The 142,658-nt window shown below is 37.4% G+C and overlaps 2 protein-coding genes and 1 long non-coding RNA gene across 4 annotated transcripts; all 3 read left to right on the top strand.

Annotated features, from left to right (window-relative positions):
- The first annotated feature begins 33,980 nt into the window (after positions 1 to 33,980).
- On the top strand, positions 33,981 to 118,779 carry LOC131078919 (peroxisomal membrane protein PMP22). 2 transcript variants are annotated; one of them, XM_058016761.2, is made up of 6 exons: positions 33,982 to 34,212; positions 48,537 to 48,638; positions 48,980 to 49,055; positions 64,636 to 64,706; positions 64,822 to 64,907; positions 118,509 to 118,779. In XM_058016761.2, exons 1-6 carry the CDS (start codon positions 34,042 to 34,044, stop codon positions 118,555 to 118,557), a joined length of 555 nt encoding a protein of 184 aa, XP_057872744.1. In that variant the 5' UTR covers positions 33,982 to 34,041; the 3' UTR covers positions 118,558 to 118,779. The 2 variants fall into 2 exon arrangements, with proteins under 2 accessions (XP_057872750.1, XP_057872744.1); XM_058016767.2 differs by lacking the exon at positions 118,509 to 118,779 and having other exon boundaries at positions 33,981 to 34,212; positions 64,822 to 64,911.
- On the top strand, positions 53,241 to 54,173 carry LOC131078913 (uncharacterized). The gene is made up of 2 exons (XM_058016748.2): positions 53,241 to 53,604; positions 53,708 to 54,173. Exons 1-2 carry the CDS (start codon positions 53,284 to 53,286, stop codon positions 54,089 to 54,091), a joined length of 705 nt encoding a protein of 234 aa, XP_057872731.2. The 5' UTR covers positions 53,241 to 53,283; the 3' UTR covers positions 54,092 to 54,173.
- LOC131078927 (uncharacterized) lies at positions 100,730 to 108,854 on the top strand. The gene is made up of 3 exons (XR_009113887.2): positions 100,730 to 107,950; positions 108,072 to 108,147; positions 108,250 to 108,854. It is a non-coding gene; the product is annotated as an uncharacterized LOC131078927 (long non-coding RNA).
- Positions 118,780 to 142,658: the final 23,879 nt, after the last annotated feature.

Below are 142,658 nucleotides of genomic sequence, written 5' to 3'. Positions count from 1 at the left end.
AATACAATTTAGACATAGAACTAATCTTGTCCATGTGTTGGGCTCTATACTCTGTTATTCAAAACAGGTCTTCAAGCTTTTGTGCTCGGTAATCACTATGTAGCATCCCTGTGCATACACTTGCTCGCATACATTTTTTATCAATAGTTCCGTATTTATAAATAATTCGCCAACTGCTTAATCTCCTTGATCACATTTCCCATGATCAATCATAGCCATCAGATCTTCAAACTTTGACGAGGTTCAATGTATCCTTCGATCTGAAAATGTTTTACCCTGCCTTGGAACTTGCATACATTTCTTAGAACTTGTGCTAGGGTATTGCGGTTCAATCTACGCTGTAGATCTTCATGCCAATTTTCCTTTGCCATAGATTCTTTAACAAACTTCATTCACGGCATACCAATCATTTAATCATAGCCAGCTCATCAGCTTCCTTCATTAAATAATGCATGTAATCATTTAATGCATTCTGTTATAGCTTGGTTACAACTCAGTAAATACTAAACTTCACTCGGTAGACATTTTGCCTTCATTAACCAACAATGATAACCTTAGGGTTTACCGACTAGGTTCCTTAGGGTTTACCGACTAGGTTCTTTGCTCAGTAACATAGTATAGTATTAACCTTTCAATCAATAACATATGTATGATATCAAAACAATCTAAACATCATGATCTCATCATTGTCTAACTCAATAATAGTTGCCCATTGAATCTTATTCATCCCCTTATTCATCATATTCTTTCTGTGTCTTTTACCGACATCTTTATACTCATCAAATCATACTTCTCAAGATATGGCAACATCATACTGATTTAGAAAATCAATATCTTGACATCAATGACAAAATAATAATATCAAGACAGTAAATCATCCTTAATCAGTTATATCCATAATCATCAACAACCTTCTCAATATCCTTATTGAAATGCCAACAATCTCCCATTGTTTGTTATAATGCCAACATACTTGGGACACACAGCGTCATCTCGCGATGTCACGGTCCTTAACTTACCTACATCTTCCTTCGCAGGACTATGAGGGTCGTCTGATCTGCCCATTCATTACGTGTAGCTTTACAAAGTTTGCCCAAAACTTGCCGCTATCCTTCGAGCATCTTCCCGCTTAATTTAAAACATCGCCGTCCATTTGATGCACGTGCAAAATCATGTAAACTTTAGTTTCTCTGTACTTAAACATAGAGATATAAGCCAAAACATTAAGGTCAAACTTAGGGAAAATAAAAAACCCACTACAATATTTAAAAGGGGCCCGACCATAGTGAAAAAGACGTAAGGTCTAGGAAAAATTAAAAGGTCGACAGAAGAAATAACGCCTAGGGAAAGGAACATGGTCCCTTAGACAATGGAAAAGACCCTCAAGTTTAAGTAAAAAGGTAATGAAGAAACATAACAGGCTTCAGGTTTTAAAATAAAAGGCTCACCCGGGAACATCTAAACCTAAGAACCTAAAAGTCTGAGGGTAACACAGAGAGCAATATTAATTCAAAATGACAAAACATTGTCAAGGACATCAAATTTTTCTCCCTCGACAATCTTCTCATATCTCCTCTTCAATATCAATAATTAAATTGACAACCCAGTTTGACAAGTCATCCACCTCCATATTGCTAATCCATCGTATATGAGATATTTTAAAACTCTTTAAAGGATAACAATAGCTCCCTAATGACTTTCACCAACTTGTTGATTTTCCAATTCTTAGAGCCACCCTTAATAATAATATGTGAATCCCCCTTTAAATGGACCAAGGAAGTCAATAATTTATTTGCTAACTACAAGAAGAGTCGCCTTTTCTTATACAACATTGTCTATTACTGGGCCAAGCCTCTATTTACTCCATGCTAATTTTTGTCCTTCCAATCTCTAGCAACACATCCAACTTCAAATGGGCCAAGATTCCCTTTTGAAGATCCATCAAATTTGAATTTGATCTAATGATATTTGAGTGCTGACTGTTCCACCATTTCATCAATAAAATCTAGATGATTAATTCGCCACGACCCATTAAAAAGCCTAAATTTAATGAGAGGCCAAAAAGCCCGAATCCTTCTATCTTCTGTATTGTATGAGAATCTTCTGCACTGTATGGATATTTATCCAAACTTGTGGAATTGGCTTCTGAAGTTACCGATTCAATATAGTTTTCAATTCTAATCAAATTTTGGACCAGAGTTTCCTCCTTATCCTAGAAAATACAATGGTTTCTTTCTTTCCACGCCTCCCAAATTAATGCAGATGGACTAATATGCCAAATACTTGAGCAAACAAATATCGTGTTTGCAAATTTCTAGCCCTGAAACATCTCCTTTAAAGAAGCTGGAAAGGGGATCTACCTTTTAATTTGTTGAGAAAAAAATACCAACATGAATGCGTAAACTTATAGTGAAGCAAAAGATGATCCACTAATTCAGGTCTATTTTTGTATAGCACACATTTGAACAGACCTACAAACCCAATCTTGTTCAAATGCTCACTAGTGAGAATTCTACCATGCAATGCCAACCATATGAAATAGCCCACTTTTGGAAGATAATGCCTTCCTTGACAAAGATTACGGGGCCAACCATGATCCTCTTCCTCTGCTTCCAACAATTTATAACCAATTTTCATTGTGCACGTCCCATTTTTGAACCACACCAAACTAAAGTATCCTTATCATGAGAGATGTTCCTAAGTTTCTCTAGCAAATTTGGATCCAAATTGAGATTTGAAGGGTCCCTCCAAGACCAAACTCTCAAACGATCCACTAATTTGCATTCCAAAAAGTGTATGACTTTGCTACCCCACCTGTCTATAGTAATGTTCTTCAAATCCTATAGAGAATCATTTGATCTCAACACTTCAATTCCCTCCCATGAGTCATCCCAAAAAAGAGCCAAACGGCCATCCCCAATTCTTCACGATAAGTGATATGTGATCACTAGTTGACAAGCTAACATAAAGTTACAAACTGTTAACCATTTGATAGGGTTTCTAATAGTAAGAATACACTCTCTATCAAGAGAATCAAAATATTTCGCTTGTAAAATTTTGATCCATCTCAGCTCTAGATTAGCATATATAATCCATACCAACTTCACTCCCAAATTGTTATTCAAAATATTTTGACATTATTTATATTGTTGACACCAATTTTATGCCACTAAAATGTTGTGCAGAAGTGCTTTATTTTTTAAATCCTACAAAGCTAGTTGAGAATCCTAATCCTACAACTTTTCTTAATGTATCTAGATAAAAATCTTCCATCATGGCTATCTCTACAAAAAATGCTAATGTTACACATGTTAGTCATAGGAGGGAATCCTATCAATAAATACTCTTACATACATGTCCTCCAGTTGTTTCCCAACCATTTCTTATACCCACACATCATAATGTTCTACCTTCCTACTCTTAAGCTTTGCCTACTTATCACAATGTTACACCTCCATCACAATTTAATATGCCCAATTCCAACTCATCCATTGAAGCCACTATAAAAAACTTAGCTCAAAAGTGTTTCATCTTTCCAACAACAATTGGCTTCTTTAACCTTATCCAAATTTAATGTTCCTATATGTGATTTTGATAGTTCACTTTTCGATGACATTGTCCATACTCTTGTCCCCCAATACATGGAAGTTACCCATTTGGAGTTATATAAGGAAAAGGTGACCCCAAAACTCAAATTAAAATATTTCAAACTTTGTGTAGTGACTTCTCACATGATCATAGAATCATGGCAAAAATATTCACTCGTACATTAAGAGATAAAGATTTGCATTGGTTTTGTTCCTTTCCTCCTCATTCAATTGATTATTTTCATAAATTGTGTAATGTGTTTATGCAACATTTTCAAAACAATATTGGTCCTCAAATTACTTTAACTGATTTGATCCATTGTAAGCAGAGAGTTAAAGAAAAAGTGACTAATTTCTTTGGTAGATACAAACATTTGCATTCACAAATTGTTTATCATGTGCCTGATGGTGATATTCAAAGAATTTTCATTCATAATTTACAAAAAGATACTAGAGATAAGCTTTTATTTTCTGATTTTACATCTTTCACATCTTTATGTGCAATGCTTCATAATTACTAGCTTCAAGTGAGTCAATTCGAATCATATTCATTAAGGGCTTCAATTGATAAGAATGGAAAATCTCATGATTCCTTTAAAAAGTTTCATAAACAAAACAAGAATTTCATCAAGATCAATAATAATTATTTCAATCGTATTGATACACAAGTGGCAGCTACAACATTAGGTTTGGCCCCTTTATCATCAATCTCTACATGTTGTAATTTACTCCTCTTTCTGAATCATTCTTAGATTAATTAATGCTAATTTGATGAAGCTTCCTATAACCAAGTCGATAGATCCCCCTAAGCCTTTGCTAGCTTCCTTCTATTTTAAAACATTTTTCCAATACCATTCTCAAGTTGTCCATGATACTAAGAAGTGATATGAATTGAAGCATGCAATCCAAGATCTTATTGATTCCAACATTATAATCGTGGAGGGTGTGAATGATAAAAGAAATAAATCCATCGCACCCCCTAATCAAACTTGCAGATATTTAGTAATCATTTTCCTTGTCATTCTACCATTGTTATTGAACCTAAGCAACTAAACTATACAATTGATGATATGTGTGTAGAAACTAATAACAATGTTGTGAACCTTATTGAGAAATCAAAGCCTAAACCCAACTCTCATGTCACATTTGACTCAAGAGAGATTATTGATGCACCTAATGGACCATTATGCATTACTGCAAAAATTAAAGGAAAGCTCTCATGAGGGGTGCTCATCAATCCAATATGTATGGTGAATTTTATTACTAAAGAACATATTAATACACAATAATTATATCAAGATACATATGATAAATTTGATGCTATGATTAAGGTTTGTGATGGTTTCACTTGTCCCACCAAAGGTCCATCACCCTTCCTACATCAATTGGTACAAACCATTATCCCTACCTCCAACCAATTTTGTGTTAAGTTGGGACACCCTTGGCTCAATTCCATGAAAGTTATCCCTTACACCATCCATAACTATTTGAAGTTCCCTCACAATGGGCATATTATCGCAATCAATCATAGTCTTTATAAGTACTTATAGAAACATGGAAACTTCACCCTTGATTACTTTTGTCGTGAAAAACCTAAATCTTTGCAACCCCGAGAACATGTCCTTTTCTTATCTTATAAAACTTCAAACATAAAAGGATAACAACCTCGAATAAACCTAAGGATTATTCACCTATGAATATTCCTCCTCCAAATCTTGGACTTGGACTTCGTCCTACCCTTCCTATACCTCCTCTATATGTTGTGGTTCCACCTCCTACATGTTATAAAGGAAAGAACCCAACATTTTGTATTTCTCAACCTAGTGAGGTTTCTTTAGTTCCTCCTTCTACAAAGGAAGAAATGAAGCCTATGTTGATTGATCCCCAACCTTCACAAGTTTCAAGTCATATGAAGAGAAATCATAGTGTGAGAGAGCGTCGATGAAAACTTCATGCTAAGGCTTGTGAACTTGCTTCCCAAATAATTTCCTCCCCTAAGCCATTAAGTAGTGACTTAGACCCATTTACCCAACCTTTTCCTTATCCTAGGGAAGAGATTTATCTTCCATGTCAAAAATTAAAGTTATCTATGTAAAATTATTGTTCATCTCCTTTGTGCATTAAAGATCCTATTGTGATTACTTTGGATGGTGATATTGATAATAATGATTTTAATGCTATGTATGAGACTATTGAGATTAATCATGAGCTATCTTCAAGATTTTCAAAAGTATTGATCCTAGTTCCTAGTGACAAACAAAGTGATTTGTCATTAGAGAATGGTCCTTTTTTGGAATCGGTTGTAGCTCCATATACAGTACTTCTCGTTGCCCCTCTTGCATCTTGTCCACCATCCCTAAAAGATGTTGAGAAAGATTTGGAGATGGATGATTTTCTAGATTAGCTTCACTTGTACTACATGGAGTCTTTTGTGTGTTTTCTTACAAGTAATGTATTTCCCTCATGATGTGATCTTTGATGTGTTTGTGTTATGTTAAGCTCTCTTTGGATGACCCTTGTTGCTCCATTGGTTTAAAGTAACGAAGGGACCAAACCTGTTGTGACATTCTTCTATTTGTATCTTAATTCTTCTATATGTCATAAATGTGCCTTTGTGTTGTCTACTTGGGGATGATGCAAAGCATTGAGATCTCTCTTTTTGGTCTCTTCCATGTTGACCCAAAAAGACACTTGTTTTTCATCTTTTGTGTTTTTCTTCCATTGTGTTCGTAGTTCCACTACCTTAGGGGATGAGGGCAATTCATTACAATCATAATGTATATACATGATTTATCTGATGTATATAATAACCCTAGTTAGTGGATCCTTTATGTGATCCTTCTTTGTGTCTTTTGAACCACCACCTTTGATTTTATCATGCTTGGGGCTATTTCATTGTTGCGACATGCTTTTCTTTTTTATGCATGCATTCTACCTTAAAGCAATTGTTCCTAGTGAGGCATTAATAATCAATTTAATGTGGGGACATGCATGTTTCTCTTTGTTACACTTTGTGCACACACCATGAGATTTGGTTTGTATACTTTGATTAAAAACCATTACATGTTTGGTGGAAATTGCAACACCCATTTTGCAGTCAATCTTTATTCTAGATTACTTTGCAAACCGAGGCATTATTTTTTGTAATCTTCGTGCATAAATTTTTATAGTTCAAATTTTTTCTTTCCCAACATGACTCATAGTAAGATTAACCTTACTAGAAAAACATAGTCATGCTCTTTCTTCTCTATTTTCTTCATATGTTGCTCCTTTTATCTTGATATTAGATTGATAGAATCCTAAGTCCCTAGGCACTTCATCTTTCATGCCTCTTTAATATCTTCATGAAAGTTTTTCAATGCTATTTTGTACTTTACTGAGAGTTGAGCATAGGTTCATACTCCCACTAAAGTGGGAGCTAAATGTAGCATCATAAATTGTATCCTTATACAATTTTATACTCACTTGGGCCTCACTTTGGATTTTCTACTTTCTATGCCCTAATTATGTTATATTTTGCTCACACCAACATTATATCTTCAATCCTCATTTTATGCTCTTGTCTCTAATCCTTGATTTAGCCTTGATGGGTTGGTCAAGAGTACCTAGTTCCCTTGACCTCCTGCCCTAGGATGCCTAGCACCCTTGTCTAGACCAAAAGGGCCCAATTTTGGACCCTCTAATGGTTGGAAAATTTTGGCGGGAATATATTTCTCATGTCATCCTTCTTTGCAATTTTAAACAAGTTGTGGGGTGAGGTATAAAAGCAAGTCATGTTGATTTTAGTTAGGGTGAAGAGCGGATTCCAATTGCCTAAGGCAACATTGGAATCCACCCTAAAGGGCTAGGCCCTTTAGCCTCTCCTCTAGCATGTGGGGTTGGGCCCTCTTTACTATGTGTTGTGTTCAAATAAAATAGGGCCAACCTCTTAAAAGGACACACTACACTAAATCAAAAGATAAAATATCTTTGGCGCCAAAATACCACATTCTAAAGCCGACCTAATTAAGGATAAGATGGATATAAATAAAGATGCAAAATGAAACATTACACACACTTGCAACACATACATCAATTGTGAAATTCGGTCTGCAACCAGCTAATGCAAAATACATCAGAAAGGTGCGAATTCATTTCAAGTCAAGTGTGAACCTTTTAGCTCCTCCTTCATTGTCATCTTTGTTGTTGAAAGTGCGATCTCCATCCAAGTAGAGGTGTTGGCCCTGCATATTATCTCAGAACTATAGCAAACCTGTGAATGTTGAAAGAACAGACCTGATTGTTGATTCATCCACTAAGGAGAAGTGAAGACCTAAACAATAGACTGCATACCTATTGTTGATTGATGAAGACAACCTAAGAAGCAGATTTTGTGCTGACCTAATTCCTGAGTGAACTCCTTCATCAAATCCCTAAGAGATAAGTTGTAATCAGAACATTATGCTTAATACATAATCAGATCTGAGGATCTTTCTTGTTGGGTTTTTCCTCCTAGGAGGTTTTCCCAGTGTACTTGTGTGTTGTGAGTTCATTTTGTTCATTTCTCTACTTATGCTTAATTATGGAAAATCCTAACACTAACAACAATCAACATTAATCTGGAAATTTAGATAGATTTCTATTTTCTGATTATTGTATTAATCTGAAAGTCTAAAAATTAACATGGTATCAGAGCTATAGGCTAGATCAACTTTCAGATCTTAGAATTTAGTACTCTTTTATTTCTAGATTATTGTCTCATTCTCAGGTCAGGTCAATGGGGCTAAAAGTTGAAGATAGGCTCGATGGAAATCTCAACTTTTCTGCATGGAAGGTTCGCATCATGGTTGCCCTAGAGGAAGAAGATATTCTTCACTTCATAGAAGAGAAAGAGCTAATTGAACCTACAAATGCAGCTGAGCTAAAGAAATTCAAAAGGAATGTTGTCAAGGCCAGAAAGCTCCTTATTGATTCAATTAAAGATCAGCTAGTCACCTCCATTTCCTCATTTACTACATCAAGAGAAATATTCAGTCATCTACAAGGTACTTATGAAATCAACAATCTTAGTAGGGAAATTACTTTGAGGCAGCAATTACTTAATATCAAGATGTCAAAAGAAGATTATGTTATGTTATTTCATGAGGATTTCAAAACTAAAGAATCAACTAGGTACAATTGGACATAACATGGAAGACAAGGATCTTGTTATGATTGCTCTAAATGGTCTACCATACTCATGGGATTCCTTTATTCAAACCATAAGTGGAAGAATTGAATTAACTACCCTTGATCTTCTTAAGAATGATTGAATTCAAGAAGAGTCGTGTCTTATCACAAGGGGACAACTCAAAAGTCCTCAAGTGAATGATCAGCATGTACTTGCAGTCTAATGCAAGAAAGGTGGCCATTGGAAGAATAATAATCCTAAGAGGAATAAAGACTTTAGATTATCAAATGCTCAGAATACTTGGAAGAAGCCAAGAGATCTCTCTCGTGTTCGATGCTTTAGATGTGACAAATTTGGTCACTATGCTAAAGAATGTCAAAATGAACCTCTGCAAAGAGAAGCCAACCTAAATGAAGTCTCAGATCAAAACGAGGACTTCCTATTCATTTCTGCCCTGTCAACCAGCATTCCCATAGACAATAACACATGGTTGATTGACAGTGGTGATTCTAGACACATCACAAGCTATTGTGAGAATCTTTCAGACTTAATAGAGAAATATAGCAGTCTACATGTAGTAATTGGTAATGATGCTAAATATTCGGTAAGAGGTTCTGGCACTACTTCTCTGAATTTAGATTCTGGTATTCCTCTTCACCTTAGTGATATCTTATTTGTTCTTGGAATTAAAAGAAATTTAATTTCTATTTCCGCTCTAGAAGATAAAGGTTATCAAGTTGCATTTTCTGAGGGTAAAGTCATTGCTTGGCCTAAGAAGGCTAGTTTTAAATCTGCTCGTATAATTAGAAATAGATATGGTAGTTTATATAATCTCTCTGCTAACCCTGTTCAAGCCCTCATTAATGAGGCTCCTAAATCTTGTGAGCTATGGCATAGAAGACTTGGACACTTACACTTTCGAGCACTTCCCTCCCTTGGAAAGATTGTCAAAGGTATGTCTAAACTCAGTCAAATTCATGATGATACATGCAAAGGTTGTGCTATGGGTAAAAATGTTAAAAGTCCTTTTCATAAAAGTGAAAGTAGAGCTAAAGAAAAACTAGAACTTGTTCACTCTGATTTATGTGGTCCTATGCCTGTAGCATCTCCTAGTGGATTTCTTTATTATGTAATCTTCATAGATGATTTCTCTAGGAAAACTTGGATCTACTTCTTGAAATCTAAAGAATCTGATGAAGTCTTAAGTAGATTTAAAGAGTTTAAGGCATTGGCTGAAAACATTTCTAGTAAAAGAATTAAATGTTTAAAGATCTAACAATGGAGGTGAGTATACCTCTGGTAGATTTCATGATTTTTGTGTTGAGATAGGAATTAAGAGGGAGTTCTATGTTCCCTACAATCCTCAACAAAATGGGGTCGCTGAAAGAAAGAATAGAACAATTATTGAGGTTGCAAAGGCTATGATTCATGATCAAGATTTGCAGACTTTTCTATGGGTTGAGGCTTCTAGAACAACAGTATATATTCAGAATAGATGTCCTCACCGTGTTCTAAAGAATATGACTCCTAAAGAAGCCTTCACTAGATCCATACCTGACATCAGCCACTTAAGAATTTTTGGAAGTCTTGTATATGCTCATGTACCCAAAGAAAAGTGAACCAAGTTGGAGCCTTCCGGGAAGAAAGGAATGCTAGTTGGATACAGTGAATCCTCCAAAGCCTTCAGGATCTACATTCCAGGTCAAAGGTATGTTGAGGTAAGTAGGGATGTTACTTTTGAAGAAGATATTGCATTTAAGAAATCAAAAGGTTCTCTTGTTATTGATGAGGCTAATGATAATCAAGATATGAATGTTGATACTAACCTTGAGATTCAGAGGGAGTTTATTGTGCCTCCACCTCAAGAAGCGCATAATGATCCACCTGAGCCTATTGATCCCATGGATGTACCTGGTGACATTGTTGGTAGCAAAAAGAGGCCACTTTGGGTGAGAAACACCATTCAAGAAGCTGAAAGATTTGAAGCCCCCAGTGGTACCTTTAGAGAAAGCAAGAGACCTCAAGTATTCTCCAACTATGTTGCAGCTAACTCTGATTTTGCAGATCCATCAGAGTACAGGTAGTTGATTGGATCATTGATGTATCTAGTTAACACTAGACCAAATATATGCTATGCAGTGAATGCTCTCAGCCAGTTCATGAGCATGCCTAAACATGTTCACCTTATTGCAGCAAAACACATCCTGGGATACTTGCAAGGCATAGTTGGCTTTGGGCTGAAGTATCCAATGAAAACTCCAATGACCTTAGAAGGTTACTCAGATGCAGATTGGGCAGGAAGTGTAAAAGACAGGAAAAGTACTTCAGGCATCTGCTTCAACTTAGGATCTACAGTGATTTCTTGGGCTCGCAGAAAATAGTCCTTAGTGGCACTAAGTACAGTTGAAGCTAAGTACATTGCAGCAAGTGTTGCTTCTAGGGAAGCAGTATGGCTTCGTAAGATTCTCGCTGGGTTGTTTGGACAACCTTGGAAACCCGCAGTCATTCATTGTGATAATCAGAGTTGCATAAAGATGTTTGTTAATCTAGTGTTTCATGACAGGTCAAAACATGTGGAAACTCATTATCACTTCATTCAAGATATGGTGCAAAGAGGCGCTATTAAGCTGAAGTATGTCAGTACTGATGATCAGATTGCAGATATCCTTACCAAGCCTCTATCCAAGGTGAAGTTTGTGTACTTCAGAGACAGGCTTGGCATTTCAGAAAATGAAACCTTGGTTGAGAGGGAGTCTCAACCTCAGTGATGCATTGTGTTGCATCAACCACCCTCTGTGGGCAATGTAAGGTGGTAGTCTTCTCAGGGAGAAGAGTAATTGTTATCATCCTCTCTGAGCAACGTAAGATGGTAGAAAAGATCCTCGCCACCCTCTGCGGGCAATGTAAGGTGGATCCAGTCTATGCTTGTGTGCAAGATGGAAGATTTTTGTTATGTAATTCCATTATATGCTTGTGTGCAAGATGGAAGTCTACTATGTTCTGATTATGTAATCCATTCTTTTCTTGTGTGCAAGATGGAAGATATTGATATTCAGATTATGTTTTCTTCTCCCTAATTAAGAGAGAGTGTTGGTTTTAATAAGGGTAAAGAGAGGATTCCAATTGCCTAAGGCAACATTAGAATCTGCCCTAAAGGGTTGGGCCCTTTAACCTCTCCTCTAGCGTGTGGGGCTGGGCCCTCTTTAGTATGTGGTGTGTTCAAATAAAATAGGGCCAACCTCTTAAAAGAACACGCAACACTAAATCAAAAGATAAAATATCTCTGGTGCCAAAATACCACATTCTAAAGCCGACCTAATTAAGGATAAGATGGATATAAATAAAGATGCAAAATGAAACATTACACACACTTGCAACACATACATCAATTGTGAAATTCAGTTTGCAACCAGCTAATGCGAAATACACCAGAAAGGTGTGAATTCATTTCTAGTCAAGTGCGAACCTTGTAGCTCCTCCTTCATTGTCATCTCTATTGTTGAAAGTGCGATCTCCATCCAAGTAGAGGTGTTGGCCCTGCATATTATCTCAGAATTGTAGCAGACCTATGAATGCTGAAAGAACAAATCTAATTGTTGATTCATCTACTAAGGAGAAGTGCAGACCTGAACAATAGACTACAGACCTATTGTTGATTGATGAAGACAACCTAAGAAGCAACTTGTGTGCTGACCTAATTGTTGAGTGAATTCCTTCATCAAAGCCCTAAGAGATAAGTTGTAATCAGAACATTATGCTTAATACATAATCAGATCCGAGGATCTTTCTTGTTGGGTTTTTCCTCCTAGGAGGTTTTCCTAAGGTACTTGTGTGTTGTGAGTTCATTTTGTTCATTTCTCTACTTATGCTTAATTCTGGAAAATTCTAACACTAACAACAATCAACATTAATCTGGAAATTTAGATAGATTTCTATTTTCTGAGTATTGTATTAATCTACAAGTCTAAAAATTAACAAGTCATACCCCCTCATTTGAAACAACTCTCCAAAAATTTACATTTACACTTTTTTAAATTGAATTGAGCAAGTAATCCAACATTATTAGAGAAATGAAGGAGAGGTCAAGTATTTAATTTCAAGCATCCAAGATGGCATCCATGATCAAATTCTTATGAAGACATTTATACATTCCTACATGACCAAATCAACCTTTCTATTAAAACTTCAAGACAAAGGAGATTCATGAAGGTATAATATTCCAATTTAGCATTTCAATTTCAAATCTAGCCTCTACCCCTTTCACGGGGGCTTCACCTACTAGGTAATATGATAACACATACATTCACATTGGGGGTTTAATATCCCCAAAATCCAAAGGAATATATTGTTGATATATTAAGGATGTAGGGGTTTTATAAATTGCTATCCCAAATACGAATATTCAAAGGTATTTTTTATTCGCCAAATGTTAGAAGTAGGGTTTGGACATAGGACTTCCACATGTGTCATCATCGGTGGATCGTGAGAGTAAAAAATTCAAAACCATTAGCTATAACAAGATTTTATCGATGGTCATCCCTTCTGATGTGTGCTTCCATGTATACATCGTCAAGTCCGCAAGATGATATTTGAACTTTTATAGAACTCAAGAATTTCACTGGCGAGTTTTGTTTTTTAGAGTATATTTCACTCAGACAAAATGGCTAACTAGCCGACAGAAATATACTGCAACTAGTGTTAAATATACTAGTCACAGTATATTTTTGTCGGCTTGTTAAACGCTACCAAAAAATGAGAACAATTTGAACATAGGCGAAGGACAAGTTGGATGCAGCAAATGCATTTTGAATTTAAATTATATTCATTTTGAGTCAAACAATGTTCATTTAGAAGGTGGGAAGTAAACCTCATGAAAACCTGCAACTTCAAGCCCCTTATCAACATTTACAGTCAAAGAGGACCGAGAAATAATACTTAATCAAGTATTTAGAAAAAATCTTGTCCCCTCCATTTAAATATTATTCTCATTCATCTGTTTTAACTTAGTAAAGTCGACCATGGAAAGCACTATTACATCTATGAAAAAAATAGTAAACTAGGGTGAAGAACACATGAAAAACCATCATTTGATTTGTAAGTAAGAGCTAGTGAATATTGATTACAGTTTACAATATCTAACAATACCAATAGAAAAACACTAGAAAAAATGCCCACGAGCGAGTATGGAGATATCAAATAGAGAAAAAGAAATTGTCACGACAAGATAATATATAAGAAAACTATAATGTGTTTTTACATAAGTACTGCCATAAGAGGGCAGCTCCCTATTCAAAAACTGAAAAACAAGAACATAGGTATTAAGAGGGGGGACACCATGGGGACACAGGGGGATCATTGATAAGAGAGGGGACACAGGGGTGATCAGTGATACAGACAACCAATCCCTTTTCCAATCACTTTCAACCTTTTTACGATCTTTGCACAGAATAGATCACCATTATCATTCATGAAGGCCTCAAACTCATCCAAGTTGTATTTCTAGCGTCAAGGGCATATCCCAAAATCTAGATGATGGGGGAGAACAAGTTCTCATAAATAATTCCATCATGTACATACCCGTTAGCCCAGAAATCCATCCCTAAGATGTTTATCACAGGCATATTCTCATCATCATTCCCTTTGTTGAATAGGTAGGCAGTATGCTCCTCCGAGGATTATTTGAGATTGTTCGTGCTCTCACACAAACACTTAACACTGAATGAATTCACCATTTTCTGTACACAGTCTTCATGAAGGAATCACTACTTTATAGCCTTCATAGCTTTCATATCCTAATGATAGAAACAAATCTCAAAACAAAATTTTTTGGGATTTGTTTCTGACATTATTGCCCAAATTTTTAGTTTTCTATAGATTGTTTGTCATTTTGTTGAAAAGGATAATACCCTTTCATCCATCTACCACTTGTTATGTTCAAACCTACATATTGCACCTTTGACTGCAAAAATAGATATGATTGGATGATTTGATCAAATTACTTTTCAGTTCTGGTGAAAAATCAACTCATCCAGTTCCAATTTAATCTTCGCTTTATCCTTTCTATGGCCTCACGGATGGCAGACTCTACCGCCAAAATGGAGATTTATAATCTTACGAAATGCAATTGTTGTTCCATGTGAAGCCATGTCATTTTGTCCAAGTAACAAATGTTGATTTACACTTATCTGAAACTAAAAGATCTCATAAATCATGCCTCCGTAAGCCCAATTGGAATAGCAAGGAAAAGAAACAGTTCCTCGGGGAAACTGCCAAGTAAAACAAGCAACTTCATTGACTCTTAATTTTTCCATTTCCAAATTAACCCCTTCATGTGTAAACTTGACTTTCTTTTTTCATTTAGTTATGGATGCACCAGGATGAAAATACACATCATTTCATAGTAATATTATAGCCAGACTTCTGAATTTTTTATTATAATTTTATTCATTTTTTAACCAATTGATAGCTAAATGAGGAAAATAATGCAGATGGATTCAATTGTAGATATGAAATATGTAATTGTTACCAGTGAAGAAAATTTTGTTTTTGGCACAATCATTTATTCAAAAGGTTGTACACTTGTTGACATCCATCATGAAGTTGTGGATGATGAACTCATTGAATATCCTTTTGATTTTATTTGTGGGCTTGGGAATCCTTTAAATATAAAGCAAGAACAAAAAAGAAAGCTACAACAATATTTATAGGCATTAAGAGGAAACATGACACAGTGTATGTTGGTATGGTTGAGTCAAATATAGTGGAAAGTACACCAAACCCTCAACACAATAGAGAGATTGTGGAGGTAGGTATACATAAACAACCAAGAGTTGGAGATGGGTCCAAGTCAGTGGAACAAACCATAGTTTTTGATCTTGATGTGTTGGCATAGATTGGAATTAGAAAGTGAATAGTTTAATGGAATAATTTTTCAATGAGAAACTCACTCTCAAAGTATATTTAGAAAAGGGAGAACCTAAACTAAAAATCCATTGTGAAAGTTATGGCATTGATTATGGAATAGGGGAAGTATCCATGGTAGCATGAATAGTTCGTAACTTCAAAAACAATCATATGAAAACAATGTCCCATAAACATCACATTTTAATGGAGGGGAATGGTGAAAATCATTCAAGTAGCATAGAAAATCAGACAACTGTAGTTAGAGATCGATTTGACATTGATCAAGCAATTAAACATCTAGATGATTTCAACAAGACACAATAGCCTAATTTTTTCAAGGTGGTGGAAGAAACACTTGCAAGCTATGAGGATAAGAAAAAAGTATGAGTAAAATATACACAATCCAATAAATGGTTTTATTTGGTGTCGGCAAGTGGTAATATTGTCAGTTTTCTAAATAAACACATGAATTCAAAGAAGCACACCACTGCTAAAGATGAGGATTCACATTATACAATTGTTTTGAGGAGTGGCATAGCCGGGAGACCCAAGAAGCCTACCAATGATAAGTCCCAACAAAGTTTGACTAGGTTATTGGTCCCATCATCACCATCTGTATTACACAAGGGTTCTACAAGTGCAGATCCTTGTACTTAAGGTGTGTTAACTACCCAAGTTCAAATTTATTTTGATTGTGATTTATTATAATTTATTCATTTTTTGTTTTATCATCTTATTAAAGGTCATTCATCCCCATTGATGCTGCAATGTTGGGGGTATTTGTATTCCTATATTAGTAGAAATGGAGAGAGATTAGACACAAACGTCCTAATGGATGATCAAAGGGGTGGAAAATTATGGTCCATAGAGAAGCATACCAAGATGATGCTATGTTCTGAGGGTAATGAATATTGATTTGATGGCACATATATGCATATTAATTGCAATAGGGCTTCTGAGATAGGGATCCCATTTGAATCATTGACATGTAGCTTTTGTGAGATGATTCCAGAATGTGAAGATTTTAGGATGCATTTATATCATGAATCAAAATGTGTCAATAAAAGACATGGGAGGGATACAGGGAGAGGGAGAAGACTAGACTAGTTGACTCAAAATAAACTCTGAATAGATGCTAGGGTTTCAAATGCTAGCCAAAGATCAACAATGCGAGCTCTTTGGTGGGAAAAGACAAAGGTTGCTATACTCTCTATTAGAATGAAACCATTAAAGGAGAAGCTATTTGAATTGACTGAAAGGAAGGATGTCTTTAGGTTTTGCAAGGATATATGTGAGACATATAAACAAGGAAAATTACAAGGTAAAGATGTAGTTTGGGATTTTGTCAAGGATATCTTTCACAACCTGATGCATCCAAAGGCAGGGAGAAGGTATAGTATATCCATGAAATCCCTTTATGAGATGATCAAGTTATGGGGACATCCTAGATTACATAGCTTTATTATCTTGAATCTGGATGGTCCTTCAATTTCTACAACTTTGAGGCAAGTTAGAAAGTCATTGGCATACATCCCGGGGGAGCACAACTACATTTTTGAGGTAGTAGGAAAAGTGTATGCTTCTTATAAAACCAAACATGGAATAGATGGTCCAATTCATGTCTACCTTGCTAAAGATGAAACTATTGTGAGAAGTATGTTAGGTGGGTAGCAAAAAGTGATACATTGGTTGGTTTTTATAGTAATAAAGAAGAACATCAATGTCAATCACATTTCTTGGTGATAGTTGGTGAGGGAGTTGTGAGCTTTGATATCATAACATACTCTTATAAGCACAATGTTATTGGTTGCCATGCACGTGTTATTATTGCAAGCCCTTTACATGAAAAGATTCCTCATTTGGTTGTGGTTTCTCATCCAACATGCAATAGGTTCAATGCAAATTTTGTTCGTCAACAATGGGAAAGAATATTTTTTTGTGGAAGAGACATGTGGAAAATAATTTGGGACCTATTGTTGGTCATTCCTTAGATGGGGATAGTAGAAGAAGACAACTTATGTTGATGGAATATTGTTCAACATAAGGTATTCGATATTAAATTCCTTGGAAGGGTGGAGACTAAGTGGGTTGTCCAATGGTTGAAATGTAACAAGATTGCATGACTAGGACTACATCCACAACGACAAAAAGCTAGTGAATCATTTATTTAGCGATTGACGAGATTTGATCTTAGGAGAAGAGATGATAAGTTTTAATCATGTTAGGATGGTTTATAACACTTTTAAAGTGGATGATAGCAAGCTTAAAAGTGAAGATATAGAGATGATAGATCGACAAAATTGGGGTTCAACACAACAAATTGCTTTGAGGCACGTTCAAAGCTATTTGAAAGAGATGATAAGCACATCCAATGGAAGGGTAGAGAGGACACTAGGTACAAAGACATATCTAATGATTGTTTCCAATTACATCGACATTTTTATGTCTCAGAGTTTGACTCTTTGGGAAAGAGTACGAAAAGCTTCACAAGTTCATCATTTCTTCACGTTATGGTTATCTTAGCTACGGAAAAAATCTAATAATAATGTCAACATAATTTTAATCAGCAGGGAGGCATATTAAGACGTGAAAATTTATTGCCACTTTGTAGTTTTGTTGTTGAGATTGTTTCAAGATCAATACTCTCACTTGCCATGTGTTTTGCACTTAATTGGGTGACGGGTCAGATGTATGTGAGAACTTCTTTAGCAAAGTTGGTGGGATGGTTGGAGTAGAAAGAGCCTATGATTTCACTAACTCACTTCACATTGTTGGAATCCTATATAGATTTTAAAATGAAGAATCAAATCCCCAAGGGATTCATTTTATTAAATCTCATAAGAAGCAAGAAAGTATCTAGAATAGATTGCACCAAGAAAGGATACTAAGTGTTAACATATCATCAGAGTATGATTCAATATCTACAGATGATAAAATTATAGAAGCCCTCAAGATAGGATTGAAGGATGCACATGATATTTTATCATCTCTTGGCATGCAAATGAAGAATCCCACAAAATCTTCTTAGTGGGATAAAGCATGGACAAAGGAACAAAATTATCCAACATTCCAAGTTTTGGATGAAGTACTTGATGACTCTTCACCAACTCATTTCAACTCTATATTCCAATCTATGCCTTTAGTGGTACACAATCATGGTGAATTGAAAATAATGGAAAGTGAGTAGAGGCATGAGTTAGATGAAATTTTAGATTCCATTGATGAAAATCTAAAAAAAACTATAAAACCAGTGGTAGAGCTTGATGGTAAGGATATGTTCAAAGTTATCTTGGTTAGTCAGTTGAATGGAAATCTGTTATCCAAAGATAGGTTGACTAAAGTAAGGAATGGGGTGTTAGGAATCCCACAGATACTGAGAGGGGGGGGTGGTGAATTAGTATTTGACCGGTGTATAGAATTTCTTAAATTAAAACATGCAGAACATATTATAACAATGTACCGGTATGCAAGAAATAATGCAATAAACAGAATTAAGAACATCCACATGAAAAGCACACCATAACACAAGGATTTAACGAGGAAACCCAGTGTGGGAAAAACCTCGGTGGGATTTGTGACCCACAATATTCACTCACTGGCCAATAAGAGAATATTACTTACAATAGGAGGTCTGCACATGCAGGAAGGCCAACTGCCTAGAGCTCACTGCTCAATGGGAAGTCTCACTGACTTACAATGAGGATTATACAAATCCAATATCTTGTACTTCTTTACAATAGCATCTATAATGCCTGATCCAGTACAGGTTGCTGCTCTGCTTCTTACATAAACCTTTAGCCTATATTTCGCATAATAGGTCTGCCTAATATTATTCCTCAATCCTTCCTCATTACCAAATGTCTATAATGATCTCTTTTATATATAAGAGTCATTTTACAATTTGCCAAGTTGGCTTACAAATTTTTACAATAATAAACAAAATATAATATAACCAAATCCTGTCAGCCTCTGTGCCGGTATACTTCTTTTCTTTGTGTCAGTGTCGGTGTCCTGAGTACCAGTGTAGAGTGTGATCTGCTGATGCCAGTATAATGCCTTTTCCGGTATCATAGGATTGCAAGGTTGCCATCAATGACAAAACCTTCAATCACATACAATGTCTCATTGGAGTGTGCATATGCCAACATGGGGTCTACTTTAGGCGAGATGAGAGGGCCTCACAAAAGGGTGTTTCAATTAGCTTTGGAATTGGATCAAATTGCAGGGTGTTGTTTGAGAGCAATTCAATACCTCCCACTGAACATGCTACAAGAAAACGTGTTTCTCGAAGTACAAGGCAAGGTGTTTCTTGTGGACCCTGGTACATTGGAAGGGTTCAAAGAATACAAAGGAATGATGGTAATAGGATGTTTTATTACCATAATGACATCGACCTTTTTGATAGGCCAGAAGGCTTCGAGCTTTAGTTATGTTAGTACAATAGAATAAAGGGGAAATGCATGTACAAGTATGATTTGACAGATCATGCTTTTGTGGAACTTGATTCTGTCATAGAAACAACTAACTTATCTTACAATTCTAGGAATGATACATACAAATTAGAAGAAAGAGATCACAATTTTTTTTCAGATTTTGTTAAAAATATGAACAAGGTGTATTTTCAAAACATTCTACTTTCTTCTTCACTATGTAATCCCATATGTTAGATTGTTTAATTTTTTATTTTATTTTTATCAAATCTAATATTGGTTTTATACTTTCTGGCTTCAGGTGCAATGAATATTCTCGATGGTGAATGTTTGGGATAACTCAACCAATTTGTTGCTACCTACTTCTCGGTGTGAGTTTCTTTCACCAACCATTCATATTTTGTAGTGAAATGAAATTGGAGAAAAGATAAAATATGTTCTAAATGAAATTTTAATACAAATTTGGGTCTCACATGGTGATCCAAATGTGAAAGTACATGGGTTGTCAAAAATTCATATGTCATTCATGATGTCAATGGGGTTATCAAATCAAATTTACAGGTGCTAGAAGGTCATCAATCAAACAACTTGGCACGATGCATGCTCTATGCAACTCTATAGACATTATATTTGTATTATTTAAAATCAGGGCAATGCCCCCTATGAACTTGAATGAGACCAATTAGGTTGTCCCATTACAAGTTGATTGTTGGTGTTAACTGTTGAAGGTAGACACGAATTTGTCTAGCCCTCTGTTGCACCATAAAATTGTATCATATTTCAACTTTGCATAATAGTAAAGAAATTGATAAATTGCATAAGCTTCCTCATGGAATTGTTGTCTTTACTTAAGAATCACTATAACTTGTGTCTACCTTGCTACAATATAATTATAGAATTAATTATTTTTTTCCTTAAAGTAAACCTGCAATTCAGACTACACATTCACAATTGATTGTGAAGACAAATTAATGTACCGTAGACACATCCATTCATATAAGTAAAAACATAAAATAGGAGACAATATGAATTTTCTTGTAGTCATTTCATTCAACTCAATTGTGTATACAGTTTCATAAAGCAGTAAAGAGTTTGCAACTATCTTCTATTATCAAAAAGCTCAAACATAATACATTCTACCCGCCCAAGAGAATTTTCAGAACAACTTGCAGATGGCCTTGAATTCCTTTTTATAATATCAAAGGATCCAAACAAGCTTCAAGCCATTTGCAAATGTTTCAAAATCTTATTAGCCTCAACTAGAATATGGTTTTCATGAGAAATCATTTCTCCTCTTTGCAAGAATTTGGTCCAAGTCTTTATATGCTTTTCATAAGCTTCAATAGCCATCGAAGCATTTTGTCTATTCAAGAACCTCACACTAAACTCCATTTGTGACATTCCTTCTAGCTTCTTATGAAGGTTTTCTTCTACTTTGTCAGCATCATCAAACACCTCATTCATTGTGTCATGGAGAAATACTTTCACAAGATCTTCTTTCCACTCAGCTTCATTTTTATCTTCTCCCGTGTCCTTGAAAAATGTTGGTGGTTGTGTTCCTTGCAATTTATTGAAATTTTTCAAAGCTTTCCTTAGCTTCCCATGATATTTTTGATGTTCATTCAATAATAGATCGATCTCTAACAATATAGCCCGTCTCATCTATTATAGGTACTAATTGCAATTAAACATCATTATAAAAATGACTTCCATTTTGCTCAAAATTTTGTAACAATTCTTACTTTCTCTTTATGTACCTCTTAGACAATTTCAATCCAAACTCGACCTTCCTCTGTCTTTTGACAAGACCAACAATATCCTAGTACCCATTCCACATTCTTTGGAAATGAGGTAGCATTCGTGCAAATTTAGCTTTGATCGACTTCTAAGCCATTTTGAACTTATAAATTCTGAGATCGTTACTAAGCCTTTGAGTTTCCTCTTGAACCTTGGCCAGTCATCTTTCTGCTTATATCCTCTTTTCATTCTCAATGGCTAGGTCAATCTTCAATTTGGTAGCATGATGCTCTGCAAATAATAGAAGACCTTGTTGTGTAGAGGTGCTTAATCTCTCATTTAGCTCATGATTCTTCTAATCTAGCTCCTCGTTCTTAGTTGTGAGCTTCTCTACTGCACCCCTAGTAAATAATGCAATATTTACATTCAAAACTGCAACCTATTTTGTAGTGACATCTTCCACCCTATAAACCATAATTTCCCTGACATATATGATGGATTTGCAATGGTGATAGGCCTCTTATCAAGTGGATACAAACACCATATAGCCAACAATTTGTCAATAGGCCTAAAATTTGAACCATAACACAACTTATCTATTCCTTCATCACTTAACTTCAGATCCAAACCTTGATATCTCCTGAGATTGTCAAAGGCAAGGGAAGAGGACATATATATCCCTAGAAGGAGCATACATCTTGATTATTTTAGCAATTGTCTTCCCTTCTCTAGGGTCATGTCCTTGGTTTCTTCACGGACCTCTGCCAAAAATTGTTTGACAACCTCATATATTTTCTCTGAGGGTGTATCATGGGTTCTTTCATTCAATTTCCTTCCCATGAATTTATTAATAATTGCTTTGAACTCACTTGTACTGATGAAATCATCATCAGATACAAACTTCTTGGAAGCCAGATCTCTGACTTCATCTGTTAAGAAATTGGCAATTTCAACAATGTCATCATCTTGATCATTTGGGGGTTGATAAGCTACCACATACACTTGCATTTGTTACATAACCTCTTCCTCTTCCTCATGGGGTGCTGCACTTTCTCCCACATATTGTGATACTTCCAATCCTTCTGGTGGAGAGGGAGACATTTGAGCTAAAGGAAAAACATGCCTATGTCCTTGCACCATGATGGATGAGATAGTGGATCAAGATGGGGAAATGATTGGCACATTTGATATCAACCTAGATTCATGTTGGAGTAACAACTCCATTCTTCTAACTTTATCGTTGATGTTTGCAAATGCACCCTTGTATGTAGGGTTAGCCAGCTTTCTTGCTTTCTCGGCTTGTCAGATTCTTATCCATGCTTTAACCCTTTCCATTGTGGCTTCATAAGTGGGGCATTCCTTGTTAATTCCTATTTGAGCACAAATGTGTGACTGTATGCTCCCAAACTTACACAACTTCTTGCAAATGTGATGTATCCTTCTGGATCAAATTTTTGACCCTCTGAATGTAGGGGTAACTTATAGCTATCCAAGAGATTGACGACTTTTGCAAATCCGGTTGATGAAGAAACCTAGAAAATATCCAATATGAAGATAAGAAGGGAGAAAAAAGGCCTTATGTGACATAAAAATGAGCATTTGTCCCACACATTTGTTTGATTATTTCTAGATATGCCAATCTGTCAGGAACTATCAAAGGCAACAAATGTGGTTGTCTCTCAAATCCATAGATTCTTATGTAAGTATGCTTCTCTATGATGTAACAATCACCCCAATTATGGTTTATTTTAACATTTATCTCATGTTCCCTTCCTTTAGGCCTCGAGAACTTCATGATCTTATCCGACAACCTTGGAGGGTTATGACCAAATAAACCTTACAGTTTTTGAAAAAAATGCTCCTCAAAACATAAATATTGGGCAGGCATAAAACCACAGTCCCAAATAGATGTCCACAACTGCACAAGATGCCTTATTCCATCAGCATCAAATTCCTTAATGCACAAATCATTACTCCATAATCTATTTCTTTGTGCAAAAAATAGCAGCAAATGCATCAATAAGGAATATCATTTGAATGTGATAGTTGAACTATCCCTTTGGATACAGATTAGGGCATTGTGAATCCCTTATGCTACAAAGTGAGGATGGTTAAAAGGTCTATTTTCAACACTTCTTTGGACACCACAAATCAACATTGCAAGTACCTCAGGCATATGTAAACGTATCTCAAAATCACGCACTTGACACACAACATAATAAGTCATCTGAAAATACTTGTGAAACAACTCAACACTATAAAGGTGGTAGGTCTGTTTTGTCAAACTTTTGGAATTTTTTACCCAACTTGGGCTTGTGAAGTGGTAGCCACTTTCTCCTATAAATCCCCTCGACACTCTGGTATTATACTTTCAAGCTACCTAGGTTGATAACCATGTCATTACCTACTACATCCTCCATGTCAAACACTTGACAAATAGTGGCTTTACTGATTTCAATCAGATTCCTGTAAATTAATTGAATGCACCTTGTATTGGGATTGCATTGCTTTGCAATTATTCTAATCGAGTCCACATTTACAAAGACATTTGGGACTACCAATCAAGCCAACTCTAGCCTCTAGGGATTACACTCAAACACTTCTCTATTTGATTTCATGTAAAAACTTTTGAAAATATTATGGCCTCTAAATGAAATATAAGCTTCTTTACAAATCCTCCATGAGTCATGAATCCATTTGCATGCCTTACAGTTCTTGGTCTTTGAGAAGACCCTGACAATTGAGCAATTAGGTCATCATAGAGGTTCATCTCCTTCTTTTATATTTTGGGTTTAGGGCTCTCTGCTCTAGAGGCTTTGGATGAGGTTGACATGTTTTCTAGTTTTTTAATTTTACGAAGGAACCCTAAAGATTGTTTTTTGGTTTTTTGCTTGCTATGGATATGGTTTCTAAATTTTTAGCCTCTAAACTTTCACAAATTACAGAGTAATACAAGAAAACGTGAAAGAAGGCAACTCACTATCTAAATTCCCTTGTCTACAATTATTCTTTAGCTTCTCTGAAACACAATCTCTAGAGATCGAGCTTGCATTTTCTTTCACCTTCAATCAAGTTTTTCCTCAAAATTGAAAAAATTCTCTCGAATTGGTGCTTTCATTCCTTACAATGAGCAGTTGAGCAACTTTAAAACTTCACCATCGATTTGATTTGATCGACGGTCATTGGCAAAATTTGAAAAAATTTCACAATTTTTTTAACCGACGATTGGTTTTACAACACGTTTGCAACACTTGACATCGTTGGGTATTTAAAACATTTTAAAACCATCACCGATGAGTTTTGATTATACCAAAAACCACTGACGAAATGTAACTCTGATTTTTTGTCTCAGTTGCACGCTAAAACTTTCCCATATGTGTCATCATCTCCCTCACAATATCATTCTATTGATTGCACTATCAGATGATGTGGATTCCACATATATATCATGGTTTAACAACCTCCTCCATTGCCGAGTCATTGGGATGTGTAATAAGATTTTATCATTGGTCATTTCTTCTGATGTGTACATCCATGTATGCATTGGCAAGTCGACAAGATGATGTTTAAATGTGACTAGGATGCAGAATCTCACCAACAAGATTTCTCTTTTTGCGTGTCCATCCACATGTGCATAGGCGAGTTGGCAAGATAGAATCAAAGCCTCTCTTAAGTGCATGATATCATCGATCTATCCATGTTGGTATCGTCAAGTCACTGGGATTGATGATCTCGTGGTGGGACCATAACTTAGAAGTGACTTAAAGCATGTGCAACCGGGTGGCTAGCAAGGCTGGTCACAAAAATGATGTGAAAGGCTTAAGTTATGACTTAAGAGACCAAAAACCAACTACATGAAGTCACCGCATGATTATAACAAAAAGAGACAAGGATTGCATGGGTAACTCTAGGGTTTATAGGGAGGTCTTTTGGCATAAAAAAAAGATAACGACTCTGGTCCTTTTAATCATTCTCCTCAAAATCCATTTTTTCTCATTTAATAGTGATTTAATATTTGGTTAAAATCCTTACATTCTTACCTTCCCCTCACACATGCCAATGGACAAATTATGTACGACGCAACTGGGAATATTTTGCGATGGATATGTTTTCGGATTTCCAAGACCTCTACTCATATCAAATTTATTCTGCATTTATGATCTCTCTCTCAATTATTTAATTTTCTAGATATATTTAGGTATTTGCATCTTCTCTTTTTGGTGTCTTTTTGCATTCCATTTCAATTCACTTTTCAATTCTTTCATTTTACCATGATTTGCCCACCATTTGCCTTGCTGCTTTTTTTTAGCTTTGCATCTTTGGATTCTCCTGTCTGATTAATTTCTACTAGGCAACAAATGGCTTTTCTTTGGGAAATTTTAGATAGGCATCTCTTAGGAGTTTTGAATTATTCTAGCCCCCTCATCATTCATGCAGTCAAAAAAATCATGGGGGAGGATTTAATCACGACTTCTCATAGATAAAGAGTGAATAAAAACATCCTTGTTCTATTCCTAGCTTTGATTATTAGGGCGGAAGAAACATAGGTGATAGCCATGTGCTTTTGTTAAAAGCTCTTTGATGACATTGTTTTGGGAGAAACTGAAATAGACATTGATAATATTGACAACAATTTCACCATTCCACTCCCACAGGACTATTATGCAACTTGTTGTGGGAATCGACAAGTTCGTAGGATGCCTATTCTTTTTGGGCTATTGGTGGATGTGTTTGTAGCAAGAATAGAAGAAATTATCAAGCATATGAGATTTGTGTAGAGAGTTTTAGGTCTAAAGTTCAACAAAGGTAGAAATTGGTTCAAGGAATACATCAATGAGGAAGGGTTTGGCACAAACTATGAACCAGAGCATCTTGGATTGGTTATTGAAGATAAAGTTTGGCCTTCTAGTTCTGATGATGAACCATAGCCGGGACTCCAAGTGTGGCAGGGGCAAACATTCCAAGATCAATCCATTCTAGGTCTAAGGATTGCTTTGCTTCTTCATTTCTTCATCTTGCATGTCTCTAATCCAACAATTTGTTTTTTCATTTTATAATATGAACAATGTATAAGCCTGCGAGCTATATTTTGTAAGAGACTTTTTTGGTTTCCCTTTTGTTTTATAATCTGAAGAATGTATATGGGTTTTACAGTGATTCTACTAAATCGTTGTTTTTGACATGATAGTTTGGATTCATGAGGTCTTTCTAGAATCCTTCCAAATTTTGTAATACTTTTAAATCATTAGTAATATATCTTTTTGATAAAAAACAACTGAAAAATTACAGAGATTGTGAATACTTTTTTTTTTTACTTCGACAATTCAGCGCTGCAATTATTGTTGGCGACATCAATTTTATTAAAATTATTTAAATTTTTAAAAAATTAGAAACTATAGGAATGCTAAAATGATGGAAAAATTGTCTACAATGATTGGTTGATTGGAAAAAAAATCCTGTTGATGGTTATTCATTCTGATGTGTCCATCCACATGTGCATTGATGAGTAAGCAAGATGAATTTTTAAAGTTTCTGGGACATAGAATTTTATCGACATGTGGACACCATCAGGTCTTTGAAGCTTCAAGAAGGGTATCAATGAAAAGTCGCTTCTGTTCCGAATTGCGTATGTAGCACCCAGACTGGACCATTGATCATGATTTTTAATTAATTAAAAATTCAAATATAACAAGTTTTGTTTTTCAATTAATTATTAAGAATGCTCAATGGTACAATTTGGGTACTAGATAAACTATATCTTGGACTTCCACATCAGCTTGGTGGATCGGTTGAATGCGATATAGACTTCAATGACAACCCAATGATTCCCAAGTGGGGCCATCACTTAAGAGTGACTTAAAGAATGTGCTTTAAATATGAAGTTACTAGGACATATGAGGGGACTTACAAGCACTAACACATGACCTAGGAAAATAAAACACATGCGTGTGAAGACTAAGGAAAAAATATACCAACTGGTAAAATAACAAAAGCCTAAGCATGGGGCCGATTAACACAATGAGATAAAACCCTTAGAGACAAATTAAGAGGAGAGAACTGGTTGAGCCGGTCAATTGAAATTTAAAACAAAAGCTTGCCTAAGGTTATTTGAAAATTTTAACCCAAAACATTTTATGCAACCCATCAATTAATATTACTACCTTCTACCAAATCTAGGATTATGCTTAAAAACCCAACCAACTCTTTATCATAACATAAGATAGAAATATAAAGGGGCATGGAAAATGTTAAAGACAAAATTGATACATACAATATTTGGTGAAAATAAGGGGGGTTTTTAATTTGAGGTATGTATTGGGAGGGATTGACAAGAAATGAGTTAAGGGCAACATATTTTTTGAAAATAGGGGGATTCTTTAGTATGCCACGAATGCATGTAATATAACCCAGGTTCATTAAGTGAAGCCCATGTGGCCCCTTTGAAGATACACTTTCAATTTCATTTCAATTCATCATAGGGTTAATTCTTAACTAAGGGTTTAACCTAGGTGAACCCCTATCAAAACAACTTGTTCCCCTCTTGTGTTTGCAAGTGACAAGATCTAGACAATATTTTATGATCTGAAAGAGAAGATAAAGACACATAGAAACCTATTTTGTAGAATTTAAAGCACTAGGACAAGGTTACCTAGCACCAGTGTCTGACATTTTTTTGATAAATGTTTAGGGAGATACTCATAGTGACATCTTAATTATGAAATTTTTTCTATTGTCTTGACAATATTGGGTCAAGGTTGCCTAGCATCCTTGACCCACATTTATGAGCTCAAATTTTAGACATAGGTTCATCTCTCCTTCCCATTTCCATATCTATACTTCATGTTTGCATATATTTTCTGATAGTTTCCGTGCATGGTGATCATTGTCAATTTTCCATCAGTAGCCCTAATTCATGCATTCAATTCACACCATTTCAATAAGCATCCTCAACTCAACCAAAGAGTACTAAATTCACCTTGTGCTCAACCCTTTACCAATACGTTTGGGGTTGAGCCTATTGAGTTCATTCTCCTTCTAATTATAATTATTAGAAGTAGGTTTAATTCCTAGTTTGCATGTATGAGCTTATAAATCCTATTTCCACCCATTACACTAGTTTTATTTCAAATCTTGTTTATGTTTTTTAACTAAGCTAGAAAATAGAAGAATTTAAAGTGTAAATATCTTAAGTTATCCTTAATATAATGTTTTGAAATAATATTGATACAATAAATTTAAAATTCTACTCTATCAACTAGAACAATTAAATTGAACTATTTTATAATAAATAAGAATTTACACACTACTTCTACAAAATTGTTTTTTTTTTAAATAAAAAAATAGCATATCAAATTTAAAACTTAAATTCAATCTATTTAATTAATTAAACATATCTAGAATGCTTAATGGAAGTAAATAGTAAGCCACTATATGTGATCAAATTGTATCACACAAGTACATATATTACAAAAAAATCAAGAAATAAGTTCATTGGTATCAAATTGACATAATTTATTTAAATTTATATTATTTCTTTATTTAAATTTATATTATGCAAGAAATAAGTACCATTCAAGAATGACATTCGTTTTGGGTCTATAAAGACTATTACAATTAATAAGGTTGACTTCACTTATTACTCTTCAAAGCTGAAGTAAAGTATTTTTCAACCAATCTCTAGTCTACTTAGTGTTCATTACATTTTAAAATCAAAGAACAATTGAATGATCTAATAACATTCTTAGAAAATAAAAAATAAAAATTGTTTTATTAACTTTGACATTACTAGTTTCCTCCATCATAGAGCTTTGTTAGACCTTTGTTTGCTTGCCTCCTCACAAAGTCCTAAGAAAAATCCAACAAACTTATCTATTTGATTAACTCTTATTTTATCATAAATGTAATTTTACTAAAAGACAAGTTCCATCCTAATTGCATTTAAATTCCTTGCTCAAAGCTTAATGACTCACATCTAGTTTAATATATGGATCATATAAATGTCGAAATTTGTATTATCCGAATAATAACTTAGTGGTTTTATCCACTTTTTTATTAATATATATATTACTTTTTTTTATTAATATATATAGTCAAGAAATAATTTTATTAATATAATTCAGTTATTTTATCCACTTTTTTTTAAAAATCTATATTGTATGATAATACTCCTTATTATGTTTGGAATAACAAAACTTAGGAAGAAATTAGGTCTAGTTCTATAATGGGTCTAATTTTAAGAGACATCATGATTGGATTAACCAGTCTAAATTGATTAGTAATTCCATTAAATGATTACGGATTTGCAAGTGCAATCCCTAAATTCATTAATAATGATGATTTCTTTTGTTGTAACAATCGATGTTTTTTTTATAGTTGCAAATTAAAAACAAATACTAAGATTTAGTTGAGTAAGTAATTGATTCGATTCTAAATTCAAGAGAGCACAATCAAAGCCAACACACAATTATGTTTATTTGACACATTGGATGAATTTAATTTGGTCTTTTTGCCTATTATGATGCTTTGTGTAGTGATTAGTAATAATATTGATGTTAGTGGTTGACAATTGATATGGTGGTTTGGTTTACATGTGAGATTTTATAGTGATTATGAATTTATCATAGTATGTCATAGGGAAGGCTATTGAAGGTGTAAATGCTGGTAGTCACCATAATCAACCAAATAGTTTTAATGAGTTATAATATGAAATAGGTTTGTTGAGTCATGAGCAACTAGAGAAATGGAGGTAGAGATAGAGGCTTAATCTCTATCAACATAATGTCTTATGGTTTGATATGTAAAAGAAAAGACACTAGCCCCTGTAAATGATTGGAATTAGATTCCAATTTCTTATGATGATTCTAATGTAGGTTCTCTCAACCATTGACATCTTAAGATTAAACATTGTGATAAATGTAGAGGTAAAATACACAACCTGAGTGCCAAAGATTTTTAGTGATAAATGATGATCTACTCACGATGCCCCATGAGATCATGAGTCTAAGCAATGCATTGATTAAGCCTCTATTTCCTTCTTGCTAAATTATAGTGGAGAGAAGTAATAACACTGATTAATTATGCAATTTTTTTTCTCCTAATAGTCTTGAATGATACCACTTAGGATTCATGGAGGTGCTATATTCAAATTGTGACACATTTTATGTGTTAAAGAACAAAAAATGGTCTATGATAGTTTATATCAATGAAAATAATTAGAAACAATGTCTAATTTGATATCTTGGGATGGACTAAAAGATTAAACAAATATTCAAAGGGTACGATTCTCCCCTTTTTTCCTACCAAATTACATGGTAGAACTCTATTATTTGTTTCTCATTCAACCTAAAATCTTCCTATTATTCAATGTACTATTAAGATGCATATACTCCACCATCAAATCAAATCTTTTACAATATTTGGAATAGCAACACATATTTGGAGTTGCCACTTAGTTGGGTATTTAATAATGGAGGCAAAAAAACAAGCTGCTAGTCAAGCCAAGGAGATAGTGAAAATGACTTGGCTAAGAGTTATGATCTTTTTGTAGGATTCTCTAAATTGCTACGCAATACCTTCTAATGATAATCATTAATCATAATCATAAATCATAAATATGAAACCATACACTAAGGATACCTATCTAAAACTCTAATCCTCCCCCTTTTCCTTGATAACTTTCCTTGTATATATGCTTATTGTTCCACGATGGCTACCTCATGTTACTCCCTAAAAAACTGAAATTTGTAGTGCCAAGGAAAGTTTTCCTCCAATCAAATCTCCATGAGGCATTTTAAAGTGGAGTCACGAGCCTTAATTTCTTGAATGAATATGCTTAAACTAAAGGATGATAGATAGATTTTTAAATCTACACCATAATTAAACTTGAGATTATTGAAAGACATGTTAGTATTAATTAGTTACTAATCTTATATATTTATTTTACCGATTAAAAAATTAATATGTTTCACTAATTAGTTCTTTAAAAATAATTACATATATTTTAAAATAATAAAATAAGGTATGATATATTAAGAATAAAATTGTGGCATATGCTACACCTTTCATTGGCTTTCTAATGTCGTCATTGATGCATTAATTTTGTTAATTTGTACTCTTGTCACTATTGAATATAAACATACATTTCCATAATCAATAAAGATTAAAATCTATTTTATTCAAAAAAATAAGCTATATAATCTTAACTTTAAAGACTTTATGAATAAAAATATTAATAAATGACAATATTTAATAGACACTCATATTGATGAAAAACCACAAATAAATATTTTACAAATTAAACATGTTATCTTAGATAGTGGCAAATGCTCATCTACCTTGCATAAATTAATGAAAAAAAAGAATACAGTAATAGATGTTCCTCTAGTATTCCATCCATCAAATATAAATATGTACAATTAAGTTCTCTCATTTCTCATAATTTAAACACTCAAATCTTTTCTCTTATATCAAAACATTACTTTCCAGCTCCTTTTATAATTGAGGATTTTGGAGAATTCTCTAATCCTAGAATATTCTTGTAGAAGTTTGAATTAGCAATGATATTATTTCATATTTTTTCTTATTTTTAACAATTGGAGTTCGTTTAAAGGGTTTTAGGTCCCTTCAAAACCTGTTTTTGCCTTAATAAAAAACAATTGAGGTTCATTTTTTTGTGTAAGTTTATTTTCAAGGTTGTAGTTTTGTCTTTGGTATAAGATCATTTTTGTAAGTATGAATTCAATTTATAAATACACAAGATCTCAATTTGTTTTGTAAAATATATTTTCCTTTCATTATATGTCTTATCATATGCATTTATCAAATTTACTTTACTAATTAAATTAAGAGTTCATAAAAGGTAATTTCTAGCACCAGTTGTAACTCTAACATTGACCCTAACCCTAATTATGACCCTAATATTTTGATTAAGATAAATTCGTGAAATACCCCAACCTGTTACAATAAAGACAACCATCATGGCAAGAAGATAGAGTATTACTAGCAGTGAGATTGATAGTCACACAAAGACTAAAAAGCTTTTGATTGAAGCAAAGAATCAATGAGAAATAAGGGTCTCAACCCTAAATTCAAGACTTCTCCTTAATACAAGTATGAGGAAGGAGAGTAGTAGAATGACTGCTCCTCCTATGAACAATAGTCTAAGCTAAGCTATCATCCATGACCCCATAGTAAGGGGAAACAAGAGAAAACCTCCATGGGGGACCAACAATAGGGGAATCAATTAGATGACACATGAAAAAAGGTGGGAATCAACCTCAAAATAAATTATGACACTAACGTTAATTGTTAATAATTCAATTAATTATTAAGAAAAATACACATTATTACTATTCTAAAGTTTTCTTTTGTTTTTTTTTGTTTTTAATATAACTATAACTCACATAGGGAGGAAAAACAAGATAACATAAATAACAAGAATTTAAATAAAAATAACAATCTAGCACAATTATTACTTATTTTATGCGTATAATGATAATTCATTTAATGTTTGACATGTTGCGACTATAGATGTTACTACTATGTATATCTTTAATAATCTATATAAAGTAAGTGAGAAATATAGATTATTAAAAATATATATGTTACTTGAATAATTTTTTTAATTAAAAAAAATGTGTTATAATAAAAAAAATCTAATATTGAATTTATAGAGTAGCATTATTTCAAATATAATGTTGTAAATATATAACTTATTATTTACTAAAACACCAAAAAATTGATAAAAAAGTTAGAATTTTCATATGATTATTTAATTTCTTCTAAGTTTCAAATTTGAATAAATTGAAAGAAAGAAAGAAAAAGAAATACTTTTAACTTTCCGATTTAAAATAGTCTATCGAACAATCAAACTTTATCATGACCTTTTCTTATTCAAGATGATAATGAAGAACCTAATCGCCCTCATATTTCTAACTTCAATGTTGAGATAGGGTTTTGAGCATAAATATTCAACGCACGAGAAAATGGGTTTTATGAATTGCTTCAGTTGGTCCACTCACCTACTTTTAACTATTAGATTTGCACGTGCTTTTTTTCCTTACTGGTAACGAGGCGGCCGTTACATATAATTCGTGGAAAACAAAAATAAACGGGGCAACCAAAAAAATAGCACGGAACGGAAACAGTTAAAATTAGAATATTCTTCCTTATATGATGGAGGCCTCCGAATCAAAAAAAAAGGGAGGAGTCAAAGTGAGCAGGGCAGGAAACAGAGATGGCGGAGGGTGTAAAGAAAACATGGCACAAATATATGTTGCAAATGCAGCTCCACCCTTTACGAACTAAGGCCATAACCGCAGGGGTGTTGGCTGGTTGCAGTGATGCCATTGGTCAGAAGATTCTTGGCGCTAAAAAGCTTCAGCTCAGACAAGTGTCTCTCATGATTGTGAGTAAAACCCCCCTCTCTCCCCCTCCTCCTCTCGTGATTGTGAGTAAAACTCCCCTTCGCATCTAAAAACAGCACTAGTCTTTATTCAAAACTATTTTCTTTCGACTTAACACACTTTTTTCAACACAATCGCGTGGTTACCATGAGTTTTCCGTGAAGGAAAATACTTAACGACGTCTTTGATATCTAGATGGAGAAATCTGCACACTCTGCAATTGTAGGGGTCAGAATTTAGCTTGATCAGTTAGTCTCCTTGTAAAAGTGCACCTCAAAATTCCTAATTTAGAATTGTACCTTGGGAAGGCGGCTCCTATGAGGAGACCATGTTTAAACCTGCCAATTTTTATTAACACCAAAATTTAATAAAACTCAACCAATTACTGCTTCAGTTGAGCAGCATTTGGAAAAAAATGTTTGTTTGATTTTTGTATAAATGTTTCGGATCCATGATCCATGATCAATGATCAGGATGTGAAACACATGACAAAATATGCAATTATAGCTTGTTATTTGGCAGTTTTTTCCGGAAATACAAAAGGATCCTGATGCACCTGAATTAAGCTATTTCCAATTAACTATTGAATCATTTATTTGTATTCCTTTGCACCATTATTCAAAATTAGTAACAGTGGTAAGTTTGAGTTCCTTCTTTTCTTTTTATTTAAAGCTAGTGTTGACAATCATCAAGAAATTGCCGCTCCAGAAATTAATTTGTCCCACTTTTATTGCTCTGTACCTTGATCAGCAGGTGATTCATTTCTTAATGATTTTTCAATGTATAGTTAGGATTATCCCGCTGAATTGTTTTAATCAAGATCTTTTGCATTATTTAACATGCAATCGCAGTAGTTAACGTTCTTAGATAAATAAGTGGGCTAATATTTACTCCTTTTGGGCTTTTAACCTTGATGGTATCAAATCACGAGTTTACTGTTGGCAAGATACATACTAGAGAGAGTCTAGAGACTAGTATTACAGGCGCTAAACAGGCTCTCTTTCTCTCTACCCCAACATATTCTGGACTTTACATTCATGAGCTAGAGGAGATTATTTCAGACACTTTTGGTTTCATGTAGGGTTGGAGTTTTATTGACACTCACTATGGAGACAGGAACATTGCATTCATCCCTTAAGTTTTTATTTCCCCATTTTCTAGGGTCATGTTATCCATTCATTTCACTTTTTACTTAATTGTTAAATTGTTCCAGGTGGTAATGTGCATGTAGTATGTACCAGTCTTTTCTCTTTCCACCAATTTATTGGAGGGATTTTTTTTTTTTTTTTCTCCAGAGTCCATAGAGGAGCCGAAGGTCCGTTTTAGAACATTCTTTGCATGATTATAACAGGGTGAATAATGGAAGACTAGTGTCCGGAACAAAATTTCTAGCTGGGCATGTGCTATGTGTGCTGAGCATTCTTATATCTGCCTGCTAGCAACATCTCAGGATAAAGAAGGCATTGGCAGCTTTTCACCAGAGAATAACACACGCCAACTACAAACATAGTGACAACTTCATAAGATCCTTTCCTTAATAAAGGCTAGTTATACATGCACTGGAAAAATTTAAACGTGGAGGTCGCTGTGTGACCTAAGTCCAACCAAGGTAAGTGATCTGCCTGGTTGTGAGGAAATCCTTCTTGTGTTAATTTTATCTCATCTAACTATATAATATAATTCAGGCTGTGTCATATTTTTTGTTTAAGACTTAAGTGTACTGCTGCAGAGTGTTGATGATATAGCGTCGGTAGAAATCCTACAGGCCGACTCAGCAAGATCAAATGTGTAAGGCCAATACATTATCGAGTTTGACTTACCGGATTTGTCTCAAAGGGGCCGACTTTTGGTTAAAGTCCGCCACCCCTCGTTTGAAGGCATGCGATGCTTCATGAAGGTTGTGCCTCCTTGATGAGAGCCAACTCTTGGATATCTCCTTTCGACGGATATATATGGACGTGGTCTTCCCTCTTTGGAACAAAGATAAGACAACAAGTTCGATCATAATCAGGCAGATCGAATTCATGTACAAGCAGATCAATTGATGGTGAGAAATTTATGTAGCGTGCTTGGGGGTGACGATAAGAGCTTATCGTCTATGGTTGGGAAGGCAACAGATCTAATGTTTGCCTGTGGTTAACGAGCACTACCTTAAAATCAACACAGAGTATAGTTGGGGAAATCACGGGTTAAGATTGGCATATTTTAATTCAATAGTAAGATCCATAAGCTTAGCTATAAGCTAAGTTACCGGTTCCGGTTCGGATTCGGGTACGGGTTCGCGGATTCGGCAAAAAAAAAATTTTTTTGGGTACGGGTACGGGTTTGTCCGTACATATATATATATATATATTTTAATTTTTTTTAATATATATATATATATATATATATATATATATATATGTTCAAACTTCAAACATCAAAATTATATATGTTCACAGTTCAAACATACAAATATGAAACATCAAACATACAATGTAACTTTCCCATACAATGATACATAGATGATAACAGATAAATCATAAATCAATAAATCATAAATCCATAATTGCCAATGCCAATAAATATTCTGAATTAATGGCTTGGGTTGGATGCTTCAGATGAAGATGAATATGGAATTTAAATCCCATAGATGGCTTGTAATTTGAATGTTTAACTTTATACTTTATTGTGTCATGACATTTTCACATTTTGAAACTTGAAACTTGAATATTATCTTTTTTGCAAATTATGAATATGATTAAAAATATTGTTTTTTTATTGTTTTTAAATGCTTGCTAACCCGTGGGCCCCGTTTTTGGGAACCCACGGGCTTGGGTTCACCCGGGTCCTCCTGGGTTCACCCGGGTCCTCCTGGGTTCGCCCTGGGTCCCACCTGGGTCCTGCCCAGGCGGCTGGGTTCCCTGTGGCAGGACCCACATGCAGGACCCACAGGGAACCCAGCCGCCTGGGCAGGACCCGGGTGGGACCCAGAGCGAACCGGACCAGGACCAGGACCGGGCACGGACCAGGACCAGGACCCAGCCAAAATAGGGGAGAACCGGTATCTGAGGCTATAAGATTGGGGATCTATTCTTAAAATGGGTGAGGCCAAGTATACAAATATGACCATTGAATCAATCTGTCTCCACGATTTAATTGATATTGTTGTTTTTTTGAACAGGTTATAGTATTAACTATTAAGTAATTAGAAAAAAAGATTGAGTTTCAGTAAGTAACAAATCATCTACTAACTAAAAAGTACTGAAAACAGTTTAAAATAAGAATAGCGTGCAAGTTTTGAACCTTTTTATAATGGAAGCAATTTCCATAGTTGTGTTGCATATTTTTGCTATCTTTTTAGCTTACACTTTTTCTTTTCTATATGCATGCTTGTTGAATCTGTAGGAAACATTTTATACCTAATTTTATTTCATATGAAAAGGGTTTATTTAAGTTTTTCTGTTAGAAGAGAGCTTCCTTGTTTAATTGGAAGAATTTTTTTATCTTATTGTTTCATTTTGTGTTGTCTAAAAAGACAAATTAAAACTCTAACATGTCAACTTTTACTTGAAGATGTCGATCGAAGGTTTTATCTGAGTTTTTCTTTTAGAAGGTAGTTTCCTCTTGTAATCTGAAGAAGAGTTTTACCTTACACACTGTTTTGATTTTGTGTATGGTCAACTCTACTAAGCTTGATAATTTTCTTCAGTTCTGATATGGTATTTTGAAGATGAAATTACATTTAGAGCTGTTTAGTTGGCTCCTATTCTTGAAATTACCAATTTTTGAAGTACAAAAGTACTCAAAAAGCCTCCGATAGACTATACTCCACAGTGAAACTCTGTATTTTTAAGAAATAATTTTACTGACTTAACTTATTTGATAATTGAGTGCTAACAACCATTAGTTAGACTTTTATTGCCAGCATATCATGAATAGTGTCAACAATTAAAATTAACTGGTTGACTGACTTTTCACACCTCATTTATATAACTAAAACAAACTGAACTCCTAACTCAATGAATGTTCTACTATTAAATCAATTGTTAGATAATAACACAATTTACTAATAGTTGAAATATTCACACCTATCTACAATTATTAGAAAAACTCCTAATCACAAATGAGCACTGCTTAATATATTCATTATTATTATGTATTTAGACAAATATTAATTATAACAATAACATAAATATACTATTATACACATTTTTTTTTGTTTATATTTATTGGTTTAGGTTCAAGAACCAAAAAAAATCGTGGGATACACCTTACTGTCTCATTGGTTGACGAGAATACAAACTAAAACAACTATATATAACCATCCTACCCATCCATGATTCCATTGAAATGGCCGTAGCCCCTCCCAAATTTTATCCTACCCAAATAGTCAAGTATTAAAACATAGAGGCTCACAATTTTTACTAGGGGCCAAGGAAAATTATGCAGGTTTCTCCCCCAAAACCTTAACACACTCACAGTTCCGATTAGTTCATACCACACTTTGGTCTAAGGCTTTCATTGCCTCTTCTTTGACTTTGTCCTCCTTTGACTCTGTAATGTCCCTCTTCCCAATTTACACTATTCTTCTCTAGGTTATACTTTCTCAACTGTCAAGAAGGTTTTAGGAGGGGGATCTTCTTGATTTCTTGATATGAACAGCTTGCAATATATGTTAGAGAATAATATTCTAATTACAACATATGTATGATTACCATTAAAAGATTAATTATGAAATATAAATGAAAGAAAAATAGGATAAGAGACTAACGATGATTTGCAAATTAAAGAAACTGTAATTTAAGGGATTGCTACAATGGAACTTAGAACAATTATGCAACATTACTACAACGTAAGTATCAAAAAGTTCTGAGTTAACTTCAAGAATTTCTAATTATCTTGATAGGGTGCCTTAGTAATGGTTCTCCATAAACAAGCCATTTTATGAGGGTGCCTTAACAGTGGTTCTCCCTTTGTCAGTGAGGGTGCCTTACAACGGTTCTGCCTCAGTCAGTGAGGGTGCCTTTTTTGAATGATTCCGCCCCCGGGTTTGGGCTGCTTCTAGTTGAGTAGCTTTAAGGATTGCCTTTTGAAGAGTATGAGGCTCAAAAGCACTTACTAGTCCTTGGGTGGCATCATTCAACCCTTCTATGAACAGGTAGATAAGTCTTTCCTCAGATATCTCGGGGACCATAATAGCTAACCTTTGGAATTCTGAAATATACTCCTCAAGGGTTCCTTTTTGTCTTATCCTTGTAAGCTATTTAAATTGTTTCTGAGGGTGGGTGTGATCAAACCTTTCAATGAGTTTCTCCTTGAAGGCCTCGTAGGTCTTAACGTTTTTATGATCTTGTGTAACTAGGCCATGATGCCACCACTCATGTGCTGTTCCTTCTAAGTGAATTATGGCAAAGGTGATATCATCCTTTTCTATTATGGTACAGAGGGTGAGGTAAGTTTCTGGTTTTTGAATCCAAGAATGAGCGGTGATTTTCCCAGATCCATCGAAGTTGGGAATGGTCATTTTCCCTACCTTGTTTTGTATTTCCTTGTTAGGTTGTGTCTTCCTTTTCCTATGGTTCCTCTTTGGGTTGGCCTTACAAAATTCAGAGAAACTGATACTCCTTTTAATTTCAGGGTCTAATTTTGCATATTCAGCAACAAGTTCTCTTAAGCCCAGGACACGAATTTTGCATTATCTATGGGTGGTTCCTCCCTAATTAGAAAAAGGGGTATGTTTGTCTTATGGGTGGACTCTTGGGTGGTCCTAATTGGCTTGGAGATCTCTCCCCTACATTCCTTGGATTTGCCTTGAGGTTCTTATGGTTGCTATCATGTTTTGTAAGGTCTGGGTAGTTTGTTCCATGAAAGTTTTGAATTCAAGTTCCATGGCTATAGTGGCTTTCCTTTTTTCTCTCTCTAAAGCTCTTAAGGTTCGTTGACTTAGGTGCATCAACTAATTCTCTTAGGTTGGCAGGAACATGCTCGGATACCACTTGTAATGTCCCTCTTCCCAATTTACACTATTCTGCCCTAGGTTATACTTTCTCAACTGTCAAGAAGGTTTTAGGAAGGGGATCTTCTTGATTTCTTGATATGAACAGCTAGAGAGGAGGTCAAGGGTTTCTATGGAGCGTAATTTTTTCCTATGTGATAGCTATTCTTCTTTCGCTTTTTCTATATCTCTTACTTTGTATCAATGGGAGTTTATTTATTCCCACTTTGCAATTCCTGGAAAGTTATGCATCAAGGAGGCATCCCTTCAGTGGGGGTGACCTTTGAAAAGTTGCCACTCTCTATTACTGCTATTGTAACATTTCATGAATATATTACAATTATTTATGCATATTAGTTTTATAAGGTAGTTGAAACATATTATGCTTATTAACCAATAAAATAATAAAAGCTTTCATTATATTATTCAATATGTAGCAATTATGACTTCATCGAAAATACACATTAACATTACTTTATCAGAAAATTGAGGGATATGATAGATTTTTCTTTACCTTTTGAATTATATTGTGATGCCTCAGGAGAAGGTATTGGGGTTTTGTTGATGCAGAATAGACACCCTATAGCTTTTGAAAGCAGGAAACTTAAGGAATAGGAAAGGATATTTTGCATTCATGACAAGGAGATGTTGGCAATAATGCATGCCCTAGCAAAATTCAGGCGGTACTTAATCTGTGGGAGGTTTATTGTAAAAACCGATCACAACAACTTAAGGTTCTTTTTAAGTCAAAGGGACCTAAATGAAAAGCAGCAGAAGTGGGTGAGTAAATTGCAAGCATATGACTTTGATATTGAATATATGAAAGGAAAGAATAACATCGTAGCAGATGCTCTATCCCGAAGACCCCATCTTAATGCAGTGACAACAGTATCAACTGATTGGAAGACTACCATACTAAATATGCTAAAGATACATTTACAAGTGATTTAATTGAGGGGAAGATACAGGATGAAAACTATCAAATTAAGGATCATCTCATCATCTATAAAGATCGAATATACATTGCTTCCGGATCTGTTAAAAAAGAAATCTTGAAAAACTATCATGATAATCCATTGGCAGGTCATCAAGGATACTACAAAACCTACAAACAGATCAGAGAGAGGTTCTCATGGAAGGGCCTTAAGAGGGATATGCTAACACATGTTAAGGAATACATGATATGCCAAAGGAATAAAGATGAGCATACCTTTCCAGCAGGGCGACCTTAGCCACTGCCAATTCCCAACCAAAAATGGGAAATCAGATCCATAGACTTTATAACCGAGTTGCCTAGGGTACAGGGAAAAGATTGTGTTTATGTGGTAGTTGACCGGTTGACAAAATATGCACACTTCATAGCTATTTCCACAGAATTTAGAGCACCTCAAATGGTCAAGATTTTGTTTAGAGAAGTCTTTAGATTACATGGATTACCCTATAACATTGTGAGTGACTGGGACAGCCGTTTCCTCAGTCTCTTTTGACAATAACTCTTTAGACTAGCTCGAATAGAATTAACCCACAGTACCAGTTACCATCCACAAACAGATGGACAGATTGAAATAGTTAATAAATGGTTGGAAGGTTACCTACGAAATTATGTCACAGGACAGCAAAATGCATGGGTCAAGTGGCTCCATTTGGGAAAGTATTGTTATAATAATACTCATCATATGTCTATAGGGATGAGTCCCTTCAAGGATTTGTATGGATACACTACTACATCTTTTGGAGACTTGATTCAGTCAGAAAGTCAAGTTCCAGGAGCCATAAACTTCATACAGGATAGTATGGATATAATGAATGAGCTTAGGGATAACCTACTCCAAGCTCAAAATCAGCAAAAGTTATATGTAGATAGGAAGAGAATAGAGTGAACTTTTGAAGTAGGAGATATGGTCTTCTTGAGGCTATGAACCTACAAGTAGTCATCACTCAAATCCAGTGGGGTAGAAAAACTTAAGCCTCGCTTCTATGGTCCATATAAAATAATAAGGAAAATCGGGGAGGTGGCGTATGAGTTGGATCTACCCTCAAATAGCAAAATTCGTAATGTGTTCCATGTCTCCCGCCTCAAAAGGGTATTGGGACAACATGTCACCCCATGTGAAGAATTACCCCCACTAGATAATGAAGGGAAACTGATTTTGGAACCGGAGATGATACTCAATGTAAGGGAGAAAAGACTAAGGAGTAAAACCATTGAAGAATACCTGGTAAAATGGAAAGGCCTACCCATCGAGGATGCTACATGGGAAGGACTTGAAATATTTGATCATCCCAGCTTGAAATTGTTTGAGGGCAAGCAAATCTAGGGAGGGAGGACTGTCATATCCCTCAATTTTCTGATAAAGTAATGTTAATGTGTATTTTAGATGAAGTCATAATTGCTACATATTGAATAATATAATGAAAGCTTTTATTATTTTATTGGTTAATAAGCATAATATGTTTCAACTACCTTATAAAACTAATATGCATAAATAATTGTAATATATTCATGAATTGTTACAATGACAGTAGTAGAGGGTGTTGACTTTTCAAAGGTCACCACCACTAAAGGGATGCCTCCTTGAGGCGTAACTTTCCAGGAATTGCAGGGTGGGAATAAATAAATTCCCATTGATACAAAGTAAGAGATAGAGAAAAAGCGGAAGAAGAATAGATATCGCACAAGAAAAACTTACACTCCATAGAAACCCTCGACCTCCTCTCTAGCTGTTCGTATCAAGAAATCAAGAAGATCCCCTTCCTAAAACCTTCTTGACAGTTGAGAAAGTATAACCTAGGGCAGAATAGTGTAAATTGGTTTACAATGCTTTGCATGAAAAATAACCTGGTATCAACAGTATGGCGGAAGATATGTCGATGGAAGATACAAGGGTGTGGGACCAACACCTCTATTGGACAATTTTTTTGACCTAGAGTATATTGGTACATGTTGCTCGAAGGAATGTTAGAGAAGGCCACTATACATGTGTGCTTGGCTACAAGGCTTGGAGATTAGAATGAAACATGAAGAGGATCCTAGAGAGATAAAGTGAACGACAAAAGATAATGACGATGGCTACCGAGGGAAACTGAAGAAGAAACAAAAGAAGCTAGAAGTCAATCACCAGGTGAAGAGGAAGGTGAAAAGACAAAGAATCAAGTTGCACATCCCAGGGAGGAAATCAAGTACCCATGGCAGAGAAGTGGTACATCCAAAAATTGTAGTATGGACCCCAAAAAGCAAGCACGAGAAGTTGAAGGTGGGAAAATTCCAATGGACTCTGAAGGTACAGCCAATGAAATTTAAACTTGCTTGTAAAAGTAAAAATTTTAAGGAGTATTTGCAAAAGGAAATATTAAGTGTGGGAAAAGATAGGTACAAAATAAAAAATAAAGGGTTAGGCATTAGTGAAAAATGAAAACAAAAAGGATATTATAAAGTTGGGAAAAGAAAAATTATGTGGGGTAAGGAAAAGATTATTTTATAAAAAATTGTTGCAATTCACCCTAACCGTAAAAGTGAAGCGATTTAATAAGTATTTCCATCCGACCATTTCAACACAATCATGCAGAGAAGAAGAGCAGTGCCATCCTTGCAGGTCGTACAAGTCCGTACAACGGGTTCACAGGACAATAGCTAGCCATTTAGTTTCATACGGAATTGCACCACATGCATACCCGTACACTACTGTATGAATCCGACGGGGAGGAAAGAGTGTCGTACATGACTGTACGAAATTTATTTAGTCACACACAACACCCAAATCCGTATGGTTCTGTACGGAAGAGAGACATCGTGTAGAAAGGGGAGGTACCGTACGGGCTAGACATCTCGTCTCAGAGGCAGGGGAGGAAGCGTACGATTTCGTACGGAGTATTTAGTCTGATGCGGAGTGGAATTTCTGTACACAAAACCGTACCTTCCGTACGAGGCATCAAGGCATAAGGGAAAAATTTGCCAGTATCAGAGCAAGATTGGAAGGAGTTTGTACACGAAATCCATACGACAGGAGGAAAGAAGCAGAGAAAAATCTGTACGGTGACCAAAGGGGGAAGGGAATTCTCGCACTATTCCGTATGGACAGATAGGAGGAAGTTCGTACAGACAAGCAAGGAAAATTTCGGAGTTTGAAAACACGTGGCAAAATCTAGTTTACCCAGGAAACGGTTGCAGTAACGGCTTTGTCAAGGAATTCTACAAGTGGCAAGACAACCGTGCAACCGCAGTGAAGAAGTGTTGTCGTTTATAAATATGTTGAAGATCAATTTTGGGAATCCTCAGGACGACAGCAGGGTGAATTCGACACAAGCAGGGACTGTGGCCACGCCAAGTTGTAGCAAAGGAAAGAAGGTTCGTCCACATGTCCAGAGGGATGAACCAGTTACCATGCATTCCTTAGCTTGGGAAGGGCTGACTGGAATTGAGTGTAGGACTTGGTGGGAAGAGACCGATGACTCCAACGTGATCAAAATGAACCTGAAGAGAGTAGGAGTCGATAAAATTATATTCATGCTTGTGTACAGCATGAAAGATTTTGAGCCTGCGTTGAAAGCGATGCAGGCAGGATACAATAGACATACACACAGGTCCATGTTCAAGTATGGCGGCTACCACATTACCATTTCTTCTTTGCCACAGAGTTTGCTCATGTATTCGAGATCCCCAATCAGGGGAGTGCAGTCACCAAGAAGAAGATGTCATTAGAACAAAAGCAGTAGCTGGTTCGCCTAATGTGTCGAGGGGATTTGACACAAGAGGAACAAGACAACATTTGGAAGTCAGGAAGCAACCGTGGGGTGAAGAGGATGTTCCTGGCCTATTCAGAATGGCGCTGCATCATGGATATTATCAAAAGAAGATTGACGGGGGCAAGCAGAGGATCGAATATTGCTGTATGGATGTTGTACCTCATGAATGCAGAATGGTACACTGTACAATTGGGCATCATTCCTGTCAGAGTGGATTCGGGAATGCCTTGGCCTACACCACGAGGCCTTCTACATGTCTCACCATGCCATCGCCATCTTTTTGGAATCCATACGGACCAACATGCCGACAGACAAAAGAGGGAATTTGCAACCACTTCGCAGAGTAGAGCCCTCTAATCTGTCTATCTTTTATTGGGCTCACTTGGACACCATGGCCGCTAGTTGAGAACCTTAGAGGAAGAGATGATGGCAGGATGTAGCATAGTCTCCCAGCACGAAAAGTGAGACTAGCGAGGAAGAGGTCTTCGAGGCATCCTCATCAGATGGGGAAAGTGCAGAGGAAGAGACCTTTCATGCGGTGCGCGCAACAGAGGACGTGGAGGTCATCGGAGAAACACCAGTGGCGGAAGGTGTTGGGGAAAATTCTCAGATGATAGGAGCTATCACTTCCACATTACCAGAAGGCAACTAATCTATGGAGATCCAGCGCATGGGATGGGGAGAGTTGACAAAGGCGATTGACGCGGTCGACGTGGAGGCATCACCATCACCGCCAGCTAAGGTGACCCCACGTGGAGATACAACAGCAACACAAATGAGCCCCACGAGAGATACCGACCACTAGGAGGAAACAATCGACTCATGTCTTCTAGAGACATTGGGTGCACGGGCGGAGAACCGGCCAAAACTTCCATCTCCACCTGACGGTAATGGCGGTGACGACGGTGACAGGATGGAACCGCCACCTAGTGGAATGGAGGGTGCAGGAGGGGGCTCTCAACAGGAAGAGGAGACACTGTTGGTACAACACACAAGCGAGAACGCAGGTGGTGAGGAATCCTCCTCTCCTCGGGATGAGGAAATTGTGGTTCGATTGGGGAAGCCCAATCTAGAGGACCCGCTCGGTACCATGTAGCAATGCGCATCCCAGCTGGAAGGGATGGCCAAGTACTTGAGTGATGTGGGGAATATTGTGAAAAACATTGAAGTTGGTTAGGACCCCAAGATTGCTAGAGTGGCAAATTGGCTCCTCTCTTTTATGAAGGAAGATTATGAGGGGGAGTTCTTCCATTGCTTCACGGCCAAGGGATGGCCGAAGTCAGAGACCCAGGAGATGATGTACGCATGGACGGGTAACCTGGTGGTGATGGAAGGACATAGGGTGCATGCATTTCTACAGGGGATGGAGATTGCATTCCGCGATTTGGTATGAAATACCCCAGGATGACAATGGTCAAGGTGGAATCTCTCACTGTACAGCGTGACCAAGCCTTACGAGAGGCTGAGGCTACCAAGAAAACATTGGGCACCCACATCCAAAAAAGCTAGGAGCAGTTGGCTCAGGAGCACTCATGAGTGATGGCCTTGGAAGAAACCGTGGCCAAGCATGTTCAGGAATTGGATGTGAGTGGCAAGCAGAAGGCAAAATTGGCGGCCAAGGTGGCGGAGTTGGTGGCTAACCTGGCACAACGGGAGGAGCAGTTGTGCGGACATGGGGAGGAAACATAGAAAGCACATGAGAAGGTGGTCGAAGCTGCTCACATGGTGAAGCTAGCGAGAGAACGAGAGATGGCAGCCACTCAGCGTCTCCAGCAACGTGGGGGCACTTCCTAGTCTTCGGTTCTTTCAGGGACACCTTCTCATCCTTCCCAACATTAGTTTTTTTAATTAGATTAGCCTTGTTCTGTTTCAGTCGTCTTCCAGACGACTACATTTTTGGGGGGCTGATGATAGGCAAAAAAGTGGAATAATATTTTTTGTTATGTAATTAACTGGCCGAAGGGGTTCCGTAGGGGTAGTTGGCAGTTGCGGTAGTCGGTACCTCCGCCAACTGCCAAGTAGTATAAATGTGACTATAAGGAACCCCGCAGTAATGATTGTACATCCATTTTACTAAATGCAATAAAAGAAATATCTTTCTGGCCTATGTGATTCTGTGATGTTCGATTAATTGCTTTATGAATACTGTCTGTATATTTCCATTTTGTTGCCCTGTAATTCAAACTGACACTAAAGGGAGCACACTCCCCTCCTTGTCCTTCTCTTGTTCTTGTCAAGAATCACATCACCTCCCAACTCCTCTTGGTTGTTTGTTGTTAGTACATCAACTGGAGGTAACAAGTCTTCTTTTTCATTGAGTGTTGAAAGTTCAAACAAACAGAAATTTTCTAATTTGATCATTGAGTACATTTCAATACATGGTGGCAAATCCAAGAGAAAAGCTTTCTTTCCCACATGTTCCAGAATTTGAAAGGACCATACCTTAACTGCTTGAACTTCCTAGCTTGACCTTGGAGGCTAACCTTCCCTAAGTACAGCCAAACATGATTAACAACTTTGAGCCTGTGCTTTATCTGATGTTGACCATTTCACTTCTTGTACTTAGCTTGTGACTCCTTAGTTTCTACCGAACTTGGTGATGTATTTGCCAAATTTTGTCAATGAACTTTTTGGCCTTGTGGACCTCAGAATCCTCATTCCCTGATTTTTTGTGTGACTGTCTCATGGCAACATCAAAGGGAACCTCAATGACAAACTAGTTGATGAATGGACTGCTGTGTTGTAAGAGTTTTGAGTATATGGCAAGTTTCATCTTATGACTTTGGATGCTTTTGATTATACCTTATCAAGAGCTGGAGTAAGGGTCGGTTCACCACTTCTGTTTGTCCATTGGACTGAGGAGGAAAAGTAGTGTAGTGTTTCTAGTATGTGTCCATACTTTCCTATAGTGCACACCAAAGTTAATCCAAGAACCTAGCATCATAATCTGATATTAGGCTTTATGGTAAACTAAAGTGAACACACGAGTACAAAACAGCTCTGCCACCTCACTGCCCTTAAATATATTCAAGGAATGAGCACACACATCTTACTAAATGTATCCACCACCAACAATGAGTAATCATGCCCTCTCTTCGACATGGGAAGACGCTGTTAGGGGTTATGATGGGAGTTTGGACCTAGGATAAGATGACTGGAAAAACACTTTCTTGTTGCAATTGCAATCTACTTTTAAGTTATTTTGGCACTTTCTTAAGTTCTTCTTGCTTATCTACTTTCTTTCTGTTTATAAGAATTTGAATCAAGAAGACTATATTTGCAATCACCACTATTGGAGTAATGTTTCTTATATAGTATCATTGTCTGTCCTTGATTTGTATTCTTTGAAAATTAGTTCTCCTTGACTGTAAAATTTATTTGCGACGGTCTGCTAAACTCCTGTTGTTGCTTTATTGAATTTCTTTTATTTCTTTGATCTCAAGATTGCACTCCATATTGGGATGCCTTGCCCATGTTTAATGTTCGTATTGACTTGATCATTTTGAATGAAATTTATTATTAGCAGGGAGAAAATCAATGCTTATGGTTTATTCTGTAGGTTTCGGATCTCGAATTGTCTCATTTACCTAAACTGGTCAATTGCAGCTGTATGGCTTTGCATATGCAGGGCCATTTGGGCATTTCTTGCATAAGTTAATGGATCGCATCTTCAAGGGAAAAAAGGATACAAAAACAATTGCTAAAAAGGTAATACACCATATAAATGTAGAAAATGTATATGTAAAGTCCTTGCTTCACAAATTTCTAGTTTGTAACTATTTTCGATTTGCTTGCAATTTATTGTACTTTCTTGATATCGAGTTTGTCATTTTTTTAGTCAACTATCTCAAATTGAATTTCCTGAATAGCTCATCTATGGATATTTCTGTGTACAATAAATTAGAGCCTGTTTTGTTAGCTGATATTTGGAGTTGGGATTTGAATGTTTGTTCCTGCAAATGTTGTGTGTGCTCTATGTTTTCAATTTTAAACTATGTTTGGAACTGGATAAGAATGTTATATGCTAATAAATTAGAATGATCTTTCAGGTTGTGCTGGAGCAGCTAACTTCTTCACCATGGAACAATATGTTTTTCCTCCTTTATTATGGATTAGTTATTGAGGGTATGATTTTAACTCTAAATAAGAGTGGAGAAATCCTTTTTGTAATATTAATGCTAAATTCTAACAAAGGATGGATGTCATAAGTCAGAGGTATAGGCAAAATAAACTGCTCATGAGAACACACCTTTAGTAATAATTGCAACTGTCTTCCTGTTTGAGTTTATGAGTTTTTATTTCTCTCAAATTTCCAGTAATTGTGCTACTAGAATGTTTATGATAGAGAAAATGAACTGCACATGAGAAAACATCATTGATTCACCTAACGTTACATTCTTCTTCCACAGCTTGTGTCTCTTCGAGAAGATGAAAATCGGTACCCTTACCTGTTTTATGCTCAATTAATATATGAGCATTGTTTTACTGCTAGATGTCCACTAGATGTTTACTGATTTTGCTACTAGAATGTTTATGATAGACCAAATAAACTGCTCATGAGAACACCCTTAGTTCAACTAAAATTGCATTTTTCTTCTAGTTTGTGTTTTTCTTAGAAAAGGAAGAATCAATATACATTTTAGGATCAGTTATTAGATGAGCATAATGGCACAGTTAGGTTTCCACTGTTTTTGATATTAGAATGCTTATGTTTCCTTTATAAGTATAATGTAGAAAAAAGAGATCTTCCCTTTTTTTATTTTATTGAGTGTGTTTTGGTAATTAATTAAAGGGTTTCAATTATTGGTCACCCCTGCTGTAATGCCACCAACATTAACCTTACATCGTTAGTACTTCAATTTTGTGAAGTCTCATCGATAGCGTTGGAATAGAGACTTCGAATGGGCTAGTGATTTATCAACCAACGATGACGGAAGATCGATCAACTGTGTTAATACCGTAAAGTGAGCAAATAGAATGAATCAATGTTAAGGGAGCAATCATGATAATTGTTATCGTTGGTGCGCAGTACTGACAGAATGTACTATGAAAGGCACAAGTTGATTGATTAATCGCAGCGATTACAATATCAAGTGATGTGATTCATACTGCTAAGTCACCATACGGTGATGTGAATAAGGGAACGATACCATGAAAGGAGGAGGAGACTCAGAACAAGGGCAATAAATAGTTTGGAATGATGTTAACAGCGATTGGTATATGTTATTGACTGTAATAAGAATTAATAAATAACGATAGCAAAGAGGGTGATATTAGCAAGTCGAAAGAGTCACTAAGACAACTAGCTGTCACTAATTGATAATGTTGATTAAGACAAAGATCCTAAATACCGATTATAAATTAAATTATATCGGTCTAGTAGTGAATAAGACTAATCACTATGGCATGATTAGTATAAAAGAGAACTGATTTACCTTGTTATGAATAAGTGCAACTAATCATATGGAGATGTGATTAAGGAAAGACATTACTTTTTGGAGGCAACCATTCAAACACATTCCGGCAGCATCAAATGAGTTTATCCCTTTATTTCTTATCCAGTTTGGATTGCTCAGATTGAGCATTGCCTTCAGCACACAAAATGGTTGCATAAGGAACAAGTTCAAAATCAGGGAGAGCACCGAATTGTTGCATGCTTCTACAACTATATCAGAAACAGCATCTTTATGCATTGTTGCAAGCATATAACTTAATACCAGGAACATCAACATATCATAGTAAGGTGATACCAATATCTACCTCTGCACGTTCCCATTGACATGTCAGACACAGCAACTTACATAGCTTTATAGCTATTTTATAAGGAACTAAATCCAGACATAGCATCATCAAGAGATTGCAGATTTATATCTATATACTAGAAGGATATTTATATCAATAAATCCAGTGAGAGATCAAGATTCCTTTGCATGTTTACTCATCTTCAAATCTGAGACAGCAAGTAATCTTATTATTCTACAAACCAAATAATTGTGCATATATATTATAGTCTAAGTTACCGGTTCTTTGGGTATGGGCTTGGGTCTGGGTCCTGGTTCGTGCCTGGTCCTGGTCCGGCCCGGGTTTGACCTGGGTCCTTACCAGGTGGCCGGGTTCCTTGTCGCAGGACCCACAGGGAACCTGGCCACTTGGGAAGGACCCGGGTGGAACCCAGGTCGAACTCGGGAGGACCCGGGTGAACCCAGGCCCGTGGGTTCCCAAAAACGGGGCCCACGGGTCAAAAAACAATAAAAACCAATAAAAAAGTACTTTAAAAAATAGTTAATTAATAATTAAACCCTAATTCGCCCCTTTATGATGCATTTCATGCATCAAAACATTCATTCAACTCATTTTATTTGCATTTTTGAAGATTTTTTCTCTAAAGCCGGGTTTCTTAGTTTTTGCATTTTTCTTCGAAGGTAGAGACTATGAAGATGTGAGACACACATAAAAGGCATAGGAATCACTGGAGAAGGAAGATTTAGCCATCAAAGGTGAGTGAATCTGAATTTTTTACAAGTTTTCAAGAATTTTTTTAAGTTTTTTTCAAATTTTTTAATTTTTTTAAAAGTTTTTCTTAAATTTTTTAAATAAGTTTTGTATATTTTTTTACACTTTGTATGCATAGTATGGGGTTATAATGTCGAAATTTTATCAATTATTTTCAATAATGTTGTGTTTTCTCTTTTTATTTTAGGTGCATTATTCATATAATCATACATAATGGCTGAAATTGGAAGTGCAAGTGCAAGCTCTAGTTCAATTGCCAATGCCCGAACTGAAAATAACCCCTTTAAAATTGATCAAGATTCACCACTTTGGCATTATACAACAATGATCAAGCAAGTGTTTGGTGGTGGGGGTTTTGTTTGGAAGTGTAACCATTGTGGCACTGAGTATACCAGCTCATACTATCGAGTGAAAGGCCACCTTTGTTTCATCCCCGGGCGTGGAATAAAATTTTGTAAGGGATCAAATGGCAAGGGGCTGCCAAAAGCTCTAGTTTTGGAATATATTAGAGAACAAGAGGAAGCTGATAGGAGAAGTGGCAAAGCAAAGACTGATTATCCTCTTGTCCAATCAAGCTCGAAGACTACGAGGCCTTCTAGTAGTATTGGCTCCACAAGACCAGCTAGATCGCATCCTTTCATGCGAAAACCACCAGTTGCTCCACTAGAGAATCAAAATGTTGTGGCTTCATGGAAAAGAGGCCCATTGGATACTGCCTTCAAAAATGAAATGAGAGAGATTGCAAATCAGAGCATTGGGTGTTGCATTTATGGCAATGGGCTTCCTTTCAACCTTGTTAGATCACCTTACTTTCAGGACATGGTACATACCCTTTGCAACACACCTTCTGATTATGTTTGTCCAGGGTATGAAAAGGTGAGAACCACCTTGTTGGCAAAGGAGAAAGCATTCGTAGAGTCACAGTTGAAAGTCATCAAAGATACATGGCTGGAAACAGGTTTGACCATTGTTTCTGATGGATGGAAAGATTGTAAAAATAGGCCATTGATCAATGTTATAGCAATGTTCCCTAAAGGGGCAATGTTTTTGAAAGCGGTGGATTGTGAGGGGCAGGTGAAAGATGCAAGTTTCATTGCCAATATCCTCATAGAATGCATTGACATGGTGGGGCCTCAAAATGTTGTCCAAGTCATAATGGACAATGCTAAAAATTGTAGGGCAGCGGGGACTATAGTTCTGGCTACATACGGTCACATCTTTTGGACACCATGTATAGTCCACTCACTCAATTTAATCATGCAAAAGATTGGCACACAAATTGATTGGATGAAAAAACTGTACGAGGAGGGCGAGGAGATTCAAATGTTTGTGACTAATCATCATATGTCACAAGCCATTTTTAGGACCTTCTCCAAGTTGGAGTTGTTGAAGGTAATTACTAATTTAAATTTTTAATTTTTTATAATTGATATATGTTGTGTATTTTTTTATGTCATGTTAGGTAGCTGAAACACGATTTGCATCTCACACACTCGTCTTAAGACGACTTATGAAGGTGCGAGAAGCCTTGAGTTCTATGGTCATCAACGGATTGTGGAGTGTATGGAAGCAGGCCCAGACAGAAAGAGCTCTAAAAGTAAGAGCATTGATCCTTGATGAGAAATGGTGGGATAATGTGGAATATGTTTTGAATTTCACTGAGCCCATCATGAGCATGATTAGGTATGTTGATACTAATCGCCCATGTTTGGGTGAGATTAATGATGGCATGGATTGCATGGTGGAGAAAATAAGAGAAGTAATAAAAAGAAAAGTAAATGACCCAATGAAAACATTTTTCAAAGTTGTGCAGAATATTATTGTTGACCGTTGGAACAAGATGACCAATCCCTTACATCTCTTAGCATTTGCTTTGACACCAAAATTTTATAGTGCAGAGATGCTTGCAACACCAAGGAGGGTACCACCATATAGAGATGCAGAGGTTGCTTCTGGCTATAGAGCTGCCTTTAAAAAGATATATCAAGATGAGGAGACAAGAAATGTTGTCATGAAGGAGTTTGGCCAATTTTTATCCACAAAAAATCATGATGTTGTAGCTCTCAATGCTAGATATGGGATGGATGTTGATGAGTGGTGGTATGTACATGGTCAAGGCTCCGTTTACTTGCAGCCTCTTGCAATTAAACTTCTCTCCCAAGTATGTATCTTTTTATTTTTTATAGTTTTCCAATTCCATTTGATGCTATCATATTTTTATTTTATAATTTATAAATTTCTAATAATGTTTTAACTTTTAACAGGTTGCAAGTTCTTCTTCAGCTGAGCGGAATTGGAGTACATACTCCTTCATCCACTCAGTCAAACGTAATCGTTTGGGTGCAAAGAGAGCTGAGGATTTGGTCTACGTACACTCCAACCTTCGTTTGTTGTCACATAAGGACCTTGAATATAATGTGGGTGCAACAAGGAATTGGGATCTAGCCCTTGAGTGTGCTGATTTAGATGCTACAGTTGCACAACTTGCCCAACTCTCTATAGACGAGGCAGCTATGGAACTTGAGAGAGACTTGGCTAGTGGGTGTGACATTCCATTCGATAGTGGTTCAATTGATGTTGGATTTGAACCACTTGATGACCTTGGGCTTGGGTTGGATGGTTCAGATGAAGATGAATATGGAATTTAAATCCCATAGATGGCTTGTAATTTGAATTTTTATTGTGTCATGACATATTCACATTTTGAAACTTGAATCAGTTGAAACTTGAAACTTGAATATTAGCTTTTTTGCAAATTATGAATATGATATTAGACTTAGTTATTAGTTTATTGATAACATTTGCGATATATGGATATTTATTGGCATTGGCAATTATGGATTTATGATTTATCATTTATGATTTATGTATGGAAAGTCACATTGTATTTTTTTTTTTTGTATGGATTGTATATATTGAAGATATGTATAATATATGTGTATATATATAAATTTATAATTAATATATGTATGGACGAACCCGTACCCGTACCCAAGAAATTTTTTTTTGTCGAATCCGCGAATCCGAACCCGAATCCGAACCCGAATCGGTAACTTAGATTATAGTTATATCAGAGATAGCATCAATATCAGTTATATTTCATAATTAATACCATTTGCAAGGTAATATCAGCATATAGTCAAGATTATTAAGGAAATAAATCTCTTGCAATTAATCTTTTCGAGTTGGATGCCCCTAATTCATAAGTTTTAAAATAAGAGGGACATTACACCTGCCCTCCATGAATTCTATACAGTACTTGGAAAGAGTTGTGCAATTTCAGACAGGGAGACACTAAACAAAGGGATGATGAAGACAGTTTCCAAACAGTGCGAAAGATCTTTAATACAACTGAGCATATAGCAAATCACAGAAAGGCAAAAGCAGAAAATATAATAATTAACATTGCATGAATAAGATGATAAAAATAGTGCTATAAGTTGATCTCATAGACAAAGAGAAATGCCATAAACCAAACAAACAGCTGCCAGAAGGAGCCTGAAGAGATGAATTACGCCTTGGCCTCATCGTGCTTCAAAGACTGGCTTCATTATTATCTAAGAATTTGACTCATTCAAACCTTCATCCTTACTCTTCCTAGGAGAGGAAAGAGCTAGAAAGATATGAAGAGCCGGGACAATCAGAGATTGATAACATTAAAAAATACGAAGTTTTCAGAAATTCCTTATCTTTTGTAGATTTCATGATACTATTCAAGACAGGCCTTACCAATGCTCACAAGATTTTTGTTTAGAGTTGGACGGACCAACATCTAAATGGAGGACTAAATATCACTCTTCTGTTCCTCAAGAGTTTCTTTTTCCATAGAAATCTTATTAAATTAAATTTTGTTTTATTATCGATTTAAGCTTGGATTTAATAGATTTCAGCTAGATCCTAAGAGGCTGATTTGAATTTTGTAGTCTTTGGCCTGGACTTCATTCCATAGAATCCTTGTCAAAGGTTTAGATTCTTATTTTTGAATCATATCAATTTAAATTTGAGTTTGATCTTGGGGAGGACTATCATAATAATAGATACTGAAATAGGCAGATGGCATATACATTCAAGATAATAGATTTGAAGAGGAGGTTCTACTTTTAAATATGTTTGAAACTAGGTTTTCCTTTATTCTTTTCTGTTATACACATACCAAATTTGAGTCAAATTTCAAGCCAAAAGACATGCTTTATTGTTTGGAAGCTATTCTTGAGTCCTTGTTACTAGTAGTTGTCAATGCGGTCCTTCTCAATTTTAGTAAATGCCTTTGCAGTGCTTGTGAGAGAAGGTTTTCAAGCATGTTAGGCAAGGTGAATGCATCTTGGATACAAGGAAAGGTAGTGAAGTGCCAAGGTAGGGAATTAATGATTGGGGCTCCTAGAGCACATCTTGATCAAGGAAAATCATTTTTGGAGATTTCAAGTCAAGGAAAGGTGCATGGATGATGTGGAGCACTCATTGGGGAAGAATAATGAGTTTCATTGACAAAAAGCAAGTGAAAATGGTCTTCAAGTTGACCTAGGCATATTCGAGCTTATTAGTATTATTTTAGTAAATGCCTTTGTAGGGCCTGTGAGAGAAGGTTTTCAAGTATGTTAGGCAAGGTGAATGCATCTTGGATACAAGGAAAGGTAGTGAAGTGCCAAGGTAGGGAATTAATCGTTGGGGTGCTTGGAGCACATCTTGATCAAGGAAAAGCACTTTTGGATATTTCAAGTCAAGGAAAGGTGCATGGATGATGTGGAGCACTCATTGGGGAAGAATAATGAGTTTCATTGACAAAAAGCAAGTGAAAATGGTCTTCAAGTTGACCTACGCATATTCGAGCTTATTAGTATTATTTTTGGGGTGAAAATCACTTGAGTGGGAAAATTGCACTGCCAATGATGAATCAGAGTGTGGGAAATTATTTAAAGCAACTCAAAAGAGCATTTTTCACTTCAGAAATCAAACTCAATCAAATTAGAAATAGTGATGCTTAAGTGGCTAGGGGTGCCCAAGTTGAATTAAGTATCAAAATATCACTATCAAATCAAAATGAAAAAGTGAAAACATGAAAAAATAACATTCCACCTCTCTATGGTGCCTAAGATGACTTGACTATCAAATTCTAAATGAAAAATTATAAGAAAGGTGACATTTTAAACCCCAAGTTTGCCTAGACACCAAAATGTCAAAATGTTAATGAAGAAAAAAACCAAAATGTGTTTCAAGTGACGAACTTCACGCCAAGATGGATGAATGCCAAGTTGTCAATGAAGGATTAGAGGAAAAAGTGTCACGTCGTCTCCTAGGTATGCCTCTAGGCACCAAAGTGTCAAGACACATGAAAGCGTAACATAAAGAGCATCATTTCTCCCTAGCATGTGGTCAAGAGTTTCAAGGTCAAGTTTCGACATGAAAATATAAGGGTTAGCATCTCCAAAGGGTTGAGTAAAAAAGTGAACATTAAATTATAACAAAAAGTGCAACAAGGATCCAAACGCATGCCTCTACATGGAGAAATCCAAGTTTCATCTACAAAATGCCAAAAGATGCTATTGGGATAAGTTTTGTAGCATCTTCATGACAAATTCTTCAAGTCCAAGGATCAACACTAGTTTTCATTATTCTAACATTTAGAGTAGTTGTCATGGTAACCTTGTCAATTACTCCACTTTTTGTTCAAAGGTTGATTGTCTAATTAGTTGACAACAGAGATAATGTGAAGCGTTCATCAGAAGGTTTAATCTTCAATGTCTAGGCTTTATAGATTCAAGTCACCAAGATGGTTTGGAGTGTTATCAGTTTCAAGGTATCTTTATAGGATCTTCGTGATTAGAACAAGGAAGCAAAGCAAGGAGCCAACACTAGACTAGTTGTTTTTAACTCGTGTCACCACTTTTTTTGGGAGGCAACTATTCTTAGAAATAATTTTAAGATCTATTTAGAGACGTTCCATTTTTTCTATGATTTCTAGGTCTTTAAAATAGCATATATTCTTATTAGACATCCATTTGAAGATTTCTAATTTTAGTTGATGTTTTGGTGACAATGTCATGCCCCTGCCTTAATAACATTTGCCTCACCATCCAGATAAGTTTAGATGTAGAAAATTGTCTTATTAAGACTTCATGATTTTCCATGATCTCGGGTCAAACGAATTAATATATCAGGCAGTAATTATCTTCATAAAGTAGGGGCGCATGCAACAACTCTAAAATTAATACATAAACCTAAGTATCTATAGCGACCCATATATGACAATAATAATACAATGAATATATTAAGGGCTATACAAAGCTTTAATAATGCACATTATTAAGCAATAATGGGGTGCGATTACTACAATAGTTCATTAATTAGAAGACAAATCGGTCAACATGATAATCAGTTATATAACGACAATTAATTATATTACAAATCATTGGCTATATGATAGCAAACCAATTCATATTCTAATTGAAGCATTAAGAGACATACAACAACTAACATTAAACAATAAATTCATTAAAAATCAAAGAAACGATTTGATATTGTAATATCCCCCTCAATTATTTCAGCTTACAATCAACACAAACATCCATTAGGGTTAGAAAATGAAATCCAAATACTACTGAAAGTAACCCTTTCCACCTTTTGATCACCGAGAGCCCAATCTGGGAGGGTGAGAGCATATAGTGTTGAGGGGATCGTTAGATGCTAGAAATTGAAATTGATTACAAACTTGGGCGGCAAGCCAACCCCTTCCACTTATACAACGGGAGATGGAAATTCTGAAACTTCCTAGCAGTAAACCAGCCAGGAACAAACCAAACAACTGAAACAACAATCACTCTACTGCTTATGCAGCGGGAGGACTAGAAATGAAATTTTTTATCAACTCCACTGCTTATTCAGCAGGAGGACAACATTACAATCAACTCAACCGCTTATTCAGTGGGAGGACAGTGTTACAATAGATAAGAAGGCAGCAGGCCAACCTCTTCCACTTATGCAGTGGGCCAAAGAACAACAATCCAAGTATATAGCTGTTAGTACTACTAATCAGCTTTACAATGCAAACATGGATTACAAAATTACTAGAATCACTGTCCAAACTAGGCGGCAAGGCCAGCCTCTTCCACTTATGCAGTGGGACTAGGAGAGATCAAAGAAATTGTTGTTACTACTACTACCAGCATTACAATATGAATCATAGTAGATAAGAATGAAGAATCAAGTGCTGATAACAAGTCCAACTGCTGCAATAACAATAGGAAATCACTCCCCAACCAACATAAGCTACTCACACCCAAAACTTTCCTTATAAAGAACTATGCAATTCTGAAAATCACTAACATGCACATAAAACACATAGACCAACAAGCTACGGACACCCAAATTTGCTCATAACTTCTCCAAATCAACTCCGAATTGCACAAAATCAAAAGCAAATGAGAGATATAACATAGACAACACAATTAGAACCTCAAACCTACACCACGAACACCACCAACAATCTGCACGCAACCCGAGGCAGTCAAGGAAAGGTATGACCCAATTGGAAAGTTCGACTTGCTACCAAAAATCCAAATCAGCCTTTGACAAGATACAAATTGGTGAACTTCATCGCCCAAGGGGTAGGAATAGATGGAGCCAATACCCAGAACCACATGTCAAGCACACGGGAGCCACGAGCAAAAAACACCTTTAGCACACACGAACTAGCAACATAAAAAACTCATAAAACACTCCACATTTCTGAAAATGAAACACAAATTTGCATCTCTATCCTTCAATCCGCTCTCCTGAATGAAGAGAAGACTCAAGCTCAATTAGTTGCTATCTCTCAAGCAAGAAATCCAGAAAATGCTAGGAGGTATGCTTTCCCTGAAGCTCAATGTAAATTTCGGCAGCAATTCGTTATATTTTCTTCATGGATGCCAAATGAGAAGCCAAGCTCTTATATTTATAGACTCAGACATTCACATTCATCTTCAAATGGCATCCAAATTCTCAAACTCTCATTTGAATTTCATTTCAAATCACCACATGACTGGCGTCCCCTTTCTAGGCACAAGTTCGCACTTTTCCCAAGGTGAACACATTGCACATAAAAAAACATTAAAACATGAAATATTCCTCTTTTTAAAAATGCCAACTGACTTAGGAAAATAATAAGTTTTTAAGTGAAGGTATTTTTCCTTAAGTCGACCACACCAACAATTAAATATTAAACTTTAATATAAAGTATTAATATTTAATAATTCACTTGTAAATCAATTACTGATAAAGCCAAATTGAACCATGAATCGTGGCGTTGCAAACCATCAAATTGAACTGTACTGGGGCTCAATACCGAACTGCTAAAAATGGAACTGCCAAATGTGACACTTGCTAAAATAGTTTCTCTTCGAAACATAATGCATGTCATACCCCTGCGAAGCCTTCAGAAAACCTAGAAGGAATCCACAGTTAGAATCGTAGAATTCCTACTAGTCAAGCATCAAACAGGCCTCATAGACCCCCTCAAAAGTAGGAAGCCCTAATTTCTGCTTCTAGTTAGCCTACGGGTCTCCGAAATAGGCTAATGGCCCATTGAAAATTCTCCTCACTGAGAAGGGGACATTACAGATATATTGAAAGGGCACCTTCCTGAGATGCGATCTACATTAATGTTAGTTAAGGTGTAATTGAGGAAAGGTCAAGGGACAACCCTTGTGCAAATCATTGGCCATAACAAGAGACACACCTCTTCACTCGGTGGGGGGGATATTGATAGCAAGATCAATCTCCAAGGGAAGGCATCGAAAAGAAGCATTGACAACTAGCAGTCATTGTTCAATAATATCACCATTGAATCAGATCAGGAGATTCATACCGGATAAAACTATACAACATCAAGGAGAGGATCGAACGTCACTGCTTGTGGTAATAATTGGTAAGATGTATCTCACCTAATGACTATCTGTAGATTACATAATGCAGAATATTATGAGTAAAAGAACAATTGAGCTATAATATGGAACACTGTATTAATAAATATATATCAGGAAATACTGCCAATAATTTATATTGGTAATAGTTAAGAAATCAGGTTAATGCTTAATTATTTCTGCATTTGTAATACTTTGAAAGTTAATATAATAAAAAATTTGATCCTTGCTCTTCTGCTTATACCTACGTGGGATAGGGGGTTTGTGTAGGGAGAGTCGGAGTAATCCGGTCACAAGATGGGTAGATCCCAATATGGGTAAGGTCTTGTATTCCTGAAACTTTGAGGGAAAGTTCCCAAGATGGGGTATGAATGCATATGTTACTAATAAACGTTGAGGGAGCCCGCTTGTAGACTATTTCAAGTGCCCTAGCAAAATAATTCCACCATCTTCCGTTAGGGTTAGGGAAGAAGTGAGGGCAAACCCTAAATTTAATTAGCAATTTATTGTTTTATATATATTTTTAACCCCAATAACCTAATTTAAGATAGAATAATGATTAATGATGTATGTTAATTAATGGAAATAGGTAGTCTCTTGATAGGGGACACTACAGACAAAATTGTACTTTTGGCTCGTTTTGTGTGCAAGCGAACTATTTGTAGTTTAAGAGCTTTGGTTAACTTTTAATTTTTTATTTTTCATCCAAAGCATTGTGATCACATAGTCTAGCTATTTAGCACATAGAAGATTTTGATCAAGAGAATTGGATATCTTTGGGTATTTTATTTTGTGTTGAGCATGCATAAGAAAAACACACCAATAGGACCATGTACTCAACGGGGACCACTGCTTCCCAGCTGTATATTAGTTGAACAATGTGTCCCATTGTTACCTTGTACATTGTTCATTATGCCCATAGTATGGTTTGTAGCTCCCCTCTCAGTTTGCTTCTTCAATGCCACACGACTTATGAATGACCGAAATGAGTACTTTGTTTATCGACTCTACCTAACCATTTTCTCTTGGATAGTGTGCGCTTGATAAATCGTAAAAGATTTGAAACTTCGTCATCATTAAGCGAATGATGTGTTTCACAAAGTGTCCTCCTCGATCACAGTAATTTGAAGGGGAACACTGTACTGAGTGACTATTTGTTCAGAAATGAATCTCACTATACTAACTATTGTGTTGTTTGGGAGTGCTCTAGCTCTTGCCTATTTCATCAAGTACTCCATGACTACCACAATATATCTGCATCTATGAAGCTATCTGACCTTGAGTGGACTGATGAAATCTAGTCCCCACCTCAAAAAGTTCCCGTGGTTGTGATGGGAACAATGTCATGTAGTCTCTTTTAAGAGGTTTGCCAACTCTATGTTTTGTATTGCGTCCCACCACCCACTGTCGGGCATTTGTGTGTACTGTGGGCCATCACAAACTTGCTAGCAAAACTTTTCGGGTTGTGGCATCTTGTCCTATATGTCCTCCAGCAAGGCTTTCGTGTTCTTCCTTCGGTGCTCTTGGTATCTCTTCTAGCATGACACATCGCGTTAGGACATGTTCAAACCCCATTTCATATAATTTTCCATTAATAAGCTGTAAGGTTTTACTCTTCAGAGCTAGCTTCCTTCTCTCTTGGTGGGATCTCCTTTGGAAAGGTGGAGTTGGATAGATATTCTCTCACACTCTCGTACCATGGAGGTAGTGCTGCAATTTGAAACAAATGCGCTTTCGGGAAGTCTTCATTTAGTCCCTTAGGTGGCACCCAACTTAATCCTTCACAAATGAGCATTTATGATGTGGTTTTTCCCTGGCTGAACATTGATAGTAAATGCGAATTCTTGCAATAGTAAAAGCTACCTACTTACTCAACCTTGGATGATGGGCTTGTTTACCAAGTAGATTAAGGCCTTGTGATCGATGGAGAAGGTGAATAGTCTTGCCAACAAGTAGTGTTTGAATTTTTGCACCGGATACATCATCTCGAGTGCTTCTCTCTCCATCATATTGTAATTCTTTTTTGCCAACTGACTGGATGGTCCAATCCTTGGGGTCACACTTGTGCAAGTGTTGTGCCTACATGTACATGAACAGTAATGACTTAGCAAGAAAAAGACAACCATAGCAGAGAAGGGGTGGGTCCTATTGAGACGTGAAGCTGAAACAGTGATGAAGATTGAACCTTCAAGGGAATCCTAGTTGCCAAGTCAGCATGTGGATCCCAGAGTGGCAGCAAATTGACCCAACAAAAAAAGGACAAAAAGCTGATCATTATTTTTGGGCGAGTAGGATTGTTTGTGGGCCCAGATGCTCCTATATCAAGGTGGCAAACATTTGATAGCTATTGTAGGTGTTCACTTTCAAGAGAAGATTCTTGAGTAGAAGTCCTTATAAACCTTGTGCCCTTGCTTGAGAACTAAAATATAGCTAATTTCCTTAGTTTGTTTGCAATGAGCATCCAAAATCTAAAGGTTTAACTTGTGTTGGAAGGGAGCTTCCCCTTCTAGTTTGAAGAAAAGGTTTATCCTTACATGCTATACCGCTTTGTGTTGTACTGAAAGGTGCAAATTAAAATGCTAATAGCTTGACAGGTAAATCAATAAAGAGGGACAACATTGCCCCTCTATAATAGAAAAAAGTGAAAAAAACACAAATAGATCCTGAGAGAGACCAATTATGCTCAGTTTCCTTCAGGCGAAACATTTACAGCAAAGTCTAGTGTTAAAAATTAGATTCATATTCATAAAGTTGATCCTTTTTATTAATTGTAGGTGGGATCATCAATAATTCTTTATAAAATATAATTAGGCTGCTTTATAATACAATAACTATCTCTTTTGTTGTGGTGGAAGCACTGCCCATAAACCCCCAAATCTAGGGAGATTCTGCAGAAGTCATTACTTAGGCCTCAGTCCTTGACAATGTCAATTATCAGGAATATGTCCTTGGTGACTGCAGAATCCCTAGTCTTCAAATCTAGTAGCTGTACCCATGAGTACGAAAACTCTCTCAGCCCTGAGACAACCATCACATACATAGATCCCAGTGAAACTTTAGCATAAGAAGAGTATAGTCTGCTGTCAAACCAGTATTCATAATGCTGTCATAGACATAGAAACCTAAAAAGATAATGACCATATATAGATGAGATAGAAAAGCATCTGAGGTCCATATACAGTAGCTAAAATTGAGTTAGTGTTAGCTCATACCAGGATACTCATCAAGTTCTGTATGATTCATAATCTAATTGTTATAATGTAATCAGATGTAAAATATTAGTACGTTTAGTACTATTCAAAATATGGAAATGGGTTTGTAATCCAGCTCAAATTCCATTTACATTCCTTGATTAGCATTGCAGGTCCTGTTAAAAAAAAATTGAAATCTTAGGCATTGCAGGTCCTGTTAAAAAAAATTTGAAATCTTAGTGAACTAGTCAACATGGTTTCATTATTCTTCAGCATGTTGTGTACAATATTAACTGGTTCTAGGTTATTCACCAACCTGTGTTTGGATAATTTTCCTTGTCTTCCTGTATTATGCATATCTATTAGGAACTCTATATTGAATATTTTAATTTATTATTAAATGTCATTTTTTCGCCTTTCTCAAAAAATGTATTAACATGGTCTTTCTTAAAACCTGCACTATTCATGCTATTGTTTTCGAAGTTTGTTTTAGAGACTCTTTGCTTGTCATTTGGGCGTATTGCTCATACATGCAGCTTGTTAATGACAAGCACAACCCTGCTGATCGTTATAGTTATATGCAAATAATTGAGCAAATGTTTAGTCCACAGTAGTAGCTGGGACAAAGGATTTTCTCCTATAATTTTTTACCCATTGGAAAATAACTTTGCATCTTTAAAGTTTGTTTCTTGGATGGTTTGTGTATGTCCTTATTCACAATAATATTGAATCAAAAAATCTATTTTTATATGCTATAAAGCTTTTTAATAATTATTACTCTCCTACACGTATAATACTCAACTACCAAGATTTGAAAGTGGACTAATATAAGATCGCTGTGCTTGATAATGTTTTTTTTTCAAGTGTCAGTTTGAGGGGTAGAGGATGAAATGCTAAGTTCGAGAGAATTTTCTTTTTGGTTGGACACATTCCATATTCTTACAGTTAGGGTTCTTTTCAATACTCAAAAATACCAGTTCGGATGTCTCAATTTGAAAATATTATTTTCATGTATTTGCTCTAGGATGACAGTTCATTTCTCTGTTTTTCATTGTTATTATGTATGACATCAATCTGATGCTTCTAGCTGCTTTCTTATTTCAGGAAGACAATGGAATTTTGTGAAGAATAAGTTGAGAAAGGACTACCCCTCTGTGCAACTAAATGCATGGAAGGTAAATAACCTCTTATTTCCTTCTGATGTTATAATCAGAGAATATTATCATAGAAAGCTAAATAAACGGAATGGCACAATAAGGATTTATTTAGAACATTGTTTTGTCCATGCAGGTTTGGCCGATAGTAGCTTGGGTGAATTACCAATATATGCCTATTCAGTTCCGTGTTATATTTCACAGTTTTGTTGCATCTTGCTGGTAAAACTATTTTTTTGGGGTCTCTTGCCCTTCTCTCACAAGTGCACACACACAGAAGGAGGGAGATTTTAATACTTAGGAGAAGTTGGTGTTTAATATGGTTAACGTTCTAAAGCTATAAAAGCCAACATAAGTGTGCTATTCTTTCTGTTTTAGTTTTGGTTAGAATGAAAAAGCTTTCATTGAAATAATTTATGACTTTGAAATGGGAAGAAATCAGGATGTCTCATTAAGGGTTGGATGCAATGATATGCATTATAAATGCTACATTTTATTTGTTGTGCTTTACATTGGGCCAAGGACTTAATACATGGAAGGTTCAGTAAACAAAGGGCTCTTGGTTAGCAGAAAAATGGATTTGGATTAAATTTTTTTATGAAAAATGAGTTTATATCACAAGCCACAGTAAATGAGAGAGAGAGGAGGGAGGGAGAGATGCACTTCTCTAAAATGAAGTTTGAGTGAAAAAAATGCGCAACCAAAATTTACCAATAAAACTGACATTACAAAGAGAAACACTGGGCATTACCAATTTTTTAGGCTCCTTGAAAATGGCAAACTGTTTGAACAATAAAACAAAACAAAATTATCTAGACAATAAAAAAAAACAGAATATAAAATTCCTATGCATGGAAAGTTAAAATACCCGAGGTACTTTGTGGAAATGCCCTGGAAACAACCATAAAAGACCCTGTTTATGATTGAAGCATAGGGATATGTGAAATTGTCCAAGTAAAAAGTTATTGGGGGGTTTCCATTTTTGTTTTCCGTATTGGAAACAACAAAACAGAAAAAGGGGTCTATTGTATTTCTTGCAACCTAGACTAAAACCTTCATTAATTTGGTTATTGCTTTAAGCCTTTCATTGGAACATGTGAAACACAGACGTTGTCTAGATTGGAATGGCTTGTTTGAGATTCAAGTATGATTATAATCTATAATTGACTTTGACGGCTTTAGGGAAAACTCAAATTAAAACTGTATTCTAAGTAGATCCGGGTAATTATGGTTGTGCCATTAACAATATGCTTTTTGAGTTTTCAAACAGTAAATTAATCAATTTGTTGAGGTAATATTGAGAGATGAAGAAAAAGCAATGCCATACGAATGATCAGTACCTAATTTATAAATTTGTTAGGAACATACTATTCAACTTAATTTTGACCCTAAATGACTATGACAGTGACTTCCAACCTTCAATGACAATTAAATGTAGTATTTTACAAAGTAAATATTTATATCACATATCCCTCGATGTGTTTATCATGAGCACTAACCCTACCTAACCTCTATATGTTTTGAATATGTTTCTGTTGAAAGCCTGAACTTTGCACCATGATCAATTCCATTTATTCTTTGCTCATCACTTCCTGTGGTGACAATGCACTTCTGTTTAGTTTATTTGAGAATGAAAAACTATGTTCATCATAAGGAAAAGTTGTTGGGTGGTTCTCTCAAATCAACAAATTGTTGAATATTGTAGGCGGTGTATGTCATGTCCCCTCCTGGATCGTTATATATATACGGAGAGAAAGAGAGAGACCCTAAATGAAGAAATTATTATTATTAATTAATTTAATAATTATCAATGAATGATTATTTAAAATTCATTAATTAAATATTATTTATGAACATGACTTGAATATTATATATTATCAACATAATTTATATATTCAATAATAAATAATAATACAATTAAAGACTAGTCTAAAGATGGCCAATGACCATTAAGTATGGAACGATGAGCATAGTCTTTGATGACCACACCGTAATTGACAACAATAACTAAAAGACACAATAGGCAATTAAAACAAAGTAATTATACAAGGGAAAAGTGACCAATATATTGAAGTCAAGAAATAGTAATACAACCGTCCAAAGCCAAAGTAATTACAACAACTCATACATCAATGATCATCAACGGTAGCATTTGATAATTAGGTTGTAACACATTTATTAGCATTCATACTCAAGACAATCCATGACCAGCAAGTGCGTGGAGTAGCAATAATAACCATGAGATAACATAACACTCAGCACATGACATAACACTTAGCACATATGCAGAAATAAACTCAGTGATACAGTTAATAATATAATATTATAAAAATACTTGATAAGATATTACTACTGTTCGTATTTTCTCTTCACAATATTTGCGGTGGATGCAAAAGCTACCATATGACATGGATACAATTCCTAAGTCTAAATGGTGGTCAAACAAATGTTCAAAGCCTAAAGTGGTGGACCCAATATGAAATGTTGAGAGAAATGTTTGAAGCTAAGTGGTGGACCCCGTATACAATATGAAACGGTTCACTAATAAATCATTAGTGGTTCGCTGAAGTTCTATGTTGATTAATGTATATTTTTTAATGATACGATTCATTAAGAAGAGGATAAACGATTTACAATACTGGGTAATAAGAGTCGAAAATAATAAAGTGTTAGTTTGACTTGGTTGCCTTGGTTTCCTTGATCACGTCTTTAAAGAAATATGAGGGACTAAATTTTTTTTGTATTGTTTGAAGGTGCAAATTTTTATAATAGAAGTAATCATTCTGTATGCTTTTACCATGCTGCGTACCTTGATTCCTTGGCATAAAATGTTGGTCATGTGAACACTTGTGTTATGTTCAAATTTTTAACATTTTCCTAAATTCTAAATCCTAGTAATTTGCATGGGAAAGAAGCTGGATCATTTCCTAGTCTAAAACAGCTCAAGTCTTACACCCACTAATGAGAACTCTTAAACAACCACTGAAGCTCCTTAATGCTAGATTTAATCACTTTATTAGGTTATCATTGCTACAATGGCTAGCTATGGTGAGGTTTTGTCAGCACCTTTTTATTCATGTAGACAACCTTTAAAGCTTTCAATGCTCCAGCAGACTGCCATTGTCCATGCCCATTACTGGATTTTCCATACATTAAGATGAAGGTTTAACACTATCAACCTCAAAATAGGGAAAGCTAGACAAGCTCTCTTAGTGTACACATGACAATACAAATTTATATGTGATATTATTATGATGGACACATGTTTTGGACATTAGGGAAAAGGACGAATAAGAAAATTTGAGTTATTAAAATGATGGACTGTTATGCCAAGGGTTAAATGTAAGGGTGTAAGCCTAAAGGTAAATGACATTAAGATAGGGACTAAATGCAAGGAAATTGGGTAAAGAATGGTAAGCCAGGGGCTATAGGACAATATGGTAATAAAGTAAATAAACATATAATGAGGATGAGGTCTGCATAAATGAAAGAGGTATGGTAGAAAGATACTTGGGGCCAACTTGTAACTACAATAACCTCCTTTGCTTAAGCATTTGTAGAGAGGTGGTTGAAGATCAAGTTAAGTTTCTATTGAAGAAACCATAGTAGGCCAAAGCTAGGAACTGTAGAGACTTGGTATGCATTAGAAGTGAAGTTCATTTGCTTGAATCATCAAAGGTCCTTGTGTGAAAATATCTTTCCCTTGTTGAAATAATTTTCCCCCAAATCCTATTAGAAACCTTCAAGGGAAGATGTGAGTGGGAAGTATATTGGATTATTAATTTTTCTTTTGTAAATGGCAAAGGGAAACCTATAAATGGGGTACAAATCCTAAAATATTAAAACTGAAATAGCTGATATCATCATCTTAGTATCAGCCCATCTGATGATGTTATCTAAGTAGGGGGATAGAAAGAAACATCATGGGACGATATATTGGATAGGTAGGGAAGGAACAAGATGAGAAACATAGAGGGAACAAAAGAGGGAGAAAGGGAAAAATCAAGATGATTAGGATAGAATGTGGACTTAATGGAGGAAAACAGGGGAAGCATGCTTGTTGAAAAGGAGGGCATGAAAGGGAAGGACATCTAAGACAATAAAAACCATGTTAGTGAAATCGCATTTTCTCACCATTTGGCTATTTCCACAGATTTTCATTCAAAATAGCAAATATTCCTTAAACTGTCCCACACTTTTTTCCTTTCATGCATTTTTCACTGACTACATTATTAATATCACATTCAGTGTTTAGTAACTGATTTATTCCTTCTTTTTTTTTTTTTTCCCATTTACTCTTTTTAAACTTCAGCAATGTTTTGAAAACCTAACCCTAACCGTATTTTTTTAAAATCCCTACATCTAACTCAATTATTCTTGATTAAACTTTTGAAAAAATCTTTATCTTTCCCAAGGGGTTGAGCATTGTTGGTTAAAACAGTGACTTCTCATTGTGGAGACCCAAGTTCAAATCCCAAAGGGACATCTAATGTGGAATTTTAAGTTGTGACCCATAGGTGGCTTCTAGTGTGGAGGTGGCTTCTAGTGTGGTTGCTTGAAAGGAGCCAAAATTAGTCTCATGGTTGTGCTCACAAGAACTTGTATTAGTCTCATGTTGATGCTTGTATGAGCAGAATATTTGTAAACAACTAGCAATATATATAAAAAAATACTTTATATTTTTGTTTGCTGATTTATTTCTGGGAATGATTTGTGTTACTATGATGAAAACAGCCTACAAGTCTAATCCCATTTTAGGAGGTTAATGTACCCACAACCCTTGACAAAACAAATTGTTACTAAGGTAGTCTATGGCGTGTGAATATTTGCCCACAAAGCTTATCACTTGTTACACAACGTAACAAGTGATGCCACTTCATGAAAACATATGCCTAAATTATATTCATTAATAGAATTGACTGAAAAGAAATGGTTCAATATACATACCTTGATTCACCTTTTTGTTGAAGAGTAAGCATAGACATGCTAGAGTTTGTCCAGGTGGGGGCTAAAAGCCTATGATACCTTAACTTTGCAAGAGAACATGGACAAATGCATTGATATGTACGAAGATGAGTCTAATCTCATCTATATGTGAATGCAAAATATTTCACAAGAGGTTGGTAATAGGGTAGGTCCAAATCAGAGTTCTGTGACTCGCGGCGAGTCACGCGAGTCAGCGGGCCAGGTGACCCTGACCCGGGTTCAGACGGGTCAGGGAGTGACTCGCTGAAGCCTATGATACCTTAATGTTGCAAGAGAACATGGACAAATGCATTGATATGTACGAAGATGAGTCTAATCTCATCTATATGTGAATGCAAAATATTTCACAAGAGGTTGTTAATAGGGTAGGTCCAAATCAGAGTTTTGTGACTCTCGGCGAGTCACGCGAGTCAGCGGGCCGGGTGACCCCTGTTGGGTCACGATGACCCTGACCCGGGCTCAGACGGGTCAGGGGGCGTGACTTGCCTGACTCGCCGAGTCAGCGAGTCACTCCTTGACTCGTCGAGTCCGAGTGTCGTGGCCCCGGCCGGGGTCACGACCCTCGGACCCGGCGAGTCAGGGAGACTCGCCGGGTCCGAGGGTCGTGACTTATGCATTTTAATTTTTCATTTTATAATCTACCTTTAAAGTAGGAAATGAGACTAATGTTTTTTTCTTTTCCTTATCTCAGATAGATGGTGGCAAATGTTTGGGCCTTCAACCCCAAACCTTCAAAAAATTGCCATCCGCATATTGAGCCAGCCATGCAACGCTTCTGGATGTGAGCGCAACTGGAGCATGTTCGAGCACATCCACTCGAAGAGGCGAAATAGATTGTCTGTGGAGAGGTTGAATGAGTCTTTGTTCATTACAACCTCTGTCTTAGGACCAGACATATTTTGGACGCTAAATCCTCTTCGATCACTCTAGAGGAAGTCGACCCCGAGTCCGATTGGCTCATTGAGTCCACCGATCCAGTCTTCACTGATGAGGACCTTGAGTGGGTTGACCAAGTAAACAGCGAGGCTGAGGCTGTGGCTATGGCAAAGGAGGAGGATAGAGCACGATCAGCCACATCACCTATGGCTACTCAGACTGGCACATCACAGGCAGAGACTATGGCTACTCAGTCATCTAGGACCTACCTTAGACGCCTTTCTAGGAGGCAGATAGACGAGGCTGAGCAAGAGCCTGAGCCATAGACTTGTTTTTGTTTACACTTTACAGTTACATATATGTTTGGGAACATTTGAAGTCATGGATTTTATATACATTGGACAACATTTCTAACTCTATATATCTATGTTTTCTAATTCCTTCAGCTACAATTTACATTTCTACGCATGTGATGGATGTATGTTTATGTATGTGATCAAATTAGCTTCTATTTGATGATGTTATAGTGTCTTTAAGCTTAATTCAATAATGGGTGTATGAAACAAGTTTTAAATCGTTAAAAATCTCTAAATTTCAAGGGTTTTCTTATTTTGCCGAGTCCGAGCTGAGTCACGAGTCGAGTCAGCCTTGCTGAGTTAGAGCCGAGTCTGAATCTGGGAACTTTGGTCCAAATAGCCAAAGAAAGTAAGGATTGAGTTAGGTCGAGAAGGTCCAAAATGGAAGCAAGGAAAGCTTTTCATTGTAGACCAAAAAGAAAGGATCCTAATTGGAGGCAAAAGGAAAGTCAATGTAAGATAGAGAATCAAATGAGAGGGCAAATTGAAAGTCAAGGACTTAGCTGTATTCAAGTAAACTCAGTGTTAATCTTCTCAAAATGGCCTGGTGAGATGATGAAAAAGAGGTGCAAAGAGAAAGAGGGAGACATGGAAACAAGAATGTCCCTCCAGGTGGAGGTTAGAAGGGAAGGGTACAAGGGCATGGCAAAGGGGAAAATAACTTTATTTAAATCAAAACACCAAATCAATTTCTCAAGGTGAGTATTTTTTGACATCTAGACATAGGATAATTGGTGGGATAATTTTGGTCTCATGACTTTTCCACTATTCATCAAGACGCAATGAAGCTAACGATTAGTTGCAACACTTGGGTACTTGAAACTATCCACCTCCCATGATTTCCCATCATTCTTTAGGATGGCCCAATGGAGCTAATGATTAGTTGGTATGATTGGGTACTTGCATGAAAATGTAGGTAAAAAAAGGCATATGTGGCCTTGTAATTTAGTTCTAGCATACAACAATGTAATGCGTCTTTGGCTTTGAAGTAAAGCCAATTGTGGAGTTTGAGCTTTAGACTAGATTCCTAGAAGAGAAAGCATGCCAATAATATGTATTGAGCACATCTTTTAAGCTATGATTGGACTTTTCCTTTCTTTGTTATTTTCTATTTTGGGTTTTTGTTTCTGATTTGTGAATTTTGAATTTTGCCCTTTTGATTTTTATTTTCCCCTCCATACGGATTAGGAAGGCCAACAATGGGTGTATAAAATGGTAACACCAAGAGCCTGCACCTTGTATCAAGATGGGATCCTAAACTTGGATGCTAATATATTCTTTCACTATCACCTTATTATAACACTAACTAGAGAATTCTAGTTGAGCATAAAAGGATACAATGACAACTAATCTTGAGACTATATTAAGAGGAGGGGGAATGGTGGATGATAAAGTAAACAATATTTTGATTTCAAGATACTAGATCCAACAAAGGAGATGCTAAGCAATGAGGAGGAAGCAAGGACAACTTAAGGGAAAGGGCAAAAGTGTGAAAAAGGGAATTGAGCAAGAACCAATAAAATAAGCATTTATTTGTTAAGTGCATGAGATGCAAGAGTACACTACTTGAGATAGAAGAGTAAGCTAAATTAGGTACAAGAACAAAATTAAACAATACGGAAAGCAACAAATTTTATTGCAGAAAATAATAATATAGTATTAAATAATGTTGAGTGATATGAAAAATAGGAGTGCATTCAAAGCATAGAACTTCAAGAATTCATTGTTCGGTGGTTGGTATTGTTTCCTTTGATCCATGGCTCATTTTTGTAGAAGGGAGTTGATATAATGGGTTGATTTTGGGATGCATCATTGGATTGCTATTAGCTTGGAAAGAAAATTTCAAATTAGAGGGAGATTAGGCATCGCAAGATGTCTTAGTGTCTTGGGTGGGGTGGAAATTTGGATCATTTGAATGGCATTTTTGGTATGTTGTGTATTTTTTCTTTTTCTCTTGTAGCCTCTAGTTTAATGGAAATAATAGGTGGTTGAGTCATGCCACCAATTATAGTTGTTTCTTTTCGTTGATGTAGATGTGGCATGCAATTTCCTCCTTGGAGAATTAGAAGCATGCCCTAGTGTGGGATGAAATTTATTAGTAAAGTTTTGGGAAACACGTAGTACTATTGGAAAGAGCTAAAGATTGATTAGTGTGTCATTGACCATTTTAGATGGTAAGGAAAAATGAACATTGAAATTGGCCAATTTAGCTAGCAACAGATAATGATTGGTCATTTCAATAGCCAAGGGAATATACCATGCGTAGTGATGGCTTAGGGTAATATAGAGGTGTTGCATCTAGTTTAGAGTTTATTTGGTTTGTCCTCATGGTCAGCTAAGGTAATTTGTGTACATGGTGACATGTTTTGTTATTTGGTTAAAGGGATGCTATTAATGTTGTGACAATTGAGCATTCCTTTTTTTTTGTGTGTGTGTGGTGGAGTTAGTTGTGACCTTGTGATATCCCAAGGGTTGGGGGTAGCTTCATTCTTTCATTAAGTGCCATTGTGGATGAATCCAATATATTGGTTATTGAATTAAGCTTTGGCAAACAAGTGGCAAGTCCATAGCTTCCCTAAATTTAGTGTGAAATGTAGAGATAAATCAAGGACTATGAGTTTAGTGTGAATTGTCTTGGGTCCAATGGTAGTGGGTCACCGTAGGAAATTTAATGGAGATAGTTTTTTTGCCTAATTCATGGCAACTAAGTCTCATTTGTTTGAGGTTGAACTTAGAATTTCCACAAGGACTCCACACTTGGTTGTCATTAATTAGAGTAAGGAATAAAGAAGGAATATAAAAAGCTATCTGTTATCATCATTGAAATCAATCACAATTACAAATGTGTTCAATGTGCAAACAAGGGAGGTAGATTAGGTTGACAATTCTATTGTGGTAATGGCATTCCTTTCCATTTTGAGCGATATCCTTTCAACAAGGATTTGCTTGACAAGTTAAAAAAAGTTGGTCCTTGTTATGTGCACCTTAGTGAGACCAGATGGATTAAATTAACAAACATCAAGTTTCCACAATACATGAGATATTTTAATCTAGAGTGTTTCCAGATTAGATTGTGTATGAGTTTTTTGCATCAATTAATGGATAACATTTCGGATCACACTTCGTGATCCATCATCAGGATGACAAATAGAGAGCATGCAGAAATGAGAAGATGACCAAGAAGCAAACCAAGGAAGCTAAAAAGGAGGGAGGAGGCACAATGATCGAGGAAGGCTGACAAGACTGCAAAAAGGAAAAAGAAAAACAATCTAAAAATACAAATAAAAATAAAAGGAAGGCCAAATGGATAACACATGGTTCCAACATGATCATGGATGGGTGGACTGATATTTCTTGAGGGCAATTGATTGCCAAAGAAAATGCAAAGATTTTGGGTTTCAATTTTACATCTTGAGAGAAGCTATTGTGGAGGTCAGCTTGCAAAATGTAGTTTAGGTGATTACTAATTGTAGGAAAATAGGTAGATCGATTCAATATACATACAAATACATCTAGTGAACCCGATGTATGAATACTATGGAAAATGAATGTAAAGGTATTGGATGATAGAGTGGGTGAAATAGTGTAATGTACCCTTTCTAGCACACATATTATGTTGTCGTTGGTCTATTTCTCCTTGATCCCGTAGGCTAACCAGGAATTTTAAGGGATCTTGTGGATATTTGGCCTAGGTAGTTTCAGTTACAGGCGATTCTGAGGTGTTTTGATGTGTTTTTGGGATACTTACTATTTATAGTAAGTCAGTTGGACCAGGTCTCAATCATCAGCGACAGTATCATGTCGATGGTAAATGTTCAATATCGACTAGAGAATTCAATACCATTGATATAATTTATTTGAGCATTGATAAAGTTAAGTTCTTAAGTTATTACATTGAAGACTTAAAATGAAAATGGGAGTAATGTTATTTATCCCACATTGGCAAGTTGAGTGAGTGAGCTCTTATGTGGGCATTATAAAGGACTTCCAAGAGTTCATTTTTCAGATATGCTTGGTTTATTATTTTCTCTTGGAGAATTTGAGAGCTTCTAGCTTTCAGTTTCGTGCCCTAGGATGGAAACCCTTGGGTTCTTTTGAATTGGACGAAAACCCAATTCTATCTATTGATGGATTTATTTGAGAATTCACATTGTGCTTCAATGATTAGTTTGAGGATTTATTTGGGCTTCAAAGAGTTCAATTCTGCACATTGGCATTGGAGGGGATAACTTATTTACGTTGAAGAGAATCATTTACAAATTTATGAAGATTTACAGGAAAATGTAAATTTGTGAGTTTCTTGGAGATTTATTTGAAGATTTAATGATTTAGGATGCATGCCACAGTAATCCAAACTTGATACAATACTACGTACAGCTACAGTTCGTGCTACAATAGTAGGTTAATTCAGTTTGGTTCATTCTCAACATATATTAGCAAGTTTAAGAGGAACGATTTGAAGTGTTGAGGGAGTTTAATGGCTGAGAATACATTTTATACTGGACTGTAATGTCTCCTTGTTGGGATGTCTTACCCACTCTGGCCATTTGCCTTGTTTTAAGTTGTACCACTTGTTTTGGGGGTTGTATTTATTGCAGACCGTTCTTAGTGTGCTGAGTGTATCTACTGCTGCAATTGACCATTCATCTGGGTGAAAAGATTGGAACTGTAGAGGGTAACGTACTGATCTGTAGCCGATCACCAGCAATAAGTCAGACTTTGGAGTGCTGAATGTGGGAAATATGAGGGATACTACATTGAACTTGTTGACTTGGCTAAAGTCGGATTACCAACTCTCTCTGGTCAACGCATAATAGAATGCTGAGTATCCTATCCTCTTGAATAAGGGAATCCCTAATGCTGTTCTAGATGATCAAAGGGGACAACCTCAAGGTTCCAAATGTCAGGTCTTGACTCCGGGATAACTTAGCGGTCCATGTGTTTTGCTGGTAACACAAGGGGGCTTACGTCAACAACAAGCTGGTCTGCATCTGACAATGCTGCGATTCTTGAACTAGGAATAAATAACAAAAGAGAAGGGTTTAGGGATTCTAAGGACAGTGACAATAACAGTTAATGCAACGGGTAGACAAATTTCCGTAAACCAAATCTTGTTTCACCAGAGACTCCCTCACAACTTGACAAGAACGGTGTAAGCTCCAAAGGGTAAATGGATTTTCAGACTATAGGGATTCATCCAGGCACCCAATTCTGGCGCAGCCTGAGACAAATACTGACAGTTGAACTAGGCAAAACTTTGGGTTCAAACTAACCATGCACAGTGACCTACAATCAGTAGGTCTCCAATGGTATGAACCTAAAATACATCAAATACCCCCCACATTTCATCGTCAAAATCATTGAACTCTAACTAACCAAGTGAAGGGAAACCATGCAAACAAGAGAAAGACAAAATAATAAACACCATGTTTCAATGCTTATGTATTGATTTCAACTGCCATTGCAACAATTTCTTCTACTAGTCCTATTCTACTCCTAATCTACTAACTGTTGAAACATCTAACTATTCTAACCTCTAAAATCCTAACTACTAAAATCTAACCCTTTACAATTAGAGGCAATGCCCTTTTTATAGATTTTACAATTCGAATGAAAGGCAAGGATTGACTGCATCCAAAGGTTGCAATCTACCTACTAGAAGCTTGGCAACTTTAACCCATGCCTAGTAACTTTCAGTTGTCCTCCCAACCACTTCCTCAGCTACCGACCACTATTTGACGTCAATTTGGTCAATCGTGTAGTTGAGGCATAAGTGACTTGTGTCCCATTGCTTTATTAACAAAAGTGCCGAATTTAAAGTGAAAATGCGAACTCTGAATTCCTTGCAAAATTAACAAAAGTGCCGAATTTCCTGTTTGATTCGATTTTTTTTGCTTGAGAGAGTTTGGGCTTTAAGCCAAAAATGTGGGAATTTAACTTTGAAAGGACCACGCCCTTTCTAGCTTGCTTTCCTTTTCGTCCTCTTCTTCTCAAGAATAAATTCGATCTCTAAGAAGGAAATGCATGATTTAGTTTTTACTCTCTTTGCTTAGAAGCTCGGCCTATTGAGTAGAAAGGTGCGACTTTAAATTGCAAACCTTGAAAAATTGCCAAACTTCGCTTATTCTTTTATATGCCCTTGCAAGTGAATCTGGGTTTTTGGAATGAATTGTGCGATTTTGGCTTTGTTTGCCCTTCACTTAGTGAATTCGAGCTCTTAAAGCGATTTAAAAAACAAACTTGGCTTTTCCCATAGAAATGTGCAAAATTTGTATTTCTTGCAAGTTTTTTAAAATCACCGAACTTCCTTTGTGATGGCGCTTCACTTTATTTGGCAAGTTTCTTGCGTTTTATCTTTCATGCCCTCGAACTTATTCTCCCTTTCGCCCTTTACCAAAACTCAGCGTGTTAATGAAAAATGTTCGACTTTGTATGCCTCGGCCCTGTGAACTTTTGAACGGCTTGCAAAACTAGAGAAAACACTAAGTTTCTTGCTGTTTGCAAACTCGACCATTGGGCGAATTCGGGTTTTTTGAAGAATTTGATGGTTTTGCCCTTTTCTTGCAAAACTTATAAAAACTCCAAGCTTTCTCCTCTTTTGTTGTAGGAACCCTACTGGTTCTAACTCTCCTGAAATGCTATTGCTGTTGTGTTTTTGGATTTTCAAGGTTTTTGAACAAATTTAAAGTATAAAATAACACATGTGCCAGGCAAGAAATGCACATAAAACCAAATAGAACTAAAATTGGGAGAAACTGCAACTATATTATGAATAAGATACCTGATACAATAAATCCTACTGCTAATTGCATACCCATGGGTCCTTAGCTTATTTTAAATGAAGAAATTTGGTGTTTGCCAGCCAAAACTGAGAAACTGACCAAAATGACCGTACAGTCTGGAAAGCAATTTCTCTAGGCCAGAAAGTAGTCAAATCAACCTGTCAGAGCTAGGTGTTGGGGAATGTGCCTCTAAACTGCAAGAAAGGGAGGCGTTTCAGCCTCCAGCCAAAAACACCCAATCTGGGACCCCCATGTGCTAAGCTGAAATGGTATGGCCAGCAAGAAAACTTGTACGACTAGTTATTGAATTGATGCTAAGCTGCTAATGAGGCGTCTAACCTGAAATGCCTCCTTCCTTATTTCAAATGTGCAAATAACTAACACAAATAACCTCTGATGAAGCACCTGAAAACTTCCGTGTAAAGCCCTCTCAGTTTGCAATAATTCAACTGATCTTTCACAACTTCAAAATCACAGATCCATGAAGAATGACCGTTCTTCAATAGCAAACCTTCTGAAACCCTTGTCTCAGACAATCCACAAAGAAAATACAAGCAATGTCAAATAATCAATAATGGAGTTTGAATTGCTTCCAATTTCCTTATAACCCCCAAATAGCACAATTTTCAATAAGTACGCCCAAATGCGTTTTAAATACATTAAAATGTATTTAATTAACTTTGCATAGTTTATATTCAACTTGGGTGTCCAAATCATTTAAGTGATTTAATAGAAATCACTTTATAATATTTAAGTGGCCTTTTAAATCAATAAAGTCACTTTATGACTTTATAATATAAGCACATAAGTTAAATAAATAACTTAACCACTAAAATATTAATATCTCCCTCAATATTCAGTCTTTTGACAAACTGTCAGAAGCAGGGGTCAACAGTGAATAACCCCCATGTGTCCAGGTGCCCTGACTAAACATAGCACAACTGCCAGATTGACTTACTAAAAATAGTAAGTCCCGCAACTAAGCCCACACACCAACTACTAAGGCCCTGGAACTGAACCCAAGACTGAACTGAAGAAGTGGAACTGCCACTAAGACTCTATCCAGAATGTTAGCCTACGAGAGTCCAAAAATGATAGGCTAACCCATCAGTCACAGAGACTCACTAGGGTGGGGACATCATAGTCCGCCCTCCCTAAATTTGCTTGTCCTCAAGCAAACTCAATGCTGGATGCTGTAAATTACTCTCACTTTCCCAAGGAGCATCCTCTATCGGCAGATCTCTCCACTTAACCAAAATTTCCCCGATGACGCGCCTCCGAAGGTGATGCTCTCTAGTCTCTATGACGGCCTCAGGTACTAAAATCAACTTCCCCTCATCATCCAAGGGTGGTAAGTCTGAAGGAGCTATATGTTGTCCCAATGCCTTCTTGAGGCGCGAAACATGGAACACATTATGGACCTTACTATCTGCCGGCTATCTGCCGGTAAATCCAACTCATAAGCCACCTTGCCAACTCGCCTAATAATTCTGAATGGCCCATAATAACATGGCTTGAGTTTCTCAGAGCCCTTCTTCTTAAGAGAGGACTGTCTATAGGGCTGAAGCATCAGATACACCATATCCCCGATCTCAAAAGATCTCTCAACCCTCCTCTGATCAGCATATTGCTACTGCTGATTCTGAGCCTTCTGAATGTTCTCACGAAGAGCGCTCATGATATCCTGGTTCTCCTGCAATAGATCCCCAACACTCGGTACTCTGCAATCACTCAACAATAAATCCAGAAAACTAGGAGCATCATAACCATACAAAGCTCTGAATGGTGTCATTCAAATAGACATGTGGTGAGTGGAATTATAACAATACTCACAAAGGTGCAACCACTTCGCCCAAGCCTTTTGCTGCCTAGAAATGTAGTTCCGCAAGTATCCCTCCACCCATTTGTTGACAATCTCTGTCTGCCCTTCAGTTGAGGGTGGTAGCTAGTACTTGGAGTGAGCTCTGTCCCGCATAGTCTGAATCATAGTTGGACTACTCGCGACTCGGCTCGACTCGCCAAGCCCTTGAGAAATAAACTCGGCAAAAACTCGACAACGTAAAAACACGCTTAATTTTAATTAAAAATGCATTTGTTTTGCAAAATTTAATGAGAAGATGCATCCAATGAGTCAATAAATGATAACACAAAAGAAACAAGCTGATTCTAGATATATTTAAATGCAAAGTGTCTACAAAATCGCATCCTCATGAGGAATGCTGATGGCTGGAAGCAAAATAGTAAATAGTTTTTGTAAAACCAAAAGTAAATACATCATTACAAATTACAATTACAACTTCCTCTTCCCAGCTCTAGCTAAAACTATTTACTATTCCTCTTCCTCTTCCCAGTGGAGATCTTCCCAGCTCTGAGGGTGAGAAAAAGAGAGGTAGAGAGATAGGTCTAGATCTTGGTGGAGATCTACAAACGCGCAATATTTGAAATTCCATCATTCATATTGATAGTTTCAAACTTTCAACTCTAAAATGTATAATACCAAGATTTCTTCAATGCTAATTATGTTGTTATATGGAGCCTAATCAGACTCGGAGGTTAAGTTTTCCCTACTTCCATCAGCGCAGTTTCCCCCTATATTTTTCGACGGGGGTTTCGGGGTAGCGCCCCTAAGTTGGGGTCAAGGGGCATGAAGAGAATGAAACTGACCTAAAAAAACAAAAAATGAAAATTGATGACATGTTTGGGCCTCTTTTTTTAGTCTTGCCGAGTTTTTTAAAGAAACTCGCCGAGTTTTTTAAAGAAACTCGCCGAGTTTTTGCAAAAAACTCGGCGATTACTTGGCGAGGTTTTTGCAAAAACTCGGCGAGTTTTTGAAACTTGCTGAGTACTCTGCGAGTGTGCCATCTATGGTCTGAATAACTCCTACCAAAAGTTACCCATGAACCTACTGTCTCTATCATTGACAATACTCCGAGGTAACCCATGCAATCTGAATACCTCACGAAAGAAAAGATCGGCCACCTGTGCAGCTGAATAAGTAGTCGTGATTGGGAAGAAATGTGCATACTTAGTCAACCGATCAACTACCACATAAATGTTGTCTCTCCTTTGAGCTTTTGGCAAGCCCGTAATAAAGTCCATAGACACGCACTCCCACTTCCTCTCAGGAATAGGAAGTGGCTGAAGTAACCCAACAGAGAAAGTATGCACCTGCTTTTTCTGTTGACAAACATAACACTCCTTGACATGTTGGAGAACATCAGATTTGAGACCTTTCCAAGTAAATCTCTCCCGTACCTACCTATAGGTCTTAAAGTAACCGGGATGACCAGCCATGGGTGAATCATGTAGCAATCTCAATACCGTGTTCCTCATTCACAAGAGTGTACCTGCTGTCATGTACTGTCCCATCAATAATGCTAGAAGCTCATGAATTCTTGGCATACTCTGCTATAATCAAGTGTTTCCAATACTCGGAAACTGCTGCCATGGAGCTCAAATGGGGATGGCGAGATAAGGCATCAACAACAATGTTTTGAGTCCCTTTGACATTGGAGATGTCAAAATCATAAGATTGTAACTTGCTGACCCACTTCTGTTGATGCTCATTTAGATCCCGTTGTCCAAGGAAATGTTTCAAGCTATTATGATCAGTTTTGTTGCCAACTAAGTATTGCCTGAACTTAGCCATTGCATGCATGATGGCCAACATTTCCTTATCATAAATACTATAGCTCCTCTCAGGACCCCTAAGCTTCCTGCTCTCAAAAGCTATAGGATGACGATCCTGCATAATCACTGCACCAATACCCTCTCTACATGCATCACAATGAAGCTCAAAAGTTTTGGTGAAATCTGGTAAAGCTAGAATTGGACATGTAGTCATCAATTGCTTGAACTTCTCAAAACACTCCTGTGCTAGAGGTGTCCAAACAAATGCACCCTTCTTTGTCAAATCAGTAGGTGGTGCGGCATGCCGTGAGAAACCACTAACAAACCGATGTAGAAGGCACATAAACCTACAAATCCCTTGAGACGAGTCAAAGTCTCAGGCGTAGGCCAATCAACAATGGCATGAACCTTATCAGGATCCATGCAAACTCCCTCTCTGTTGATTATGTGACCCAAATACAAAAGTCCTGACATACCCAATGCACACTTGGACTCCTTGGCGTAAAAAGACTCCCTATCAAGTATGCCTAAAACAGTGTCCAAGTAAACCAGGTGTTCCTCCCAAGTTCTGTTGTAAACCAAATGTCATCAAAGAAAACCAGAACAAATCTCCTCAACTAAGACTGGAAGACCCTATTCATAGTGGACTGAAAGGTGGCTGGTGCGTTGGTTAACCCAAAAGGCATAACCAAAAACTCATAGTGTCCACAATGAAATCTAAATGCAGTCTTCTCAATATCCTGCTCCCTGACACTGATCTGATGATAACCTGTCCTCAAGTCAATCTTAGAGAAATAACAAGCTCCATGAAGCTCATCTATCAACTCATCGATGCGAGGAATGGGATACTTGTTCTTTATCGTCCTTCTATTTAGCATATGATAATCAATGCACATTCTAAGTATGCCATCTTTCTTCTTCACCAAAACAACTGATGAAGCGAAAGGAGATTTACTCAGCCTTATGTGTCCCATTGCTAGAAGTTCTTTGATGGTTTTCTCAATTTCATCTTTCAAACGCTTTGGGTGCCTGTAAGGTGTAATCATGATGGGCTTGGTGCTTTCTTCAATCTCAATGATGTGCTCTATGCTTCTATCGGGAAGCCTACCAGGAGGTATGTCACTAAACACCTTCGTATGCTTGACTCTAAGCTCCTGAATATCTGAATGGTTAGGTGTTTTATGCTGCTCCTCATAAGTAGGCTCATAAGTAGGCATTAGTTTACACTCTGTTGCCCAATCCACCATGTCATGTTTGATAAGTCTCTCCATTCCTTTAAGAGTGATTAATTTTAAGTTGCTGGCCTTGATAGCTTTAAGAACATGATTAGTCCCATCAACCTTGAATTTCATCTCCATATCTCTAAGGTTGAGTGTAAATTCGCCTATTGCATGAAGCCATGTCATGCCAAGGACCACATCCATGTTTCCCATGTTGACCACATAAAAATTAGCTTTGAATTCATAATTATTGAGTTTCATGGGTAAGTCTGAAATCATTCTATCACAAGTCAGCACATTACCATCAACAACTTTCACCCTTATTTGAGTTTGAATCTCATGCTTCTCCACCAACCGTGCATCTATGAAATTATGAGTTGCACCTGTATCAAGTAGAGAAATGACTCTTTGACTAGCCAAGAGTCCACGCAACCTAAAAGAACCTTCTCCCTACATGCTAGACATATGAACTTCTGGTAGATCAAATTCCCCTTCATTTTCAACTCCCTTCTCTGAATCATCTTGATCAACTTGCTGATCTGTGTTATCAGTCATGTTTTCTCCCTCATAAAACCACTCCATATGCCTATTTTGACCCTTAGGCTTGAGGGGACAATCATGGTTTTGATCATAAGGGCCTTTGCAATGAAAACACAGTTTCCTTCTACGCAAGTCATTAAGTGTTTCCCTATCCAAAGGTGCTGCAAACTTCTTCGTTTGGTCCACATTTTCTGATTTCTTTGGATCAGACTTGTTGTCATTAAATGATGGGGACGGTTTTGAGTTGTTTGGAGTGAACCTATTACGAGGAGTGGTAAGTTCTATGCTACGTGCCTTCCTCATGGCTTCTTGCAAGGTAGGGGGATCAAAAGCCTTAATCCAACCCTTCATAGGCTCATAAAGACCTTCAACAAAAAGAATGACCAGCCTTCTCGCTGAGATGTTAGTTATCATAACTGAAAGCTTCTGAGATTTACTAATGTAAGATTCCAAGCTACCCATTTGTTTCAGCTGAGTTAAATCCCTGAAATACAACTCTGGATCTCTTTTATCAAAACACTCAACCAATCTATCAGTGAATTCTTGGTATGTAGTAATATAAGGTCACGATGTAAAGTAACCATCCCACGGTGCCACCAGTCATGAGCTACCCCATCCAAATGCAAAGTTGCAAACTTAATAGCATCTTCTTCTGACATAGGATGTAGGGTCAAGAAGGTATCCAACTTGCTAATCCAAGTTCTAGCTGTAACTCTAACTCTGCCATCAAAAATAGAAAGTATGAGCTTTTTGATTGCATATTTGAGATCATTAGTTTTGTTCCAAGGTTTCTTGTCATTCCAATTTCACTTCTTGTTGTGTTCCCTCTTCTAACTCATAAACCTGTCAAAGTGAAGATGTTCCTTAACTCTTGGTGGTAATGCATCCCATTCATCATGAAGTGTGGTCACGTTAACCGTAAAGGCCACCTCATTTTCCTCCGCAACCACGTCCTCTTCTTCAAGTTCATTTCTAACAAAGGTTGGGCGTAGGCCTATCATAGGTGTGTGTGGGAGTCACTCTTGCCCTTGGGCGACCAACAACACTACCATTTTCCTCGTGGTTCTGATTATGCCCCCTTGGCACAGTGATCTGCTGTATGGTTATAGTCAACTGCCGCAACACATTTGCTACCTGTCGCTGCCCTATTACTAAACCCCTCGTAATAACTCCGACATCTTGGTCCTCATTGTTAACAGCCTCTCTGTGTGGCTCACCATCATTCCTGTCCCCCATAATTTCCAAGGGTATTTCTTCAGTTTGGTCAAGATCACCCTGTAAACCAAGTCTCCTGCGTGTGTAATACCTATGAGGCCCAGTCTGTTGTTGATACATAAAAAATTCTAACCCTCCAAGAAGGCAGGATCAAAGCTCTGATACCAATATAGGAACCCTGCTGGTTCTAACTCTCCTGAAATGCTATTGCTGTTGTGTTTTTGGATTTTCAAGGTTTTTGAACAAATTTAAAGTATAAAATGACACATGTGCCAGGCAAGAAATGCACATAAAACCAAATAGAACTAAAATTGAGAGAAACTGCAACTATATTATGAATAAGATACCTGATACAATAAATCCTACTGCTAATTGCATACCCGTGGGTCCTTAGCTTATTTTAAATGAAGAAATTTGGTGTTTGCTAGCCAAAACTGGGAAACTGACCAAAATGGCTGTACAAGTCTGGAAAGCAATTTCTCCAGGCCAGAAAGTAATCAAATCACCCTGTCAAAGCTAGGCGTTGGGGAATGTGCCTCTAAACTGCAAGAAAGGGAGGCGCTTCAGACTCCAACCAAAAACGTCCAATCTGGGACCCCCATGTGCTAAGCTGAAATGGTACGGCCAACAAGAAAACTTGTACGGCTGGTTATTGAATTGATGCTATGCTGCTAATGAGGCGTCTAACCTGAAATGCCTCCTTATTCCAAATGTGCAAATAACTAACACAAATAACTGTTGTCATTTTATGACACCCTTGGTCCATCAATAAGAACCAATCAGAGATATGTTCCATGGACCAGCGCTGCCCCAGTTGATCAAGGTTAAAAGCAGTGGAATCACGGTTTGAAGTCTTGCCTTGTCGGAAGTTCCTAGGCCCTCTTTTTCTCTTCCCCGAAACTCCGGAACCCCGAGGTTCCAAAGTTCCCTTCCTTCCCTTACCTTTTCTTCAGTTTCTCCGGAACTCTGAAATCCTGAGGTTCGAAAGTTCTTCTCCCTTCCCCTTCCCTTCTCCGGAACTCCGGAACCTCGAGGTTCCGAAGTTCCTTCCCTAGCTTAGCCCGTCCTCTCCTTAACCTTTCTCCCTCCTCCTTTGGAACTTTGAAACCCCGAGGTTCCGAAGTTCCTTCTTTTCTTTTCCCCTTTTCCGGAACTCTGGAACCCCCCAGGTTCTGAAGTTCCTTCGAGCAGTTCCTCGGAACTCCGGAACCCCGAGTTTCCGAAGTTCTCTTCCTTGTTTCGCCTTCCTCTCTCCGGAAGTTCGGAACCCCGAGGTTTCGAAGTTCCTTTTCTTCTCTTCCTCTCTCTATCTCGGAACTCCGGAACCCTGAAGTTCTGAAGTTCTTTACTTAGCCTTTTGAAATTCTCCGGAACTCCGGAACCCCGAGGTTCTGAAGTTCTTTCCTTGTCTTCCCCACTTCGGGAACCCGAGTTTCCGAAGTCCCCGGACTTCCTTCCGACTGGCGACACTTCCGGATGGCGTGATCGACACTCAAGGCTTTAAATTCTCCGATAGTTTTGGTGACTTATGCACCTTCTTTTGTGGAGCCACAAGGGTGCATTAAATGTTTTTGGCAGGATTTCCATCAAGGGAGGTACGGGGCCATGCTTGGCAACTTATGTCATGTCTGACTTTGGATGGTTAGTCAATCCACCTTCTCAGAATTGCCCCTTGTGGGTATGGCTAGGTTGCTTGCATGTACAAGTCAAGTGCATGCACTTCCCTGCACTCCCAGACTGACATACAGGGGTCATGATCACTCTTGTAACCAATTTTCTATATAAAGGCTGTTAAGCCTCATTGTAAAGGGTTCTCTCCCTGTTGGCTTGAGCTATTCTATGCTCTCCCACTTCTCTTGTATTTATCTTGCATTTATGCAACTGTAAGTTTGGCCATTGGCCTTATAATTAAATGAAAATCACCATTCTTGCCTTCTTTCAACCTATGTATGCTGTGTATGTTTTCTTACCTTCATTATAGGTGTATGTCTTGTGGTTTTTCTCTCCATATATGTTGGGTTAACTTGTTTTCTGAGTGTGACTTGTGGGAATCCTTCTCCCCTCTTGACACTTAGCGAATTCTAACCTCCATACATGCATTGGAGTCACTCATGCAACTGAATTTTGTGAATCTCCTAGGTGTTTCAGTTAATTCTTTGTGTCATCTCGGTGGGGAGAGGAACAATCTCTTCTTGGTGCATCACCTCCATCTATTTTAAGCATCTCTCTTCCCTTTTCCTCTGTAAGGTGTTAGGGTAGTTTAGAAGTGAGTTTTGAGGTGTTGAGTTGGTTCAATACCTGCACTTGGATTGAGAAGGAAGTCGGCCTTCTCCGGAAATTCAACCCCCCTTGCGCAAGGTCCCACACTTCGGGATTGTTTCCATGTTTCACAAGGTTGTTGAGTTGATAGCTCAACAAGGGTGCGAGCTTTTGTGATAACAGTTTTTTGGCACGCTCGATGGGACTTCATTCGAATTACATACTAAGGATTCAGTGTTATTCTTAGTATCTCATCCTTTAGAGGCAATCATCTTCAAGCACTTGGTGACTCTGCTTACTTGCTGAACCCCAAAACTCTAAGCTTTCCGTTACTAGTCGTTGAACTCCGGACCCCCGGACCCCCGAGTTCTTGAGTTCTCTCAACCTTGCAACTTTGTAACCCCTAGGTTCCAAACTCCCGAACTTCCTCACCTCGGAACCTCGAGGTTTCGAGGTGCCGAAGCGGTCATACTCTGCAACTCTAGACCTCCGAACTTCTGAGGTCGGTTGTGGATTTCGTGCCCAGAATTCATACAAGGGCATCTTCTGGGCGTCTTCTAGGGGCAATTTCCAATTCATAGAACTCTCATCTTCAGGCTCTAGAAGGTGAAGAGGTAGACCTTCATTATCACCAGTTAGGGAGGTCAGGGTTTTAAACACTCCATCTCCCAGGTCTCATTCTACCCCTCCATTCACAAGAGCATTACTATCAAGGGCTCCCACCACTCATATCAATAGACCATTGTTTCACATGGCAAGAAATCAGGTTTTTGTTACCTTCAATGGAGGGAGTCCCCTTATTTTGACTCAATGGAGTGACATACGGCTGCGTTGAAGAGTATACCATACTTCACTGGTCAGACAACTACTACGCCCATTGAGCACATTCAAGACATTGTAAACATCTGCTCCGTCCATAATATCACTCAGGATGATGTCGCTGTCAGACTCTTAGCCACATCTTTGAAAGGCAAAGCTTTGCAGTGGTAAGGAGGGTTTTCGTCTAGCTCCATTCACAATTGGGATGAATTGGGGGAGAGGTTGTGCAACCATTTCGAAGACAAAAGTGATCACCTATCACTTGTGGAGCAGTTGACTACGATCAAGAGGGCACCCCACGAGTTCATGGGAGATTTCAATTTCAGATTCCATAAGACATGGAATAGAATTCCTGCTCTAGTGAAGCCATCTCCAAATCATGCCTTCTTGTATTATCTTAGAGCTCTCAACAACGATATAGCTGTCATGGTACAATCAATGGGTGGAGCCTCTCTACCGGGTGCATATGACATAGCCATAAGAGCAGAAAATTGTTTGATTTAGGCTAGGAAGATAGTTCCAATGCCTCCAATGCCTCTCTTCCCAAAAGCTCCTACTCAACAACCCACCTTGGCTCCTATCCCCACGGCTCCCGCAGGACAATCATCCACACCCTCTACATCCTCCAATGAGCTCCATGAGGTCAAGGCTCTACTGCAAAACTTTGGCAATGAATTGGTGGCACTAAAAAGGCAACAAACTCAGTATAACAGACCTTACCAAGCACAAAATTAGAACTATAAGCAGAATAGGCCACCCTTTCAAGGGCAAAACCAATGGAGCAATGATAGGCCGTTGAATAGTGTGAACCCCACAACCGCAAGCAACTCAAAGGCGATAGTTCCAATGCAAAATAACCTCGCCCAAGAGCAAGATTGGTGTCAACCATGTAATCAGCCACACAACCAAAGTGCATGCCAAAATGGAGGGTTTGTCCAAACTTTAGTAGTGCAAGATGAGCTGACCACTTCTGGCCAGCAATATGACCCAAATCAGCCTAGTGTTGGCACTCAGGCTCACTTACAAGGAGACTCTACCTTCGTCAATTGGCAGGAGGCAGAATTCTATGGTTTGAACCAAACAAATGGTGAGTCCATGTTGTAGTATGCAAGATCAAAGAAGAGAGCCATGGAGTCTGCCTCACCTTCAACATCAGCCCAAGCTCCAACACCCAATGTAGCTGTCCATGATACAAGCCAAAGTACCATGCAAGGGAACAAGAGGCAAGAGGAGAGCCAAGGCGTCCAAAGAGCAAAGGCAGTCCTTGTAGCCTCAAAGGGGCCTCTAAAGTCAGTTGGTGTTCCTTTCAACATAGTTTATCAGATGAAGAAGGCCAACCTCAACGTCACTATGTGGGAGGCCCTTTCAATCCCATCTCAAAGGGATTTGCTTGAGGCATTGGAGGACGTCGATTAGTCAGGTAGTGAGGCAGTAGTCAGAGAAAAGGAAGTCTCTACTAGTTTGGTGCAACCCAAGGAGGAGGAAGATTCGAGCAAGATCAGCAAGCCTCCCCCTTTCTATCTCTCCTTAATCATAGGAGATAACTTGGTTCACAACTGTATGATAGATTCACGAGCTAGTAGCTCAGTCATGCCTAAGAAGGTAGCTGATCTTCTTGGCATAGAATACGAACCTGTGACCAAAGGGGTGGTCCAATTAGATGGCACTTCTATTAAGACAGTAGGGGTGGTGAAAAATTTGAAGTTAACCTTGCATGCATGCCCTGGTTGCACTGTCTTGCAAGACGTATCCATCATCGACCTCCCCGCCTTCTTTGCCATCTGCCTGTCTAGAGACTTCACCGCCAAGATAGGTGGGTACGTGTCTTTTGACTGGTCCCATATGCTATTTCGAACAAAGTATGGTACCAAGGTCACCATAAGGGCAAAGCCCATTGCCCAAAACCACATTGAGCCCTACACCCCTAGCCCTATAAACATGAATTGCACTTTGCATGAAGAAAGGGAGGAGTGTACTGTCCGTGAGCCTGTCACTCTCTTGCAAGAGGTTCCTGATTGCTTGCTGGACGAATGGGCCAATGCCTTTCAGTTTGATCCATTAGCTGAGGCTGAAGAGACTGGGCTTGGAACCTATTGTATCCATGAAGAGGATACTCCTATCCCTAACCTTATCAAGACACAAGGAGATTCATAGGGGTTATGGAACATGTTTTTTGATGGTTCAAGAAACAAGAATGGTGTAGGTGCCGGGGTAATGCTTGTTTCTCCTGAGCAGGAAAAATATTTCTTCTTTTTTAGGCTTCAATTTGGTTGCAGTAACAATGTCACTGAGTATGAAGCCTTGATCCAAGGTCTTCAACTTGCACAAAGCAGAAAGATCAGATCTTTGCAAGTATTTGGAGATAGCGAGCTAGTTGTTAACCACATCCGAGCCCAAAGTATAGCAAAGAACAACCTACTCAAATCATACAAACACAGGGTTTGGGACTTGATTGAAGGATTTGAGTTTGAGGCCTTCAATATCCAGAGCATTCCTAGAGGTCAGAACAAGCATGCTGATAGGCTTGCAGCGGTTGGTGCTCAGTTCGACATACCAACGCATGTTGCAAGTGATAAGGAGCAACACATCAGGCTTGTTGTGAGGCCTGCTGTCCTAGACAATCAAGTAAATTGGCAAGTATTCAAAAGCGATCAGCAGATCGTCAACTTCTTGCAAAATGAAGTAGAATTTTCTGCTAAAAATCAGTCTAAGTTGCAAGACCAGTATGGAGATCAAATCATGCAGCTCAACTCCAACAAGCTGCCTAAAGGTCTAGTTACCTTGGAAGGCATTTTCAACTCAGATGATCAGTTGAAGAAGAAAATGAACTTGGCTGCAAAGAGGGGTGATTACAAGCCAGATGTTGTTGCTGAGGGTAGGTCCTTGAACTTGGGCAAGGTGTGTTCCTCAACCCAGCAAGAAGCCTTTGTTGAACTTTGCCAACAATATGATGACATAGTTGCTTGGACCTATGAAGACTTGAAGGGTTTTGACCCTAGCTTAGCCCAACATACCATAGAGCTAAACCCGGATGCAAAGCCAGTTAGACAAAAGCAAAGGCCAATAAACCCCAAAATTGAGCCACTAGTGAGGAAATAGTTGACCAAGCTCATAGAAGCCAATATCATCTTCCCTATCAGGCACTCCTCCTGGGTGGCCAACCTTGTCCTTGTAAGGAAGAAGAATGGGGAAATCAGGCTATGTGTAGACTTTAGGGATCTCAATAGAGCCTCCCTCAAGGATCAGTATCCCCTTCCCTCTATGGAGCAGATTCTCCAAAAGGTCGGTGGCTCAGAAAGATTTTCATTCTTGGATGGGTATTCAGGCTACAATCAGATCTTGGTCCAAGAATCAGACCAATACAAGACTGCATTTACTACTAAGTGGGGTACCTATGCTTATTGTAAAATGCCCTTTGGGCTAACCAATGCAGATGCCACATTCCAAAGAGCGATGGACATGGCTTTCAAGGGTGTATTAGCAAAGTTTGTGCTTGTATACCTTGATGACATAACTGTTTATTCGAAGCATGCAACTGACCATCTTGGTCATCTTGAGAAGGTGTTCATGAAATGCAGGGAGTATGGTGTGTCCTTGAACCCTAGCAAGTGTGTATTTTCTACTGATCAAGGAAGATTGCTAGGACACATCGTATCCAAGGAGGGTTTGACCATTGATCCAAAGCGAGTGGAGGCTATTCTTTCTCTTCCATTCCCCAGTCACAAGAAAGGATTGCAAAGTTTCCTTGGTAGGATCAACTTTGTGAGGAGTTTCATTCCCAACCTTGCCACCATGGTAAAACCCCTCACTTCCATGTTGAAGAAAGACTTGGCTTTCAGTTGGATCAAGGAGGGAAGGGCTGGTTTCGAAGAGATCAAACAAGCAATTACTCAGGCTCCTACCCTTGTCAATCCTAATTACGAAAGGGATTTTATCCTCTATACCTTCGAAGGAGAATCCAACATTTCAGTTGTCCTAACACAACTGAACGATGACAAGTTGGAGCAACCTATTGCTTTCTTTAGTGAGGTGCTAAAGGACTATGAGCTTAAGTATAGCTATGTAGAAAAGCAAGTCCTCACTGTTGTAAGGGCATTAAAAAAGTTTAGGCACATATTGTCCAACAACAGGATCCAGCTCTTAGTTCCGCATGCAAGTGTCAAGGATTTCCTTCTAAACAAGGATATCAGTGAGAAGAGGGCTGGGTGGATAACCAAGGTCATGGAATATGACATCAACATCAAGATCACCAAGCTTGTAAGAGGCAGGGGCCTATGTGAACCACTTGTCTCATCTTCTGAGACTACTTAAAGGTCGCTCTTGTGTTACAAGAGGATCAACCAACTGGCAACAACACTCAATTCAGTTGGGTAGGTGACATGACCACCTTCTTAATGGAAGATAGATACCCCCAAGGTCTGGACAGGACCAAAAGAAGGCATTTCAGGTTGCAGTCCATTCCCTATGTCTTAGTGAATGGCACTCTTTTTTGAAAAGACTCCAATGGAGTCTTACTAAGATGTATCGAGCAAAACCAAGTTAGCAGATTGTTAGAGGAATTTCATGATGGCTCTTCATGGGGCCACTTCTTTGCAAGGACTACGACTATCAAAATAATGAGGGCTGGTTATTACTGGCCATCCTTATTCAGCGACTCACATAGATGGGTGAAGAATTGCAAGAAATGTGCTCTCTTCTCTGGGAAGCAAATACTAGTTGCCCTACCTTTTCATCCCATCCAAGCAGATCAACCATTCGCGCAATGGGGTTTAGACTTCATTGGCATGATAAACCCACCTTCTAGTGCTGGCCATAAGTGGATCTTGGCCGCAACAGATTACTTCACTAGGTGGACAGAGGCAGTTGCATTGAGGGATGCCACTGGGGCCTCAGTGTTGGAATTCTTTGAGGGAATTATGACAAGATTCTTTGTCCCCTCCACCATCATATCAGACAATGCCAGGGCATTTGTTGGAACCCAAATCAGTTCTTGGGCAGTTAAGCATGGTGTATACTTGAAGACATCATCCAACTATTACCCTCAGGGTAATGACTTAGCTGAATCTTCCAACAAGAACCTCATCAGGATAGTTAAAAGGACAATTGAAGACAATCAGAGGGCATGGCATATTAAGTTGAAGACAGCCTTATGGGCTGACAGGATCACACCTAAGAGGGCGATTGGTAACTCCCCTTTCATGCTAGTATACGGGAAGGAAGCAAGACTCCCAACTTCCCTTGAGTTGCCCTCTCTTGAACTAGCACATCAGCTGGAATTAACAAAGAATGATGCCATGACAATAAGTCTAGCAGAGCTGATGGAGCTAGAGGCGGTTAGAAGTCAAGCTATGCATACACTTAAGACTCATCAAGAGCAGGTCAAGAAATTTTTTGACAAAAAGGCGACTAATAGGGTCTTCAAAGAGGGAGATCTAGTTCTCAAGTGGGATGCAGACAAAACCAAAGTTGGGCGACACTCCAAATTTGATGCTATCTGGAGTGGTCCATATGTCATCACTAGTTGCAAGGAGGCCAATGCATTTCATCTCTTTAGGCTTGATGGTGAAGTTCTTCCAATCCCAGTGAATGGGATTCATCTCAAGCCTTGCTTTTGAAGAGGGTGTTGATAACTATGTAAATATTAGGCTGGAAGTTGTTTCGCTTTCATAAGTGCTTATGCACATGCCACGTTCTCTTTAAGAGGGTGTGCGCTCTAGTTTCTAGTTTTCCAGCAAGTGATGGCACGCACATGCTTTGGGTCTTTTCAATGACTGGATGCTCAATGGATGCTCAAGGCTTTTGGACTTCATGCTGAGCAGGCAAGCATCCCGCAGAAATCGCCAAAAATGTTGTCATTTTATGACACCCTTGATCCATTAGTAAGAACTGATCAGAGATATGTTCCATGGACCAGCGCTGCCCCAGTTGATCAAGGTTAAAAGCAGTGGAATCATGGTTTGAAGTGTTGTCAGAAGTTCCTAGGCCCTCTTTTTCTCTTCCTTGGAACTCCGGAACCCCCAGCTTTCAAAGTTCTTTGCCTTAGCCGCTTTCTTTCCTGTTTCGGAACTCCGGAACCCTGAGGTTCCGAAGTTCCCTTCCTTCCCTTAGCTTTTCTCCAGTTTCTCCGGAACTCCAGAACCCTGAGGTTTCGAAATTCTTCCCCCTTCCCCTTCACTTCTCCGGAACTCTAGAACCTCGAGGTTCCGAAGTTCCTTCCCTAGCTTAGCCCCTCCTCTCCTTAGCCTTTCTCCCTTCTCCTCCGGAACTCCAGAACCTCGAGGTTCCGAAGTTCCTTCTTTTCTTCTCCCCTTTCCTGGAACTCCGGAACCCCTAGGTTCCGAAGTTCCTTCGAGCAGTTCCTTGGAACTCCGGAACCCGAAGTTCCGAAGTTCCTTTTCTTCTCTTCCTCTCTCTATCTCGAAACTCCGAGGTTCCGAAGTTCTTTCCTTAGCCTTTTGAAATTCTCCGGAACCCCGAGGTTTCGAAGTTCTTTCCTTGTCTTCCACACTTCGGGAACCTGAGTTTCCGAAGTACCCAGACTTCCTTCCGACTGGCGACACTTTCGGATGGTGTGATTGACACTCAAGGCTTTAAATGCTCCAACAGTTTTGGTGACTTACGCACCTTCTTTTGTGGAGCCACAAGGGTGCATTAAATTTTTTTGGTAGGATTTCCATTAAGGGAGGTACAGGGCCATGCTTGGCGACTTATGTCATGTCTGATTTTGGAAGGTTAGTCAATCCACCTTCTCAGAATTGCCCCTTGTGGGTATGGCTAGGTTGCTTGCATGTACAAGTCAAGTGCATGCACTTCCCTGCACTCCCAGACTGACATATAGGGGTCATGATCACTCTTGTAACCAATTTTCTATATAAAGGCCGTTAAGCCTCGTTGTAAAGGGTTCTCTCCCTGCTGGCTTGAGCTATTCTATGCTCTCCCACTTCTCTTGTATTTATCTTTTATTTATGCAACTGTAAGTTTGGCCATTAGCCTTATAATTAATTGAAAATCGCCATTCTTGCCTTCTTTCAACCTGTGTGCTGTGTATGTTTTCTTACCTTCATTATAGGTGTATGTCTTGTGGCTTTTCTCTCCATATATGTTGTGTTAACTTGTTTTCTGAGTGTGACTTGTGGGAATCCTTCTCCCCTCTTGATACTTAGCGAATTCTAACCTCCATGCATGCATTGGAGTCACTCATGCAACTAAATTTTGTGCATCTCCTAGGTGTTTCAGTTAATTCTTTGTATCATCTCGATGGGGAGAGGAACAATCTCTTCTTGGTGCATCACCTCCTTCTATTTCCAGCATTCTCTCTTCCCTTTACCTCTACAAGTTATTTAGGTAGGCTTAGGAATTAGTTTTAAAGTGTTGAGTTGGTTCAACACCTGCACCTAATTGCAGAAGGAAGTCGGCCTTCTCCGGAGATTCAACCGCCCCTTGCGCAAGGTCCCACACTTCGGGGTTGTTTCCATGTTTCACAAGGGTGCTGAGTTGATAGCTTTGCCAGGGTGCAAGCTTTTGTGATAATAATAACTTGTAATGAAGCACCTGAAAACTTCTGTGTGGAGCTCTCTTAGTTTGCAATAATTCAGTTGATCTTTAACAGCCTCAGAATCACAAATCGATGAAGAATGAACGTTCTTCAATAGAAAACCCTCTGAAATCCTTGTCTCAGACAATCCACAAAGAAAATACAAGCAATGTCAAATAATCAATAATGGAGTTTGAATTGCTCCCAATTTCCTTATAACCCCCAAATGGCACGATTTTCAATAAGTATGCCCAAATGCATTTTAAATACATTAAAATGTATTTAGTGAACTTTGCATAGTTTATATTCAACTTGGGCGCCCAAATCATTTAAATGATTTAATAGAAATCACTTTATAATATTTAAGTGGCCTTTTAAATTAATAAAGTCACTTTATGACTTTATAATATAAGCAGATAAGTTAAATAAATAACTTAACCACTAAAATATTAATATCTCCCTCAATATTCAGTCTTTTGACGAACCATCAGAAGCAGGGGTCAACACTGAATAACCCCCATGTGTCCAGGTGCCCTAACTAAACATAGCACAACTGCTAGATTGACTTACTAAAAATATTAAGTCCCACTACTAAGCCCACCCACCAACTGCTAAGGCCTTGGACCTGAACCCAAGACTGAACTGAAGAAGTGTTACTGCCACTGAGACTCTATCCAGAATGTTAGCCTACGAGAGTCCAAAAATGACAGGCTGACCCATCAGTCATAGAGACTGACTAGGGTGGGGATATCTTCTCCTTAACTTGGCGTTTGGAACAAACTCGGTCTTCTGAGACAACTTGCGCAAGATTTTTTTAGCTTTGATTGCCTCCTTCATCCCTCTGTTAAACTCAGTCCTTTATTCGGGATTTGGAGGCAAGGAAAGGCTTAGATTTTGCCTAGGGCCCTCTCTTACGTAGCGGACAAAGGGCAGAAATGGGGGTCCCCGTCAAGGATGGGGAGTGTTGTGTGAAGCACAACAATATGTTGTTATTTGCTTAATATAATATTAAGGTCAGATTTCTCTGCAATTATTTCCATTTATGCCAGAAGAGATTTTGATACTAAAACTATCATATATGGATGCCATGAATTACTGTTATCAATTAGTGAACAACTACCATCATTAAAGTCGGCGTTTCATATGTAACACATGTGCACGTTGTTCTTATATCTAAATGTTCATAGCTTAGTCTTAATCATTCAGTCTGAGTGAGAACAACTAATTTATTTTGCTGATGAATGAAAATCTTTTTTGAGAACATTGAACTCATACATCATATGCAAATCATTAAACCAAAATATATGCACACTATTTTTACAAAATGAGCATCAACTGAGTAGTTAGAAAGTGTTAAAAAATTAGTGGCAGACTGGGGTGGGACATTATAATCACAGAAAGAAAGGTTTACTCTATCAATTGCAAAATGGAGTATAGCAGAATTGATCATTGCATAAGCCCCATTATCAAATCAAAGAAAGCTATCAAGATAAGTTTCTTAGAATTTTAAGTTAAATATTATAATAAAATGTCTTCAAATTTAATGAAATTATATTTCTAAATGCATTACAATTTTCATCTTAAGTTGGAATTGTTGTCTCAGGTCTAAATTAAGGTAAATCCCAAAAGGGGACATTATAGTTGTATCAGAGCATAATCCTACCATCCTGCTGGATAAACTACGTAACCACCACACAACTTGGGTTAACTATTCCATGGTTTTAAGACTCATGGACTCGCCACGAACTCACGAGTCCATGGGAGCCACGAGTCGACTCGTGAGGCGAGTCCTGGCGAGTCCATATGAAAGACTTGCGAGTCTTTTGCTCGGAGTCGCGAGTCTTTCATATGGACTCGCGTAGCCCAGAAAACATGCCATTTAAGCAATAAAAATCTTTTTTTTTCAAATTTTTTCCCCTCATTTGGCATTTTTGCTTGGTTATAACAAGTTTGTAGGATTTGAAGGAGGAGAGGAAAGAAGATAAAATCAGCAAAAGAGATCTAGGTAAGGATTTTTCCTCTTTTTCTTTTTTTTCATTTGAATCATTTCCATGTTTTGAAAATCCAAAAAATCTTGAAAAACAAAGGGATATGCTGCCAAAAAAAATTCTATTTCCTTTCTTAAGTTATTTCCTCATATTTTTTTCTTGTTTTGGAATGTTATTTTTCCCAAATGATTCATTGTCATTTTTTTTGTTGATTTTCCTTAAAACCCTGCTGATTTTTTTATTTTTTCATGTTAAATCAGCAATGGCAAGTTCAACTCCAAGGGCAACCCCAAGGTCAGGAAGACAAAGAGATAAAGCATGGAAATATGGGATTCTGGGAAGCAAAAAGGGGGAGGTCACTTGCACTGAATGTACAAAATGGATGAAGGGTGGAATCAATAGATTAAAATACCACCTTGCACAAATACCTAGATATGGTGTGGAGGTATGCCCCAAATCAACTCCTGAGATTATTAGAGAGATGAAGGCCCTTCTTGCTGAGAATGACATGCAAAAGGAATAAAGGCAAAAAACAAAAGAAGCCATGGCAATTGCAATGAATCCCACATTGTCCACTTCGGGTCTTGTTGATGTGGCTAAAGTCGCATCGCTGCAACTTTATCCAGCCAACGCAGAATAGAATGATCTCAGCGAGTATCCTATCCTCTCTTGTATAAGGAATCCCTCATGCTGTTTTTAATCGATCAATGGGGACGACCTCAAGGTTTTGATTGTCGGGTCTTGACTACAGGATAGCTCAACGGTCGCTGTGTTTTGCTGGGAATACAAGGGGACTTATGTTTTGCAACAAGCAGGTCTGCTGCGATTTTCGAACTAGGAAATAAAAGCAAAAGAGAAGGGTTCAGGAAGCCTAAGGACAAGGATGATAACAGTTGATGCAGCGGGTAGACATATTTCGATAAACCAGTTCTTGTTTTGCCAAAGACACCCTCACAACTAGACAAGAACGGTGCAAGCTCCAAGGGATGAAGGATTTTCAGACCAGAGACACTCGTTTTAGGCACCCAATTATGATGCAGCCTTAGACGAACACCTGCAGTTGAACTAAGCACAATTTGGGTTCAGACTAACCATGCACGGTGACCTACAATCAACATACCCCCAATGGTATGAACCAGAAATGCATCAAATACCCCTCTACACTTCACCATTAAAATCCATGCACTCTAAAATTAACTAGCTGAAAGAAACCATGCAAACAGAACAAAAACAAACACAATAAACACCATATTCAATGTTCATATATTTGCTTTAGCTGCCATTACAACAATTTCTGCAACATCTCTATGCTACTAAAATTTAACTTTCTACAATCTAGCCTATTCTAACTTCTAAAATCCCACTACAAAACTCTAACTAAAGTCTCTCTCTAACCCTAACACAAGAAAGGCCTCTGCCTTTTATAGATTTTAAATGTCGAACCGGTGGCCAGGATTGACTGCATCCAAGGGTTGCAACCTGCCTTCCAGAAGCTGGCAACTTTAACCCATGCTCACTTAATTCTTAGTTATCCCTTCAACCACAATTCCAACTACCTACAACTGTTTGGCATTAATTCGGTCCTCTTGGTGGTTGGGAATAGTTGTCCACAACTGACTTGTTCCCCCTTTGTTTCAAAATATCTTAAGTGGGGCCCACAAGCAGTTTTACATCTAAACAATTTCAATTTTCCAAACTGAATTTCTGGAATTAAATCCAGTTGTGCATTTCTCGAGAATGCATAATTCGGGTAGCATTCTATGTTCTTTGTCTTTGGTCTTGGTGGTAGACTTCAACTTGTCGTCCAACGAGTTCAGCGACACGCTTCCCAATGCTTGGTTTCGATCTCACATCCCTGCATCTTCTTCTCCAGCTTCGCTCGCGATCAGGGCTCCTTGATGTTTACGGTTGACACCTTAGCTTCTCTCGACGTCGCTTTCCTGCGAACAATCAATTTTAACCCTGAATTAATCAATTTGAAAAATCAATTTAAATTAATTTAACAAACATTAAATGTTAAATGATGTTGGGCTTCGTCTCAATGGAGTTCGGGCTTGAAAAGCTCTTTGTGAGATGTATCTTTTAAATGTCTCTCCTCAAATGTGAACTCCGATTCTGTCTTGATTCGCTCTCTAACTTAGACGAAATTTAGGCCTGAGAGGTGAACTGCGAGATGTTAGTTCAATTTCGAACGCTTCACCTAAAATGTGAGATTTCTTCATATTTTACTTGCCTTTGTTTATGATTTTCGAGCTTGAGAAACCTCTTGGTGCGACTTGACAAGTTTAAAATGCACTCATTTTGAATTTCAGGCCTAAGGGGCCTTTGTGCGATCTTTCCTTTTGAATGATCTTTGACTATAAAAGAAGACCCTCCTTCAATTTAGACCTTTTGAGTCCCTTTTTTGGCCTAAGAGGCAAAAATGCATGTCTTAGTTTTTTTTTCTTCAATTTCGGCTTAGAGGTTCTTAGGGCGAATTCGAAACCTTTTATTCATTTTCGGCCTGTTAACGCCTTTTAACCTTTTCGGCTTATGAAAGGTTTTCGGCCTAGAAGGCTATTTTGTGAACTTGTTATTTAGCCCCCTTTCTCCTTTTCGGGCTATAAGGGGAGAATGCACGAATTTGTTTTATTTTGCAAAACATTTAAAATGTCCGAACTTTGCTTTCAAAAACCTCCCCTCGTATTTTCATTTCAATATGAAATTTTGGCAATTTTATGCAAATTTATAATGAACTGCGCGAGTTTTAAACTTTGGTCGTTTTCGGCACTAGAGGCTCATCTTGTGCGATTTTATTTTAGTGATTCTCAGCCTGGAAGCCGATTTCGACAGGCTTTGTGCATTTCGGCCTCCTTTGCAATTTCGGGTATCTTGCCTAAGGTGCGCGATTTTCACTTTGGTCTCTTCTTTAAAAGAATCCCGAAATTCGGCCATTCAAGCCGAAATGTGCAACTTAGGGTTTGATAACTTTGGCTCAAAGAGTGTTTGCGCGATTTTCATCTTTCATTGCATTTCCGGTCAGATGACCCTCTCTAATCTCGGGTTCTTAGACAATTTTGAGAGTTTTGACATTTTCCTTTTCAGCCTATAGAGGCCGATTTTGAAGACGTTTTAGCGATTTGGAGGTTATGCACGAGTTTCATTATTCGACTTCGGCCTTTAATGGTTTTACGCGAGTTTGGAAATTTTCGGCTTATGAGCCGATTTGGCACGATTTTATGTTTCTACGGCCAATCACAAGAAAATGTGCGACTTTTCTTTTGATGGAGTTCGGGTATATATGTTAAATTTCAGATCAAAGATGTAAGCAAACATAAATGTTAACTGGGTGCTCGTTTAACCACAGGTAACGACTCAGATCTGTTGCCTTCCCAACCGTAGACGATATCTTGTTATCGTCTCCCTCGAGCACATTTCCTATGTAAAGACCTACTTGTCTTGGTATGCTAACGACTCTTCTATTATTCGATCTCCTCTGCTATTTAGTTGGACTGCTCTTGTGTTCAATGAATAATCGAATTGTAGAGTGAATGAGGTCGCACCTCATATATATATACATGAGTGGTACCCTTTCACAAAGGGTCGGCCCTTAAGAACATGACTCATGCATGAATTAAATAAATTCATTTCATATTTAATATAGAAATTGCTTCATCAAGGTCGGCTCATCTAGCAAATATAAAACATAGTGTATTAATAGCTTTGGGATATCTCCCGCTGCTAACCACATACATCAACATTCCCTCTTTAGCTAGGGAGATATCCTTCTTGATATCTACAAGTCACATCACATCATCGTAATGACTGACACAATGACTACACTCATGTGTATGAAAGAAGCTTATCATCTCATTGTGATGTTTTTATCTCATCATGACATTCACCGTGCCTACTCCTAGAGGGTGAATAAACACAATTGTGAAGTCATGGAGTCTCTCACATGACATCCACAATGCCTACTTGCAGAGGGTGGATCCACCATACTTAGAGGGTGGAACAAGGGTTGGAACCTCAAACTTCTTTCATAGAGAAGAATGCACAACAAGGGCTAATACCTCAAACTTCTCTCACAGAGAAGAATGCACAACAAGGGCTGATACCTCAAACTTCTCTCACAGAGAAGAATGCACAACAAGAGCTGATACCTCAAATTTCTCTCACAGAGAAGAATGCATAACAAAGGCTGATACCTCAAACTTCTCTCACAGAGAAGAATTCATTAACCAAAAGATGTGGCTTCCTCTGAAGCTGAAAAGTCAAGCTCCCTCTGAAGCTGAAATGTCAAGCTTCCTCTTAAGCAGATATCAACCTTTTGACCTCTTCGTCCAAGGTTACTTCTGATGAAGTGTCAGACTCCCTCAGATTCTGATATCAACCTTTTGACCTCCTCGTCCAAAGTTGCCTTTGATGGATTGTCAAACTTCCTCTGAATGTTGATTCCTCCTCTTCGAAGAAATGTCTTCAGCTACCAACTCAATCTCATGGCAGCAAGCATCAAGTTCTTCCTTCCTTGAATGCAATCTCTTATGCTTCTTGGTCCGTCGTGAAAGCATTTCAAAGAGATTAATAATAGTTCATCTAGTAAGGCATACATGATTCATTATCAAAGTTATAGCATGAAATACTTATCTCATTTAAATCAGAGTCTCTTCAAGTGTTGTATTTAAGCGCTTTTTAGGTATGCATCAGACCCAGTGAACCTTCACTAGAGATGAATTGAAATGCTCGATATAGTATGAGCCAAGTCCTCGACTATGGTGAATGAGAGTTGACATTGTAACTGCGTAATTACTATTACTTCCCCTTTTTCCATGGGTCCTCTTAAGATCACCTTTGCTCTTGTGTGGTTGTTCAATTTTCAACACAGAGATTCTCTGATTATTAAAGAAAAGATTTTGCTAAGCTTCCAAACCCGAGTTTAAGTTTGCAAAGATTATATGTACATTATATATTCCACAAACAACCACACGTAAATGCACAACAGATCATTCACAGGTATCGCATGTATAAGAACAACATATCACGCACCCATCGTATCAGCCTTCTTCCTTTGGAACATTGAATAAATAACAAGAACTTATGTATCCTGCCACTGGAAGTGCTATTATCAAGGTTGTGACTAATGACAATGGCATAATATCTAGAAGCCTTGGCAAGGAAGCCACAATCGCTCACATGTTGCTCCATGTTACAAACCACAGCATCCTTAGGAATAGATATCAGAGGCAAGATATTCCCCACGGTCAGATTTGCCTTCTTATCGCAGTAATTAAACTGGTTAGTATACATTCCCCATAGTCAAATTTGCCTTCTTATCGCAGTAAATAAATTGGTCAATATACATACCCTCGGCGGTGATGAATAGCTTAGTTTGCTGCTTGTAACGGGAGGGATACCTTAAGTGTGCAGGGCCCTCTCGGAGATGCATGTGGGATTTGAACATGGAGCCTGCTCCCTTCCAACTCTCATAACCGACTGCAAGGAGAAGATAAACGGATCAATGACATTCTTCGATTCATGTTCGTATTTGGTAATTTCGGCACTAGCATAAGATAGTCTTTTATCTCATGGATTGAACACTTCCCATGATCTCATTAACTCGTTCGAGTGTGACTGCATAGCATAGAGTGTGTGACCCTCTATCACTGCAACTGGCGATTGTGCATCATTCGATTCCTCAACATAGTTGAGTCTGATGGCCCACAAATCGGGCAGCAGTGTCCATCTGTTGGATTCCGAGTTGAATGCCTCATCCGAAGTGTGCACGCACGTGCACTATCCATCCTTGTAAGACCCTCCGATTACAACAAGGTTGCCGTCCATAACAATCCGTGTGTAATCGATGTGGGACAATATCATGACGGGTAGGCTTTCTGATTCACCAGATTCCTCCAGATTCTGAAACCCGACATCATCGCTCTGGGTGTTAACATCCTCGCTGCCTACCTCGGGGCCATCGAGTCTGGAGATGGATATGCGCAAAGTCAAGTTCACATATCATGACCATGGCCTACAGTGTTCTTGTCCGTTATAATGACACCTTCCTCCAACTTGCCGAAGTGGGAGAAGAGTGACTTGAGGGACTCGGTGGTGGTAACCCACCCAAGCCCCCACACGAAGAGCTTGCGCTGCGAAGGATATTTTCCCAACATCCTTAGCCGCCACTGCTACTACTACTTCCACTTCCCCCAACCCACCGTTTTCTTCCTCTTTTCGCTTCTTCGCATCCATTATTTCTCCCGCTCGTATTTCTCATGAAGACTTCTATATTTCTTAGGGGATTGGTAGAATGGAGAAATAAAGCCACGACAACCTTGAGGTGGATGATCACTCCAAAGTTCGATTGTATACACATCCGATGATTCCAGTTGTGTGCACCTGTAGAAATATATTGTGTTCTCGTGCTTTCTATCGTTTGCAGATAGTATGAAGTCATCGTGATTGGGGATATGAATTGTTGGCAATGTTTAGGGGTGTCGCTATGACCAACAACCACTTTGATCAAAGTAACCTATGCTGCCCAATGGTTTGGCCCCTTCCCGTTAATAGGGAACCCACACAAATAATCCGCTTCACTATATTATCACCACGATTTCAATATTCTTCGTATTGCAGCGGTCAGTGATAATAATATCAACCATCTCCAAGTTATCGATTTGTCAAGCCATCTCCAGGTTATCGATTTGCCAGACCATCTCCAGGTTATCGATATAAATTTGTCTTTGAATGAAGAATTCACTAATTTGACTTAGACAAATCTGATCACGATCTACTTAACCGTGGCTCTGATACCATGTTAAATTTTAGATCAGAGATGTAAGCAAACATAAATGTTAACTGGGTGCTCGTTTAACCACAGGCAACGACTCAAATCTATTGCCTTCCCAACTGTAGACGATATCTTGTTATCGTCTCCCCCGAGCACATTTCCTATGTAAAGACCTACTTGTCTTGGTATGTTAACGACTCTTCTATTATTCGATCTGCTCTGTTATTTACTTGGAATGCTCTTGTGTTCAATGAATAATCGAATCGTAGAGTGAATGAGGTCGCACCTCATATATATATACATGAGTGGTACCCTTTCACAAAGGGTCGGCCCTTAAGAACATGACTCATGCATGAATTAATTAAATTCATTTCATATTTAATATACAATTTGCTTCATCAAGGTCGGCTCATCTAGCAAATATAAAACATAGTGTATTAATAGCTTTGGGATATCTCCCACTGCTAACCACATACATCAACAATATAGACTAAATCACGCGATTTGATGTCTTTGCTATTTTCGGCTCTGAGAGCCATTTTGAAAGTCGTGGTTTTCGGCCTTAGAGGGTATTTTCGGGTTAAACACCAATTTTGAGAGTTTGATGTTGATTTCCCATTTCGGTCTGAAACGTTATTTTGTGAGCTTCAATTGAATTTTGGCCTTTTGAGCCGATTTTAGAGTTTTGAGTTTGCTATTTGGCCCTAGAGGCCGAATTTGGCTTTAGTGGCATTTACCCCTTTTTGGCCTGTGAGCCGAATTTGAAAGCTTAACGCTTTCAGTCTTTTACCTTCTATTTTGGCCTAATAAGCCGTTTTCCAAGTTTGATTTCTCTGGTGTGCTTTGATCATAGCACAATCATTTATCCCTCTCTCCTAATTGGCAGACTGCAACTACGGGGGTCCCTGTTTGAGGAAAACGGGGTGGGGTGTGCGATATGCACAACAGGTCCCATTGGTCACACTCGTGGTCATAAGTCACTTTCATCTTTTGGTGACAATGAGGGTGTGATATCCCATTTTTTTTTTTTTTTTTTTAGGCCAATAATAATTATCCACAAACGGATAACCCGTTAAGGTTAGAAAGCATAAACTGAAAACTTGCTGGAAAATGCAACCCTTCCACTTTCTGATCACCAAGTGCCCAATGTGGGAAGGTGAGAGCATACGGTGTTGAGGGGATCATTAGCTTCAAATAAATGGAAACAATACAATGCTTGGGCGGCAAGCCAGCCCCTTCCGCTTATCTAGCGGGAATGCAAGAACTTGGCGGTGAACCAGCCAAGAGAAACATACAGAGGCACAAATCACTCAACCGCCATATTTCAGTGGGAGGACTGGAATTACAAAACAATCTCAACTCAATCGCTTATGCAGCGAGAGGACCATTACACTCGGACATCACTCAACCACTTATGCAGTGGGAGGACTGAATTACAATTTACTTGAAAATAGGCTGCAAGCCAGCCTCTTCCACTTTTCAGCGGGGTGAGAGTTACGAGCCAGAATTGGTTAGTAGTACTACTACTTAACCTTACAATAATCAAGATAATGTGAGAAGATAGTAATGCTGAATATCCAAATAAGAACATGAAATTTCTGCTAACATCAAAATCTGTAGGCTGGAATTGCAAAACCAACAGCCTATGGATTCACTAAAACGCTCATAACTCTCTCATTACTCACCCAATTCACCCAAAATATGTTCTAAACAATTGCTATACCCGCTACAATGAAAACAATCCCAAGGAAAGCCATCGAAACACCCATATTTATTTTGCATGCTTCCCAATGCATTCACAAAACCCAACACCTAACCTGAGAAGTTTGATTTTCAATATAAAAATCCACACTCAAAATAAGATGCTAAAAACTTACAATATGCATCGCCAGTGGTAGGAAGGAAGGATGAGCCGGTACCTAGAATGATGGAATTGCCTGGCCAAGTGGTGTGAGCAAAATACACTTTCAGCAGTCCCACGACCAGCAACCAGAAAACACTCCAATCTCAAATAAAACACTCCACAATCTGCAACTCACTCACCAACAGCACTGGGAATACATGGACACAGCTAGGTACTATCTTGCAAGTACGAAACTGAGACTTAGCTAGGAAGCCACACTTCGAAGCTCAGATTTTCAATCGCCAATTCGGCAACATAATGATGTAAATTGATTTGATGCCACAAAATGTAGCCCAAGGCTCTTATTTATACCTTCAACTCCCCAAAACCAAATGCAAATGCACACAAATTCGCCCAAATTCACTTTTTTCATTTGCATTTCCTTTACCCAAGGATGGTGCCATACTTAGACAAGAAATCATGCCAAGTAAGTTAAGGACCACAACTTGACTTAGTAAACATGTGAGGTGAAATAAAATAATATCTCCATTATCAATTTGATTTCCCTTTCTAGACATAAAATTCGCCTAGCACTTAGGAGATATTATGCGCCATTTCCAAAGTCAATAAATCAGTAGTAAAAATAATCAAATTAATTAAATATTAAACCTTAATATCACTTATGACTCCAATACTGATTATTGTCAAAACCAGAATGAAGCTGAGCCAGGAAGACCACTGAACTGTTGCAGGATCAGGACCCTGTCCACTGCCAAAAATAGAAATATGCCATACTGCCACTTACTAAAAATAGTAAGTCATAAACTACTGCTCCGAAAAGCATGATCTTTGCGCCCAATGACAGAGCATGGAGAGCTCAGTAGGACAGTATCACCAAAATGACCAACCCCTGACTTACTAAAAATAGTAAATTCTCGCCTCATCAATGCTTGACCCTCATTTTTCATTCCATCTAGCCTACGGGTCTCAGGAATAGGCTAATGGACCACTGGAAGGACATCAACGAGAAGGGGACATTACAAAGGGTGAGGCTAGTGGCACTCCTATTAGATCAGACCCTAATTTTTTTGTACCACACAATGTTTCAAGTGCACAACCTTCACTTGAAGGTACAGGATGGAATAAAGAGAAGCATGAACAAGCAAAGATAGTAGCATCAAACTTTTAGTTTTACAATAATCTACCTTTCAATGTAGCAAACAACGTGTATTGGGAAGGTTTGGTTAATGCATTAACAATTGCGGGTAAGGGGTTTAAGGCCCCAACAGGTCATGACTTCAGTGGGCCATTGCTAGAGAAAGTTGTAAAAAATACACAAGTTGTGGTTGATGATCAGAAAAAGTATTGGAAGAGAAAAGGATGCAACATTTTATCTGATGGATGGACAGATGGACGGAATAGGACTCTTCTCAACTTCTTGGTGGCTTCAAATTGTGCAATGGTATTCCTAAAGTCTATTGATGCCTCAAATGAAATAAAAAATTCAGAGACTTTGTGTAATCTATTGGATGGGGTGGTTCGGGAAGTTGGAGTTGAGAATGTTGTCCAAATTATCACGGACAACGCAACTGCATATGTATCTGCAGGTAGAATGCTTATGGAGAGGCATCCTACGATTACATGGAGTCCTTGTGCTGCACATTGCTTGGACTTGATGCTAGATGACATTGGGAAGATTGGATGGGTGAAAAAGGTGGTTGAAGATGCAAGAAGTGTCTCCAAATTCATCTACAACCATACTTGGGTGCTTGCTTTGATGAGAAAACACACAAATGGCAAGGACCTTGTGCGGCCTGGAGTGACACGATTTGCTAGCCACTTCATCACTTTGTAGAGCATTCTTAGTGCCATTCCTCATCTTAAGCAGATGTTTGTGTCTGATGCTTGGTTGGTGTCTGCATACTCCAAAAGACCTGAAGCAGAGAAGATTGTGAGCATTGTTTTTGATGAAGGGTTCACCAAAAGTGGAGAGGAGTTGACTGCGGTAAGTAACAAACACAAAAGTAAACTTTATACAATCTTGTCTATTTGCTGATTTTATTTTTAGGGGTTAATTTTGTACTAATTGAAAATGTGTTTTCATTTTTTTTGGTGACAAAACCTTTGGTAAGGGTTCTTCGTATGGTGGATGGAGAGGACATGCCAATGGGTTTCATTTATGAGGCCATGGATAGGGCCAAAGAGGCCATTTCACATTACTATCGTGGAAATACAAGAAAATGTGAAATCCTTTGGCGCATCATTGATCGTAGGTGGACAAACCAACTCCACCAACCGATACATGCCTTCGCCTACTTTTTGAACCCGAAATTCTACTTCTTTGATTCATTTAGGGTTGCTGAGGAGGTCATGGCAGGTGTTATTGCATGCATTGATAAGATGGCACCTGATCTTGAGTTGAGAGACAGGGTTCTTGATGAGCTGGAGGTGAGATTTGACATTTGCAATTGCTCTTTCTTTATTTATGAATTCGGAAATGTTCATTATTGAATTTGAGTTTGACACTTTGACTATCTATTTATGAATTTGGAAATGTTCATTGTTCAAGATCTACAAGAGTGCAGAGGGGAGACTCTTCTCATCACAACTAGCAATTGATAGGAAAGGACAACAACAACAACCAGGTAAAAAATTTAGTAACTTAGTTCAATATTGCAAGAAAAAAACTACAAACTTGATTGTTACATTCTTTTCTCAATTCTAATATTTCTAAATGTTTTTTGTAGATTTATGGTGGGAGAATTATGGTGCTGGCACGCCTAATCTTCAAAAGATAGCCGTTTGTGTTTTGTCTTAGCCATGCAGTGCTTCTGGGTGTGAACGAAATTGGAGTGTATTTGAGAGCATTCACACAAAGAAGAGAAATAGATTGACACAAAAATGGCTCAATGATCTTGTCTTTGTTCAGTACAACCTTCGCCTTCGAGTTAGATAGGTGGAGGGTGTTTCACATGAGGCCATTGACTTGGATGAAATTGATCCATATGGTGATTGGACCGTGAATGAACAAAATGATGGTGACGATGTCCTCCTTACCGAAGAAGAAATTGCAGAAATAGAGAGAGGAGCAACACAAGAAGCAGAAGGAGCAAGATTGGATGAAATGGAGGATGAAGATGAGGACTTTGACTTTGAAGAAGAATCATCTCACCATTTAGATACCACAACACCCACTACTACTACTTCTAGCTTAAGGCTTGAAAAATTGAGCTATATTAGGAGAAATACAAAGAGGAAGATGTAGTCTTCTCTTTAGTTTGTTCATTGTTGTTTTTCACATTTGGAGTTGGACATATCATTATATGTAATTTTGTAAACATTTATAAACTTATGCTGCTATTATACATTTTTGAGTTGAAACTATGAGTATGAATGATGAAATTTCAAATATTGCGTGTTTGTAGATCATATGGCATGTGTAATGTTTCAATTATGGCTCTTATGTTCTCTTAATACATTAATTTCTTTATGTTTTTTTTGTAAAACTACGGTTTTTTTTTTGTCGAGTCCTTGCCGAGTCTTTCACAAGTGCGAGTCCGAGTCCAAATTTTTGGTTTGCCAAGTTTTAAAACTGAACTATTCAACCTCTCCAAATCAATGATCAAACAAGAATCACAGGTCTAATCTCAGCCATTGCAAAAGGAACAAATGAATCAGCAAGTCATTACTGTCACCGGTATGCTGTATCATTTCAATACTATTTACATTTATAGTATATGCGAGATTCTTTTAGGAAGAATATCACATTTAAGATATGACAAACTAATATACATCAGACTCAACAAATAAATTAGTTTAACAATAGTTCTTGGAGTATTGCTTAGTATCATAAAGAATAAAGCATCTTAGAAATATTATATTAGAACTTTATCATTATCATTGTAGCATACTTGGTAGCATCATAATATTATCAGCACCTCAAAATTTTAAGGATATGATAGAAGTTATGTTTAGTAGTAATTCATCTTGGAGTGTGAGGTATGAATTATAATGAATTGGTGACGAGGGGCTCGTAAGTAGGCCGTTCTAGAATGTCCAAAGTGGCATCTAGAACCTTGAGGGCCCTTACACAGAGGAGTTGGAACCCGGTTACATTCTCTACCTAGCCCCACAAGACATGGTTATTTTGGGAGAAATAGATTTGAGGGGTAAGCAAGCAAGAACCATCAAGTGAAGCAAGAAAGTTGTAGAAGGCAACTTAGAAATGGTTCCAAGAAAACCCTTCCTATCTCTTTCCCCCACTCTTGTGTTGTAATATTAGTACTTGGCTATAAGTTGAATCATAGTTTAAGGACTCTTCAGACTCGTGAGTCTATTGGTGGGTCGAGTTGACTCGCCACGGACTTGCAAGTTGAGTCTGGGAGTCTTGGACGCAGACTCCCGAGTTTGTGACAAGGACTCGGGTGAGCCTAACGTTGGGACTCGCGAATCCTGAGAAAAGACTCTTGTCGCAGGTTTAGTCCAACATTAAAACTTTTTTTTTTAAAAACTTTTTCATTCATTTGACATTTGTTATTGCTCAAAATAGGTCTATAGGGTTTGAAGAAGGAGACGAAACAAGATCAAAACAACAAAAGAGATCTAGGTAGGATTTTTCTTCTCTTTTTTTTTCATTTCCATCTTTTGAAAATCACAGAAATCTTGGAAAACAAGGGGATATGTTGGTAAAAAAATTTCTATTTCCCTTCCTAATTTATTTCCTTATATCTTTTTCTTGTTTTTGAATACTATTTTTTTTAAATGATTCATTATCATTTTTTTTGTTGATTTTCCACAAAACCCTGCTGATTTTATTTTTTTTCATGTTAAAACAGCAATGGCAAGTTCAACTCCAAGGGCAACCCGCCCAAGAAGACAAAAAGACAAAGCATGGAAGTATGGTATATTGGGAAGCAAAAAGGGAGAGGCCACTTGTACCGAATGTGGCAAGTGGATGACAGGTAGAATTAATAGATTGAAATACCACCTTGCAAAAATACCTAGACAAAATGTGGAGGCATGGCTCAAAACAACTCTGCAGTTAATTAGAGAGATGAAGGCCCTTCTTGCTAGTATGATATGAAAAAAGAGGAAAGACAAAAAATGAGCAGCTGCAGTGAATCTCACACTATCCACTTTGGGTCCCATTGGTCACAAAAGTCCAAGTTTTCGTCAAGTGCATTCAACTTTTGGTGACAATGAGGGTGAGGCTAGTGAGGCTCCTCTTAGATCAGACCCTAATTACTTTGTTCCATGCAATGTTCCAAGAGCATAACCTTCACTTGAAGGTACGAGATGGAATAGAGAGAAAAATGAGCAAGCAAGGATAGCGGCAGCAAACTTTTGGTATTACAATAATTTGCCTTTCAATGCGGTGAACAACACGTATTGGGAAGGTTTGGTTAATGCATTTATAGTTGTAGGCAAGGGGTTTAAGGCCCCAATAGGTAGAGACTTCAATGGGCTATTGCTAGAGAAAGCCGTAAAAAATACACAAGTTGTGGTTGATGATCAAAAAAGATTTTGGAGGAGAAAAGGATGCAGCATTTTATCAGATGGATGGATAGATGGACAGAATAAGACTCTCCTCAACTTCTTGGTGGCTTCTAATGGTGCAATGGTATTCCTAAAGTCTATCGATGCCTTAGATGAAATAAAAAATGTAGAAACTTTGTGTAATCTATTAGATAGGGTGATTGAGGAAGTTGGAGTTGAGAATGTTGTCCACATTATTACAGACAACGCAGTTGCATGTGTAGAATGCTTATGGAGAGGTATCCTACAATTACATGGAGTCCTTGTGCTGCACATTGCTTTGACTTCCTGTTAGAGGACATTGGGAAGATTGGATGGGTAAAAAGGGTGGTTGAAGATGCAAAAAATGTCACTAAATTCATCTAAAACCATACTTGGGTCCTTTTTTTGACTAGAAAACACACAAATGGCAAGGACCTTGTGCGACCAGGAGTGACATGATTTGCTAGCCACTTCCTCACTTTGGAGAGCATTCTTGTTGCCATTCCTCATCTTAAGCAAATGTTTGTGTTTGATGCTTGGTTGGAGTATGCATACTCCAAAAGAGCTGAAGCAGAGAAGATTGTAAGCATTGTTTTGGATGATGGGTTCACCAAAAGTGAAGAGGAGTTGATTGGGGTAAGTAACAAACACAAACGTAAACTTTATACAAGATAATCTATTTGCTGTATTTTTTTGAGGGGTTAATTTCTACTACTTTAAAATTTGTTTTCATTTTTTTGGGGTGTCAGAATCTTTGGTAAGGGTTCTTCGTATGGTGGATGGAGAGGGCATGCCAATGGGTTTCATTTATGAGGCCATGGAATAGGGCCAAAGAGGCCATTTCACATTACTATGGTAGAAATACAAGAAAATGTGAAATCCTTTTGCGCATCATTGATCATAGGTGGACAAACCAACTCCACCAACCGATACATGCCTTTGCCTACTTCTTGAACCCAAAATTCTACTTTTCTGATTCATTTAGGGTTGATGAGGAGGTCATGGGAGGCGTTGTTGCATGCATAGATAAGATGGCACTCAATCCTGAGTTGATAGACAAGATTCTTGATGAGTTGGAGGTGAGATTTGACATTTACTATATCTTTATTTATGAATTTGGAAATGTTCATTGTTGAATTTGATTATTTATATATGAATTTGGAAATGTTCCTTGTTCAAGATCTACAAGGGTGGAGAGGGGAGATTCTTCTCTTCACAACAAACAATTGATAGGAGAGGAAAACAACAACCAAGTAAAAAATTTAGTTCAATACTACAAGAAAAAAACTAGAAACTTGATTGTTACATTTTTTACTCAATTCTAGTATTTCTAAATGATTTTTTGTAGATTTATGGTGGGAGAATTATGGTGTTGGCATGCCTAATCTTCAAAAGATAGCCATTCATGTTTTGTCCTAGCCATGTAGTGCTTCTGGGTGTGAACGGAATTGGAGTTTATTGGAGAGCATTCACACAAAGAAGAGAAGGTTGACCCTGAAGCGCCTCAATGATCTTGTCTTTGTTCGATACAACCTTTGCCTTCACACTAGAAAAGTGGAGGGTGTCTCACATGAGACCATTGACTTGGATGAAATTGATCTATATGGTGATTGGACCATCAATGAACAAAATGATGGTGATGATGTCCTCCTTACTAAAGAAGATCTTGTAGAAATAGAGAGAGGAGCAACACAAGAAGGAAAAACAGTGGGATTGGATGAAATGGAGGAGGACGAAGATGAGGACTTTGATTTTGAAGAAGAATCATCTCACCATTTAGATACCTTAGCACCTACTACTACTAGCTCAAGGCTTGAAAAATTGAGGTATGTTAGGAGAGGAAAGAGGAAGATGTAGTCTTCTCTTTAGTTTGTTGTTTTTCACATTTGGACATATCATTATATGTAATTTTGTAAACATTTATAGCTGCCGTTATACATTTTAAAGTTTGAAATTATGAGTATGAATGATGAAATTTCAAATATTGAGTGTTTGGAGATCATATGCCATGTGTAATGTTTCAATTATGGCTCTTATGTTCTCTAAATGCATTGATTTTTTAAATTTTTTTTTGTAAAACTACGGTTTTCTTTTTTGCCGAGTCCTTGCTAATTCCTTTCCCGAGTTTTGGCCGAGTCCAAGTCCAATTTTTGGGCTACCGAGTCTACGACAAGTCCGAGTTTTTGAACTTGGAGTCGAATAAGGCCTGCGGTGGAATAGGCATATGTTACATCATACAAAGGCAATGGAAAATTCTTGCGGTGGAATGGGCATGTGTTACATCATACAAAGGTACTTCTTTTGGATTAGTTGCTCCAAGAGATGGATCGGGTCCTAGATGGACGTTCCCGCCTCTTGTGGGCCAAGTGAACCTTTGTCTACTTCGTGTATGCTCTGTGTCTTCATGCATTCATGTGTATACTTTGTGTAAGTTCCGTGTTTGATCTAGAATATGAGAACAATAAGAGTAAACCAAAAAAATATAAATTTATTGAAGACCATAATAGTAATGTAAGGAAGTACAAGGAGGGAGGACGGTGATGAGGTCTCCTCTAGGTATGCCACCTCATGGTAGTTGACTGATGGTCCCATGAGGCCAAGGGTGTGTAGACAAAGCCTACCACTCTTGGGCTTAGAGAGGAAGGACGCTCAAGACACTCTATTGTATCTTTCCAAACTCTATCATGGTTGATTATTGAGGGAATTCCAACCACAAGATAAGGAAGGTTATAAAATGTAATGGAGTAATGAGGGACTCGGAAGTAGGCCACTTTAGGATGACCAAAGTGGCATCTCAAACTTGGAGGGCCCTTACATGGAGGAGTCAAGGAACCCGGTTACATTCACTACCCATTCCCCACAAGACATGATAACATGGGAGAAATGGACTTGATAGGCAAGCAAGTGTGAGCCGCCAAGTGGAGCAAGAAGGCTGTAGAAGGTGACCTCTCTTGGTCTTGGTGTAGAAATGGCTCCAAGCAAACTTTCATGTCTCTTTTTCTCCAACTCTTATGTATTATAATTTTAAGTATTTTGTCTAACCCTAAAAATAAGATGAATATGTATTTGTATTTGTTGTTATGTTTTATATGCATGATCTAGATGCAAAAATTCATTTTGTTTAGAAAGTTGTTGATTGGATCTCAATCAGAGTTTGATTCTATGGTTGAACCAAATTTTCTCATTGGTCAAGATGAGGCCAGCCATGTCATCTATTTCGGTTGGAGGAAGGATCATTAGATTGCTAAAATCAGAATCTACATGATGGTACACGAGTAAGGACGATCTAGAATTCAATTTTCAGTTGGAGCTCAAAGGTTGATCATGAATATAGGTTTAAGATCCTCAAAAGAAATCCATGTAAAGAATACATGCAGCATTGGATGACCCGCTTCATAGATAAGCATTACAAGATCGTTACTAATTACATTAAGAACCATTGATTTACATGGTGAATGAATTGCATAATAAGATCAAAGGCACACACATGAAGCAATGAATATTTGTCGAAACAGTCTACATATTTACTTGGGATCTAGGAATCATAGTTTGAGAATGCTTGTGGGCAACCATTTTCCAAGAGGGGGACACTGTAATGTCCCTGTTCCGGAGCTGAAGACAAATGATTATTTATGTTTTATTTAAATATTTAAACTTATCAGTCATACTCTTATGTATATATGGGGACATTACACTCTGCTAGCAAGGATCGGGAATCAAAGTAGTCCAATTTATATCTAAAGCTTTCATTAACGAAGATGATAAAATATTGACATATCCTAGTGCAGCAACAAATTAAATGTCTCATGGCTATGGAAGAGCATTGATATTAGTTGGTACTGACTAATGTTGTGCAGAAAATATTTCACGAAGCCGGACCTGAATATTTGTCATTATTGATAAAACACGGAAATCATTGCTAAAAGATAGACTGCAAATTATGGGGATTGTTGACTATTGTTGAATCCATCAGATCGATAATCATCTGCATACGTTGTTATTGAATCAATCTCCTATCGTATTCAGATCGGGTCTCCAATATATCTTAATTCAAACATATTGACATTCAAAGGAAACGGTATAAATTAATTACTTGATGAACGTCCAAGGAGATGAATTGGTCAAGAAGAGGATTTGGAAGATGAATCTAGTAATACAGGCCATCGATATTATAATGACAAGTCAACAATCGATAAGCATGATTAAAAGGATTTAAACAGTCATTGGCTACAAAAAGGCTTTGACCGAACACAATAATATTATCATTATAAAAGCCTCAGTCAATGCAATCAAATATATCACAAAGTAGAGCAATTAAATCTTCAAGAGGTGCATGCTGAAAGACAATCGATAAAGATTTAGCAAATACCAGGTATTGCTTCCTTAAAAGATGATTAATTATCCATTAAGAGACAGCAAATATTGAATGACAAGACATGACTCTTTAAGTTTACAAGATGTACAATGGATATCCAATCCATTCTATAAGATCATCAAACTTGGAAACTTTTTACTTTTTTATCTTAATTGGATCTGCTCTGGTGAGCATCTTGCCAAATTGGCACAGCGGTGGCATAAGTATAAAGATTACACATCAGGGAAGGCCATTACATTGCATATTACCAATTCAGAATTCAGAAAAAGCAATTCCACATTGCAAGTTATTAAAAAGATAAATCAGATATAGCAATCAGATCATTGCTCCTAGTGAGCAATGCTGTAGACACAATATTTGGTGCACAATCTTATCGATTTCCAAATCTGAGACAGCCCCTCTAAGTTGCGAATATATTGGTTGTCATCAGAGTGAAAGCAACTATATCACCATTTCTTGATATCAAAGTTAGTGCATGCTTATATCATTTGAAGATCAAACATAGCATTTTATTATCAATATCAAACACTAAGTGATTATACTACTAGCAAACTTCAGAATTGTTAAATCAGAGAAAGCAAGGTTTACCCTATCAATTGCAGATTGGAGTATAGCAGAATTTATCATTGCATAAGCCCCATTATCAAATCAGAGAAAGCTATCAAGATAAGTTCTATCTTTCAAACTATTCTTAGAATTTTAAGTTAAATATCATAATAAAATGTCTTCAGATTTAAAGAAATTATATTTATAAATGTATTACAATTTTCATCTTAAGTTGGAATTGTCATCTCAGGTGTAAATTAAGGTAAATCCTAAAAGGGGACATTACAAAGATGCTCAAGGTTAATGTTAAGATGCTCAAGGTTAATGTTGAGATCTTCTTGTATTTTCTCTATACACTATTGATGGTTGTAATAGCCATCCTCTTCATCAAGTGCAATGAGTTCTAGCTAATGTTGGTTTTCAGAGTTGTTCTACTTGTATTGGTAGATATTGTTTCTATTGGATGTAATGTTGTGTAGATTTGCATGTTGGTGAGTTTTTGTTTGACACTGTAAGCTCATGCCATGATGATTCCTACAAGTGAGTTTAATTGGGCTTGGGTAACTAATACATCTCAGGAATTGGAGAATAACCTCTGGGATCTAGGTTTGACATATGCTAAGAATATTTTAATGAAATACATATTTGGAGGATGTGAGGAATATAGATTATGTCCAAACAAAGTGGCGGGCTGGCTCATGTCAGGTTGATCAAAATGTATGCACCTAGAGCTGAGATAAAGGTAAAAGGCCCTTCTTATTATATACTCAAAGGATAACAGGAAGGTATTAAGTGGGCAAAGTGGGTAAGTGTAGATTGATGAAAGCATGCATAAAAAAAAATAAAAAATATGCATGGAAGTAAATAACAATCAAAATATAGAGACAACGAGAACAAGAGAAGGCAAAAAGGAACTTAGCTGTGGTGGACTTGACACTCCAAAATTGTAGATATTCATCTGATGAATATCCATAACTAGTCTCCGAGTCTTATTTGTGCTTGGGTGTTCTTTCAGTTTAAGTCCCTTTGCTTGCTTAATGGGATCTAGTGAGCCATTTGTAGAATTTCTATAAGGTGAAAAAGGAATGCAAATTAGTCCTTTTCTGATTCTAGAAATAGATTTTAGACTAAATATATACAGTGTGAAATCTTAGACCAAAATTCCTAAAGGCTGATGGTACTAGCTGGGCTTGTGCAGTTATATTTTAATTAATAGCAAATAGAACTATATTGTCGAAGGCAGCTGTAGCTCTAGGGACCTAAATGAGCTATAAGGGTTAAGGAAAGACAAAAGAGAAGTTAAGATGAGAATGTAGATAGTAATGTATATGGAATCTGGACATCCAAGTGTTAGATGTAGGGACCTAAAGCATGCTAAGGGGACCTAATAATGATTATGGTGACATTATTGCTCTGGCCAAATCCACCCCAATTTGAAGTTATATCAATGATGGGAGCTGGAGGCACAACGCACAAACAAGCCCTTGACAAAAAAAATTGTTTGTAAAGCATTTATTAGAGTGTATGCAGTTTTTTATGTTCTAGGCTCTTGTTGTTTGTGTTTCTTATTTCTTGGAAGCTTGTGTTATGGGTGCTAACCATAGTGTTTGGAGTTCTCCGTTGGAGGTTGTGATATAGCATACCAATGTGAATAGTGTATTACCATGAATTGGGCTTGGCAAAATGACAAGCTAAGCTGACTTGGACTTGGAAAAAGAAGTTGGCCAAGCACTGAATCTGCTACTCCAAATGAGGTCCTTGGCCTGCAAATGAGGACTTTTCTCTTCTGTTTTTCATGCATTCAGGTCTCATGCGCAGACTCAGCAAACCTAACCTAAGTTGATCTATTTTGTGGGATTGTGGGTCATTTATCAGCTGGACAAGGAAGATTTATAACTGTCTTAGATTGTTACATAACTATTTCAACAGGTTCTTAATGGTTGTCTCTGTGGCAAGATGTTGCTCTTGTCACATTTCTTTTCCTTGACTAGGCAGCAATGCATAAGTATGTTTGGTTGCTTCTGTTGAGATTGCGGGCACTTTTGTACGTGAGAGTACTAATGTAGCACAATATTGACACCTGTGGAGGTGGTTCTAATTAATCAGATTCCGAAGACAGAATTTATTGTTAGATCTAAAAATTCTTAATGAATTCACCTCGCACAAACCCAGGTAGGGGTTGCCTTTTGCGCTAATGTTTCCAAAGCTGTCACGCTCAATTTGATGTAGAAGTTCATCAATGTATTTTTGTTATTCAACACCTTTTATCGTCACTTCTATACTTTTGACTTCCATTTTGTTTCTAACCAATAAGGGGTATGTGATATGTATGAAGTGGCTCGGGATCTGTAGCTGCTACATTTGAACTAGTCATGAGAATTGTCTTTTGAAATAATTTTATTGGTTTGCTTATAATAAATCGTACTGTTCACCTTTCAATTGAGTGCATAATACACTTGCAGCATATTGACTCAGCAGTTGGTTTTGCTTGTTTCTTTCAATTTTTTCTTTTTATTTATTGTCATACAGTAAATCAATGAATCTCAAATAAGATTATGGGTATTGCAGGAGCATCTTCCTGAAACTTCGAGCTCGTTCTTTAGTTAAGCTTGCTTAGATAAAAGGTTATTTGGAAAGCAACTTTTCTCACAGCTGGTAAGACACACATGCATTGACAAATGTATGTGTTTTGAATGTATGTATTCCAAGTATTGCAAAGTTCATCAAACAAATTGAATAGAGCAATAAGCAACAAAACAGGGATTATTTATGACGATAAATGCTATAAGCTGTTGTACTTTACTGTTTTAAAGCTTGGACAATTTCTTTGGTTTTTGCACTGCTTTCGTTGTATGATTGGAAATTTATCTCTGTTCTTTGTCTACATGTCTTACATGATGTCTTGAAAGAGGGAACACCATTTGGACTTGGTAGCCAAAAAAAAAAAACTTTAATGCTCATAGTCAGCTTTGTGGTGATCTTAATTGACAAAGTGACCTTAAACTGGAATACATGAGATAGAGGCAGAATGCATGTGACTTTGTCTTCTACATCACAAAGATTTCTCATAATGTGTCATTTACATATTATCTTGATACAAAACTAAAATATAGAATGGTGATTATTAGCATTAAACATGTCTTGTGAGAATTAAGCATAATTATCACTGATATATGGAATTGCATGTAGCAAAAGTTAATACAAAATTTTGTCAGTTTTTAAACTATGCAGTGGAACTTACTTGCAGCAACATTCCTTTCCATGTTTTCAATTTACTTGTGGTGCATTTCAATATCTGATAAATGGAATTGTTTTCTTTTTGCTTGCACCATCCAATGATACAATTAATGAGATATGTTTAAAGTCCTGGCATGGCAAGCATTTCATTCATCATGGCAAAATTCTATAAAAATAGTAAAATATTTTAAAGTTAGTGATAATGAAGCTTTATGACAATCTAGTGCATCTTCAATGAAAACACATTCATTTAGCCCCATATTTGCACAAGAGAATAACCAAGAAGAGCCAATTGGTTGACTTTGAGAGAAGCTCTTAACACCTGCACAAGCTAAGGACAACCAAAATAAGTATGCCCAAGTTTTGCCGCACTTTACAGTGAAAGCCTTTTCATCACATCTACATAAGGGAAAATAGGTAATTCACAAGGTAGCCAGAAAATGGATTTCATCTTTATAAATCCTTCATTGTGAGAGCCTAAAGCCATACAAGCCGCAAAGATAAAAAAAAAGAAAATTATCAAGGAACTGCACTAAATCAATGAAGACATGCACATAATCAAATCAACAGAAAAGTAATGCAAATATGGGTTCCCTTAGAAACATCTCTCTTGGAATTTCAGAAGAAGGTGTCATCATCTGAGTTCTTCTTAATGATGATATTTTCTTGAGATAGAAAAAGCTTAGGGGTGCCCAACAAACACCTTTAACTTGAACAAAAGATTAAAACAGAGTAACTTGAGTAACTTGATACAATTTTTCCTCAAGAAATAACTAGATTTGGAGTCCTCAAGGATTACAAAATTGCAAGGTTTTAAAGTAGCAAACAACCAATATTGTGTAAGGAAAGCAGCACTTTTACACAAGGAATTTCAGAATACATGTCAGATTTTAAATTGTAACATTACAAACCAGGGAAACAATAGATTAACAATTTTAGAGTACCTAACATAGTGGATCCTCTGAACACTTCTCAAAATCTCATCGTAATGGGAGTTCTATTAAAGAGAAGTTTTAAGGTAATATTTTAACTCATTGCCAGGTGAGACTTCTAATTGGTGTATGAGAGCCCCCCTTATTCGAGCATTCAGTAAGTGAATCAATTGTCAGTTTATCCTATAGAATTTTGATGTGTATGACCCTACTCCCCTATGTGACCATAGTTAGTTTTTTGGGTGGTCACTCAGCCATTGTTTTTGTACAGCTGGGTGCAGGAATTAGCTAAAGATCAGACTTATTTTGGGGGTTGAATCTCTTTCATATGGGCCTGATTTCAATTCTTTACTTAATGGTCAAAGCTACTAGAATAGGCCTATATATTCCGTGCGTGAATTCCTAAAATTAGGTGTATAGATTTTGTGACAGTTGGTGCTATATATTAGTGCTTTATTTATGTTTTTTTAGTGTTTTGTTCTGGGCAGAGCTTGGTCTGTGTTTTATCATATTTTTAAAGCGATTCTATCTAATAGAGAACCATGATTTGTCTCTTGATTTGAAGTGTCTTTATTTTACTTTGGTGAACCCATGTTCGAGGGTCTTTTTATTGACCTTGGGTGCCCACTTTTGGAAGGCATAAAATTCAGAATAATAATAAAATTTTCAGACAAGTTGTCCATTTTCTGCTTTCAGTATTTTCTTTTCATTCTTTCAGAAGATTTGTGTTTACAGAACACATTCTTAAGTTTGTAGTTTTGATCGAAGTTTCACTTGCATAGTTTAGGTCAGTTCCTTGAGTACAGAATCTGCAGACCATGGTTTAAATTTTAACATGGTATAAGAGCACAGTAATGAGATCTTCCAAGTTGATGATTACATGTTGCTACTTGTGAGAGGGAGTTGATAGAAGATATCAGTATCCTTCAGTAATTGAAGTAACCTGAACCTATGAAAGGTTGAAGGGTTCGATGCCCTAATTGCTCTAGTGATTGAAATGTTGATCTGCACTTGTATACTGGCTGCTGTTTTGATTTATATTCAGCTGATTAGTTTATTTTCAGTGTGTTCTAGCAGCTGCAAACATGACTAGTATCAGTTTTAGAGAGTGGCTACCTAGAGGGCACTCCCAACTTTGCACCTTGAAAGTACAGGTTACAGATGCTATTGGAAGCAGTTGATCTTTGTGTCTATTTCAAACCATGATTGTGCCTCCTACTAATTCTGTCTAGTTGGCTGAACATCACCAGAAGATGGCCAAAACAAAGTGTATCATCTTGGATTCATTGAAAGATCATTCGATTCATTACATTATAGAGATGACTACAAAGGGGGTTTTATGATGCCTTGACAACTCTTTATTAAAGTATTGAACATTTCCCATAAGATTTTGAAGAACAAGTGAATGTCACATGTATGAGTGGCATAGATGCTGCAGCTACCTACCCAATGAAAAACACAAAACTTTGTGATCAGCTTGCTATATTTGAGGCAAAGGTGGAGGATAAAGAGTTGACGCCCATAGCCATAAATGGCTTATCTCCATCATGGGATCCATTTATATAGGGTACAAAGAAAGGATTTGAGAAAAGTATCTGAAAGGATTTCATTTAAGAAGAAACTAGATTTGAATCTATTTGAGTTACAATGGAAGATAGAACCAAGCTTCCACTAGGAAGATGAGGAAAGGTTGCAAGAAAGGATTTGAGAAAAGTATCAGAAAGGAAGGTTGAGGAATCAAATTCTTCTCAATAGAGGAAGAAAGATATGAGCCATATCAAGTGTTTCAAATGCCAAAAGTATGGCCACTATACTTTTCAGTGCCCTGCGAAGAAAAATGGGCAAAGCAAGCGATAGTAGTAGTAGTAGTATGTAAGGAGTGCTGAAGCTTCAACAATAGATAGGATTTCATCTAAGACAACCTTCTCGGTGGTTTTATGCTTGTTCACTTACATCATTTTTGGTGTAGGGTGGTGTTGACATGTATTTTGTACACAACCAAACACAGAATAAAATACCCAAATGGTACCTTATCCTCTCTTGAGTAAAGTCTCTAAATGCTGAAGATATCGCGAAAAGGATCAATCGGGGTGACTTCAAGGTTCTTCGTTGTAGGATCTCTATGTGTGGATAAGCACCAGTGGTTGTTGTGAATGTTGTTTCTTCAAGGGGCCTTACATTTTTTCGATCTGCAGGAATAGGATTTTCCTAAATGCTAACAGGTTCTCAAAAAAAATAGCAAAAGATAAGGGTTTCAAGAGATGGATACTAATCTAATCCTAAGAATAACTCAATGTAGGCTAGACTTGGTAAGATTCTACCAATTTCAATATTGCCAAGGAATTACAACTCTACTGGAATTGATGTGATCTTCTAAGGTGACTAGTGATTTTCAAATCATCAAGAATTATAGATACTACCATAAATATACATATCAATAGTTCAATAATGATTGAAGGTTCAAGCAATCTCAATATTTTCAGTTGACCACACAAGGCGTCCTTACAATCAGTAAGAAGTTAGTGGTTTGGAACGTGAATCTCACCAAAGATCAAGCACAACACTTAGTCCTTCAAACTTAAATACTACTTCGACTGAGAATGATTCAAGAAGATAAACAACCATGAAGATAGCCACAAGAATTGCAATAAAACACCATAACTTCAATATTTTATTGATCTCAAAGCCAAATGGACAACAATTGTTCAAAATTCTTTCTTCACTACTCAATCTTGCTACAAAATAACTTTCTTCTCTCCAAAGCTCTAACTATTATCTATCTCTCTAATATCTAATCTGATCTAATTGACAAAATGAAAATGAGTGAGGGTATATATAGCATCCTCAATTACAATGAACGGCCCAGATCAAAAGAAGATCAACGGCTGAGATTCTGACACCTAAACCCTAATTAGGGTTTGTTACAAAAAGTTCCCTTTTTAGATGAACATTATTAAATGCATAGCCAAATATTTAATTGGCACAAAAGTCGAGGAAACATAGACCAATGATAATTAAGATGCCACATCATCCTATAACAACCTCTCTTCTAGAACCTTGTTCCCTTTCCAATGCTCTTTCTTAGCATATGCAACGAATCTGGACACAATTCCTTCAATCTCAGCAATAGGAATCTCAGGAAGATTCTTCATTCGTTCTTCCAAGTGAATGACCTGGTCAAAGGCAGTGAGAAGAGCCACTTCCCATCCAGGTTCGAGTTCTTTGATCTTCTCAATCAGGAGCATAGTAGTGAACATTAGATCCCGTTGCTCATCTGTGATGACATTCTCATCTTTGCAAAAGATGACCTTGACTCTCTCTTCCAACTTTTGGAGGTCCACATCCGTCTCAACTTCGATCCGCCTGCCAAGAATGGTACACAACACTTCAAACACCTTATCCTGAATTGGATGGATGACGCCTTCAACTTGACTGCATTTGGTGTTGATGTCTTTGAAAAGAACCTCTTTCATCTGGAGTAGAGTTGACCACTGAAGTAGGTTATGAGTTCCTCCATCCATTATCTTTTCTTGTGCTAGGATCTTCCTTGGTGTTTGCCTGATTACTTGCAGGACAGGAATGATAACATCTCTAGTGTGAGCGAAAGCAGCTACAGTTATCATTAGATTGTGGACAATCTCAAGGACCTGGATAGCTCGGTGGATTGTCTTCATCATTCTTGTTGTAAATTCAACAACTACCGTGTGGGATTTGTCAATCCAAGAGCTCATAAGCTGAACCAAACTCTTGACTCTTTCTGCCTCGCCAACTGATTCAAGGGGAAGTGCTTTTACAGGAGATACAGCTGGATCCTGACGTCTCAAGGGTTGATTGAGATGACTAAAGTAGCCTCTCCAAGCACCGACCTCTCTCTCAAGCTTCTTATTCTTTTCCATTTCTTCCTTAAGTTTGCCCTTAAATGCCTCAAATGAATCGGTTGCCTCATCCATTGCTTGTTCAGTAGTGAGTGGACCAAGCTCAAATGTTTCTACATCATACTCATCTGCAAGAATTTCACCTTCATACTTGTCCACTACTGGTGTAGCTATCTGCAATTTCCTGGATCATGTCTCATCCCTTATCACTTTGGACATTTTCGTGGCCTTCCTCTTCTCTGTTACTTCTTGAGAATTTCCTATAAGGCTCTCTAAGTCAATTACATCTTCTTCTTCTTCAATCACAATCAGCCTTGTCAGTCTCTCTTTCAACCAATCTGGAATGGCAGATCTTGTCTCTCTCACTTGTATTTCTTTAGGTAGTGGTTCATCTTCTCGGAGAGGAGATGTCGCCTCATCATCATTCTTATCTTCATGTAGCTCATTAATTTGGGGAGACTGACTTGATGAATGTGGAGGTGTTTGTCCTTTCTCTAGTTTGTCATTTTGCACCATGGATTCCATAGATTCATCAACATCAGGTACTATCTTCTCTTGACCTTCAGCTTGACTTGCCCTCTTTCCATGTCGAGAAGATGTGCTTGATGGGCGATCTCGATTGGCCTCTTGCTTCTTCTTGGAAGATTCCCTTTTCTCTGGTCTTTCTTTCCTCTTTGCACCTCTAGGATGAGAAGTGTTCTCACTCATGCTAGCTTCTCCTTCTTCCGGCCTTGCCTCCAAAGTAAAAGTCATTGATACGTTCTGCTCTCTCAACTTCTAATGTTGTACATCCACCCATCTGCGAGTACATGATAAAACAGGAGCCATCAAAGCTCTCAAGTCGAAAACCTCGGGTTCATTCCAATCTATCTTCACTGCTTTGTCTTCTTTGTCATAAGATGACTGGAGATGTCTGCCATTGTCCTGAGCTTGATCAGCTACTCTGTAAACTTTGCATTTCCTAATGAAATCTAAAGGTAATTTGGAATGCATCTTTCTTTTCACTTCTAAATCACTTGAGAGATTCATCCAAAAGTCTTCTACCTGAAACTCATGTCTGTACCTCCTAGCAACTGTTTCCTCCATATAACCATAAGGATCAAAATTCTCCCGCGGGGCAAAGAAGGTGAATGAATACAAGGCTAATTCCTTCTTTGCATCCTCCGAAGCTTGAGTATTAGGACATACCTCAACTGAATTCCCCAATATGATAGGTACGGGAACTCCATTTCCATGCTTGTGTCTGGATACCTTTGCACAAGCTACCAACTGCCTGGTTACCTCAAGTAGCACTATCCTGTCTGTCGGATACCTCGGCAACATGTAGGGAGGTGAAGGACACCCCTGAACTCTGATATATGTAAACTTTTGAAACTAGATGAACCATGCACCATACCTCTTTACAAGCTCTTGTGCATCTAGAGATAGTCGATTGTGAATCCCGCCTTGCAATATCCTAGTGATGTTCATCGTGAAGGTATCATTGACTAACTTTCAGTCACCTCTAAGTGGATGATGCAAATGAACATAAGAGTCACAAACTCTCACTTCTCCAGGTCCTCTTCCAATCACTCCTCTGTGAGGTAGCCTTGCATACTCGAAACTCCTGATCAAGGCATATATGACATATGAGCTCATATGGAATGATTTGGTAGGTCTTAGTCTTCTCAACTGCACATCCAGACTATGGCTAATAATTCTGGCCCAATGAATCGTTCCTTTTCCTTGGACAATCACTTGAATGAAGAAGAACATCCATTTCTCGAAGTAGAAGGCTTGAGGAGCCCCTGTTGATGAGATTCAGGCAAGTGTCGGGATCATCTTCATATATTGACCTGGCTCCTTCTAGGCTTTTGTAAATCATATCTTTATGCTCTGGAAGATGAAGAGCTTCGCTTATAGCCTCTTCTGAAAGGTAAGCTAAAGTGTTTCCTTCCTTGGATATGATCGATCTTGATTGAGTCATAATGGCGGGCACACTCGATCATCAACTCATGACACTGGACTGTTGGAGGGATACTTGTCGCCTTGATGATGCCACTTTCAATAATCTTTTTCGCGATAGGTGATGGCTTGCCAATGTAGGGGACCTCTCGAAACTTCTTCACACTGAAGTTTCTCAAGTTGGTATCTCCGATGTTACTCCATTTGGACACGATCCTGGTCTCCAATTCGTCGTTCCTCTGATCTTCCTTCATGAGAGCCGGGCGACTAGTAGATGCTCCCGCCTTTGGAGTCGCCATCTTGACACCTACACAACATTTCACAATTAGTAATATACCTTCAAGCGTAGAAATATAGAGTAAAAAGGAAGATTTAAGATTTTAATTAGGAAACTTCATGATAAATCTTGAGTTATCATTTCCCAATTAACCATGCAAAACTTTGGATTTTTCAAAACAAATGTTCAAAATTCAAATCTTCAACAAGGGTGTCAAGATGATTTCGCCATACCTCCTCTTGAGTATTAAACTCTAAGAAATGATGCAAAAATAGATGAATTTTGCTAGGCAAAATGTAGATCGAAGCCTTTTCTTGAATGAATTGCGCCTCCTTTAGCCTTCAAAAGAATAAAACTCCACTTCCTTCTAGCCTTCAACACTTGAAAGAAAATCGCTCCAAGTACACCAGATTTCGCACCTCCTTCTAGCTCTCCAAATTCGCACTTAAGGCAATGATTGAATGATTTGAAATGTGAAAAAAAACTCCTCCAATATATAGAGCACTCACCCTTTTGCTCCCTCTAGGCCGACTTGGCAAAAAAGAGGTTAAAAAAAAAAAAAATTCCAAAAAAGGGGCCGACTTGGCAAAATAAATTAAAATAAGGCCTTGAGCGCTTTATATTTAATTTTAATTTAATAAAAATTAATTTTAAATGCCTCCAAGATAGAAGTTCGATTTTTTAAGGCTTAAAATTAATTTATTAAATGCCAAAATGTTTTTTAATTTAATGTCAATTTAATCTTAATTTTCCAAAACGCCTCAAAATTAGCAATGTTGGCGATCAAGTGCAATTTGGAGAATATGAATTTTTTAAACAAGGCGTAATGAGATTTCATGAGGATTTCGCCCTGGACCCTCTCTGAGGGTCAAGAGCGATTTTTGAATATTTCACATTTTGACTTGAAAATCTCCTGGAGGGTAAATTGATATCTAGTTAACGCGTTGCACTTCCAAACTGACATTTTTTATGAGGAAAGATAGGTGAAAATGTAAATTTCGCCCTGGACCTTCACTGAGGGTCAGGAGCGATTTTTCATTTTCTAGTTAAAATCCACCTCAACTTGTTTGTTAAACTCACAATGTCACTTCCAAAATCCATTTCCTTGCACTATAAAGTTAATTAATCAATAATTTTGAAGGAAATAATGTCCTTTAAGGCAATTTCGCTCTGGACCCTCTCTAAGGGTCAGGAGCGTTCGCTCTGGACCCTCTCTGAGGGTCAGGAGCGATTTTTCTATTTTCAACAAAGTCCTTCTTCATTTCTAGTCAAGACTTCTTTAGGCCGGTGGAGAAAGTCCTTTATTTTCCATTTATGATCAAAACTTGGTCTCTTTTCATTGCACAATGAAGGAAATCAAAATCTTGTTGTGGGCCCTCTCTGAGGGTCAGGAGCGATTTTTCATTTTTTGCTCCAATTTAGCATTTTCAACCTCCAAAATCTCTTCAAGACATTTCAATTAGGCCCCCTCACTGACTTGCAAACTTAGCTTTGTCAAATTTTGGGGAAAAGGTGTGTTTTTTGGTGTTTTTCGCTCTGGGCCCTCCTTGAGGGTTAGGAGCAATTTTTTGATTTTGAGCTTGATTATCCACCATTTTTCATTGAAACTTCATTCATCACTTGGCAATGTTCTTCCTTCATCCATCTCATCCAAACTCGCTTTGTTGTTGCAAGGTAGAATGAGGATTTTCAACAATATCGCTCTGGGCCCTCTCTGAGGATCAGGAGCGATTTTTCGCTGTGGGCCCTCTCTGAGGGTCAGGAGCGATTTTTTTATTTTTTGACCAAAATCATCAAGTTTCAAAGGCAAAACAATATTCATCATGTTTTTGGAGGTCTCTTCTCCTTATCCTAACCTTGCCTTAGCACCATTTTGAAGAAAACATGCATCTTTTGAAAATCTCGCTCTGGACCTTCAGTGAGGGTCAGGAGCGACTTTTTGGTTTTAGGCAAATTTCTTTATCTTTTAATCTTCAAATCACCTCCAAGGCATAACACATCACGTTCTCCTCCTATCCAAGCAAGATTTTACCTCAATTTTTTAAACAAAGGAGAGAAACCTGGAAAATCGCTATGGGCCCTCTCTGAGGGTCCGGAGCGATTTTTGTAATTGCCCTCAAAATTTTGATTCTCAACGATTTCTTTTCACTCCAAGGCATTTATTTTAAACCTATGTCTAGACTTGGCTTTCCTCAAACTTGGATGAAAAGTTCCCATATTAGGTTTTTCGCTCTGGGCCCTCTCTGAGGGTCAGGAGCGATTTTTGCTATGGGCCCTCTTTGAGGGTCAGGAGCGATTTTTTGATTTTGGGTTGATTTCCCCTTTCGTTGATCATCCAAATTATATTCAATGGGTAGAACATGCTTTCATTCATCCCTTCCGATCATAAAAATCACTTTGATCTTGCAAGAATAATGCATTTTTGAAAATCTCGCTATGGACCTTCATTGAGGGTCAGGAGCAATTTTTGCTTCCTGGACCAAAATGCTTCACTTTTCATCTAAAAATCACTTTGCCAAGGAAGATGTCATCTTGTTCTTTGCTATGAATAAAAATTCATGTCCAAGAAAGGTCCAAAAATGTGCACACAAAGAAAATCGCTCTGGACCCTCTCTGAGGGTCAGGAGCGATTTTACCTTTCCTGGGCAAAACTCCTTCAATTCATCATCTTTGATCAAGTCTGGATACTTCACTGTGCTCATTTCATCCATAGTCGACCAAACAAGGCTAGCAATGACCCCTATAAGATTTCTCGTTGTGGGCCCTCTCTGAGGGTCAGGAGCGATTTTTCTCTTAGTTTCCAAAATTCACCATCTTTCACGTCTCCAAACCGTCCAAAGCATCAAGTCACGTTCAATCATCCTTCCAGGAGACCCTGCACAAAGCAATTTAGAAAAGTCAATGACAAATATGACTTAAACAACATTTTCGCCCTAGGCCTTCACTGAGGGTCAGGAGCGATTTTACCCTTTTTGGCCAAACTGCTTCAAATTTAAGTCTCAAACTGCTTCACAAGGCAAAGTCAGGTCACTTTCAAGGTTAGGAACCAGTTAGTATGTCCATCAAAAACAAGAAATTGCACTCAGGATAAATTTCGCCTTGGGCCCTCTCTGAGGGTCAGGAGCGATTTGTCTGTTTCAGGCATCATCTTGCTTCAAAAAATTGATCAAAACTCACCTAGGCAAGAACACACAACTTCACCTTCAAAAATGCTAACACTTAGTCAAAATTGGATTTTACCCTAAAAACCCTTTATTAGACCTAACCTGAGACCTATTTGACTCTCCTGAAAGACTTACCTAATATCAATCATCTCAATTCATTGGGAGGACACTTAACAATTCTCCAAAATTTGACTGGACTTAGCCTGAATGACATCCAAAAGAACCCCTAAGGTTTAGCCCTAGCCCAGACAGACCACTCACTCACTCAAAACCCTAAAAGCAGAGAGAAGAACAAGCAAAACAAAAGCGACACAGAGGGGGTCCCCATTCTAATGGGGTGATGTGTGAAATGGTCACAACAAGTGGTGTTGTGACATTTTCACACATCGCCCCATTGCAAATGGGGACCTCCACTATTTTGCTCGTAGGTTAGTTCTTTTGCTTAGTTTGCTTAGCTTGGCAATAGTTTGAGTCTTTAGCCTTTGCTTATGAAAGGGTTTGGTTTTTCTGTCCAAGGTGGAGCAAGTCTTAGAAGTCTCAGACAATCTAGCATCAATTCGATCTTCCTTGGGGATAGTTTAGAGCTTGCTCAACTTTAGTGTTTACATGTTGGATAGGAGTAAAGAGCTTCATTGAAAGGTGATTCACAATGTAACCCATAGGCTAAGTCATGACATAAGTTTTATGAATGATGAGCAACTCTCAAGCAAGTAGAAGCGCTTCAAGGACTGGATGAGGAAGGAAGGAATCTATCAAAACCTAGGTGGATGAAGAATGGATATCAAAAAATTTACAAGTATGGATGAAGGTAAAGTTCCATGAGTGCTCAAATTTCTTTACTCCAAGGAATCCACGACATGGAAGTCTTGAGGTGCTCAAATTCCTGGACTCCAAGGAATCCACGATTTGGAAGTCTTGAGTGCTCAAATTCCTTGACTCCATGGAATCCATGACTCGGAAGTCTTGAAGGCTAGGTCGAGTAGGAGCTGCACTATCAATTTTATCCATCAAGCTAGGTGAGCTGAAATGAATGAATCTATCAAAGACTTCAGGATCAAATATAAGGATTTACCCATCACTCCCCAAAATCCAAGACTTGAGTGTGATTTTCCCTTGAGTGCTCAAATTCCTTGACCTCGAGGAATCCACGACTTTAGTGAAGTGGTGCGATGATCAGTCCTCTAAGGGTTACACAAAATATATAAGTTTGGTGATGCTTAAAGTGATTTCAACAAGGAGAGATTACCTCCAATCGATCTTGGCAAAATCAATGAATCGGACAAAAGGTGATCTTGAGGGAAGTAGGCAATGAGTGCTCAAATTCCTTGACCTCAAGGAATACACACCTAGGATAACATGACATGTGTTGGTGGTAATTTGCCAACATATGAATAAAACTTGTTTTGTTTAGTTAGTGTCTAGTAATGTTCCCGTAGGAGTTAGCTGGCAATTAGCGACGGTTGGTATCTCCCCCAACCGCTGAGCAATATTTATGTTATGTTGTAAGGGAACCCCAACAGTGGTTATGATTGTACATCCAGTTTACTTGATGCAATAAAGATATATCATTCTAGCAATATTATGAGTTATGTTTATGTCCTGTGAATTATCTATGTACTTCCATTCTATTTACTCTGTAATCTAATTTGACACCATAGCGGTAAACAACATGGAGGTCATGAAGGTTATGATGAATGGAAATTGCAAGGATTAAACTCTTCCTTGAATCTTTTGCAAATAAAGTGCTTATGATGATGAGAATAGGAAGGAGCTGATGGGATCAATTTACTTCATGAATTAAGGGGATGAAATCAGGCGATTTGTCATGAGTGCTCAAAGTCCTTGACTCCAAGGAATCTATGACTTGATGGACTTGTTAGCGATTTTTCTTCCTACCTTTAGTCCTAAGGAGACACACAATACCAGACTATAGGATTGGTAGCTTAAAACATGAAATCAACACTATCAACAAACTGAAGACAAGAAAACGTAACTGAACAAGGCTATACAAGCCTTCTGCACTTTGAGCTCCACTAAACTTAGGAGGGTAATCCTGTTGCAGGTCTGAAAATAATGAACTCTTGACAAACTAAACAAAGGACCTATTTAAAAGTGGATTATTCTCAGGGGCATGATAATGGGTGTTTTGTATTTTATCAAACTAGAGCATAATCCCATTTCCCCTTTAAATTGCTGAGAACATAAACTAACTCTACACCTACTCCTATAAATAGAAAGGAAATGATATTTTGATTTTAAATATGACCCCGAAACAATTTAAAAGAGAAGACCAGTGCCTATCCTATGGAGAACAAAGTCTAACTACAATTAAGTCAAAAACAACTATGTTGTATCTCAACATTACGACCCTCAATTAAATACTTCATGCCTTGCATACAATGCTTAACTGAAATTAGCACAAATTTTATCACATTCCCCCATACACATACTGCAATATTCTTAAAACATAATTTAACTCTTTTACTTGAAAAGAGACCTATTACTAAGAACATACATTCTCCATTAGAGAAGACAAATTAAACTGTCATTAACAAAATAACTCATACAACATATGCACCAAGAATAGGAGCAATCTGAAACTGATTTCCTCTATTGATTTTCAAAAAGTAAGATACATTATCATAACTGTTCATAACAGATTTGCAGAGAGAAGAACTTTTCTCTATTACTTTTAACACCTAGAACATTCTACTTGTCAAAACGTTCAGAATCCTTTCCTATCAGCCCTAATTTCCCTTTTATAGCACAATGGAGCAAAACAAGCTCCAGGCCGAATAGGACACTTGTCAAAAAGTGATTGCTTATACTAGAATATGCCCTAGCATATCTTTTACAAGTTCATTCACAAAAATCACCCTTGGGAGAGGTGGAGGAAGGCAGCTGTGATAACTTCTTGGGATCGGTGCAACAGGCCTGATGAGAGTGGGGCTGATGTGTCTTGCTGCAGCACATGTCGTTTTCCAAAATTTGAAATCCAATACTGAAGGTAATGTGGTCGTGGGTCGGTACGTGCTAAATGTGTGACCAAAATGTACCTACAAAAATGGAAACCTACAGAAAGAATGTGGCAAACAAAAAACGCAAGAATTGAGACTACTCTTCTCCCTCTGGCTGATCCTCTTCAAGTGAGCAATATTGCTTGTGCCAGCTATCCATTTGTGCCACAGTGGGCTAGGCAAAGGCTCTGAGATCCTCCAATTTATTCATAGCCTCCCTGGTCCTATTATCTAATATGGTCGTAGCCTCAACAATGAATTTGTGATAGAATCAATTTCAAGAATCCTATCAATAATTAAATAATAGCTTTCTTCTGAGTGGGGTCACCCCACAACAATTGGTCCAAAACTGCCTTTATTGCCTCTTCAAAATCTGACTTCCACTCTTCCAAACCTTTCATCTGAATGTTCACAGTCAAAATTTTGGGGATGTCCCACTTTTGGAGACCCCTAAATGTTGCCATTTTCTCCCTCAATGATTTTTATTTATTTTCAATAGGTGGGAGCTCCTTTGTCAACAAATTGAAATTCTTACAGGTTGCCCCCACAATTTGGGGTGCAGTAGACACATTCTTTACTGCCAAGAATACCTTTTTTAATATTGTAGCTTTTGGAAGCCATGTGACCCTTAATGGTTGAAAGAATGTCTCCTAATTGGGTGTACACCTGGAATACAAAAGAATATGAGGCATGGACCTTATCCAATTTAGTAATCAATTTATTTGTGATATGCAAAATTGTGGTGCTCCTGACCTCTAGACACTTGTCCTCCATGAGACCTGTTATTTCTGCAATCCTCTTTTCCCTGCTCTTTATAATAGTATCTTGTGCTTTTCACTTGGAGGTCAAATTATCAATCTCTAAAATCAATGAAGGAGGGACCTCTTTAAAATCACCAAGCCCTACTTGCACTTGCTATTCCTGGGGCTTTTGCTCAATCATTAGTGGAGCGAAGGAGTCTCTTTTGGCTATCTGCCTCCTTGGCCTAGCATTTTCCTTGTATAATTCATTGTATTCAAAATGGAGGGAGACATGCTGCCTTTTAAGAATGTCATGTTTTCTTTGTTCCTCCTCAACAACAACTTTTGCAAAATATTAGGCATGGAATGCCAATGTGGTAGCCTCAAGAGTTGTAGTGTCAGTAAGGGTTCTAACTATTGCATCACCCACCTTTTGTTCTACCTCGTATAACAAAATTGTTTTTTTATGTCTTCGGGGTGAAGCCCAATGTGTAAATTCTTTGATACTCGGGTCGAAACCTGAGCCATGTTTGCCAAATTCTTGAGCATATATTGGGGTCTCTTGTCTCATCACTTGATCCAAAATGAAGAGCCTTTATATATCCCATCCAGGGATCAACATCATTCTAGTAGCCTTTATCATTTGTCTGGTCTCTTCAGGCATGCAATCAACATTTTCCTTATCAAAATTTGTCAACTCTTCATTGACATCCCCTTTACTTTCTCCTATAGTCAAAAGGCCTTGAATTCAGGTGTCTTGATGAAATCGTCATCAGACAAGAATTGAGCAGCCGCCAAAATTCTTTCATCTTTGGAATCCTCTTCAGGGATGAAGTAAGGCACAATTGTCCTATCTTCATCCATTGGCTCATCAAAAAAATCGACATCTTTAAATGTATCTCTAAGAGGAGAGGGTGGGGGAACCCCTTGTTCATCTTCGTCATCAATGATTTCAATGAAATCTGCCAAAATTGCCTTCCCCTTTTCAATTTTCCTTATTGTTTCTGAGGTTGGTTGGGTCTCCTATGGTGCTTGTTGAGTGGGGGCAACTCGGGAAGACTCCCTTGTCAAAAATTACCTTCCACTTTCTATCTCGTGGGGATGGCCTTGGAGGCTTAAAGTGTTAAGTTCTTTCAAAATTCTGTGATCAAAATAGAAGAGATGGAGATATGATCTGAAAGTTGTATTTTATCTGCTATAGCGTGTTTTGAAGATGCACCACACTTATCAATTTCAGTGTGTGCATCCTCCTCAATGTAAGCATGCTATATAAGTGGATGAGGGGTTACGTAGTGAAGAGATATGTCTTCCCTCGTGGGAAGACACATCTCCTCCCTACGTACCTCTCACCACAGTATATAAACTAGTCACCGTTTACTTACCCGATCGGAAGGAGTGCGACGTGGGAAGACACGTCTCTTCCCTACGTACCTCTCACCACAGTATATAAACTAGTCACCGTTTACTTACCCGATCAGAAGGAGTGCAACTTGTTTGAGAATCGCTTTACCACTCGATACCATGAATGGTGTAACCGTTGGTCAAACGCGATAAGTTAACTTTGGTTTTATTTATCATTAGTTAATGTTAACATATTAGTATATGTAATCAAATAAATATATATATATATATATTTCGGAAGCATGAAATTATACGACCGATGTTACAAAATTAAACACTCCCTCTTAACTAGGGAGGACACATTTCATGTTAGAGAAAACATCACAATTCATCCATTGATTGTGAAGAGAGGAGATATCACACCATAGTGATATTCAGAGATATGGTTCAACAATGAATATCAAGTCTCATGATACTCACCCTAACTCATAGTTATCAAGTAAGGTATGTGCACTTGCATCAAGTCACATGATGCCTACCATACTGATAATGATTTCATGGCATGTCCACGAATATTATGTTAATAATATTCACCATGAAGATCTCTATCATAATTATGGTTTATTTAATGATATCAACCAACAGATATCTACCATAATGTCTCAGAGATATATATACTATCATGACATGTCCACAGATATCAAGTCACATGATATCCATCAAGATAGTTAAATTGATAATTGAAAAATCGTCATCTTACAATATCAATTTGAAACAAGTGTTCATTATTGAAAAGTCGTCACCCTTCAATAATGTTCACAGAAGGCCCATGTAGTCATGGAGTCGCACACATGACAAATGAAAGAGTTTACACACTAAACATCTTTAAATATATTAGTATATCAGAATAAATGAGACTCTATATCAAAATTAAATAGCATTTTCAACCATACCAAGTTTATCTCTAAAGTGTTCAATCTTGATCCTGGAGAGAGGCTTGGTAAGAATGTCTGCAATCTGATCACCTGTACTAATATAATTCAGTCGGATCACATTCCTTTCCACCATATCTCGAACATAGTGATAAGAAATCTCAATGTGTTTAGACCTGTCATGAAATACTGGATTCATTGAAAGCTTGATGCAACTCTGATTGTCACTGTAGATGACAATAGGATTTAAGGGTTGACCAAACAGTCCTACAAGCAATTTTTGGAGCCATACAGCTTCTCTTGCTCCCATGGAGGCTGCAATGTATTCAACTTCTATAGAACTCTGAGCAACTAAAGACTGTTTTCTACATATCCATGAGATCATTCATGATCCTAAACTGAAGCAACATCCTGATGTGCTTTTCCTGTCAACTATGCTTCCAGCCCAATCAGAAACAATGAATCCATTTAGGTCAAGTTCTACATGTTTATATTTCAAACCAAAACCAATAGTTCCTCGAAGATATCTCAGAATATGCTTTGCAGCAACAAGATGTATTTCCCTGGGTTCACACATGAACTGACTTAGTGCATTTACAACGTAACATATATCAGGTCTTGTGTTTACCAAATACATCAGAGATCCAATAATCTGTCTGTAGAGTGTAGGATCTGCAAACTCAGATTCTGCAGCTGTTTCCTTTAGCTTGTGCAGATTTGTCTCCATAGGTGTGGTCATGGATCTACAATCCAACTTTCTAAATCTCTTGAGTATATCAATGGTGTATTTTCCTTGATTAAGGATTATACCATCTACCTGCTGCCAAACTTCCAATCCAAGGAAGTAGTGAAGAATTCATAAATCTTTCATATCAAACTCAGAGGCTAATTCTTTCTTACATCGAGAAATACAATTATCCTCTCCTATGATTAGTAGATCAACAACATAAAGAATAAGAATTAATAATTCACCATTGTTTACCTTGTAGTAGAGATTTGGATATGCTTCATTCTTGAAAAACCCTAATTCCAAGAGATGGTGATCAATTCTTTCATACCATGCTCTGGGGGCCTGTTTCAGTCCATAAAGAGCTTTCTTTAATCTACAGACATGTGATTCAGCCTTATGAATCACAAAACCTTCAGGTTGCTCCAAATAAACTTCTTCTTCAATCTTACCATTCAGAAAAGCAGTCTTGACATCCATTTGATGGACTTTCCATCCTTTAGATGCTGCAATAGCCAAACTGCTCAGACAGAAGTGTATCTGGCAACAGGAGCAAATGTCTCTTCATAGTCAATACCTTTTTTCTGTGAGAAACCTCTGGCAACAAACCTTGCTTTGTGCTTCTCAATGCTGCCATCTGTTGCATGTTTGATTTTGAAGAGCCATTTAGAAGATACCACTGATTTGCTTTTAGGCCTAGGCACAATATCCCATACATCATTTTTCAGAATTGACTGATACTCTTCTGACATAGCATCTTTCCAAACTTGATGCTTGAGCGCATCTCCAACACAGGAAGGTTCTGCATCAATGATCTCATTCATCAAGGCAGTATAACTGGAAAATAGGTTAGGTCTCTTACTTTCTCTAAAGGTCCCCTTTGGAGCAGCATAATTTTTAGCTTCTTGAAGCATCTTTTTAGCCCATAGTGGTCTCTTCCTAGTTTTGGGATAATTTTCTTCTAAAGGGCCTTGAACTTCATGCTCAACATCTTCAGGGGTCTCCCTCTGAATCTCAGGGGTGGAATCCTCATCCAAGCTTGTAGGAGGATCTTGGTGTTCTAATTCATTAGAGCTTTTGGACCTCCTGAATGCTATGTCTTCCTCAAAGATGACAACAACGCCAACCTTGACAAGCTTTTGGAAGATGAGCTCTATGGGTTCGACAAGTGGGGTGTACTTGCACTGGGGTTGGTTGTTAGAACGGGAGGGGTGGCCTTGGATGGAGATGTTGCGAGGTTAGGATTGGTTGCGTGAATCAGATTGATTTTTGAGTTGGTTATTGGTGATGGTGGGTTTGGTCAAGATAGTCATAGTTTGCCACGCTTTGTGTCCGTGACTCCATCATTGTACAAGGAGGACCCTTTGGAATCTTTCTAGTAGGGTTTTAGAGTACCTTCCTCCTGGAGAACTCTTTCTAATGCTAGGCCCTTCTTGGTGACTTGCTCAAAGGACTCAATACATTGACAGGTCAAAGGGCGAGAATTTTTATAGCATCAAGTTGCATTGTGTAGAGACCTCCATATTATTAAAATATTAAATTACATAATTACAATAAATCTTCACATAATTACCCATAATTAAGAAAAACACTTTAGAAATTAATCCGTTATGCTCAATATACAAAAGTGGTTACATAAAGTGATATCTTGACAAATTATTTAATATAACTTGATACAATATTTAAATTACATGAGCCAAGAGATTTGCATAACACAAGAAAATTTCAAGAAAATTTCTTATAGTTACAAAAGACCATAAAGTCAAATACAACGAATATATAATACATAGTTGAATATCATCCTGATAGGGACTCCCAAAATCTATCTCCCACGCTTACATCACGGGCGAGAACACTATCGGAGCACTTTACCGCCCAACCGCGAAGTATTTATGCTTCCTTGGAGTTCTTCCTGACATGAAGAATCACCGACCCTACACGAAGAAGTCTAAGGACTTGAAACTAGCAAGGGCTGGAATCTAGTGCAACTTAGTGTATCTACAATCTATGATGCTATTGTAACAACACTAAGATATGGAAGAGAGTGAAAATATAATGATTCACTTAGCAAGCATATACTAAAAGATCAAGAGAACTTTGGCCAAAGATCTTTTAGGGCTGACTATCGGTAGATGAGTTGAAGCAGAGACTTAAACCTCTCTAGAAACTCACCCTTCTCTTTTGATCCATATTCGACACCCATCAGAAAACACACATAATACATAATGATCACTCAATGTTTACACAATAGGCACCAAGCATACATAACACTCATTGGAATACACAACAAGGCATACGTGAGCTTGCAACACACTAATGCATCTATGCAATATGAATACAAATGCACATAGGAACATACAAAGGTATACAAAAGAACATGAGTACATACAAGAGCCTATAAGAGCACACAAAGGAATGGAAGAGCACCTACATTCTTACAAAGGCATATAAGAGTCTGCAAAAGCATGCTTGAGCATTTGAAGAATACAAGTACTTATGGTGCAATATTGTAGGTATATGTTGAAGTCTACACAAGCACTCTTATGCTTTAATATGTATCAATCTATGCATACTTTCTTGTTTACTCGACAAGATCTGAAAAAAAAAACTTCAATCAGAGTATTCTAAATTATACACACACTCAATTCAAAGGATCAATAAGAAGTGCATTTGACACCAACTTCAAGACCTTAGTTATTAAGGTCCATCAAGATTTTCATTGATTAATGTCCCCATATTTACAAATGGGAAAGATAAGTTAAAATAGGTTGATCCACACTTTGTAATTCATGTTTAATTTTCTAAAAACAAAAACAGAACGTATCTCTATCATTCCATATTACTTCCCAATAATCATAAATCATTGATACATATTAATAACGTTTCATATATGTTTATAAATACTCCAATGAAGAAATTAAATCTAAAATTAATTCCATATGTAATAATAATAAAACGTCATTATAATAGACTAATTTGATAATTAGCTATATTTTTTTCAATATACTAAATTCCTATCAATAAATATTATTCCTTTATTCTCAAACAATTTGTTTATTTCAAATATTTATCTTACGTAACTCCTAAAAGAAAAAGCTAACTTTAAGTAAATTAGTAAAGGGATGTTTTGAATGGGACCCACCTAACCCCATCTTAGGTTTTGAAACTAAATTATTATTTATTTGTTTCTTTTTAATTAATTTTTATGTTTCCTTTCTTAAGGGGCCTCTACGTGGCATTTCTTGCACCATCCTTTATAAAGGAGGTATCCACCATTTTTTTAAAGGAGGAAAAGAGGTCATAAACCCAAAACAGTTTGTGAGACCAAGACGAACATTCTTAAATTATCTTCAGAAAAACATTAAAACCTAGTAATAGCTGCTGCTAGGTAGTGGGATATTCATATTTACTTCTGGGAACGTAATTAAAAGCTATTCGAACTCTGTACTTTCCAAAATGGCAGATCTACCTTTAGGACGTTCTCCTCTCATCGCACTTATCATACATGCATGCAGATTAAAGAGGCATAAATAGATAAAGGTAATCTGATTGACACTTTATATATAACAAAAATGTGACTGGGAGAATTCGCAAATGATTAAAAAAAAAACCATGAGATTTTTGGTGATGCTAAATTGAAACAATCTGAAAGCTACGGTATTGCGCTACAATAATGCGCACATACTCAGTTAACCAGAGGTAATAAAGGGACATCTATCTTAGCGTGAAGAAAGTATATTTTTTTGTCAAATACTATCGCTGGATTTAGGTATGTAAGGTGAATGTGGAAGCACAGTCTGAACTATTTGACAATTGTGTTTATAATGTGACAGCCATCTTTAAATACAATAATTTTGGAATGCACAGAGAATGGATTTGTTAAAAGGACTCTAGAAACTTTCAAGCAAATGCAAATCAGCAGGGGTAAAACTGAAATCCCAACCTTTCTTGCATGCTGGAAGCCATGAAACAGGGTATGAGCAGCCATCGAAGTATAATGAAAGCAGATTATCTCAACAAAATGCGTTTACTAAACTGAAAGCAAAAGGAGGAAGCACTAATAAGGCACGGGAACTGTTGATGGAGTGCCTTAAGAAGGATGGCATCTCAAAGAATGTGAATTAATCACAATTTGGGTTCATTCAGTAGGCTTAAGAAAAGAAATAGCAAATCTGAAAGTGGACACCTATGTACATATTTTTCAAGTTTTGAATATTTTTCGTAAGCAACTTTCGACATAACATATCTAACAGTATCCAATATGGCTTAAATATAGGCCAATCTTATCAGAGAGCCATATTAGATTACAAGCACTCATATCCAAGTGCTGCACATGTGCAGTTTGCCAACGTAGTAAGAAGATTATTTGAGCTCGTACACTCTTCCATGTTCAAGTGTTGGAATCTAAATTTTGTAGCTCATTTGAATAGTTGCGTTGCGAAATTTTTTGAACAGCTCTGCCTACTATAATTAAAGGTATATTAGAAACATTAAGAAAAATATTGACAGATTCTGAACATGGTTCTATAAAATGGAACGTAATTTAAATCTTAACTGGGTGCTCAAATAAAAGATGTAAAGGATCGATAAGATAGTAGACTCCATATCACGAATTTTACTTACCTGAGGATACCATCCTTTCTTTGGAGTGGAGACCCTTCTTTTTACTATTCTCCACACAATATATGCCTAGATTTTGGCTCGAGAAAAATAGAAGCATTCAGTTGATGCACAGATGTATGCGTCTGACTCGCTTGATGGTATAAGTCGCAGCCACAACCAACACCCACAATCACTTATCAAATCTGCTGTGATTCACGGAAATTGGCACACTCGCATGAGTAAAACCAAGCTTAAATTCCCCTCACAACTACCCCAAGTAAGACATGAAAAGCATGGAGGTCTGATTTGTTTTGCAGTCTCATTTCGCTGTGCGCTCCCTTTTATCCGATTCAATAGCCTAACAAAACGGCTATGATAGTCCAAGGAACTAATTTAAGTGTGAGCAAAAAGGTGCTAGTCAATCCTCTCTGTAACTCCATGTTTTCTTCACTTCTCTCCCTCATCAAATTCATGTGAGGTAAGCTTTCTGGGAAAGTTCATGCTTCGTAAAAATCTAGAGGCATAGACTAGTCATATGAAAAGAAATATGCTCTAACAACTGCCATCATTGTAAGATGCTCACAACATGGATGATTGTACGTACTTCCAAATATGCATTTTAATTTTTATATTTTAATTATTCAAAATATAATAATGCAATCATTTGATATAATCAATATTAAAATATTCAATTTATTTATCAACCAAAAAAAAAAAATTAATTTATATATATTAGTTTGATAATAATAATAAGAAACAAATAAACATGGTTTGTGGATGATACGAAATTAATAAAGATGTAACCAATATAAGTCTAAATAATTATAGATTGATAACTGCAAAGATAATAATCAATAGTAACAAATTGGTATCTAACTAAATAACAACTAGTATCTAAATTATAAAACCAAATCTGCCACATACAAATAGATTTCAAAATTGTTCCACTTTAATGAATATTAGTTCTTAAAACTATACAATATTGTTGGATTTAAATGGTATATAATAATAGGTAATATAGCAATTTAATGTCATATTTAGGAAAATCTTTTATGGTTTAGGATGCATACCAAAAGCGTGCCCACTTCTCCACAAATCTAGAAAAGCGAAATACATGACGTTTACATACTTGGCTGAGTGCATGCAACATGTCACTCTTTCTAAATGCCACTTTCTTTGGCTAAATTAACCTCTAATTTATAACTAAAACCTTTTAATGAAGATTCTCTAATTTTAATTTGAATGGGTGAATTAGGTAAATAATAAATATAATATCAAATAAAATTGTTTAGTCATTCTATTTAAAAATAGGGTTGTGACGTGTTGGAACAATTTGATTTGATAGAATTCTGGTAATGTCCCAAGGGAATTTCTTGATGAGGTGTCGCGACCCAAAATTAGATTAATGATTTTTACCTAAAATTAGACACTTTGCACATGATAACATTTTGATATCTTGATGATATTGCTATTATGATTGACATTTTAATGTAATGTTAATGATTTTTATGATGCTATTGAATGATATATTTTTATCATGATGATTTGACGATTTGGGTCAACCGTCGAAGGTGGACAAATAACCGAGGAGGGGTCTCCTAGCTCGTCAGTAGTAACCTAGGGAATATGGCCTATGCATTCACACACATGTATAATAATAAAACAAATAAATTAAATAAACTAATAAAATCGATTTGTGAAATCGATAATAAATAACATTAAGAAATAATTGAAAACATAAAATATTAAATAAGAAATTTCAAGCAAATGAATTTAAAATATTAATTTAATGACTTAATATTAAGATTTAAAATAGAACATGTGTGTTTTTTGAGAGTAGAGTCCAACTAATTGTTTCTTCCTGTCAACTCTCGTAACTTCCTGTCATCTTTCAATTTTATCTTCTTGACTCACTAATCAATGAGTCTAA

Source organism: Cryptomeria japonica, chromosome 8 (genome assembly GCF_030272615.1).
Source record: "Cryptomeria japonica chromosome 8, Sugi_1.0, whole genome shotgun sequence".
In the NCBI taxonomy this organism is placed as follows: Eukaryota; Viridiplantae; Streptophyta; class Pinopsida; order Cupressales; family Cupressaceae; genus Cryptomeria; species Cryptomeria japonica.
The sequence above is the reverse complement of the archived record's forward strand: the minus strand, read 5'-3'. Positions and strand labels throughout refer to the sequence as shown.

What these genes read in the sequence shown, in the direction of transcription:
- LOC131078919 (XM_058016761.2), top strand. Translation starts at nt 34,042, where the DNA reads ATGGCGGAGGGTGTAAAGAAAACATGGCACAAATATATGTTGCAAATG. An exon ending in TGCAACTAAATGCATGGAAG is followed by an intron (nt 64,707 to 64,821) that starts GTAAATAACCTC and finishes TTGTCCATGCAG; the next exon opens with GTTTGGCCGATAGTAGCTTG. An exon ending in AGTTTTGTTGCATCTTGCTG is followed by an intron (nt 64,908 to 118,508) that starts GTAAAACTATTT and finishes TGGGTATTGCAG; the next exon opens with GAGCATCTTCCTGAAACTTC.
- LOC131078913 (XM_058016748.2), top strand. Translation starts at nt 53,284, where the DNA reads ATGACCAATCCCTTACATCTCTTAGCATTTGCTTTGACACCAAAATTT. An exon ending in CAATTAAACTTCTCTCCCAA is followed by an intron (nt 53,605 to 53,707) that starts GTATGTATCTTT and finishes AACTTTTAACAG; the next exon opens with GTTGCAAGTTCTTCTTCAGC.